The sequence below is a fragment of the Onychomys torridus genome, chromosome X (genome assembly GCF_903995425.1).
Source record: "Onychomys torridus chromosome X, mOncTor1.1, whole genome shotgun sequence".
Lineage (NCBI taxonomy): Eukaryota > Metazoa > Chordata > Mammalia > Rodentia > Cricetidae > Onychomys > Onychomys torridus.
Window position 1 is genome coordinate 13,430,065 of NC_050466.1, and position 144,179 is coordinate 13,574,243.

At 38.9% G+C, this 144,179-nt stretch overlaps 2 protein-coding genes, 1 long non-coding RNA gene and 2 pseudogenes across 11 annotated transcripts; 2 read left to right on the forward strand and 3 right to left on the reverse strand.

The window, feature by feature from the left end:
- Positions 1–32,545: 32,545 nt before the first annotated feature.
- Positions 32,546–99,212, reverse strand: Znf182 (zinc finger protein 182). 9 transcript variants are annotated; one of them, XM_036174176.1, is made up of 9 exons: positions 98,715–98,728; positions 98,199–98,243; positions 95,666–95,698; positions 93,842–93,968; positions 93,527–93,619; positions 92,858–92,982; positions 42,231–42,357; positions 41,917–42,051; positions 32,546–35,260 (listed from the first exon to the last, which is right to left on the reverse strand). In XM_036174176.1, the coding sequence occupies exons 4-9, from the start codon at positions 93,873–93,875 to the stop codon at positions 33,633–33,635; spliced, it is 2,142 nt and encodes a 713-aa protein (XP_036030069.1). In that variant the 5' UTR covers positions 93,876–93,968; positions 95,666–95,698; positions 98,199–98,243; positions 98,715–98,728; the 3' UTR covers positions 32,546–33,632. The 9 variants fall into 9 exon arrangements, with proteins under 9 accessions (XP_036030069.1, XP_036030068.1, XP_036030067.1 ...); XM_036174175.1 differs by lacking the exon at positions 95,666–95,698 and having other exon boundaries at positions 92,858–92,979; positions 98,715–99,212; XM_036174174.1 differs by lacking the exon at positions 95,666–95,698 and having other exon boundaries at positions 98,715–99,212.
- Spaca5 (sperm acrosome associated 5) lies at positions 86,317–89,293 on the forward strand. Its single transcript, XM_036174198.1, has 4 exons — positions 86,317–86,461; positions 86,869–87,027; positions 89,011–89,089; positions 89,194–89,293. The coding sequence occupies exons 1-4, from the start codon at positions 86,317–86,319 to the stop codon at positions 89,291–89,293; spliced, it is 483 nt and encodes a 160-aa protein (XP_036030091.1).
- A 1,120-nt stretch (positions 99,213–100,332) lies between the features above and the next one.
- Positions 100,333–100,940, reverse strand: LOC118574000 (annotated as a pseudogene).
- A 2,923-nt stretch (positions 100,941–103,863) lies between these two features.
- Positions 103,864–114,190, forward strand: LOC118574415. Its single transcript, XR_004943728.1, has 3 exons — positions 103,864–104,071; positions 104,333–104,450; positions 114,159–114,190. It is a non-coding gene; the product is annotated as an uncharacterized LOC118574415 (long non-coding RNA).
- Positions 104,283–105,841, reverse strand: LOC118574414 (annotated as a pseudogene).
- Positions 114,191–144,179: the final 29,989 nt, after the last annotated feature.

Genomic DNA, 144,179 nt, shown 5'->3' on the forward strand with positions numbered 1-144,179 from the left:
GAAGATACAGTTCCAGTTCCAATTAGGTGACAACAGCTTGGAGGGTTGGTGCAGGGTTCTCCAGAAGGCAGTATATGCTTTAAAGCAGCATCCAATATATGGTACAATTTCTCCCATAGCCAGGATCCACAGTTACAGCATTCAAAGGGATGGAAAAGAGATATCACTCCTCCTGACCTACTAGGAAATTTTTTGCTTCCTATTCCAAAAACCTTACATTCTTCTGGCCTAGATACCTTGTTCCCAGAGTGGGGAGCTCCTTCCAGTAGCCACAATAAATATTCCACTAAACTGGAAGCCAGCTTCCTCCTGGCCGCTTTGGGTTTCTGGTGCTCCTAAACCAACAGGCTAAGAAAGGAATAACAGGTTTAGGAGCTGTGATTGATCCAGATTACCCTAGGAAAATCAGATTGCTTCTCTACAGTGGAGGTAAGAAAGGTTATGTCTGGAGTGCAGGAGATCCTTTTAGGGTGTCTGTTGGTGCTACCATGTCCTCTGATTAAAGTCAGTGGGAAACTACAATAGCCTAATCCAGGCAGGATGACAAATGGCACAGACCTGTCAGGAATGAATGTATGGGTCACTCCTCCATGAAAAGAGCCAACACCTGCTGAGGTGCTTGCAGAGGGTGGATGAAATACAGAATGGGTAGTAAAGGGAGGTAGTTACAAATACCAGCTAAGGCCATGTAACATTGCAGAAATGAGGATTATAGTTGACAAGTGTTTCTGTTGTGTTTTGTTAAGAATGTGTTTGCACAGATATTTGTGTTTTCTTTCCTTAATTTATTTAACACGTGCTATAACATCAATTAAGAGAATATCAATGATTATCATATTTAAGTTTGAGATACTAAAAGAATGTCTATCAAAGGACATTGCCACCTATTCTAAATTTATAATGAATTTGCATTTGTATGAGGGATAGTTATGTTAGGCATAATTATGACCTGGTTAAATATATAATGCAATTGCAATTGAGATAGTTATATAATGTTTGGGCATATTTATGAACTATTTATTGTTTTTATTTGGAAATTAAGCATGACATAAGGAAATATGATTGTGTGTTGGTGTGTCCTTACATGGAGGCCTAGAAAGGCCATTGTTACAAGTTGTGAAGGTGAAGCCTAGATTGTGTTGGAGATGCTAGAGTTGTAAGATACCTCCAAAGGAAGGGTGCTAACAGGGTGTGGAGTCAGTTCATGAGAGAGAGAGAGAGAGATGTAGCACAAATATTAATTGGTCTTAATAAAAACCCAGAGTCAGATATCAGGGTAAAAGCTGAAAGATCAGAAAAGCAGAGCAGCCAGCCACTAGAGAGACCTTTGACCTCTACTGAATCCTTACACCAAAGTGGGCAAGATCCTGTCTCCATGAATCCTCAGATTGAAATGTTGGGATCCTGTCTCCACCCACCTTATATTCCTGTCTCCACCCCCCCTAGTGCTGGGATTAAAGTTGTGAGCCACCACCACTGCCTGGCTCTGTTTCTCTTTTAGACTAGATCAGTCTGGGGTAGCCCTTGAACTCACAGAGATCCATCTGCCTCTGCCTTCCAAGTTCTGGGATTAAAGGTGTGTGCCACCACTGCCTGGCCTCTATGGCTAACTAGTGGCTTAGCTCTGCACTCTGATCTTCAGGCAAGCTTTATTTGTTAGATCACAAACAAAGTATCACTACATTCCCCCCTTTTTTTGGTCTAAAATAAAAAAGGTTATAACTAATACCAGAAAAACTATGTACATAAGCACAATAATTATACACAATATAAACAGGCAATAAATATATCAACAATGTCTAGTTCATTTGCATTTGACAAATTCAGAGAAAATACTCTATTTTGTAGCCTATCTTGGTGTGTCCAAAGTCTTGTACCCTAAATTGCATTACCATCTAAAACTATTTTTTATGTCTCTCAACCTTATACACTTTACACCTGTTTTGGGAGTTTCTTTTCTGAGTCTAGTAAACAAGGAGAACTATAGCTATATAAATATCTAGTCTTCAACTCCCTCAGAGACCTGAGAAGGAAATAATATTACCTGAGTAAGCAAGAAGTGCAAGCAAGCAACTTCCAAAAAATATGAGAAATGACAGAAACATCTGGCTGCCTGGATAGTCACCAAAGGTTACTTTTCAACATTGGGTCACCAATCTTCAGCCTACCAGCCTAGAATATCTAAACAGACTCATCTGTGAAGCTAGACTTTCTGAAGGGCACTCCTCCCTTGTCTTGGCAAAGTTTGGCAGTCATTTCTTTTGTGTCCTACTTGTTCAATTTGAACAGAATACTGTCAGAAGTTGAGGCAAGGGCACTTTCTTGCCCAGTGGCTAACTTTTGCCACAAAGAAAGTAAACTTCATATGGAGTTTCTTCAATGCCCATCATCTTCTCTGAAGTAGATTGTTGCTGCCAGGAGCAGACGTGTGTCATTGTCATAAAAAATAACCTATGCTATTTCTCTCTCTTTTTATTAATAGATTTTTCTATTCGTTTTACATACCAACCACAGATTCCCCTGTTTTCCCTCCTCCTGCCCCCCAGCATTCCCCCAACTCATTCCCCATTCCCACCTCCTCTAAGGCAAGGTCTCTCATGGGGAGTCAGCAGAGCCTGGTACATTCAGTTGAGGCAGATCCAAGCCGCTCCTCAGCATTTAGTCCACAGTCCATGTGTTTCCACTAGTTTGGCTAGTTGTATCTATGCTTTTTCCAGTCATGGGCTCAATATCCCTTGCTAAAAGAATCCCTCCTCTCTCTCATCAATTGGACTCCTGGAGCTCTACCTGGGACCTGGCCATGGATCTCTGCATCTGCTTCCATAAGTCACCAGATGAGGGTTCTATGATGACAGTTAGGGTATTCAGCCAACTGATCACCAGAGTAGGCCAGCTCAGGCACCCTCTCGACTATTGCCAATAGTCTATGGTGGAGTCATCACTGTGGATTCCTGGGAACCTCCCTAGCACTCTGCTTCTCCCTATTGGTGTCTTCATTTGTCATGCTATCTCTTTCCTTGCTACCCCACTGTTTCCATTCCAGCTCAAACTTCCCACTCCTCTAAGCTCTCATCCCCTGTCCTTTGCCCTCTATTACCCCCACCTCACCCACAGTTTGCTCATGTAGATCTCATCCATTTCTCTGTCACTGGGTGATCCTTGAGTCTTTCTTAGGGTCCTCTTTACTAACTAGCCTCCCTGGAGCTGTGGGTTACAGTCTGGTTATCCTTTGCTTTATATCTAGTACCAACTTATGAGTGAGTACATGCCATGTTTGTCCTTCTGAGTCTGGGTTACCTCACTCAGGATGATATTTTCTAGTTCCATCCATTTGCCTGCAAACCTCATGATGTCATTGTTTTTCTTTGCTGAGTAGTACTCCATTGTGTATATGTACTATATTTTATTTATCCATTCTTCAGTTGAAGGGTATCTAGGTTGTTTCCAGGTTCTGGCTATTACAAATAATTGCTGCTATGAACATAGTTGAGCATATGTTCTTGTAATATGATTGAGCATATGCCCAAAAGTGGTATAGCTGGATCTTTAGGACGATTGATCCCAAATTTTCTGAGAAACTGCCTTACTGATTTCCAAAGTGGCTGTACAAGTTTGCATTCCCACCAACAGTATAGGAGTGTTCCCCTTGCTCCACATCTTCTCCAACATCAGCTGTCTTCAGTGTTTTGATCTTAGCTATTCTGACAGGTGTAACATGGTATCTCAGAGTAATTTTGATTTGCATTTCCCTGATGAATAAGGATATTAAGCAATTCCTTAAATGTCTTTTGGCCATTGAGATTCTTCCATTGAGAATTCTCTGTTTAGCTCTATAGCCTATTTCTTAATTGGATTTTTAGGTATTTTGATGTCTAGTTTCTTGAATTCTTTAAATATTCTGGAGATCAGCCCTCTGTCAGATGTGGAATTAGTAAAGATCTTTTCCCATTTGGTAGGCTGTTGTTTGTCTTATTGACCATGTCCTTTACCCTACAAAAGCTTCTCAGTTTAAGGAGGCCCCATTTATTAATTGTTGCTCTCAATGTCTGTGCTACTGGTATTATATTTAGGAAGTGGTCTCCTGTGCCAATGCATTCAAGACTACTTCCTACTTTCTCTTCTGTGAGGTTCAGAGTAACTGGATTTATGTTGAGGTCTTTGATCCACTTGGACTTCAGTTTTTTGTGCAGGGTGACAGATATGGATCAATTTGCAGCCTTCTACACATTGACATCCAGTTATGCCAACACCATTTGTTGAAGATGGTTTCTTTTATCCATTGTATTGTTTTGCTTTCTTTGTCAAAATTAGGTGTTCATATGTGTGCAGATTAATGTCAGGGTCTTCAATTCTATTCCATTGGTCCACATGTCAGTTTTTAATGCCAGTACCCAGCTGTTTTTATTACTGTAGCTCTATAGTAGAGCTTGAAGTCAGGGATCATGATGCCTCCAGAGGTTGTTTTAGTGTACAAGATACTTTTAGCTATCCTGGGTTTTTTGTTTTTCCTTATGAAGTTGAGTATTGTTCTTTCCAGGTCTGTGAGGAATTTTGTTGGTATTTTGATGGGGATTGCATTGAATCTGTAGATTGCTTTTGGTAAGATTGCCATTTTTACTATGTTAATCCTGCCTATCCATGACCATGGGGAATCTTTCCATTTACTGATATCTTCTTCAATTTCTTTCTTCAGAGACTTAAAGTTCTTATCATATAGGTCTTTCACTTACTTAGTTAAAGTTACCCCAAGGTATTTTATATCATTTGTGGCTATTGTAAAGGTTGATATATCTCTGATTTCCTTCTCAGCCTGTTTGTCGATTGTATATAGGAGGGCTTCTGATTTTTTTTGAGTTGATCTTGTATCCTGCTATGTTGCTGAAGGTGTTTATCAGCTGTAGGTATTCCCTGGTAGAATTTTTGGGGCCACTTATGTACACTATCATAAGTTGAATGGAAACTTGGTCATGTCAAAGGGTCTGGTAGAAGTGGAAAGACAATACCAGAGCTAGAAAAAACTTATCACTCTGTATAAATAAAATGCTGATTGGCCAGTATCCAGGCAGGAAGTATAGGCAGGACAAGCAGAGAAGAGAATTCTGGGAAGTGGAAGGCGGAGAGAGAGACATGGCCAGCTGCCACCATGACAAGAAAGAAATAAGGTACTGGTAAGCCATGAGCCATGTAGCAAAGTATAGATTAATAGAAATGGGTTAATTTAAGATAGAAGAAGTAGATAACAAGAAGCCTGCCATGGCCATACAGTTTGTAAACAATTTAAGTTTCTATGTGTTTACTTGGTTGGTTCTGAGCATCTATGGGCCTGGCGGATGAGAGAGATTTGTCCTGACTGTGGGTCAGGCAGGAAAACTCTAGCTACAATCATATCATCTGCAAATAGTGAAAGTCTAACTTCTTCCTTTCCAATTTCTACCCCTTTGATCTCCTTTTGTTGTCTTATTGCTCTAGCTAGAACTTCAAGTACTATATTGAATAAATATGGGAAGAGTGTACAGCCTTGTCTTTTTCCTGATTTTAGTGGAATTGCTTTGAGTTTCTCTCCATTTAATTTGATGTTGGCTGTTGGGTTGTTGTAAATTGCCTTTATTATGTTTAGGTATGTTTCTTGTATTCCTGATCTCTCTAAGATCTTTATCATGAAGGGGTGTTGGATTTTGTCAAAGGCTTTTTCAGCATCCAATGAGATGGTCATAAGGTCTTTTCAGTTTATTTATAATGTATTCCATTGACAGATTTTCATATGTTTCATATTTTCATATTTTGAACCATCATATGTTGCATCTTTGGGATGAAGCCTACTTGATCATGGTGGATAATTTTTTTGATGTGTTCCTGGATTTGGGTTGTCAATATTTTATTGAGTATTTTTGTATTAATGTTCACGAGGGAGATTGGTCTGTAATTCTCTTTCTTTGTTGCATCTTTGTGTGGTTTGGGTATCAGCATAATGGTAGCCTCATAAAAAGAGTTTGGTAATGTTATTGCTGTTTCTATTGTGTGGAACAATTTTAAGAGTATTGGAATTAGTTCGTCTTTGAAATTCTGGTAGAATTCTGTGCTGAAACCATCTGGTCCTGGGCTTTTTTTGGGGGGAGGGTTAGGGGACTTTTAATGACTGTATTTCCTTAGGGGTTATTGGCCTATTTAAACAGTTTATCTGGTCTTGATTTAACTTTGGTATATGGTACCTATCCAGAAAATCATCAATTTCTTTCAGATTTTCCAAATTTTGTGGAGTACAGTTTTTGAAGTATGACCTGATGATTCTCTGGATTTCCTCATTATCTGTTGTTATGTCTCCCTTTTCATTTCTGATTTTGTTGACTTGGATTCTCTCTCTCTCTCTCTCTCTCTCTCTCTCTCTCTCTCTGCTCTTTGGTTAATTTGGATAAGAGCTTGGTGTATCTTGTTGATTTTCTCAAAGAACCAAATCTTTTTTTTTTTATTGATTCTTTGTATTGTTCTTCTTGTTTCTGTTTCATTGAATTCAGCTCTCAATTTGATTATTTCCTGGCATTGATTCCTCCTGGGTGAGTTTTCTTGTTTTTGTTCTAGAGCTTTCAGGTGTGCTGTTAAGTCACTAGTGTGAGATTTCTTCATCTTCTTTATGTGGGTATTTAGTGCTATTAATTTTCTTCTTAGCACTGCTTTCATAGTGTCCCATAAGTTTGGGTATGTTGTGTTTTCATTTTAGCTGAATTCTAGGAAAGCTTTAATTTCTTTCTTTCTTTATTCTTTGACCTATTGGTGATTCATTTGGGCATTATTCCATTTCCCATGAGATTGTAGGTTTTCTGTAATTTTTGTTGTGGTTGAAAACTAACTTTAAGTCATGGTTATCCAATAAAATACAGGAGGTTATTACAATTTTTTAAAATATCTGTTGAGATTTGCTTTGTGACTGACCATGTAGTAAATTTTAGAGAAGGTTCCATGGGGTGCTGAGAAGAAGGTATAGTCTTTTGTGTTAAGGTGGAATGTTCTGTAGATATCTATTAAGTCCATTTTAGTTATAACTTTTATTAGGTCCCTTATTTCTCTGTTAAGTTTCAGTCTGGCAGATGTATCCAGTGGTGAGAGTGGGGTCTTGAAATCTCCCACTACTAGTGTGTGGGGTTTGATGTGCAATTTAAGCTTTAGTAATGTTTCTTTTACAAATGTGGGTATCCTTGTATTTGGGGCATAAATGTTCAGAATTGAAAGTTCATCTTGGTAGATTTTTCCCTGTGATAAGTATGTACTGTCCTCCCCAATCTCTTTCAATTGATTTTAGTTTGAAGTCTGTTTCATTAGGTATTAGGATAGCTACACCAGCTTGCTTCTTAATTCCATTTGATTGGAAAGTCTTTTCCTTGCCTTTTATTCTGAGGTAGTGTCTGTCTTTAAAGTTGAGGTGTGTTTCTTTTATGAAGCAGAAGGATGGATCCTGTTTTTGTATCCATTCTGTTAGCCTGTGTCTTTTTATAGGTGAATTGAGACCATTGATATTAATGACCAGTGATTGTTAATTCCTGTTATTTTTTTGTTGTTGTTAGTTTTGTGTATTTCTCTTCTTTGGTATTTTTTGGTGTTATTGTGTTTTCATGGGTGTATCTAACTTCCTTAGTTTGGATTTTTCCTTCAAGTGCTTTCTGTAGGGCTGAATTTGTGGATAGGTATTGTTCAAATCTGGTTTTATCATGGAATATTTTGTTTACTCCATCTATGGTGATTGAGAGTTTTGCTGGATGTTATAGTCTGCATTGGCATCCATGGTCTCTTAGTGTCTGTATAACATTTGTCCAGGACTTTCTGGCTTTTAGAGTCTTCACTGAGAAATCAGGTGTTATTCTGATGGGTCTGCCTTTATATGTTAATTGGGCTATTTTCTTTGCAGACTTTAACATTTTTTCTTTATTCTGTATGTTTAGTGGTTTGATTATTATGTGGCAAGTGGTCTTTTTTTTTTTTTTTGATTCAGTTTATTTGGTGTTCTGTAATCTTCTTGTACCTTCATAGGAATTTCCTTCTTTATGTTGGGAAAGTTTTCTTCTATGATTTTGTTGAATATATTTTCCGTGTCTTTGAGTTGGTATTCTTCTCCTTCTTCTATCCCTATTATTCTTAGTTTTGGTCTTTTCATGGTGTCCCAAATTTCCTGGATGGGCTATGACTTTTTTGTCTTTAGTGTTTTCTTTGACAGATGAATCTATTTCTTCTATTGTATCTTCAATGCCAGGGGTTTTCTCTTCCATCTCTTACATTTTGTTGGTTTGTAGTTCCTGTTTGTTTACTCAGATTTTCCATTTCCAGCCTTCCCTCAGTTTGTGTCTTCTTTATTGCCTCTATTTAAGTTTTCAAATCTTGGACTTTTTCATTCACTTGTTTAATTCCCTTTTCTTGGCTTTCTTTAAGGGATTTATTGATTTCTTCCAAGTTTTTTTTTCTGAATTCTTTAAATGTAGTTTTTACTTCCTCTTTAATGGCCTCTATCATCTTCTTAAAGTCATTTTTAAGGTCTATTTCTTCTGCTTCTTCTGATTTGGGATGTTCACATTTTGTTGATGTAGTACCACTAGGTTCTGATGGCACCATATTGGTCTTTATGTTGTTGATTGTATTTTTGCAGTGGCGTCTACCCATCTCTTCCTCCACTTCATACAAGTGGTGTTTGTGTCTGAGGGAACGTCTTTTGGTCCGATTGATACTCTTGGTCTAATGGGAGCTCTTGGTTTAAGCCAGCTCTTGGTCCAATTGGTGCTGATAGATTCTGTGTTTCAGGGAACAGCTATTCCCAATTGGTGCAAGGTGGGCTTATGGCTCCAGTTTCACTGGTGTCACAGGGGGCTATTTTCTTGGCAAGGGAATAGGGGAAGAGGCAGCTAACCAGTCCCTGGTGCTCCAGTGGCTTGCAGGAGTGGCACAGGATGTGTCCCTGGGGTCTAGGGGCTAGGGACCTGGTCTTCCCAGTCCAGAGATGGGATCTTACCTGTTCCCAGTTTGTACAGGGTGGGCTTATGACTCTGGTGTTTGCTGGTGTTATAAGGGGTTGTTTTTTTGGTGCGGGGGCAGGGAAGAGGCAGCTGGCTGTTCCCTGGGACTCCAATTGCTTGGGGCGGGGCAAAGAATGTGCCCACAGGGTCTAGGGGCTAGGGACCTTGTCTGCCCAGTCCAGAGATGGGGCATTACTGAGGGTGCCTTACCTATTCCCAATCAGTGCAGGGTGGGGTTATGTCTCCAGTTTTTCACTGGAATTTTCACTGCAGTTTTCTTGGTGAGGGGATGGGAGAAGGGGCAGCTGGCTGGTCCTTGGAGCTGCAATGGCTTAGGGAAAGGGTACAGGATGTGTCCTTGGGGCCTAGGGCCTAGGACCTGGTCTGCCCAGTCCAGAGATGGGGCCTTACCTGTTCCCAGTTGGTGCAGGATGGGTTTGTTTCTCCCTCAAACTTCTAATTAACTACTTAGCTTATTGTTACAGGACCACCATAGAGCGAGAGGCCAAGGACCATCAAATATACCCAGTCAGCAAGGGACAGTAATAGACTAGAGGTATTCACACACTCAGACTCAAAAGTGTCTGGACTCTGCAAAAAACTGACTTTAATATAGCAATTTATTACTTTTAAATGCCCTCAGCAATTGATCATCTGTATCTCCTGGATGCTAAACTAATAAAGAAAACAGGTGCCTTGAGGTTTGTCTTAGATAAGGCTTATCTCAGGTGAAAATTAAAAGCATGTTCCAGGTCTCTCTCTTTCTCTCTCTTGCTAACACTAACTAATAATATTCAGATAGCAGAGTAATAAACATTTAATATCATGGCTACCAGCTCAAGATTTTAAATTCCCTGTAGCTGCTTCTTAATATGTTTAAAATTTTTTCCATGTTCCAGAGTCAGCTTGAATCCACCTGTACTGGTCAGATCCACTTCAGATAAGTATCATTCACATTTTCCTGGTCCTGGGACCCCCTTTCTTTACCCTGAGACCCCTCAGAGACATCCCCACCAGGTAAAATTTTTTTCTAAACTTCTTCTGCCTTGATAGCACCTTGTCAGATCCAAACAGTCAGATCCAAACAGTCAGATCCAAGCAGCGATGGACAATTCCACAGAGCCTGAAGCAGCAGAAGATGATGGAGAATTCCCAAAGCAGTGGAAAACAATCTACCACCTCAAGACATCTGGCTACCTCAAAAGCCCCCTTCCCTACCCCCAAAAGTTAACCAATGCCCACTGAGTCAGCTAGAAGCAGTTTTTGGAGACACAGCACCCCCATTCCTGTTCACCCACCAATTTTTATAAAAAAGAATCTGGAATGTTAGAATTCCTAGCCATTCACCCTGCTATATGACTGCACATGTGCTGTCCAGTAGCCAGGCAAGATGCTTAGTCATCCCAGGGCCTTACATCCTACATAATCCATGTGCTGTGTGATCATGTAATTTGCTCTCAGTGTGATCATGTAATCTATGAGCATGTGTGGCATAGCTACGTAAGCCTATATGTGTATATTCAGGGAGGATCTATAAAAGCAGACTCCACCTATTACTTTTCTCTCTTGCTGCATGGTCACTCCATAGGCCTATGCACATCCTTTCTCTATTCCCTAATAAACTCTTATAGTGGGTTTTGTTGTGCCTCATGGCATACAGTAAATAGCACTGCTTAATAAATAACAAAGACTCCTAGCAGGAGTAGATATGTAGCTTAAACTGGCTATCTCCTATGACCAGGCAAGACTTTCAGTGGAGGGACTGGGACCCCAAACCAGCCACATAACCTTTAACCTACAGTCTGTCCTGCCTATGGGATATGCTGGGGTAAGGACTGAGCAGAGATTGTGGGAGTGGCCAACCAATGACTAGTCCAGCCTGAAACCCATGCCATAGGATGAGCCCATACCTGACACTGCCTGGAGGTCCAGACCTAGAGGCTAGATGACCCAGAGACCTAAGATAGACCCAAACATGATTGGTTAAAAAATTCTATGCAATGTTGCCTAATATTCTCTTATACTCATAGGTAGGTGCCTAGCCCAACTGTCGTCAGAGAGGCTTCATCTAGAAACTGATGGAAACAGATGCAGAGACCCAAGGAAGAAGGGAGAAAGGATTATAGGAGCCAGAGGGATCTAAGACATCACAAGAAAACTCACAGAATCAACTAATCTGGGCTCAGAGGGGCTCACAGAGACTAAACCAACAACCAGGGAGCCTGCATGGGACTGACCTAGGCCATCTGCATATATATTACAGTTGTATAGCTTGGTCTTCTTGTGGGATTCCTAACAGTTGAGCAGGGGCTGTCTCTTACTCTTTTGACAGATTTTGGGCCCCTATTCCTCACACTAGGTCACGTTGTCTAGCCTTAATAAGAGGGGAGGTGCTTAGTGTCACTGCAACATGATATGCCATGTTTTGTTGATCTCCATGGGAGGCCTTCCATTTTCTGAATTAAAAAGGATGAAGAATGGATTGGGGAGAAGCAGAGGGGAGGTGGGAAGGAGAAGAACTGGGAAGAGAGGAGGGAGGGGAAACTGCAGTTGGAATGTAAAATAAATAAAAGATAACATTAAAATGAATCTTAGAAATGAGAATGGAGAAATAATTAAGACATCTAGAGAATATATTTAAATTACGAAAATACAGTATGAGTCTTCCAATGAAATTAATATTGGGGACTGAAGATGTAGCCCAGTTTAACACACAGTTTAAGGCAAGCCTGGACTATAGACCCTGTTAATAAATAAATAGTTTACCACAAACATTCAATTCAATTTTTCTAAGACATAAAATGGTAATTGAAAATAAATATTTTTGTGGTGCTTGGGACTGAACCCAGAGCCTCACAAGAGCTAACCAGAAAAGAATATACTTTCTTCTCAGCACTCCATGGAACCTATTCTAGAATCGACCACATACTAGGTCACAAATCAAATCTCAGCAAACACAGAAAAACTGGAATAACCTCCTGTATTTTATTGGATCACCATGGCTTAAAGTTAGATTTCAACAACAACGAAAATTACAGAAAGCCTACACTCTCATAGAAATTGAATAATGCTCAACTGAATCAAATCTTCTCAAGGCAGGAATCAAGAAAGAAATTAAAGTCTTCCTAGAACTCAATGAAAATAAATGCACAACATATCCAAACTTTTGGGACACTATGAAAGCAGTGGTAAGAGGAAAATCCATAGCACTAAATGCTCACATTAAAAAGTTGGAGAAATCTCACACTAGTGACTTAACAGCACACCTGAAAGCTCTAGAATAAAAAGAAGCAAACTCATCCGGGAGTAACAGAGGGCAGGAAATAATCAAATTGAGGACTGAAATAAATGAAATAGAAACAAGAAGAACATTACAAAGAATCAATAAAACAAAGAGTTGGTTCTTTGAGAAAATCAACAAAATAGACAAGCCCTTATCCAAATTAACCAAAAGGCAGAGAGAGAGAGAGAGTATCCAAATTAACAAGATCAGAAATGAAAAGGGAGACATACAACAGACAATGAAGAAATTCAGAGAATCATCAGGTCATACTTCAAAAACCTGTACTCCACAAAATTGGAAATTCTGAAAGAAATGGATGATTTTCTGGATAGGTACCATATACCAAAATTAAATCAAGACCAGATAAACAATTTAAGTAGACCTATAACCGCTAAGAAAATAGAAGTAATTAAAAAGTTTCCAAAGCCCCCCCCCCAAAAAAAAAAGGCCCAGGACCAGACGGTTTCAGCACAAAATTTTACCAGAATTTCAAAGAGCTAATACCAATACTCTGCAAATTGTCCCACAAAATAGAATCAGAAGGAACATTGTCATTTCAATTTTAGTGTATGTGCTGCTGAAGTGAGCACCAGAAGGAACATTGTCAAACTCTTTTTATGAGGCCACAGTTACCTTGATATCCAAACCACACAAAGATGCAACAAAGAAAGAGAATTATAAACCAATGTCCCTCATGAACATTGATGCAAAAATACTCAATAAAGTACTGGCAAACTGAATCCAAGAACACATCAAAAAATTTATCTATCATGATCAAGTAGGCTTCATCCCAGAGATACAAGGATGGATCAACATAAAAAAAAAATCTGTTCATGTAATATACCATATAAACAAACTGAAAGGAAAAAGCACATGATCATCTATTTAGAGGCTGAAATATCCTTTGACAAAACCCCACATCCCTTCATGATAAAGGTCTTGGAGAGATCTGGAATGCAAGGAACATACCTGAACATAATAAAGGCAATTTATAGCAAGATGACAGCCAACATCAAATTAAATGGAGAGAAAATCAAAGCAATTGTACTAAAATCAGGAACAAGACAAGGCTGTTCACTCTCCCCATATTTATTCAATATAGTGCTCAAAGTACTATCCAGAGCAATAAGACAACAAAAGGAGATCAAGCAGATACAAATTGGAAAGGAAGAAACCAAACTTTCATTGTTTGCAGATGCTATGATAGTATATATAAGTGACCCCCAAAATTCTACCAGGGAACTCCTACCACTGATAAACCCCTCCAGCAATGTGGTGAGATACAAGATTAACTAAAATAAAATCAGTAGCTCTCTTATATACAAATAATAAATGGGCTGGGAAAGAAATAAAAGAAACATCAATATTTACAATAGCTGCAAATAGTATAAAATACCTTCAGGTAACTCTAACTAAGCAAGTGAATGACCTGTATGACAAGAACTTTAAGTATTTGAAGAAAGAAATTGAAGAAGATGTCAGAAAATGGGAAGATCTCCCATGCTCATGGATAGGTAGCATTAACATAGCAAAAATGGCAACCTTACCAAAAGCAATCCACAGATTCAATGCAATCCCCATCAAAATCCCAATGCAATCCTCCACAGACCTGGAAAGAACAATACTTAACTTCATATGGAAAAAAAACCCCAGGATAGCTATAACCATCCTGTACAATAAAACAACCTCTGGAGGCATCACGATCCCTGACCTCAAGCTCTACTATAAAGCAATAATAATTAAAACAGCTTGGTATTGGCATAAAAACTGACATGTGGACCAATGAAATTGAATTGAAAAACCTGTCATTAATCCACACACCTATGAACACTTGATTTTTGACAAAGAAGCCAAAACTGTACAATGGAAAGAAGAAAGCATCTTCAACAAATGGTGCTGGCATAACTGCATATCCACATGTAGAAGATTGCAAATAGATCTATATCTATCACCATGCACAAAACTCAAGTCCAAGTGGATCAAAGACTCAACATAATCCAGTTATTCTGAACCTGACAGAAGAGAAAGTAGGAAGTAGTTTTGAATGCATTGGTACCAGAGACCACTTCCTAAATATAACACCAGTAGCACAGACACTGAGAACAACAATTAGTAAATGGGATCCCCTGAAACTGAGAAGCTTCTGTAAGGCAAAGGACATGGTAACAAAGACAAAACAACAGCCTACCGAATGGGAAAAGATCTTTACCAACCCCACATCTGACAGAGGGCTGATCTCCAAAATATATAAAGAACTCAAGAAACTAGACATCAAAATACTGAACAATCCAATTAAAAAATGGGCTACTGTAGCTGAAAGTTTTTCTTTCTCAGACTGTTTTGTCATTTGCATATAGGAGAGCTGCTGATTTTTTGTGAATTAATTTCATATCTAGCTATTTTGCCAAAAGTATTTGTCAACTATCAATGTTCAGTGGAATTTTAGGGTCATTTATGTAGACTATTACATCATCTGCAAATAAATATATTTTGACTTCTTACATTCCAATTTGTAGCCCTTTTATCTCCTTCAATTGTCTTATTGATCTAGCTAAAACTTCAAGTACTACATTGAATAGGTATGGGGAGAGTGGACAGCCTTGTCTTATTCCTGGTTTTAGTGCAATTGCTTTGACTTTCTCTCCATTTAATTTTATGTTGGCTATGATTTTGCTGTGACACTGTCTTTATTATGTTTGGGTATGTCCTTTTTATCTCTAGTCACTCTAGGACTTTTATCATGAAACAGTGTTGCCTTTTGTCAAAGGCCTTTCCTACATTTAGTGAGGTGATTATGTGATTTTTTTCCTTTCAGTTTGCTTATATGATGGATTATATTTATCAATTTATGTATTTTTGAACCTTACCTCTATTTCTGGGATAGGTCAAGGTGGATGACCTTTTTTATGTGTTCTTGGATTTGGCTTGCATGTACTTTATTGAATAATTTTTGCATCTATGTTTATAGGGGAAATTGCTCTGTAATTCTCCTTTTTGGTTGGGTCTTTATGTGTTTAGGGTATTGGGGTAACTGTGGCATTGTGAAATGAATTAGGCAATGCTCCTTCTGTTTCTATTTTATTGAATAGTTTGAAGAGTATTGACATTAACTCTTCCTTCAAAGTCTGACAGAATTTTGCTCTAAAACCATTTGGTCCTAGGCATTTTTGGTTGGGAGACTCTTAATAACTGCTTCTATTTCAATAGGTGTTATAATATGTATTTTAAGTTGCTTATCTGATATTGATTTAACTTTGGTGAGTGGTACCTATTGAGAAAATTATTTATTTCTTTTAAACTTCCCAATTTGGTATAGTACAGGTTTTTAAAGTATGTCCTTATGATTCCCAGATTTCCTCAGTATTTTTTGTTTTGCCCCTCTTTTCATTACCGATGTTGTTAATTTGGATATTCTTTCTCTGTCTTTTAGTTAACTTGGATAAGGGTTTGTTGATCTTATGGATTTTCTCAAAGAACCAACTCTTTGTTTCATCAATTCTTTGTATTATTCTCTTGGTTTCTCTTTTATTGATTTCAGGCCTGAGTGTGGTTATTTCTTGCTGTCTATTCCTTTTGGGTGTGATTTCTTAGAGCTTTCAGGTGTGCTGTTAAATTGCAATTATGAGATCTCTCCAGTATTTTTTATGTAGGCACTTAGTGCTATCAACTTGCCTCTTAGAACTGCCTTCATTGTGTCCCATAAGTTTTGTCATGTTGTGTATTAATTTTCCTCCAATTCTAGAAAGTCTTTGATTTCTTTATTTCTGTCTTGACCAATTTTTCATTCAGTAGAGGGTTGTTCAGTTTCTATTGAGAGCCTCTGGTAGCGAAAGACCATGGGAGTATACAGCAGGTGACAACTAGAGTTCAGAAGGTCAACCTATCAGAACTGTGGGTTCTGTTAGATGAAACCATCAGGTAAGGTGTTACGGAATTATTGCCTTTTGAATGAATTGGCTGTTACTTGTTGTAAATTTCTTGTGCAATAACAGCTATGATTCTCCCCATTTACTGTGTATTTCCATGTTATGTGTACATATAATCTCATGATTGCATCTCAATCTTGGACACAACTCTCTTAATACATTTGGGGTAATTGGATAATTTCTCCAGCTGTGTTTATTTTTCATTAGCTTACATCTGGCCAGGGCTATTCTCTGGACAAAAGTATTTCATCAAAGATATATTTTTCCCTGAGGACAAAACTGCACATAGCTAAACATTAGCTCATTAAACATTAACAATTAAATCTTCAACTCTTTACCTTTATCCAGGGCTATTTACACAAGACCCTAATTTAAGAGATTTACTGCTCACATTTCTGGGATGATGTTTTAGCCACTTGCTAGTTACTGAGTTAAGGTAATTATTTCCCACTCACCAAAGGAGATTTCTGACAAGGCCAGGCAGATGATAGGTGCCAAGTTCTGTTTCTTGTGCAAATTCACTCCCCCTTTTGGGTTGTAATTGGAAGTTGACAATTATTGCTTTATTGTGTAGATCCTTATCACCTCTCTCTGCAACCCTGAAAACTTCAAGCCTTGCATTGCTTTGCAAAATAATTACTGCTTGTGTATTTATACTGGTGCCCCCACATCACTAGAGGGAGTTGATTTAGAAGAATAAAGATGAGGATGGAGATGGAAAGAACTAGGTAGAATGATGAGATATCAGAAGAAAGGACAGAGAGGAGCTAAGTATGAGAACAGAAAAGAAACTGTGTAGATAGAATTGAATTTAGGAGAATAAAGTGAATGGACTAAAGAATTCAGTGTGCTTAGATTCATTTGATATCCCTCAGATTAGAATCCTCAGCTGGTTGTTAGATTCTTCCATGAACCCTGGGAGAAAACAATAAAGGCTGAACTTTATTGTTTTGGGTAAGTTTCCATGAGTTTGTAAGATTTTTGTTGTTTCTGTTATTCTTGGTATTCAGCTTTAACCCATGGTGGTCTGAAAGGATGCAGGGAGTTATTTCAATTTCCTTGTATCTGTTGAGACTTCCTTTGTATCCAAGCATATGATCATTGTTGAACAATGTTCCATGAGGTGCTGAGAAAAAGGTGTATTCTTTTGTGTTTGGATGAAATACTCAGTAAGTATATTAGGTCCATTTAGTTTATAATGTCTCATAGCTTCTGCCTTTCTCTGTTTAGTTTTTTTTTTCCTGGATGACCTGTCTGAGTAGGGTATTTGAATCTCCCACTAACAGTGTGTGAAGGTACATATGTGATTTATGTTGTAATAGTTTTTTCTTACAAACTTGGTGTACAGGTGTTTGGGGCATAGATGTTAAGAATGACAAATGTTCTTTTTGAGTATGTAGTGTCCTCCCCTATCTCTTCTGCTTAGCTTTGGTTTAAAGTCTATTTTGTCATATATTAATATGCCTATACCAGCTTATTTATTAGGTCCATTTTCTTGGAATATTTTTTTTTTACAACCTTTTACCCTGAGGTCAACAACCTTTAACTCTTGTTGTTAAGGTATATTTCTTGGATACAGCCGAAGCATGGATCCTGTTTTCCCATTCATTCTGTTAGTCTTTGTCTTTTTCTTGAGGAACTGAGACCACTGATGTTGAGAGATGTCAATGACCAATAGCTAAGCAGGAAAGAATAGGCAGAATTTCCAGGCAGAGAGAGAGAAACAGGAAGGAGGAACCTAGGCTTGAGATTTTGCCAGCAGACTCAGAACAAGTCAGATGTGTCATACTAAGAAGAGGCTGAGCCACATGGCAGAACTCATATTTAAAATGTGGGTTAGTTAAGTCATAAGAGTTGGGGGGAAAACCTATGCTAAAGCCAAGATTTCATAATTAATAATGTCTTTGGGTCATTATTTTTGGGTTGGTGGTCCAAAGATAGTTTGACAAGAAAGCTTGATATGCCCACTCCCTAGTGAAACACTTCCTCCAACAAGACCTCACCTACTCCAACAATGCCACAAGTCCTTTCCTTTCAAATAGTGCCATTCCCTATGACTCTATGTGGGGCATTTTTCATTCAAACCACCACAAATATTCATAAAGATTGTTTTAAGGTCTTTTATTTGTGCTTCAAATATGTTGGAATATTCAGGGCCTGCTGTGATAGGGTTGCTGAGTTCCATGATGAGACACTTTGTACTGGCTGTCATTGTGTTTTTATGTTGGCATCATCTTGGATTGGGAAGATTGTAATTCTAGGTGCTGACATCTGCTCTTACATTTGATGCATGGGTGCTTTGTTCCTTGGTTTCTGTTTCCTCTCTGGTTCTTAGAAGAGTGTAAACAGAGGCTTTTCTTTGTCCTTCAGCCACTTTTAAATAATCACTCAGAGGCTTAATATTAATTATAGAATGTTTGGCCTAGAGTTCATGCTTATTACTAACTAGCTCCTGACCCCATGGGCAAAAGAGTCATCTGTGGCATTTGAGGTGTGCCAGGAAAGAGATAAAAGCCAGAAAACAAAAACTGCCAAGTGCTGGCACTCCCTGACTCCCGAAAGCTGTTGGGTCCCTGTTTTAAGTGAAAAAGGCCACGGGCTAGCAAATGCCCTGCCCATCAACAGCCTTGTCCTTGTGCTGCCTAGAAAGACAACCAGTCAGCTGACTGCCCCCAGGTGCCAAGACGCATGGGTACATCAAGCTAAGATCTCCAGCAAACTTAGGCTTGGCTACAGACACAGCAGGGAACCCAGAACTCAGCAGGGAAGTGATCAGTTTCTTTCCATCTGGACACCAGAGCCATTGACTCAGTCCTGGGAGTTTTAGGATGTCACTCCTCCTTTCTATTGTTGGGAACAGAGGACAGCCTTACTTACCTCACCAGATTTAATTGTACTTTCAGAGTTACTTAATGAGAAAGATTTCCAACTAAGATAAGAGCTCATTGTCTCACTTTAAAGTTACCGCCTGTGTTTCTCATGTGCATACAGACAGGGCCATGATCTTTGCCTTGTCCCTAATTAAAAAAAAATAAGTTCTCTTCTACTCTCAAGCTCCAGAGGACACCAGGATCCACTGCCTTGTCACCAATTCCAGAGGAATAAGGTATCACCCCTTTCCCAACTAGGGCCACACAGGGCCGGAGGTAAAAGGGACCATCAAAATATCCAGGCGGTAAGGATATAACAGTCTATCACTATTCAATATTCAGCAACTGATCACCTGTGTAAATGCTAAACTAACAAAACAAACAGGTGCCTTAAATAAACCACCTGGAATAATGCTTGTCTCAGGTAAAAAATAAGCAGAGTACTAGAACATCACAGCAACCTTTTTAACATGTCTCCATGCAGACAGGCCAGATCTACCTCAGATAAATGTCAACTCCAAAAACAAAAAAATAATGAGTCTTTTCTCTAAGCTTTTTATGTCACCAGTGTCCTGTCAGACAGAAGGTTCCCAGCCACACCATGAAGGACAGACAGCTACAGGACAAGGCATGACAGAACTTCATCACAGGACCAGCCACACCATGAAGGATGGACACAGCTGCAGGACTTCATCCTAGGACTTCAGGAGCCAGTTTCCCCATTTTCCCCCAATCGATGTCCACCATTCAGCCTGAAGCAGTCTTTGAGAGAAATGGCGCCTCATACCCATCCATCCACATTTCTTTCTTTCTTTCTTTTTTTTTTTTTTAAGAACAAATGAGTCGGGAATGATAGAAAATTACAACATGTCCACATGGTTGGGCTTGCCCAGTGGACCGCCTAATTATTTCCCGTTCAAAATAGCTATTTCCAGGTCAGAACATCTCGTGTGGCTAGGACTCCATGGCTTTACATGGTTGTATAAAGTGCGTGTGGCCTTGTAATCTATGTGCATGCGTGGAGTAGCCACATGCGGTCCTGTACACATGCGCGGCCCACTCTTTAAAAAGCCGGCACCATTTTGCACAGGTCTCTCTTCTTCTCTTCTCTCCTCACTCATGTGTGTGCTTCACACAGGCCTGTCACGTCTCTTCCTATCCTATATTAATAAACAGCTCTTCTGTGGATTTGTCATGTTTGGGACGTGTTCCTCGTGGGGTAAGAGCGCCGCCTAAATAACTAACATACACAAACCACAAAGAACCCCAAAAACAAATGGACAAAAAGTCCCTACCATCAGTAGCAGGGAAAGCCACCACTGTAGTGTCGGAAACTGTTTCTGGGGTAGAGGGGATAAATTGAGACCAAACTGGGAACTGTCCTTGAGAAAGACTCTGAAGAAACAGAGAAGGGACAGATTCCTTCCCAGAAAATGCATGACCTGTGAAAGCTGCTAAGAGTTTGAGGCAGATTCGGGGGGCAGGGTGGGGGTGGATGTGGGGGAGGGAGGCCCTACCTCCAAAGGCAGCTAGCAGAGGTACAGAGCTGCAGACAGATACCTGGAGCTCTGCATCTTGGGGGAAAGGAACAAGCAAAATGAGAATAAAATCAATGGGAGAAAATCTCTCTGAAGGAGCTATTGAAAAGCTCTGTTGTAAATGTTTTTGTTTTTCACTGGCTAAGGCAAACATAAGCCCCGAGGAAAGTTACTATCAGAAATTGCCCACCTTAATGCGCGCTAAGGAGGCAGGTGTGGTTCTACTTCGAGGGCCAATGTCAAATGAAGGAGAGACACCTGTAAAAGTCAGCTCAGAACAGAAATCTCCCCATGTCTCGTAATTGAAAACCTCAAATGCTTGGTTCAAATCTCTTGTTGCAAAAGCAAAAACTTCATAAGCAAGATCAATAAAAGTACCAGATAGTTGACTCCCAGACCCAAAAAGAACTATGGGAAATGGAGTCCATAAGCTAGCGCACAACAAAGGACTGATATAAGAGAAATGAATTCTGGGAAATGTATTTCAGCTAAAGATGAAGATACTGTCCAAAAACTTTTCAGCTCAGAATGAAGTTTCTTCTCAAAGCAAGCTAGAAAGCTTAATCTTACCTCTTGAGAATTCAGATCAGACAAAAAGCTACCTATAAGAGCAGACAAGCCACTTTAAAATCATTAAGAAAGCAAGAGAAAGTTTATACAATGAACGTTGTCTTAGATATGAAGAAACTTATGTGGAAATTTAAAAAGTTCTTTGTCTTTTGAACAAACTGCCTGCAATGAGTAATTCCTTTGCAAATCTAATAAGGAGACAAGGAAACAGGCATTCAAAAAGAAATGACTGCTTTGTAGATGGGAAACAAACTTCAGAAAATCTAGCAACAAAAGAGTTGCTTCACCTGAAAGTTTCTTATAAGAAATAAATGCTAAATACTACAGCTGCTAATAATGATAACATCAGGAGTTAAAGCTAATGAAGTGAAAATACTAAATCCTGAAATGCTTTTTCTCAAAGTAAGCTAATGAAGGATATGTTTCATGAAATAACATCTATGTTCTTGACTCCTTTGAATAGTAACAGTTTTGGTGAAAATATTGGAACTAACAACAATCAAGTCAAAATGTTGTTTCAACAAATTCAAGACACTATTCACAAAAGAAAGTTGCCATGCTTTGTGGGCCATATTAGAGCTCACTCCAATCTTCCTGGTCCTTTAGCTGAGGGTAATGCAATGGCTGATAAGTTAACAAAGATAGTAGCATTATTCCTAGTGGAAATGGCTCAACAGTCACATGCTCTTCATCATCAAAATAGCAAAGCTTAAGAAAGCAATTCAACCTTACCAAAGAAGCAGCTCATCAAATAGTTAAATGATGTGGGGTATGTCCAAAATACTTTCCTGTTCCTCACTGAGGGGTAAACCCTCAAGGTCTTCTTCCTAATAATCTATGGCAAATGGATGTTACTCATATTGCAGAATTTGGCAAACCAAAATATGTATATGTGACCATTGACACTTATTCAGGATTTTTAATGGCTAGTGCACAATCTGGGGAAGCTACAAAACATGTAATTGTGCACTGCTCAAAGTGTTTTTTGTATATGCGTATACCAAAAATTGAAACTGATAATGGTTCTGGATATAGTAATAATGCATTTCAACAATTTTGTACCCAACAGGAGATCATATATTCCTTATAATTCTCAGGAACAAGGTATTGTGGAAAGAGCTCATAGCAGTCTTAAAATACAACTTCAAAAAATAAAAATAAAAAAGGAAGAAATTTACCTTCAATCACCACATTAATCATGCTCTTTTTGTTCTGAACTTTTTGAATATGGATGTCCATGAGCAGTATGCCGCAGATAGATTTTGGCACAGTGGCATCCAAGTGATTTTTGCTCAAGTGAAATAGAAAGATCTCTACTCAGGATTATGGAAGGGTCCCGATCCTGTGTTAATATGGGGTTGAGGACATATTTGTGTTTTTTCACAAGAGGAGAATGAAGCTCAGTGGTTCCCAGAGCATTTGGTAGGGAGCGTGGAACTAAGGAAGGTCAGCTCCAATGACGTTCCTATAAAGGAACCAGAATGAAAGTGACTCGATTAGTGTTTCTGAGGTTTTGTCACTGAAATAAAGTTCAGAGCTGTGCCACTTTTGGCTTTACTAGCTCCTTTAGAAAAATACTTTGTATCACCTAATAGCTGTGCAGAAGAGCTTTACAGCAGCTAAATACAGTGATTTCACTCTCAGCATGAAGTGAAGTTTTTCGGTAGAACAAACCAAAAGTACTGCTGTAAAGAAACATTTGTCTGAATTGAAGCACTTAGGGGAGCTATTATGAATTTGGGAGAAGGGACAGCCTCTAGTTAAAAACTGTTACTGCTGACAGTGCATCTCTGCGGGTTCCGGAATGGCTGAGAGAACTCAGCAGCTTTGGGGTGTGGCTTTGTCCTGAGAATGTTACAGTTCCCTAGCAACAAGAATCACAATTCTATAACGACAACACTCACTAAATCCCAGTATTGTATAGTAAAGCTGACTATAAACTCTAAACTTTAGAAACGATGTATGTACTTCCTGTCTAGTTAAATAGAGATCGTGATAATTAAGAGTAAGTAGAAAAAGATAAATAAGATATCTGAGTTTATAGAAATTATTCTGTCTTGTTAGATCTGTGTTAAGAAATCTTTAGGTGTTTGCTAAGTTAAATATATGCTAATGGTAACCCTATATAAGTTTGTAAAATAGATCTATAGAGTTCCTTTAAGAATATAAGCTTGCAAGAAGTATCTAAGGTAGTTTTATTACATCTAGTAATAAGCTTGTAAGAAGTAAAGATGCTAGTTGTAAATGTAAGTTTAAATAAGAAATAAGATAGAATGAATATAAGAAGTAATAAGAAATATATTTGCTAAAGTAGTTCTATAGTTTCCTTAAAGAGTATAAATAAGTAGATGTTAATGTTATATGTGAGTTTGTAAAAATGTGTAAATGTTGAGTGTGAGTTTATGCTTAAGCACATGTTATATGTGAGTTTATGAAAAAGTGTAAATATTGAGTGTGAATCTATGCTTAATGTAAAAGAATCTGAGACACGGAAAGTAGTGTCCTAGTAGACTGCAAAGCAGGCAGTCTGAATGGTTTCAAAAGCTCCAGAAGCCGCTAAGAAGCTAAGAATGGTGGACGACAGAACCAGCACAACAAGGCATCTGCAGCTGAGATCCATGGAAAATCAATGCAATACAGAAAAACCTGAGCTAACATAAAAAATGGTGTGGTTTAGAATACTATTGTAACTAAAAAACCTCTGTGAGAACAAAAGTTGCAGAGATGCTTGTTTGAACTAAAATTGTTAACTGCAAAAAGTTTTGGTTGTAAAACGTCTCTTCGTATTTGGAAGTGAAAGCCTGATACCAGAATTTACTTTTTTGAACTTAGTGAGATACAACTACAAAAAGATTTTGATTATGGATTTCTTCATATTTGGAAGGCTCGTACCAGAATTTATTATTTGAATTTTGGGACTTAAGAAATGAAATGAACAATAGATTTCATTGCAATGGGACAATTGAGTTTACTTATAATAATGAACTAGGAACTGTTTTCTGGAATTGTGTTAAAAATGGAACTGTTTAAGTGAAGAAATTTATTGTTTCTACCTAGACTAGAGATGCAGTTTTGTGTATGCATATATGCTTTATTAACTGGTGATTCATGAATTGCTCTGTGTTAAAAATGCAATTGTTTTGTGGAACTGTTTATGTAAAAATGGAATTACTTTTGGAACTGGTTTTGTGTTACAAATGGAACTGTTTAAATGGGAAAGTTTGGGTTTTCTAACTAGGCTTGAGAATTTCCTTAAAAAATTATAAAGAAAAGGGAGAATTAATATTCCTTAGTCTATTTAATTAAAAAATATTTTCTTGTTGTTTGAGTTGATTAATGTCATGTTTTGTTAGTAAGAAATGCAAATGGGGTATACTAAGAGACTACTTTTAAAGTGTAAAAACTTTTATTAAGAAACTGTTTTTGGATATTTTGCTAAAAGTTTTCAAAGTGTTAATGGTTAGATTGAGAATATTGCTTTTCAATATGGATTTGTAGGAATTGTATGAGTTTGGGTTTTTTTCTAACTAGGTTTGAGATTTTTGTTTTAAAAATTATAAAGGAAAGGAAGAGTTATGAGTGAATTAAGGTTGAATTACGTTTGCAGAAATTATGTTTAACCTATTGGTATTAATGCACCCTGGTTTTGTGGAGTTAAGGAAATATTTAAGTTTGATGTGAATATATCAGAAGTTTTTCCTATGTTCTATTAGCAAGAAAATTCAAATGGTTAAGAGTTAAAATTGTAAGACTGAGAACATTGTTAACTATTCAAATGGTTCTGTTAATAGTTTGCTTTGAGTTGTAAGATTGGGAGAATTGTGACTATGTATAGCAATATTTATGTTAACCTGTTAATGGTAATGATGAAGCTAAGGGATTCTTTAAGTTTGCGATTGCATTAAGTTTTTGGTTTAGAAAGTGCTGGATGCAGCTAACCACTGCTGTAGTCACCTTGGACCTAATCCAAAAGAGAAATGCCATCTTTATCAACCTCTACTCCCATACTGGGAGGTATAACAGTTATGGAGATTGCTGTAAGCCATTAATAATGAGTTATTTTTTATATATTAAAAAGGGGGACTTGTGGGAGCCCATTTTCGGATTCCTTGTGGCTTTACCCAGCAGGTCCGCATAGAGGATGATTGGGGCCAAAGGCCTGAGTGCAGGTGTCTGAAATGGTCTGCACTTGGCTGTGCTGGGGGAGGAGGTCTTTTGCTCCACCCCTTGGCATCTCTATGGGGCAGAGACAGTCAGGGCCGTTGGAATAGGTTCCAGGCCCTCTCGAGGCTATCCTTTATTTTCTATCTGTTTATCTTAGCACTATAAATCTTTCTATCTAATATTTCCTGCTGCTCACACTCAAGAAAACTCTGGGGAGCTGTGGGGTTGGTGTGTAAATGCCCCACAGGGTAGTTCTGTAGATGGCCCCAAACACAGCAGTGTGGAAGCTAATGTCCCTACCCACATTGTGTCAGCTGTCTGGTCTCTGAAGGAGGCTGGGCACCAACTTCCTCTCTGGGTGGCCTTCTTAGGCAGTCCTACGGCCCAGAATCCATCTCCTAGTTAAATTTAATAGGACAAGTCCCTCCCTGAATCCTTGAATGGGAAGGAGTATAAGATCCTTTGAATCTAGTCTAATTCTTTAGTTGCATAACCGAAGTCTGTAATCTTGATATTCCTACAGGGAGGGACTAAAAACATGACATCTTCACAAATAACTGGATGGTATAATAACTGTGGCTGGGTGTGTAGGGGCCAGCCCTTAGTCTAACATCTCTGCCTTAGCAGCTCACCTACCTGCAATTGGGGTTCTTAGGGATATTTTCTTTCTTCTCTGAGTCCTCCAAATCAGTAACCCACACATAGAACAATTCCTATTATAGTCTGGGTGGCATGTTGTTCTCTAGTTCGTGCCACAGGTCTCACAGGGTCCAAAATCTGTGTAGTGGAAACCAAGTGGGTGGCTGACCTTTCCTACATAGATGGATACCTTGAAGTCAATCTTCATCAAGTGTTTTCACCCACATACTGGTGGTGTAACTGGCCATTCTCGTGATACACAGGGGAGTCCATAAAGGTGGAGTGCAACATGGTACAGAACAATGGCATGCCAAACTATGGCAGTAGCATTCTTGAATCTACTACCTTTTGAGGCCTTCTATTATAAACTTGCCAGCTATCTGTTTAACTGTATAGATTTATTGTATTTTTTCAAGACAGGATTTCTTTGTGTATCCCTGGCTGTCCTGGAACTCACTTTCCAGACCAGGCTGTCCTTGAACTCAGAGATCTTCCTGCCTCTGCCTACCAAGTGCTGGGATTAAGTGTGTGTGCCACCATACTATCAAATTTTGTAGATCTTGTGCCACCAGAAAGCTCATCCTTTTATGTGTGGCCTTCCACTGGCATATAATCAACTTACCAGGAGCTACATTCTTAAAGAAAATGGACTCTTCCTCTTTCAGTAGCTAACAATTACCAATAGCTCCTCAGCTAGGGTTGGGACATCATGCTCTCTCTTCATGTTGGAATTTAGTCTTACATATACTGTCACAACCACTGTAAGTTCATATGTGCAACTGCCTTGCTGTGTCTACAAGACACTGCTTCCTTGAAGTCATCCATGGCTCATGCTTCAGTGGAAGGCCATGCATCCAACAATATATGGGTAGCACAAATTCAACTTAAACAGTGTTTAAATTATACAAAGTTGAGTGGTGTCTTAGTTTGGGTTTCTATTGTTGTGATGAAACACTATGGCCAAAAAAGGAAGTTGGGGAGAAAAATTTGGCTTACACTTCCATATTTCTGTTTATTGAAGGAAGTCAAAACAAGAACTCAAACAGGGCAGGATCCTGGAGGCAATAGCTGATTCAGAGGCCATAGAGGAGATCTGCTTACTGGTTTACTTCCCCTGGCTTGTTCAGCCTGCTTTCTTATAGAACCCAGGACCACCAAGCTGGGGATAATGCCACCCACAATGAGCTGGGCACTCCCTCACTGATCACTAATTTAAAAAATGCCTTACAGCTGGATCTCATGGAGGTATTTTGTCAACCAAGTCTCCTTCCTCTTTGGTGACTCTAGTTTGTGCCAAGTTGACATAAAAGCAGCCAGTACAGGTGTGTAGAGAAGTGGGTATGGATCTGAGAGCAGTTGGGGGGAGAAGTGCATATGATCAAAACACATTGTACAAAATTCTTATAGAACTAGTGGAAAATTCAAAACAAAACATCCTTACTGCAGTGTTCAGTGAGTTTGAGGATTTCTAGCTTGTCAATGAAGAGATATGATCTTGAGATACCAGTATTACAAAACAGGCAGTGGTTTTTCTAGTTTTAGTCAGATGCACCTGATCTGTATACTCATCTATTTCTAATATGTTCATAACTTAATTAAAAATTTTAATACAAGAGTTATTTAGGATAGCAGAAGTTGATTTTATTGCATTGGAACTAGACAAACATGTGCCTGTTATTTGCTGGGCTTTTCTTTTTCTTTTTTTCTTTTGAGAAGGGGTCTCTGTACATATCTGTCCTGGAACTGACTACATAGTATAGTCTAGCCTCAAACTCTGCCTGCCCCTACTTCCTAGTGCTGGGATTAAAGGCATATGCCACCACTCATGGTCTGCTGGGCCTTTATGATCATCTACTTATACTATTTGTAAATGTTTCTTCTATATACATGTACATACATTTCATTTATGTCTCTGTATCATAATACAGCAAGCTTAGTAACTGTTAATCAAGTAAGTCATTATTTTTCCTTGTTTGCACTGAAAGGAGTGTTAATTTCTATTTCTGTATAATTCAAGATTTATCACTTCTTTTGGATTGCTTCATAGACTTTAAACCTATGTTGTAAATGAGACGCACCCACAATTATCATATTTCTTGACAAACATAATTTCTTTTATTGATACAAGATATATTTCTTCATCCTGTTTAATGTTTTTCCCTTCAAATTTTATAACCAGTTCTTATTTTGTTAGCAGTTTTCTAATTTGTAGTTTACATCCAAAATTATTTTCAGAATTATGAAATTTTTGAACTGAAATACATTGAAATACTTGGTTACTGTTGCAGACTGCATGCTTGCACTCACTGTGCCTCAAGCTTCTATGTAAAACCCTAACCTTCAATTGGATAGGGTTAGGACATGGAGCTTTTCTCTATTAATTGGAATTAGATGAAGTCATGATAGTAGAGCCCCTATGATAGGATTATTATCTTAATTGAAAAGGAGTTTCTTTCTCCAGATGCAAGATGCCATCTGCAAACCAGGAAGCCAGGCCTCACCAGACACAGGTTTTTCTAGTGCCTTGATCTTGGACTTCTCTATGTCCAGAACTGTGTTTGTTGTTTAAGGCATCCAATCTGTTAGTCACAGTGTCCTTCATCTGCAGGGAGTATTTTCAAAGACACTGGTAAAGTCCTAAAACCATGGAAAGTAGCTAATCCTGTAATTTAATGCCTTGCTTATCATACTTATGACCTTACTGAGCACTGTGGCTGTAACATTTGCATTTTGAGGTACAACAGCAAAATTAGCAGGAAAGTTTTTTTTTTCCAAAAGCTCATGGATTTTCTCTTCCTGCTTCTGTAACCTTGTATCCTTTCTTCTTTGACAGGGTTTTACTATGTATCCCAGGATGTCCTTGAATTTGTGATTTTCCTGTCTCTGCCTCCTTAGTGCTGGGATTACAGATGTACCACAACACCTGGCTCCAAAGATTCATTCTCAGTTATAGGATTAGACAACATCAATTTATATATATTTTTTTCTTATTAAGTTCAGACCTTTCACTTTTTCAATGAAAGAATTCTCTAAGGTATATCAAAAACTTTGCATCACAGCTCTTATGCTTCAGGGTCATTACTAAGTAAAATAAGCATTTGAATACAAGCACTGTGATACAGTGACAGTCAATCCAAAAACCAAGAGGGCTACTGAATCACTAACAGGCAGTAGCTAACAGCATGAAAATGCTTGATAAGGAGATTTATGGGATGGAATAAAATCTGATGCTTCTCAGAATGGCACTCAATTTAAAACAGTATTTTTGGAATTTTTTTTTGAGACAGGGTTTCTCTGTGTAGTTTTGTGCCTTTTCTGGAACTCGCTCTGTAGTACAGGCTGGCCTTGAACTCACAGAGATCCGCCTGGCTCTGCCTCCCAAGTTCTGGGATTAAAGGCGTGCGCCACCACCACCCAGCTTGGAATTTTTTCCATCTAATATTTTCAGAGAGTTGACTGAAATAAAAAAAAATTATCCTTGGTAAAAAGGAACTACTGTGTCCTGTTATAGCATAGACACACCTACTTTCTTGAATTCATCTTTGCATGTTTATCTTTTTCCATTTTTCTTGCCTTGAATTCTCATAGTTAAGACATTCCACTTATCTTGAATGCTGAGGACAAGGTCTATACTAGTCAGAACCTTAGCAGAGCCAATGCATGGGCCTGCACATGTAGCTTGTTTCTTGCCTGTGTATGTGTGTACTTGTATCCCCCATTTCTGTGGTCCCTGGAGGATGCAGAATGGCCTGACTTGGCCTACACAGAAATGGATGTTTGTGTTACGTAGCCCATGAAGCTGTCCATTTCTTAGCCATGGCAGGACCCCAAGCTTAAGTGGGTAATCTTTAATCATGTCTATGTAAGGGTGACAAGTTCTCAAAGAAGTTATGATCTTCATGTTGATGAAGAGGCCTGGATGGGAGAAAAATCTAAAGTTGCACAGGGAGGTGAGCACTTAAAACACTGGGGTGGTGAGTAGAAGAAAGATCCAGCTGGTGAGTGGGTGTCAAATCCTCTACCATGATGTCTTCTTAAAGGACACTGGCCTCTGAAGGTTTTAACACATGGAAGCCAACTCCTTCAGTTACAGGACATCTTCACAGTTCACTGTCCCATCCTTTGCTTAGGTTTGAGAGTGGGTCCTAGTTCACCTCACCTCCATGATCAAATACATGGCCTTTTCACTTTCCCTCCAGCTCTGTACTCCTTTCCTAATGTGTTCTAGACATTTATAGTTTAATCCTCATTCAACTCAAGAGTCTCAATGAATGGCCTTGTTATGTTTCTGTTCCTCCACACTGAATTAATGATCCTTGTTCTGGTCATTGATGGTTCAAAGAAAAGTAATTTCTAAACTTTGAACTAGTACTTATCAACCTTGCTAAGCTTTAACTTATTTTATTTTAATAATTTATAGATCCTTTGGGTTCTCTTATCTTCAGAGATAACATTTTATTCCCAGCTACTTTTTTGATATATGATGGTCTCAGACATGCTAAGTATAAATACCAACAAGGACATGGAGCACAGAGTTTACCTTCACTGAGTCCAGAGTACAGGTTGTTTCCACCTCATATACCTATGCTCATAGTGGGGTTCTCTTCTTGGTACTCACCAACTGCCAATGCATGGGTAGTATTTGAGAGTGAATTGGCAAGTAGTAACACTGGAAGTGAGGGAAGACAAGTTTTAGTGAATGTTCCTGCTAGATGCAGTTGAGTGGACAGAAGTGCAGGTGAGTGAACAGAGGAAAAGGGATGGGCCATTAAAATGAATGGGCAGCTGGAGTGAAGAATGATGGATACTCATAGGTAACAAGGATCTGTGGTGTCAAAATTTATAGTCACAGGATCTTGGGGTAATGACAGTCACTATGAACATAGGTATATGGGATGGAATGGAGGTATATAGGGGATGGAGAATGAGAATATAAAGAAATGGATGGTTGAGCTGGAATAGGATGGAGTGGGAAAACAGTGAAATAGATACCATGATAGAGGGAGACATCATGGGGATAGAGAGAAACCGGGTGGTAGGGAAGATTCCAGGAATCCCCAGGGATGACTCCAACTTGGACCACTAGAAACAGACCCCAATTCTGCCTTTTACTGGCCCCATTTAGCCACACTTGGTTCTTCATTACTCTCCTCTCTTTCCCTCTAACATCAACACATTTGCATTCTGCAGTTCATCCTCATCACTTCCTCTTCAGTCTATGACTCTCCCATCTCAATTTGCTTACATGTAGCTGAAGCAAGTTGCCATCTGTGGCATAGGAAAGTGTATAAGGTTCACAGGAAAAGGTACAAGCTGAGCTCTCACCTTAATGCAGAATAACTTTTAATTGGGGTGATTTTCTATTAGTAAAAAAAATCAAATAGCTACTTCCATTCCCTTGGGCATCTTTTCTGTAGATTGCACCAGGAACAATCTAGTTGGTCCTACATTTCCTATACCTGGAATTGGACATATTTGATTTACAGAGCTCAAAGATAAAGTGATGATGAGGATAGAACAGAGTGTGAGAGCACTTCACATTTGCAAAGTCCCATGTTTGAGCTCCAGCACTGAAATAACACCCCCCCAACCTGAGCCTACTGCTCATTTTCCCCCTCCCCAGAAACAAACAAAAAAAGATGCTGGAAAGATGGCACAGTATTTAAGTGAGCTCTTACAGAGGACCCAAGTTCAGCAAAATTTATACATTAGTGTTTGACTGGGGCTATGGAGTTTGAAAGATTATTGAGAGCAGTGTAAATGCAATTTAGAAATCAATATCAAAGCAATTTAATGTTTAGGATCTGACTCTAGAAAATAAATATGGACACAAATAGACAAAAAAATACACTGGGAGTGACTCTCTGGCTTCAATGAGAACATGCACATGTACATGCACATACACAATCTTAAACAAGGACCTAGAAAGGTCCTTCATATGTTCTGATGAGTATAAACTCCAATGATCTCTAGGTTTTACATAGTTTGGGTTGCCTAATAATGCTAGACACAGACTCAATGAATAGTCATATTAGCAAGAGGGCTACAAATAGAGTAATTCACAGACAAGATCTCTTGTTCTACAGCAAATGTTTTATTGTTCTCATGGGTCTTGATTTCATTTGTGATCTCAGGAAATCCATGTCACTAGCACTAGTGTAAATTTGGAGCAAGTTATTCTGCCTCCCATTGAATTGGTGCTTTATGCTTCTTGTAAAAACTGTGTATGCATATGAAGTCATTTAAATCATTTTAAGATCTGAAAAGATATCAATGAATTTTAATAAAGTAACTTCTCACAGGTGTCATTGTGCATCCTAAATATGAAATATGTTCCAGATTCAGTTATTTTAGGCTTATGTAATATGGTCCCAGGTGACCTTAGAATCACTTTACTTCCTGCTTCGAAAAAAAAAAATGCCTACATACTTTAGTAATTGATTGAATATTTGCTCCTGTTTGCCGGTATATCAATTTATTCACTGAAAATAAACTCTACTTAGCTTATATACATTAACTGTTATAAATTATGTATCTAGTGTTAACTATTAAAGGAATGAAATACAGTTTTAAAAATTTATTTTTCAAAAGTTATATATCCACACTGTACAACTTTCCAAAGCTATGAGAGAATACACAGGTGTCTCGTTTCATTTCCCTTGTCACGTACTGCCCCCTTCCCTTCTGTAAGATAATAATGGTAATCAGATTCTTATATTCCTTTCCAGAAACAGATTATGCATACAATGAACTCTGTACTTATCATTTCCTCCTTTTTATATACAAATGTACCTTGCTTTTCCTATCTAATGATGTAACTTTGAGACTACCCCAAATCATTACAGAAATGATATCCACATCCTTTTTGTTCATTTTTGTCTTGAGTTTGCTGTATAAATATATATCAGCTTCAGGAAGCAGAATCCAGGTGATGCCATTTGGAAAGCTTCTAATCTTTTGTTTTCAAACATTGCATCAACAAATACCTGTTTTGGTCATTTTGTACACATGTGAGTATATGTATTCCTAGAAGTGAAAATGTATTTGTAATTTTGATTACTTTTAAATGCTTTTCTTTGAATGAGAAGAGTTGCTCCTGGACTTGCTGTTTGCCCGAGGTTCTCGTGGAGGAAGATGCCAGGGCCACATTCTAGACAGATCAGTTTTTCAAACAAATGAGACACCCCTTACCTTCTGTTAGTTCTTTCAGACTTTACTTTCCCCAAACCAGTAAACAAGACCAACTATACCCCTTTATTTGCCCCAGCTTCCCCACCTCCAGCTCTTCCTCAATTCTGTGTGATTACTTTCTGTAAATATAAGGTCTGTCTGCCTATTTCTCCTCAGGTCTCACATGGTCTTTGTCAGAGCATCTCTGGTCATGCACCTTACAGTGTATCTTAACCCTCAGAGGAGAGTCCTTAACTATGCTGCCTCACTTCTGAAGCCCTGAAATCTCATGCACTAGTGTTTGATTGCCTTTTAGACTGACAGCCCTATGGTTGTCACATCTGCTTCTATTTCAACCTGAATTAGGGTGAAAACAGATGGAGAAATGCTGACTTTATTCTAATGATTAGACTAGAATTCAGGTCATTCTTTTTCAACATTAAATCAACACATCTTTCCTTTTGGGTATATGAAAGACACTACTGCTTTGTTCCATATTGTGTAGTGAGTTTTGCCTTGCAGGTGTGGCCTCTTCCTGTATGAGTCCTCTGATGTACAATAAGGTTGGATTTCTGGGTAAAGGCTTTGCCACATTCTGCACACTTATAGGGCTTCTCTCCAGTGTGAGTTCTTTGATGTACTGTGAATGTGGATTTTTCCCTGAATGCTTTACCACATTCTGTGCATTCATAAGGCCTTTCTCCTGTGTGTGTTCTCTGATGGATGATGAGCTGTGACTTCTGGCTAAAAGCTTTCCAGCACACAAGGCATTCATAGGGTTTCTCTCCTGTGTGGATCCTCTGATGGATAATGAGTTTTGACTTTTCTCGGAATGCCTTTCCACACTCATTACATTTATAGGGTTTTTCTTCTGTATGAGTTCTTTGATGTATAATGAGATAGGACTTCTGAGAAAATGCCTTTTCACATTCATTGCATTCATAGGGCTTCTCTCCAGTGTGGCCTCGCTGATGTAGCATGAGATAGGATTTCTGAGAGAAGGCTTTCTCACATTCATTACACTCAAATGGTTTCTCCCCTGAATGCGTTCTTTGATGCACACCTAGATTTGACTTTTGAGTGAAAGTTTTCCCACACACATCACATTCATAGGGCTTCTCACCAGTATGAGTTCTTTGGTGCACAATGAGGGTTGACTTCTCATTGAAAGACTTCCCACATTCAGCACATTTATGAGGTTTCTCTCCAGTGTGAGTTCTCTGATGTATAACGAGGGTTGACTTGTCATTGAATGTTTTCTTACACTCATTACATTCATGAGGCTTCTTTCCTGTGTGAGTACTGTGGTGCATAATTAGGTCAAGTTTCTGGATGAAAGATTCCCCACACTTGGTGCACTCATAGGTTTTCTCTCCTGTGTGGGTTTTTTGATGGACAAGGAGGTTTGACTTCTGAGTGAAGGCTTTCCCACATTCATTACATTCATACGGTTTCTCTCCTGTATGTGTTCTATAATGTATGATGACAGTTGACTTTTCTCTGAAGGCTTTGCCACATTCTGGACATGCAAAGGGTCTTTCTCCTGTATGAGTTCTGAGGTGTATAATGAGTTGTGACTTTTGGCTAAAAGCTTTCCCACATTCATTACACTCAAATGGTTTCTCTCCTGTATGAGTTCTCCAATGTACAATGAGGTGTGACTTTTTGCTGAAGGTTTTCTGACATGTAGTACATTCAAAAGGCTTCTCTCCATTTTTAATTCTCTGATGAAGGCTAAGACCTTTCTTTCCCCTGAGGGTTTTGTCATATTCTTTATATCCATAGGGTTTCACTATGAAATTAGGTTTTTCATATTCTGTATGGAAGAATAACTTTGCACACCCAGTATCATGTTTATTTTCTGTAGCGCTACTACTAAGCAAGCTTAAATTGTCCACCATATTATTTGCAAATGATTCAAATTTGTGGGATCTTTGAGTTGGGACAACAAGGCTTGTGCTCAGATGAAATGTGTTTTCAAATTCAGCATAGTTCTGGTCACCCTTGGTAATTATTTTGTCATCAGGGAATCCAAATTGCATCAACAGATACTTATCTTGGTTATCCTGATGTTGCCTCTCAAATTGTTCATTAATTTGGCAGACTTCTAAAAAAAACACAGTAAATCATGTGTATACTTGTCATTATGAGATAAATCTGCTTTTAATTTCTTATTTCATAATCTATAAAATATTTCACATTTTAACATCTCTGAATCCAAACACACCTTAAAATCAGTGCTGGCTACATGTCATAACTTAATTAGTGGCAATATTTCTTTCTTAGTGGCATATCTTAAAATCAATAGTATCCTAAATTCAACAAAATTTAGCAGATATTTTTTACAATATACATAAATTATGTTTTATAATTTACTTAAAATTTTTAGACTTTTTTATTTTATGTGTATAAGTGTTTTGCCTACATGTGAGTGTACAATGTGTGTGCCTTCTGCCCATAGTCAGAAGGAGTCAGATCTCCTGGAACTGGAGTTATTGATGGTTATGAATCACCATGTGAGTGACAGGAACTGAATCCAGGTTCTATGAAAGAACAACACAAGTGCTCTTAAGTACTGAGCTACATCTCCAGCCTCTGTAATTTCTAAGATTGTATATGAAAACCTTCAAGCATGGAGAAATGTTGAAACAAGTAGAGTACAACTACTATTTAAGTTTCTTAGATTTTATAGTACTAGGATTTACTATAGTAGCAATGAATTTTAAAATAGGTCACATAGTTGTAGTTTCCCTTCCTGTGATTTCCTTTCTCTAGATAGAAAAACACAAGTTCTTAGAAGTGATGGACACTGAATCATAAGAAGGGGGTCTCACAAATTGAATTTAGAAGGAGTCAAACTCCATCTAGGATCTGCTAAATCTAAACCTCCTTAGGTTAAGTAGTATGCCCCTGTGGTTTAGGTCATGTGGAATATTTGGATCAGGAGTGAATTCTGACTCAGCTTTTCACTTGATATAATCTATTTGTATAATTTCCCCACCTATAAAACAGTGCTCACCAAAATGGATATTTAGGGGAATTCAAATACTTACAATAGATCTTATATGGCACCAATGAAATACTTAAAATGTTTACTGAACCAAACTTCTACTGATATAATGAGTTATGTATAGCCACACTATATTATCATAAAAGAAATGAGTTCATATACATACACAAATATGTATTTGGTGTGTTCTCAAAAACTAAGTGAAAAGGGGCAAATTAAACTGTGCATAGGGGCAAGGTGAGATGCTGCACATCTTTATCTCAGTACTTGGGAGGCATATGCAGGAGATTTCTGTGAGTTCAAAGCCAGCCTGGTCTACACAGTGAATCCCAGGCCAGCAAGGGTTAAACAACTGGACCCTGTCTTAAAAACCACACCAAACCAAACCAAAAATCCCCCCTGTATACTGTAGGGTATAATTTTAAGGAATAGATCAATGTTTAAGTATATTCATATAGGGTCACTGTTGTAAGAAAACAATGTGAAGATAAACTAAATCCCACTAAAGGTTACCTGTGAGGAACAGAAGAGAGTATGGTAGAGAGGGAAAGAACTGGACTGTTCTTTTTAAATTTTACATTTATTTATTTATGTTAGGGGGCACAGTTGCCACAGCATATATGCAGTGGTCTGAGGACAACTGGCAGAACTTAGTTCTTTCTTGCTCTCTTCTCTGTTACTTTCAGGAATTGAATTGAGGTCATCAGACTTGGCACCAAACATTTTATCCACTGAGCCATTTCCCTACCCCTAAACTTCTCTTAATAATCTTGTTTGCTAGATAGATTTCACTTCAGAACGACATAAACATTTTTGTAATATTTTATATAACCACCAGAAAAACTGAATAATGGTAGATACTTTGTCATTTCTACTTTCTAGTAAGAAGTCTCAGTTCTCAGAGGCACCAACATCATTACCTCAATCAGCTCAATGCACCGCATGTACATAACAGATGAAAAATTAATCAAAGAATTAGGGCTAGTGAGATGATTCAGCAGGCAAAGATATTTGTGACCTTAATTTAATTCTGGGGATCCACAGGATATAACAAGGGAACCCACTCTTGTAAATTTTCTTCTGACCTTCGCATAAATGCTATGACATGCATGTGTGTCTAACACACACACACACACACACACACACACACACAAATGTACTAAAAATAAAAATTCTAGAATTTGATTTAGAAGTATCAATTTGAAGACATGAGAATTTTTTCTTTAAAGAATTTTAAACACACTCTCTAACCTTTAGAAATGAAACTGTGTAAAAGTGATTTCATAAGAGTCAAGTTGTGGCACCTTTTGTAATAGCCTCAAATAATATAAAATGTCTTGGGGGTAACTCTAACCAAGCAAGTGAAAGTAATAAAAAAGATATCAGAAGATAGAAAGATCTCTGATGCTCATGGACCATTAGGATTAACATAGCAAAATGGTCATCCTACCAAAAGCTATCTAAAGATTCAATACAATCCCCATCAAAATTTCAACACAATTCTTCACAGATTTTAAAAGAACAACCTTCAGCTTCATACAGAAACATAAAAACACCCAGGATAGTGCCTGGTATGATGTTCCACATCTTTACAGGCAATCTCTGTGTTTGAGGCCAGATTGGTCTTCAAAGAGAGTTTTAGGGCAACTAGGGCTATTACACAGAGAACCCCCCTTCCTGCAGCTTGAAAAAAAAAGTAGCATGCATTTTTATAGAGGCCTCCCCAAAGTTTTTTTTTTTTTTTTTTTTTTTTTTTTTTTTTTTTTTTTTTTTTTATAGCTCTGTGACACTTTTCTGTCTGGTTTCTAGATTCTGGTTTGGGGGTACCCTATTGGGGATAAAGGGGATCTAAGGAGATCCCAAAATCCTTTGTCTAAGACACAGGGAGATGTCCCATGGCCCTATGGTTATTCTGTTTAACTGGACTGAGCCACCAGTATGGTGATATATTGTGTGCCCTAATAAAATTTGCTTGAAGATCAGAGAATGGAACAAGCCACTAGGTTAAACACAGAGGGTAGGCAGTGGTGGCATATATCTTTAATTCTAGCACTTGGGAGGCAGAGATCCATCTGGATTTCTGTGAGCTCAAAGCCACCCTGGACTACATGAGATTGACTCAGTCTAGGAGTGAAAACAGAGCCAGGCAGTGGTGACACATACCTTTTGGTATTTGGTATTGGTATTCCTCAGTATTGGGAAGCACACAATCCTTTAATCCCAGGAAGTGATGGCTGGGTAGAGAAAGGTATATAAAGCATGAGGAGACAGGAACTAAAGCCTTTTTGGCTGAGGAAGCTCATTAGGCTAGAGGCCTATTGGCTGAGTTCTTTCAGGCTGAGGAGTTGGTGAGGTAAGAGGTGGAGGCTGTGTCTTGCTCTGCTTCTCTGATCTTTCAGCTTTCACCTCAATATATATGGCACATGTTTTTTTTTTTTTTTTATTATAAGACCATTTAAAATTTGAACAACAAACAATAGTAGTTTTCTGACCTGCCTTGGATCTCTGATTTCATGTCCTTATGACACTGGGGACTGAGTCAAACTTGCGGTGGCCCAGCACCTTGGTATTGTCAGCTGGGTTCCAAAGCCGAAGCTGTACAACAGGACATTGGGGGCCAAACTTAGAGTTTGGAATGGCCCAATGTGGGGACATCAGGCAGTCCAGAGGTTGTGCAAGGAGGCAACTAAAACAGCCTCTTATCATTTAAATTCTCTTTGTTCAGACTGGTAAAACTTTTGTGTGACAGCAATTGCTACTGTCTGCTTTGTTGTTTATATCTTGTATTATGAGTCTGATCTGTCTTTGTGTATTTCCACTTGGGATGGGTGATGTGGAGCTTTGTGGCCAACTTGAAGGGTTTCCACTAACCAAAGGTGGGATAGTTTGACTCATAAGAATACCAAGGCAATTGCTTATGACAAACATGTTTTGCCTGTCATGGTGAGTCATACCTGCAATTTCAGCACTGTTCAGCCTGAGGCAGGAGATTATAAATTTGAAGCTAGCTTGGTCAAAACATTGAGCACCTGCCCCACCCAAAGGACTTAAGAATGCTTATATCTGTAAAGCTACAAATGCTACACAGAAAAGGATATAAATTGACACAGCTACACAATTCTTAGGTATTTACCCGAAGAACTCCAAATCAACATATCACACATATTACAGACATTTGTGGAATATTCCTTTATACTGTATGAATATATGTCACTGTGATTGGTTTAATAAAAAATCTGACTGGCCTATAGCTAGGCAAGATAAGGTTAGGCGAGATAATCAGACTAAGAGAATGCTGGGAAGAGGAAGAGGAAGGGTAGAGTATTGGGAGTCACATGGATATGCAGAAGTAGGAGATGAACTTGCCATATTGAGAAAAGATACTGAGCCATGTGGCAGAGCATAGATAAGAAATATGGGTTAATTTAATTTATAAGAGCTAGTTAGTGATAAACTGAGCTACCGACCAAGCTTTTATAATAAATAATAGTCTCTGTGTGGTTATTTGGGAAGTGACTATTGGAACAGAAAAATTCCACCTATAGAGATCCTTGCACATCAATGTCTAGTGTAGCACTACTCAAATAGTTAAATTAAGTTTTAATTTAAATTAATAGTTAAATTAAGGAAAACCTATCTTGTCCAACAGAGAATTGGGTAAAGGAAATAATGCTACATATGCACAATAGATTTTTTCAGTTATAAACAATGGAATCATGTCATTTTCAGGAAAATGGATGCAACTAGAGATAATCATATTAAGTGAATTAAGCCAGTCTCCAAAATACAAGCATCTTCTTTCATTTGTGGTTCCTAGATTTTTGTGTATATACATAAAACCATATATGTGTACACACACACACATACATACACACACATATACAATGTGAAAGTAGATGTAAAATTGTCTAGGGGAACAAGTGAAACAATGGGAGATGAATGGGAAAGAAAAGGGAAAGTGGACTGGTTTGAAAATGAGCTAGCTAGCTTTATGTCAACTTGACACAAGCAATAGTCATCTGAGAGGTGAGACCCTTGATTGAGAAAATGGCTCCATTAGATCATGCTGGAGGCAAGCCTGTAAAACATTTTTAATAAAGTGATTTTAATTTTAATTAGTTATTAATGTTAGAAGTCTCAGCTTATTGCAGTGGTATTATCCCCTGGACAGGTGATCCCAGGTTCGGTAAGAAATCGGACTGAGCAAGCTATGGGGACTGAGCCAGTATGCAGTACACCTCTATATGGCCTCTGCTTCAGTTCTTGCCTCCAGGTTCCTGCCCTGTTTGAGTTCATGCCCTGACTTCCTCTACTGATGAACAGTGATGTATAAGTCAAATAAACCTTTTTCTCCCCAATTTGCTTTTGTCATGAAGTTTCATCACAGCAACAGTAACTCTAAGATAGAAGGGAAATATGCTTAACATACAATTTATACTTGCATGAAATTTTTAATTAAAAAATTTTAATTAAAAAATTGGTCACCTTCAGATGTTGCTAAAACCATTTTTTAAATTATTGTTTTTTTGCTAGGCAATGGTGGTACATGCTTTTAATCCCAGCACTCAGGAGGCAGAGGCAGGCAAATGTCTGAGTTTGAGACTAGCCTGGTTTACAGAGAGAGTTCCAGGATGGCCAGGGCTACACAGAGAAACCCTACCTTTGGAAAAATATTATTATTGTTTTTAAAAATTATTTATTTTTTGTGTTTATGTGTCCATATGTGGGTATGTGCACATGAGTGTGGGTGCACACAGAAGCAAAAAGTAGTTTTTAAATCCACTGAAGCTGGAGTTATAGGTGTTTGTAAGTCTTTTGACATGAGTGTTAGGAACCAAACTCAAGTCTTCTGGAAGAGTAGCAAGTAGTATTAACTGCTGAGCCATCTCTTCAGCCCAACTAAAAATTATTTTGAATAATGATAAATAAAACCTCAATCACTTTTCATCTCTTTTCTATAGAATATGTAACTCCTAGTAACCAAATAATAATTGAGAGACAATTTCTCCCACTCTTTTTTGAGACAGGGTCTGATTATGTAGACTAGGCTGGCCTAGAACTCACAGGAGATCTTCCTGTCTGTGCCTCCTGAGTTCTGGGATTAAAGGCATCTGCCACCATACTAGACATTCACAATTTGTTTTCATAGAAGTATTCTAGCTATATAATGAATGAATAACAGAATTAAAATCTCATCATTGGATCATTGGGAGTCCTACAAATGACCATATCATCAAAGAAGAGTGATTCTCCCTCTTCCAGCCAATAGTTCATTGGTAAGGGGTGAGATTTGGTGATAATCTCCCCTCTATTTATGCTGCAATTTGGGCTGGCTTGATCTTGTGATGGTAACCACAACTGTTTTGTGTTTTCCCACATCCATGAACATATGGACAGCACTAAATGGGAATATTTGCAAGATAAAAGACATGAAAGTGTGAGGAAGATCTGTTGAGGGGACTATGGGAGGAATAGGAGGTGGGAAATGGTAGGGTAAGTGTGATCATATATCATTGTATGCATGTATGAAATTTTCAAGAATAAAAAGTTAAATACTCACCATTTTGCAGCTCTTAGTGAATTAACTTGCCTAATCAAACAATTACCAGCAAATAATAGCATAAAACAGAGGCAACTGTGCATGACAAACTTCTTGATGGAAATACTTAGGAAGGAAAAAGAGAGGAAAGCCAGTCCCAAATCTGATCTACCTTACAAGAAAAACAGTACAGTGGGCTGCATTAAGATAGTACCTGGAAAGCTCCAAATTGAAACCTCCCCATCTTCTGGCTCTGGTTCTTCTATCTCCAGCTTGATAATGAGATCTGGTTTAGTAACCTGCTGTTCTGAAGATGATAAATGATAGATACCTCCTTGGTCTTCAGAGCCTGAAACAGAAGAAGTTGCAGTTTGTGATCAGGACAGGGGATCTATCACTTGACATAAACAATTTAACCAGTGTTTTGTGTTTCCTTTAATGAAAGAGAAATATGAAATCAATCAAGCCAAGGCCCTCCCAACACTGGATACAATAACCATTAAAAATTATTTGAGGAAGCCATCTTACCCACAGCGACAAGGTTGCTGTAGGTCTCAAGCATCACATCTCTGTACAGGGTTCTCTGTGGAGGGTTCAGGTATTGCCATTCCTCCTGGGTGAAATCCACAGCTATATCCTCAAATGTTACTAGTTCCTGTAACAGAAAGCTTCTTTTACTCTAAAATGCTGACCACTGAGTGATAAGGATATATGAGGAAACTTCTAATTGTGCTCACAGTTCATCAAGATGTCTTCTTCACAACACACTAATAGCCTACTTTGAAGGAGAATCACAATTTATGAGAGCAAACTATTGCATTAAGTGATAAAATATTTTAAATGATATGATATTATCAATGAGACATCACTATGTGTCTGCCAGAAAAGTTAAAATTGGCCCAACTAATATACTATAATATGTGTGTGTTGATTAGGTTTTGCCAACTAGACACAAACTAGAGTCACCTAGGGAAAGAAACCTCAATTGAATAATTACATCCATCAGATTTGACCTACAGTCATATTTGTGGTACATTTTCTTAATTGTTAATTGATGTAGAAGGGCCCAGTCCAGTGTGGCAGCAACATCCTTAGGCAGGTGGGCCTGGGTGTATGAGAAAAGTAGCTGAGCAAGGCAGGAAGAACAAGCTTCATATGAGGAGCATTCTTCCATAGTCTCTGCTTCAGTTCCTCCCTCCACTTTCCTGAAAATTATCCCAACAAGTGATTCTAAAATAACTGCAGCATAAAAAAAAATACACCTCTGTTGAGAATTCTCTGTTTAGTTCTATAGCCCATTTCTTAATTGGACTGTTGGGCATTTTGATGTCTAATTTCTTGAGTTCTTTATATATTCTGGATATCAGCCCTCTGTCAGATGTGGGGTTGGTGAAGAACTTTTCCCATTCTGTAGGCTGTCGCTTTGTCTTGTTGACCATGTCCTTTGCTCTACAAAAGCTTCTCAGTTTCAACAGGTCCCATTGATTGATTGTTTCTCTCAGTGTCTGTGCTACTGGTGTTATATTTAGGAAGTGGTCTCCCATGCCAATGCGTTCAAGACTACTTCCTACTTTCTCTTCTATCAGGTTCAGAGTAACTGGATTTATGTTGAGGTCTTTGCTCTGGAGGAGATGGGAATGGAGGTTGGCTGGGGAAAAGGTTGGGGTGGGAGTGGGAGAGGGGAGGACAGGGGAACCCATGGCTGATATGTAAAATTAAATTATAAAAAATAAAATAAAAAATGCACCTCAAAATGCATCACTGGCTTAAATGTAGTATCTAAACCCATAGTATTTGTAGGGGAAAAGTATGGGATAAAGTCTCTTAAATCCTGATGAACCGAGTAACACAAAAATTTCTGATGCTCACTCTTAAAGATAATGAAAAGACAAGTCACAGAATAGAAGTAAATATTACAGATCAGATATCTGATAACATAAAAAGTACTATTAGACTATTGGATAGTATAAAACTCAAATAAGAACTATCTGAAAATATAAAAACAACTATCAAAACAAAAAGGGGAATATATCACCAAACAGGACATATAAATGGCAAATAAATAAATAAAAATTGTTCAACATCATTAGTCATCAGAGAACTGTAAATTAAAACCACAATGAATGACATACCACCACACATCTGTTAGAATAGGAGACCTCACAATAAAGTAGTGTAGATATGGAGCAGCTGGATCTCTGTTGTCATAGACATGAAGGTAGAAAGAGCATAGGCCTTTGGAAACAGTTTTCCAAGTGTTTGTGAAGTTAGGAATATACTATTGAACAACCCAGTAATAATGCTCCTAGGTGTATTTATCCTAGGGAAATGAAAGTCACACAGCCTCCATAAGCATACAAATGAACATTTACTTTTTTATTCACCCAAACATGAAATAACCTAAGCAATTTTTTGTCAGCAAATGAACAAACTTGAATCCACAAAATGTCAAACTAGTCAATAATAAAAATGAAGGAATTAATGACATAGATGATAATACCTGTAGTAAATGTACTGTGCTAAATGAAAGAAGCCAGGCTCAAGCAGCTATCTGTTGTATGGTTCCACTTATGTAACTAATGGGAAAGTTAAAAACTGCAGAGACAGAAAATATACCAGGAATTAGAGGACCAGGTGCAGCAGGGGCTGACTACAAAGGGAGTAACAGAACTCTTGCCTCCACTGTGTTGGTGGTTTACAGCTATGGGTTAACACAACTATACACTAAAAGGATCCATCTTCCTGTAGATAAATTATATCTTAGCTTCTTAAAATTAAAAATAAGTAGCTTTCAAGTAGTCTAGAATAAATACATTTTTATAAATCCAAATCTTTTCACATAGGGGCTTAGGATGCAGCTCTGTAGCAGAGCACCTGTCTATTATGTACAAAGGCTTGGGTTGAATCTTCAGCATTTGGAAAAAACCCAACCAAAAATCCCTCAAATCTCTCCATAAACTTCCTAATAAACTTTACTGCTCAACACAGCACATAGGACAACTCATAACCAATACTTTCAGTATAATATATAATACAAATTAGAGAGTACTACAGAAGGCTCTAATCACCTACAAACCCAAAACTAACAAACAAACAAAAAACAAACATCTATCCTAGTTGTATTTCAAACTCTTGCCATGAACTGTTCAGAAATACAAGATGGGTCTGAAAAGCCAGAGCAGAGTGGGTAAATGAAGCTGAGATCATGTTTAGAAAGATGCCCAGAGCCTTGCCATCTATGTGCAAAAAAACTGATCTGCTATATTGAAGAACTGCTACCTGTCGGGAAAATATGCAGAACCCAAGATGACAATCATGAAAATCATTACTTCTGAAGGTAAAAATGTAAACAAAGGAATGAAGAAGCATTTGAAGATTTGGTAGTGGCAGGGAAAAAACAAGGGGGAAATTAAGGACATGCATGCTATGGTTCAAATAAAAAAATGTACCCCACAATGCTTTGAACTTTTGTTCCTTAGCTGGTAGCACTGTTTTAGGAGGTTGTGGAGCCTTTAGGAAATGGTATTTGTGGAAGGTTATTAGAAGGTAGGGCTCTGAAGGTTAATATCTGCTTCCAGTTCTGGTGCTGGCCTGTGTTCTCTGCTTCCTGCTCTGGCTGCCTCTAGCACACACCCATAGCGCAATAAACTCCAATGTGGACTTTGACACTCTGAAACTATGACCCAGAACAAAGCCTTAAATATTAAGCTGCTTTTGCCAGGTATTTTGTCACAGCAACAAGAAAAATAATGAATGCAATGTGAGAGGAAGAATGGGATAAAACAAAACCAAGTTAGTATATACAAAATCCCTCTCAGTAGTACCCAAAGCAAAAGTCATTCTCTGAAGCTACTGCATTGGACCTCTCTTCCAGATCTTGAACTGAACATCATGGAGACCACTTGAATTCTAGGATCTCCTTACAAATCAACAAAAACAGTGGATATCCACTCAAAACTTTCTTAAGAACAATGACAATATTTTGTGATTGGGCTAGGGATATAGCTCAGTAGTAGAAACCCAAGTTCAATTCCGCTCCATCACCCCTGCCACCCACTGAACCCTGTAACCTACAAATCCCACTCCACCCCCCAAATCCATGGAACCCATTATCCTCCCCTCCACCCCTACTAACCATCCCCTGTGGCATCAGCAACCCCAGGAGGCACAGATACCACCCACACTGATTGGAGGAAGAATCAACACCTGTACCTATAGTTACCCCAATTGAGATGAGTAGACAACAGTGTAAAAATACATTCAACAACATAAAGAACACTATCGCAGATTAGAATTTAATGGTTCTACAACAGCAAGACCTGAACATCCCAATGCAGATGAAGCAGAAGAAAACAACTTTAAAAATAACTTTATGAAGATGATAAAGGCCCTTAGAGAGGAAATGAAAAATTCCCTTAAAGAAATGGAGGAAAAGACAAACAAAAATTGGAAGAAATCAATAAATCCCTTAAAGAAAGTCAAGAACCCAAGAAAAATAATAAAACAGGTGAAGAAAACAGTTTAAGACTTAAAAATTGAAATAGAGGCAATAAAGAAACTGAGGAATATCTGGAAAAGGGAAGTCTAGGTAAATGAACAGGAACTACAGATGCAACCATAACCAGCAGTATATAAGAGATGGAAGAGAGAATTATAGGCATTGAAGATACAATAGAGGAAATAAATAGACTCATGAGTCAAAGAAAATGCTAAATCCAACAAATTCTTAACACAAAACATCCAGGAAACCTGGGACACCATGAAAAGACCAAAACTAAGACCAATAGGGATAGAAGGAGAAGAATCCCATCTCAAAGGGACAGAAAATACATTCAACAAAATCATAGAAGAAAACTTTTCCATCCTAAAAAAGAACATGCCTATGAAAGTACAAGAAGCTTACAGAATACCAAATAGACTCGACCCCCCGCCAAAAAAAGTCCCCTTGACACATAATAACCAAAACACTAAACATACAGAATAAAGAAAGAATAGCAAGAGCTGAAAAGAAAAAAGGCCAAGTAATATATAAAGGCAGACCTAACAGAATTATACCCAACTTCTCAAAGGAGATGTTTTGCAGACAATCATCACAGATGGAGAAAACAAGATATTCTACAACAAAAACCAGATTTAAACAATACATATCCACAAATCCAGCCCTACAGAAAGTACTAGAAGGAAAACTCTAATGCGAAGAAGTTAGATGCACCCACAAAAATACAGGCAATAGATAATTTCACACCAGCAAATCCCAAAGAAGGGAAACACACACACACACACACACACACACACACACACACACACACACACACTACCACCACCACCACCCAAACAAAAATATAACAGGAATTAACAATCGCTGGTCATTAATCTCTCTCTCTCTCTCTTTTTAAAAAAAGATTTATTTATTTATTATGTATATAGTTTCTGTCTGCACATATCCCTGCAGGCCAGAAGAGGGTACCATATCTCATTACATATGGTTGTGAGCCACCAAGTGGTTGCTGGGAACTGAACTGAGGTCCTTTGGAAGAACAAGCAGTGCTCTTAACCTCTGAGCCATCTCTCCAGCCTTCATTAATATCTCCTAATATCAATGGATTCAACTTGTCTATAAAAAGACACAGGCTAACAGAATGGGTATGAAAACAGGATCCATCCTTCTGTTGTACCCAACCTCAAAGACAGATATCACCTCAGAGTAAAGGGTTGGGAAAATATTTTCCAATCAAATGCACCTAAGCAAACTGGTGTAGCTATCCTAATATCTAACAAAATAGACTTCAAACTGAACTTAATCAAAAGATGGAGAAAGACATTTCATATTCATCACAGGAAAATAAACCAAGATGCAGTCTCAATTCTGAACATTTATGCTCCAAATACAAAGACACCTATATATGTAAAACAAACATATGTGGTTTCTAAAGCTTAAAACACACATCAAACCCTACACACTAATGGTGGGCGATTTCCACCCTCTACTCTCATCAATGGACAGGTCAACCAGACAGAAACTTAACAGAGAAATAAGGGCACTAACAGACATTGTGACTCAAATAGACTTAATAGACACCTACAGAACACTCCACCTGAACACAAAAGAATATACTGCCGGGCAGTAGTGGTGCATGCCTTTAATCCCAGCACTTGGGAGGCAGAGGCAGGCCAATCTCTGAGTTCGAGGCCAGCCTGGGCTACAGAGTGAGTTCCAGGAAAGGTGCCAAAGCTACACAGAGAAACCCTGTCTTGAAAAACAACAACACAAAACAAAAAGAATATATCTTCTTCTCAGCAACCCATGGGACCTTCTCTAAAATTGACCACATACTTGGTAACAAAGCAAATCTCAACAGATACAAAAAATTGGAATAACCTCCTGTATTTTATCAGACTACCAGGCCTTAAAAGTCAGAATTCAACAACACAAATTACAGAAAGCCTACAAACCGATGAAAACTGAATAATGAACAAATGAATCACCATTGGGTCAAGGAAGATATAAAGAAACTAAAGACTTCCTAGAGTTCAATGAAAATGAATGTACAGCATACCAAAACATATGGGACACTATGAAAGCAGTACTAAGAGGAAAGTTCATAGCACTAAATGCCCACATAAAGAATTTGGAGAAATCTCACAGTAGTGACTTAACAGTACACTTGAAAGCTCTAGGAAAAAAAAAGAAGTAAACTCACCCAGGAGGAATAGATACCAGGAAATAATCAAATTGAGGGCCAAAATCAATAAAATAGAAACAAAGAGAACAATACAAAAAAAATCAATGAAACAAACAGTTGGTTCTTTGACAAAATCAACAAGATAGACAAACCCTTATCCAAACTAACCAAAAGGCAGAGAGGGAATATCCAAATTAATAAAATAAAAAATGAAAGGGGGAAGATAACAACAGACACTGAGGAAATTCAGAGAATCATTAGGTCATACTTCAAAAACCTGTACTCCACAAAATTGGAAAATCTAAAAGAAATGGACAATTTTCTGGATAAGTACCATATATCAAAATTAAATCAAGATCAGATAAATAACTTAAATAAACCTATAACCCCTAAGGAAGCAAAGTAGTCATTAAAAGACTTCCAACCCCAAAAAGCCCCAGGCCAGATGGTTTCAGCACTGAAGTCTACCAGAATTTCAAAGAAGAGCTGATACCAATACTCCTTAAATTGTTTCACACAATAGAAACAGAAGGAACATTGCCGTACTTTTTATGAGAACACAGTTATCCTGATATCCAAACCACACAAAGATGCAACTAAGAGAATTACAGACCAATCTCCCTCATGAACATTGATGCAAAAATACTCAATAAAATACTAGCAAATCAAATCCAAGAACACATTAAAAAATCATCCACTTGCATCTAGAAAAAATCATCCTGAGTGAGGTAACCAAGACTCAAAAAGACAAACATCGTATGTCCTCACTCATAGGAGGATACTAGATGTAAAACAAAGGATTGCTACTCACAATTCCAGGGAGGTTACCTAGAAAACAGGACCCTAAGAAAGACACAGGGATCGCCCAATGACAGAGAAATGGATGAGATCTACATGAGCAAACTGGACGTGATGGGGGGGGGTAATGAAGGGCAAGGGTTGAGGGAAAGAGAGCTTAGGGGAGCATGAGATCCCAGCTGGATCAAGAACAGAGAGGGAGAACAAGGAAAAAGAGACCATGATAAATGAAGACCCTATGGGAATAGGAAGAAGCAAAGTGCTAGTGAGGTCCCCAGAAATCCACAAAGATACCTCCACAATAGACTACTGGCAATGGTCGAGAGAAAGCCCGCACTGATCTACTCTGGTGATTGGATGGCCAAACACCCTAACTGTTGTGCTAGAACTCTCATCCAATAACTGATGGAAGTGGATGCAGAGATCCTTGGCCAGACCCCAGGTGGAGCTCCAGGAGTCCAATCAGTGAGAAAGAGGAGGGATTGTATGAGCAAGAATTGTTGAGACCATGATTGGAAAAAGCATAGGGACAAACAGCTAGTGGAAACAAATGAACTATGAACCAATAGCTAAGGAGCCCCCAACTGGATCAGGCCCTCTGGATAAGTGAGACAGTTGATTAACTTGAATGGTTTGGCAGGCCCCCAGGCAGTGGGACTGGGATCTGTCCTTAGTGCATGAATTGGCTGTTTGGAACCTGGGGCCTATGCAGGAACACTTTGCTCAGCCTGGGTGAAGGGAGGAGGTGATTGGACCTGCCTCGATTGAATCTACCAGGTTGAGCTGAATCCCCAGGGGAGTCCTTGCCCTGGAGGAGATAGGAATGGGGGATGGTGGGGTGGAGGAGGGAGGATAGGCGAATCCGTGGCTGATATGTAAAATTAAATTAAATTATAAAATAAATTTTAAAAAGTTGCAAAAAAAATCATCCACCATGATCAAGTAGGCTTCATCCCAGAGATGCAGGCATGGTTCATCATATAAAAATCTGTCAATGTAATCCACCACATAAACAACCTGAAAGAAAAAAAATCACATGATCATCTCATTAGATGCTGAAAAAGCCTTTGACAAAACCCAACATCCATTCATGATAAAGGTCTTGGAGAGATCAGGGATACAAGGAACATACCTAAATATAATAAAAGCAATATATAGCAAGCTGACATCCAACATCAAACTAAATACAGAGAAACTCAAAAGCTATTTCACTAAAATCAGGAACAAGACAAGGCTGTCCACTCTCTCCATATTTGCTCAATACAGTACTCTAAGTTTTAGCTAGAGCAGTAAGACAATAAAAGGAGATCAATGGGATACAAATCAGAAAGGAAGATGTCAAACTTTTGCTTTTTTGCAGATGATATGATAGTATACATAAGTGACCCCAAAAATTCTACCAGGGAACTCCTACTGCTGATATACACCTTCAGTAATGTGGCAGGATACAAGATTGACTCAAAAATTCAGTAGCCCTCATATGTAGGCTAAGAAAGAAATCAGAGAAACCTCACCCTTTATATAACTGGATGTTGACATGTAGAAGAATGCAAACAGATCCATATCTATTGCCACACACAAAACTCAAGTCCAAGTGGATCAAAGACTCAACATAAATCCAGTTACACTGAACCTGATAGAAGAGAAAGTGGGAGAGTAGCCTTGAATGCATTGGCACAGGAGACCACTTCCTAAATATAACACCAGTAGCACAGACAGTGAGAGCAACAATTAACAAATGGGACCATCTGAAACTGAGAAACTTCTGTAAATCAAAGGACATGGTCAAGAAGACAAAACTGTACGGAATAGGGGCTGGCTGAAGAAACCCACCCTGACCCTGGAGCCCAGAACTAGGGAAAGATGGCTCAGATAAGACCAGTGAAAGAAACAATTTGGTTCAAATCAGAGCCATCTCTGCTCCTGGCCAACTGACTTGTGAAACCAACCAATCACAGAACAGGACAGTAGAATCCTGGCCCTGGGTCACAGGACCAGGGAAAGAAACACAGCCTGGGTTGGGGACCTGAGCCAGAGAAATGAACACTTTATCCTCAAACCCAGAACCAAGGAAATATGCCCTGACTCTGAAACTAGTGCTAAAATAACACTCTTGGTCCCCAGAATCAGAGTCAGTGAAAGAAATGTTCCCTGGTCTTAGAGGTAGTGTCAAAAAGCTAAATAAGGCCAGTGAAAGAAACACAGTTTGGCCCTGAAATCAGGGCCACCTCTGTCCCTAGTTCACAAAACTGGCCAATCCCTGGGCAGAAAAAAACTAACCAATCACTGTTTGACTCCAACTCCAAGACATCCTATATAAACTGCCCTCCCTGGTCAGTTGGAAGCTGTTCTCTCCACCCTGGTTGAGGCAGCCACTCTCCTGGACTCCTCCTTCTCAAATAAATCTCTCAAAAGTTTTGGGTGTGAAGACCTTCATTCACTGGCACACAGAAGAACCTTGCTGAGTTGTCTCCTAGTGGACTGAGCAAGGGGGAGCTAAACAGACAAACCTTGCTGAGACATCCCATAGTGGACTGAGCAAGTGGGAGCTGAACAGAAAAGAACCTTGCTGAGACATCCCTCAGTAGTCAGACCAAGGGGGAACTGAACAGAAGATCCTTGCTGAGATGTCCCTCAGTGGACAGAGCAAAAGAGAGCTGAAAAAGTAACACTTTTCTCCTGAGCCAGAGGAGACTGCTACATTTTTGCAATTTCTTAGGCTAGAGAAGCAGAGCTCTGCTAGGAAGCCCCCTTATGTGGGGGCTGAACAAACCTCAGCTCTAGCGGCTCCCCAGGAGAGGAGAAGGATTGCTATATCCTGCAGGGAAACCATCCCTCATCATACCAGGTATTGCCTGACTTTCCTGAACAGTCAGGATACCCTTCCCTGCTGAAGCAGTTCCATTCCCGAATTGTCAGGATACCCTTTCCTGCTTGAAGCATGACTCTCCTGAGCAGTCAGAAAAATTTCTCTTCCAGGGCTAACTGTCTCCTTGCAGTTCCAGCCATCAGAGCTGTGCTAAACAGCTCCAGGTGTCTGGGACACCTCCAGGGCAGAGCTGTTCTGAGTAGCTGAGGTGTCCAGGATACCTTGCCCTCCAGGGTTGAGCTGTTTCTTTGTAGCTCCAACCTTCAGAGCCATCCTAAGCAGCTCAAGGTGTTCTCTGACTCCTCAGCTAATCAGGACACCTTTTCCCAGAGTTGCAAAACTCACATTTTGGTGCCAAAACACGGGACCAAACCCACAGAGTTGCAACAAATTTACTTACAAAAACAGCAGCCTACAGAATTGGAAAACATCTTCACCAACCCCACATTTGACATAGGGCTGATCTCCAGAATATATAAAGAACTCAAGAAACTAGACATCAAAATACCAAATAATCAAATAAAAAAGTTATGTGCAGATCTAAACAGAGAATTCTCAAAAGGAGAATCTGAAATGGCCAAACTCAACATCCTTAGTCATCAGGGAAATGTAAATCAAAATGACTTTGAGATACCATCTTACACTTGTTAGAATGGCTAAGATCAAAAACACTGATGACACCTTATGTTGGAGAAGATGTGGAGTAAGGGGAACACTCCTCCACTGCTGGTGGGAGTGCAAACTTGTATAGCCACTTTGGAAATCCGTATGGAGGTTTCTCAGAAAATTGGTAATCAATCTACCTCAAGACCCAGCGATACCCAATGGATGCTCAATTATACCATAAGGACACTTGCTCAACTATTTTGCTTTATATATTTGGGGATACATTGTTTGTTTTATATATGCTTAGATGTATTTTATCTTCATAATTAATTGACCATTTTTCAATATATTTGTCTATTTGGAAGTATTTGACTTAAAAGTCTCTTTTGTCTGGTATTCAATATAGCCATCCCAGTTATCTTTTAGGTATCTACTTCCATGGAACATGTTTTTTTCATCCTTTAACTTTCATCCTGTTTATGCCTTTGGACCAGTTACTAGTTTCTTGAACATTAAGAACAACAATAAAAACAATGACAACAACAACAACAACAAAAACCAAGAAGGCAATAAACCAAAACCAAACCATTTCTGGTAGACTTTACAGACTGCTTCTGCACTAGGATGCTGTTGTAACATTCAGCTATACTTGTACTGATTCTGTGAGCTAGCCTGAGGTAAGAGAATAGACTTGTATGTGTCTAGTCCTGGCCATATTAGCTTTCTAGATTCTCTGTATATGGATGTTTTTGAATATCCTCCCTTCAAACTGTTTCCCTCTGGCTATAGGCATTTGGTTATATGTTATATGTTTGGATTTCATCTTCTGTCCCACACCTTTTCTTCAAGCTATTAATTTGCCTTATACTCTTGTCTTTTTTTTTCAGAAATTAATTTCAAATGCTGCTTTCATTAGTCATAAGAACTGGACTGAGAAAGCTATTCATTTTTAATTTTTAAAAATTTTACATACCAACCACAGTTCCCCCTCCCTCACCTCTTCCCACTCACCCCGTCTATCCCCTACTCCAGCCCCATCCACTCCTCAAAGAGGGTAAGGCCTCCCATGGCACATCAAATTGAGGCTGGACCAAGCCCCTGCCCCCTGTATCAAGGCTGAGCAAGGTATCACACCAAAGGGAATGGGTCCAAAAAGCTGGTTCATGCACCAAGGACAAATCTTGGTCCCACTGCCAAGGGACTACAAACAGACACATAACTGTGATCCACATTCAGAGGGCCTAGTTCAGTCCCATGCAGGTCTCCAGTCATCAGTCCATAGTCTGTGAGCTCCCACTAGCTCGGGTGAGCTGCCTCTGTGGATTTCCCCATCATGATCTTGAAAATTGCCCCCACATACCCCACCTCCAACCCCCTGCTCATACAATCCCTCCTCCCTCTTTTCAATTGGACTCCCAGAGCTCTGCCTAGGTGTGGATCTCTGCATCTGTTTCCATTAGTCACTGGATGAAGGCTCTATGACGACAATTAGGGTAGTCACCAATCTGATTACAAAGAAAAATAATGCCAGAGTGTAGCTGGAGAGCTTCTCTCCAGCCCCCACCAAGCCCTGTAGTCCAACAGCCCATTTATAAAATAATCATTCAGACGCTTATATTACTTATAAACTGTATGGCTGTGGCAGGCTTCTTGTTATCTACTTCTTCTATCTTAAATTAACCCATTCTATTAATCTACAAGTTGCCATGTGGCTCATGGCTTACAGGTACCTTACATCTTGCTTGTCATGGTGGTGGCTGGCAGGTCTCTCTCCTTAGCCTCCCACTTCCCAGAATTCTCTTTTCTGCTTGTCCCGCCTATACTTCCTGCCTGGTTACTGGCCAATCAGTGTTTTGTTTATTAACTAGTCAGAACAAAACATTTGACATACAGAACATCCCACAGCACCAGAGTTCTGAAATTTTAGCATAAAGTCCTTGTAAGAGTTTCTTGTATTATGTTAGCTGAGACATATGGAACATTTTTCAGGTATTTTACAACACAAAATAAGTCTCAATACATTTAAAAAGATGAAACTCATCCAAATAACTCCCATCCACAACAGGATCAAACTACATATTAGTAATAATAATAATAATAATAATAATAACAACAACAACAACAACAACAACAACAACAGAAGAAACTAAAACTATGGGGCACTGTAAATAGGCCAAATCTTCACATAGGCATAGATGAATATTATAAGAGAATATTTTAAAAAACTCACTTTCTTTAGACAATATAAAAGAAATTGACAAATTTCTAGATTAATCTAAGCCAAAGTCAGACCAAATAGAGACCAACAACTAAGCAGACCCATAAGAAATAAAAGTCTTCTGGGCCAGGTATGGTGGTGCACACCTTTAATCTCAGCATGTAGGAGCTAGAGGCAGCCTGATTTCTAAAGTCATAGTGAGTTCCAGGTTAATAAATGGAATTAAAGACGAAAATCACATGAACAACTCAATAGATAAAGAAAAGCCCACAGACAAAACCAAGCATTTTTTCATGATAAAAGTCCTAGAGAGAACAGAACTGAAAGGAACATAACTCCACATAATCAAGGCTATATATAACAAACCCATAGCCAACATTATCCCAAATGGAGAAAAACCACAAAGCAATTCCATTTAAATAAGGAATGAGACAAGGCTGTCCACTATCTCTACTGATTTTCAATATAGTACTCAAAGCACTAGTTGGAGGAATAAACCAAGAGAAGTAAATTAAAAGGATACAAATAAGGAAAGAGAAATCAAATTATCCCTATTTGCAGATGATGTATAAGTAAGATGATATACATAAGAGATCCCAAAAATTCTACTAGAAAACATCTAGAAATGTTCAACAATCTCACCTAAGTGGCAGAGTGCAAAATCAATTTACAAAACCAGAAGCCTTTCTATATACCAACAACAGTGAGAAAGCGATCATGGACATACTCCCATTTATACTAGCCTCAAAAAATATCTAGGAATTAACCTAACTAAGGAGATAAAAATCACTACAATGAAAACTTCAAATCTCTGAAGAAACAGACTGAGGAAGGAACTAGAAGACAGGAAGACCTACCATGCTCATGGGTTAGTAGAATTATGTAAAAATGACCATTCTACCAAAAGCAATTTACAGATTCAGTGCTATTCCAAATAAAAGTCCTAAAATTAACATGGAGCCACCAAAGATCCAGGATAGCCAAAACAATCCTAAGGGGTGGGAGAATACAACCATAAAGCAACAAAAAACAATTCTGGAGAGATTACCATTCCAGATTTCCAGATACATTACAGAGCTGTACTAATAAAAATAGCATTGTACTGGCACAGAAACAGAAGATATGAAGATTAATGGAATAAAACAGAAGACCCAAACATGAGTGCATGTAACTATAGCCACTTGATATTTGTCAAAGATGCCAAAAATACATACTGGACAAACGATAACAAATAGTTTGGAAAATATAGAAGTCCAGTGTAGAAAATGAAATTAGATTTATATCTATCACCCTGCAAAAAAGCAATTGCAAATGGACCAAATATCTCAATATGAAACCTGAAATGCTGAAGCTCCTAGAAGATAATATAGGCAGTACCCTAGAAGATATAGGTGTAATAAAGGACTTTCTGAATAGGATTCAATTTGCCCCCAAATTAAGGTAAACAACTGACAGGTGGGACCTCATAAAACTAAATTGCTTCTGTGTATTAATGAAAACAGTCAATCAAGTAAGGAGGGAGCGCACAGAGTGGGAATGGGACTTTGCCAGCTAAATGTCTGACAAGATAAGTATCAAAATATATAAAGAACTAGAAAAAAGTTAGGAAACACATGGAAAATTTAAAAGAAAATGCCCTATGAATCTAAACAGAGAGTTACCCTCAGAAGAAACAAATATGTCTAAGAAATATCTCAAGCATTTAACATTCTTAGCAATTATGGAAATACAAATTAAAACTACATTGAGATTTCACCTTACCATAGAATGTGTAAGATCAAAAAAAAAAAATTGACAACAAATGCTGGCAAGGATATGGCAGAAAGAGAAATCCTAATTTACTGTTGGTGGGATTGCAAACTGGTGTAGTCACTCTGGAAATCAGTGTGGAGAATTCTAAAAAAAACTAAAAATAAATCTATAATATGCCCCAGCTATATCACTCTTTAGCATATGTCCAAAACACTTGACATCCTACTTCACAGATACTTGCTCAGCTGTGCTTCTATTCACAATATTTGAGAAATGGAAATAACATAAATAGTTTTCAGCAGATAAATGAATTTTGATGTAGTATATAAATTGTGTGTGTGTGTGTGTGTGTGTGTGTGTGTGTACTATTCACATGTAATAGAAATGAAACCATAAAATTGCAGGTAAATGGCACTCCCTGAGACTCAGAGACCAGCCCCCAGCTCCCATCCCACCCCTGAGCTCCCATCTGGACAAGATAAAGAGATCCCAGCCACTTCCTGAGACTCAAAGACCAACCCTCAGCTCCCATCCTGCCCTGGAACTCCCATCTGGACCAAAGCTTCCATCCTGCCGAGGAACTCCCATCTGGATGAGAGCCCCAGCTCCAATTCTACCCTGGAGCTCTCATCTGGACAAGATACAGAGACCCCAGCAACTTCCTGAGACTCAGAGACCAGCCCCCAGCTCCTATCTGACCAGCACTCCCATCTGGCCCAGAGCTTCCATCTGGACCAGAGAAAGGCTCCCTAAATCTGTCAGCTGTGTCTGGACCAAGTGCACTGATAAGACAAGAACGAATCCACAAGGAAATGGGTAGATGTCAAGGCAGAAGTACATACAACAAAATAAACAGCAATACAGCATCACCAGAACCTAGCCTTCCTCCAACAGCTAGACCTGAACATCAAAAAAGGGAAGAAGAAGAAGAAAACAACCTTATAAATAACACCATGAAGAGGCTAGAGCCTTATATAGAGAAATCAAAAATAAAGTGGAGGAACAGACAAATAAAAAATGGGAAGAATGCTATAAAATACTAGAGGAAAGGACAAATAAAGCAGAAGAAAACAATAAGTCCCTGAAAGAAAATCATAAAAAAGCAATGAAACAGATGAGGGAAATAGTCCAAGATCTGAAAAGGGAAATAGAAAAAAATGAAGAAGACACAAACAGAGGGAATGCTGGAAATAGAAAATCTGAGTAAATGAACAGGAACTTCAGATGCGAGTATAAGCAATAGAATACAAGAGATGGAAGAGAGGATCTCTGGTATTGAAGATATGTTAGAAGAAATAGATTCATCAGTCAAAGAAAACACTAAAATAACAAGGTCATCACCCAAAATGTCCAAGAAATTTGGGACATCATGAAAAGATCAAACCTATGAATAATAGGGATAGAGGAAGGAGAAGAATACCAACTCAAAGGCACGGAAAATACATTCAACAAGATCATAGAAGAAAACTTTCCCAACTTAAAGAAGGAAATGCCTATGAAGATACAAGAAGCCTATAGAACACCAAACAGACTAGACCCCCCCCAAAAAGTCCCCTCACCACATAATAATTAAACAACTAAACGTACAGAATAAAGAAAGAATATTAAGGGCAGCAAAGGAAAAAGGCCAAGTGACTTATAAAGGCAAACCCATCAGAATAACAGCCAAATTTTCAATGGAGACTTTGAAAGCCAGAAGGACCGGGACAGATATAATGCAGACACTAAGAGGCCATGGATGCCAGCCTAGAATAATATACCTAGCAAAACTTTCAATTGTCATAGATGGAGTGAACCAGACATTCCAAGACAAAGCCAGATTTAAACAATACTTATCCTCAAACCCAGCCCTACAGAAAGAACTCAAAGGAAAATTCCAACCTAAGGAAGTCAGATACAATAGACAAAGAGGCTGAGAAGGAAATCAGAGATACATCACCCTTTACAATAGCACAAATGATATAAAATACCTTGGGGTTACTCTAACTAAGCAAGTGAAGGACCTATATGACAAGAACTTTAAGTCCCTGAAAAAAGAAATTGAAGAAGATGTCAGAAAATGGAAAGATCTCTCATGCTCTTGGATAGGTAGGATTAACATAGCAAAAATGGCGATCTTACCAAAAGCAATCTACAGATGCAATGCAATCCCCATCAAAATCCCAACAAAATTCTTCACAGACCTGGAAAGAATAATATTCAACTTCATATGGAAAAACAAAAAACCCAGGATAGCCAAAAGAATCTTGTACAATAAATCAGCCTCTGGAGGCATCAAGATCCCTGACCTCAAGCTCTACTATAGAGCTACAGTAATGAAAACAGCTTGGTACTGGCATAAAAACTGACATGTGGACCAATGGAATCGAATTGAAGACCCTGACATTGACCCGCACACCTAATAACATATAATTTTTGACAAAGAAGCCAAAACTGTACAATGGAAAAAAGAAATCATCTTCAACAAATGGTGCTGGCATAACTGGATGTCAATGTGTAGAAGGCTGCAAATAGATCCATATCTTTCACCGTGCACAAAACTTAAGTCAAAGTGGATCAAAGACCTCAACATAAATCCAGTTACTGTGAACCTGAAAGAAGAAAAAGTAGGAAGTAGTCTTGAACACATTGGCATAAGAGATCACTTTCTAAATATAACACCAGTAGCACAGACACTGAGAGAAACAATTGATCAATGGGACCTGTTGAAACTGAGAAGCTTTAGTAGAGCAAAGGACATGGTCAACAAGACAAAGTGACCACCTACAGAATGGGAAAAGGTCTTCACCACCCCCACATCTGACAGAGGGCTGATATCCAGAATATATAAAGAGCTCATGAAATTACACATCAATATGCCCAACAGTCCAATTAAGAAATGAGCTATAGAACAAAACAGAGAATTCTCAACAGAGGAAGCTCAAATGGCTGAAAGACATTTAAGAAATTGCTCAAAATCCCTAATTATCAGGGAAATGGAAATCAAAACATCTCTGAGATACCACCTTACACCTGTCAGAATGGGTAAGATCAAAAACACTGAAGACAGCTTATGCTGGAGAGGATGTGGAGCAAGGGGAACTCTCCTCCACTGGTGGTGGGAATGCAAGCTTGTATAGCCACTTTGGAAATCAATATGGTGCTTCCTTAGAAGTTTGGGAATCCATCTCCCCCAAGACCCAGCTATACCACTCTTGGGCATATACCCAAGGAATGTTCAATTATACCACCAGGGCACATGCTCAGCTATGTTCATATCAGCATTGTTTGTAATAGCCAGAACCTGAAAACAACCTAGATGCCCTTCAACTGAAGAATGGATAAAGAAAATATGGTACATATACACAATGGAGTACTACTCAACAGAGAAAAACAATGACATCATGAGGTTTGCAGACAAATGGATGGATCTAGAAAAAAGTCATCCTGAGTGAGGTAACCCAAACTCAGAAAGACAAACTTGGTATGTACTCACTCGTAGGAGGATACTAGATGTAAAACAAAGATGACTCACAACTCCAGGGAGGTTACCTAGAAAACAGGACCCTACGAAAGATACAGGGATCTCCCAATGACAGAGAAATGGATGAGATCTACATGAACAACCTGGACGTGATGGGGGGTAATGAAGGGCAAGGTTCAAGGGAAAGAGAGCTCAGGGGAGCAGGAGATCTCAACTGGATTAAGAACAGAAAGGGAGAACAAGGAATAACAGACTTTGATAAATGAAGACCACATGAGAACAGGAAGAAGCAAAATGCTAGAGAGGTCCCCAGAAATCAACAAAGATACCTCCACTGTAGACTACTGGCAATGATCAAGAGAAAGCCTGAACTGACCTAGTCTCGTGATTGGATGGCCAAACACCCTAACAGTCGTGCTGGAACTCTCATCCAATAACTGATGGAAGTGGATGCAGAGATCCTTGGCCAGGCCCCAGGTGGAGCTCCAGGAGTCCAATTGTCGAGAAAGAGGAGGCACTGTAAGAGCATGAATTGTTGAGATCAAAATTGGAAAAGCATAGGGACAAATAGCCAAACGAATGGAAGCACATGAATTATGAACCAAAGGCTGTGGAGCCTACAGCTGGATCAGCCCCTCTGGATAAGTGAGACAATTGAATAGCTTGAACTGTTTGGGAGGCCCCCAGGCAGTGGTACCCAGACCTGTCCTTAGTGCATGAGCTCGTTATTTGGAACCTGGGGCTTATGCGGGTACACTTTGCTCAGCCTGGAAGGAGGATACTGGACCTGCCTGTACTGAATCTACCAGGTTGATCTGAATCTCCAGGGGAGTCTTGGCCCTGGAAGAGATGGGAACAGGGTGGAGGGGCTGGGGGGAAGGCGGGGGCAGGAGGGGCAAGGACAGGGGAACCCATAGCTGATGTGTAAAATTAAAACACAAATATCCGTATGAAAAAAAATAACATAAATATATTTAAAAAATATAAAAATTGCAGGTAAATGGATGTAACTAGAAATTACATAGAGAGAGGTAACATAGACCTAGGTAGTAAAGCACCTCAAGTTTTCTCCTAGTTGTGGGCCATACCTCACAATCTTTAGATGCGAGTATGTAACCTAGAATTAACCTAGATAACAAGAAAGTAAGAAAGGACAAGGCAGTTAGGAGAGTGGGAGCTCTAGAGAGGGAAGTAGGAGGACACTTGTGCTATGAAGAGGGAAATGGGAAAAATGGGGGGGCATTTCAACAGGGTAGGTGGAGGGAGGGCAATATAGAGGGAGAAAGAAGGAGGAAAGATAAATACCACTAAGTAATTTTGAAAAAGCCACAGGGAATCATTTTCTATTTACCTAAAATTACATATCTATAATATATATATATAGTTTATAAATACATACACACAGTTTAAATAAAGTTATGCCACTTGGGGTGACAATGCTCTCCCTAAAAGTTATAGACTAACAAAAATCCCAGTGCCAGGCAAGGGAGTTTCCACGTTGTTGGTCAGAGAAGTTAGAAGAGACCTCTAAAATAATATAGGCTACTGTCTTTGTCCTTGATTGTCTCCCAGAAATTAAAAGTTAGACTCTATTGCTAAAGATACCATACAGGACTTGGAAGAATAGAGCTGGATCTTACCTGGAAACCTCCTTTCTGAGGGCTAACTCTCATAATACTGGAAGGAGCCATGCAAGGTGCCAAAGGAAAGAATGCATTCCAGCTGTAATACCTATATACCAAAACAATGATCAGGAGAGCAAGACATCCCTAAAGGTACAATAGTGGCACTAATATCCTGGGAATAACTAACAGACATTCAATTGGACTTAAGGCCTGCTCAAAAAGAGGGAATTCATACCTGGTTCTGTAAACCTGGCTCACTACTTGTGGCTGTTGAGGCCATGCACTGCAGAGGAAAACCTAGTTACTTCCCTAAACCAGTATAATTCCTAACTGCATTATAAATATTTACTCTTATACTCACACATAAGTATAGCCTCTCACTCCTCATCGAAGAAGCTTCTTTTTGCAAAAGATAGAGACCATTACAGAAAGCCACAGTGAGAGAACAACCAACCAGGAGGTGCCCATTCCTAATAAAAAAAATATACAACACAACATCTATACCTAAGGCTCAGGGAACATCTCAGAAGAAGGGGCAGGAGTGTTAAGAGCCAGAAGATCAGGATGTCTACTGTGAGACAGCGTCTTCCATATACGACAGAAACTACACTTGTGAAATCTCAACAATATGGCTGCCTAAACATATCCCCAAAAGAGAATAATAGTTGGTATAGCAATGTATTTAGGGGAAATTTCACAAACCCTATTTCTAAATAAAGAGCTATAGGCAACTAATGGCTGCTGAGAGAGGGAAAATCAGTCTTCTCCATGGACAAGTGCCCTGATAGATTATGCAATCCCAAATGGTCAGTACTAAACAAACATACAAACAACACTAAAGAGACTCATCAGGTTGCATTTTAAAATTTAGATGTATGTTATCACTATATATTATACATATATAATATGTACCAATACTAATTAAAGAATAAAAGGCCATGAATTTGAGAGGGAGTGAGGGGGAGCGGGAGGGGTTGGAGGGAGGAGTTGAAGTAGAGAAATGATGTTGATACAGTAAACATATGTGAAATTCTAAAAACAAAAGCAAAAATAAACCCCCCCAGAAAATTAAAAAGAGACAGCTGGGTAGTAGTGGTGCATGCCTTTAATCCCAGCACTCAGGTAGCAGAGGGAGGTGGATCTCTGGGAGATTGAGGCCAGCCTAGTCTACAAAGCAATTTCCAGAACAGCCAGGGCTGTTACACAAAGAAATGGTTTTAAAAAAAAAAAGAAAAGGAAAAAGAAAAAGAAAAAGAAAAACAAGGGTTGAAGCTATAATGCTGGTGGTGTCATGGACAAGGTCCTGGTTTCAATTCTCAGCACTGTATAAACCAGGTATGGTGGGGTATGCCTATAATCAATGTCATCCTCAGTGACATTTGGAGTTTGAAGCTAGACCTTGTGTGTGTGTGTGCACGGGTACGCATGTACTTGCATACACAAAAGAAAAAAGAGAGATGTGGTGATATTTCATTTGTGCACCCTAATAAAGCTTGCATGGAGATCAGAGGAAAAAAGCCAGCCATTACATTAAACATAGAAGTCAGGCAGTGGTAACACATGCCTTTAATCCTAGTATTCAGGAGGCAGAGATTCATCCATATCTCTGTGAGTTCAAGGCCACACTGGGTACAGAGCCTGGCATGGTGGCACATACCTTAAATTCCCAGCACTAGAGGTCTGTAGGTCTGTACAGACAGACAGGAAGTGATAAAGCTGGGCAGAAAGAGGAAGTGATGTAGCTGGGCGCAAAGAGGAAGTGAGATGGACAGAAAGGATATAGGTGTGGATATACAGAAAGTAGTTCTCTCTGGAGGCTGAGGTTTTGGTAAGGTGAGGTTGGCTGTGGCTTGTCCTATTCCTTTGATCTTTCAGTTTTTACCTCAGTATCTGGCTCTGGGATTTTTATTAATAAGACCATTTAGCAATTTGTCTTACAGAGAGAGAGAGAGAGAGAGAGAGAGAGAGAGAGAGAGAGAGAGAGAGAGAGAGATCCTGACATCAGAATTAAAGCTTCAAAGCCAAAATAGAAAAATTTAAAAAAATCTTGACACATATTTTTTGTGTATATGAATTTGAAAATCTAGATGAAATAGATATTTTAAAAAATACAAATGAACAAAATGGCAAAGAAATTCAGCTGACAAAGATTAGACTCTCCTATAAAGTTATCAAGGAACTAACTAACCTACAAAGGTCTCACACAGGAATCTTACCCAACCTTCAAAGACAATTCTAACACTAACACTCAGGAAAAATTCCTCCTGAGAAAGGACAATGAAAAGCTTCTGCATTTTTTACAGGAATCAAACAAATTGGTATGCAAATGGTTGGAGGTTGTACTAAACAAAAAAAATAGCAGACCATTTTCACTTGTGAAACTTCTAAATAAACGTAAACCACATTAACACAATAACTCAACATGACCAAATGAAATTTATTCTAGGACTGCAATGATGGCCCAATAAAAGAAAAATTCATTAGTATAATTCACCATTTAAATAGAGAAGTGTCTGAAAGTATAGCTCTATGATAGAGGACTTGCTTAGCATGTATGTAGTTTAAATAAGAATGGCCCCCATAGAAATTCTTGGTCATTTCACTGCTTGAAACAGATTAGGATTGTGGCCTTGTTGGAGGAAGTGTGCCACTGGGAGAGGGCTTTGAGGTTTCAAAAGCCTAAGAAAGGCCCAGTGTCTCTCTCTTCCTGCTGCCTGCAGATCCAGATACAAATCTCCCAGCTACCTCTCCAGCACCATTTCTGCCTGTGTGTTGCCATGCTTCCCACCATGATGTCAATGGACTAAACTTCTGAAACTTATTAAATGCTTTCCTTTATATAAATTGCCATGGCTATGGTGTTCTTCGTAACAACAGAATACTGACTAAGACAACATGTGCAAGGCACTGTGTTTGATCCTCACCATCACAGATAGATAAGAGAAAATTTGTAAGATTAATTTTAAAATCTTAGTACAAAAAAAAATGCTGAAATGGGCTTAGAGAGTAACATGTTTGTCACAGAAACCTGGTGACCTGAGTTCAATCTCTGGAACCCATATAAAGGTAGAAGGAGGGAGTTGACTCCAAAAGTTGTCCTCTCACCTTTCCATGTGTGCTGTGACATATGCCTCCTCCCATAATAGTAATTCTTAATTTTTTTAAGAAATGAAAAGCTAAGACGGCTCAGTGGATACTTTAAGGCTCTTTCCATCAAGACTGATGATCTGACTTTAGCCCTAGGAACTACATTGGAGAAGGAAAGAACCAATCCCCACAATTTTTCCTCTGACCTCCAAACATATGCTATGGCATGTATACATCCCCTACCCCATCTTTTTTTTAAGATTTGTTTTTTATGTATATGTGCTCTAACTGCATGTACAACTTTGTGCCAGAAGGGGGCACCAGATCTCACTACAGATGGCTGTGAGCCACCATGTGAACTCAGGACCTCTGGAAAAGCAGCCAGTGCTCTCAACCACTGAGCCATCTCTCAAGCCCCTTAAAGTCTTTTGTTTTGTTTTAATGTACATTAGGGTCTTGCCTACATGTATGCGTGAGGATTCCACATCCCCTGGAACTAGAGTTACAGTTGTTAATTTCCATGTGGGTGCTGGAGATTGAATCCAGGTCCCTTGGAAGAGTGGTCAAAGTGGCCAGTGCTCTTAACCACTGAGCAATTTCTCCAACCTCCCACCCCTGCCACCCTTCTTTTTAAAAAAGAAACCACTGAAACAAATTTAATAGCCATTTCATATTTTAACCCCCCCTCAAATATTAGAATTGAGGGTAATTTACTTACTATAACCAAGGGTTATTTACATGTGTATTGGCTAGTTCATGTCCACTTGTCACAAGCTACAATCATCTGTGAAGAAAGAATCTCAATTGAGAAAATGTTTCCATAAGACTAGCCTGTAGGTAAGCCTGTGGGTGTTTTCTTGATTGATACTTGATGACTGATGGGGAAGGGCCCAGACGATTTTGGGTGGTACCATCTCTGGGCTGGGGGTCCTGGGTGTTATAAGAAAGCATGCTAAGCAAGCCATGAGGAACAAACTAGTAAACAGCACTCCTGTAAGGCCTCTGCTTCAGTTCATGCCTTCAGGTTCCTGTCTTGAATTACTGCTTTGACTTCCCTTTGATGATAGAGTGATGTGGAAGTATAAGATGCAAAAAGCCCTTTCCTCCCTAAATTGCTTTTGGTCACAGTATTTTATCACAGCAATATAAGCCCTAAGACAACATTCAATCTATTACTTTTCAAGGAAGGAAGGCAGTTAAAGGTATAAGTCAATCCTGAAGTCAATATTATACTTAATGGGAAAATTCTAGAGTTATCTCCACTGACGTCTAGACAAAGCAAAATACAGTCACCATTGGTATGACACATGGTATTGTAGAGATTAACTAATGCAATTAGGTATGAGAAAACAAAAAAGGGTAAAACTAAAAATAAATAAACTCTACTTGCAAACAGTATGAGAGGATATCTGAAAAATGAAGAATCAACAGTAAGACTAAACAATTATTTGAAAAATTTAGAAAAACACCATGTAAATATAATCAATAATTTTCATATATGCAAAGAAATGCTAAATTATATTAGCAAAAGAAAAACAGCAATAAGAAAGGAAAAATATTTAGAGATATTTCAAAGAAATGTGAAAAATCTCTATGATGAAAACTTGAAAAACACTTTAGATATCTAAACACAAATGATGATGACATTCCTTTTTAAATAGTACATAGTAAAAATGATTTAATCTTTTCAAAATGCTGTCTGGCTTTGGTCCTTGGATTTATGGAGGTAATTTTTAAGATTTCATGACCATAGGAGTGTCTTTGTTTGTATTAGGCTGGAGGCTTTGGGTCATTACCAAAGGGGCTGGAGGTAGGGACCAGCCACAGAACAATCAAGTATGCCTACCTAATGAAGCCATAATAAAGATTCTGAACCCTGAAACACACCCAAGCTTTCCTAATGGACAATACTCCCCGAGTGCTATTATGTAGTGCTGTCAAAAGTAGTGTTCTGACTTGACAAGGAGAAGAAAATAGGAGCTCTGCATGTGGTACTTCTTTAGACCCTGCCCTAAGTGCTTCTTGCCATAGCTGATTCCAATTAGTAAGCTTTCATACATTAAGTCAGTACTGTGCATGTAACATCTTTCTGTGAGTTCTGATGTACCCAGTGAATCATCAAATCCAACAGTGGTTTCGGTACTCCTTAACTATCAGTTTGAGAAGTGATGGTAGTCTCTTGCAGGAATTATAACCTCTAACATAATGACTGAGAAACACATCACAGAATGACACAATGTCACAAAAATGTAGTTATCCCTAAGGTAACTTATACATGTAATGAGGACCAAATAAACAAGCTTTAAGTCATAAACAAATTATAAAAGTGTGTTGAGTGGTGGTGGCACACACCTTTAATCCCCAGCACCTGGGAGATAGAGGCAGGTGGATCTCTGTGAGTTTGAGGCTAGCCTGGTGTACAGAGCTAGTTCCAGGACATCCAGGGCTACACAAAGAAACCATGTCTTTAAAAACCAAAAAAGTGTATAAAAATAAGGTCAAGGCTCAGTATGGTGGTATGCATCACAGCCTCAGCATCTGAGAGGCAAAAGCAGGAGGATAATGAGTTCCAGGCAGCCCAGGCTACATATATGGCACATATGAGGCCAGACTGGGATACACAGACTCTGTCTCAAGAAAACAAAAATAAATTGATTAAGACTAGTTAAAAAATACTGGAACAGAAAGTAAATTGTATAAGACTAGTTAGAAAAATATTGGAACAAAAATGAAATGATCAATCCTAAATCACTGACTAAAAACCCAAAATTGGGGTCTGGAGAGATGTCTCAGTGGTTAACAGCAGTGGCTGTTCTTCCAGAGGACCTGGGTTCAATTCCCAGCATACACATGGCAGCTCATAACTGTCTGTACTTCCAGTTACAGGGGACTTGACACCCTCACACAAACATAAATGCAGGCAAAACACAATGTACATAAAATAAAAATAAATTATTTTTAAAAACCGACATTGTTTTGGAGACAGGGTCTTGTTATGTAGCCCAGACTGGCCATGAAGTCCCTATATACCTGTCTCAGCTGTCTGAGTGCTGGGGATTTATAAGCATGGACCACTCTGCCCATCACATAAAACTCACTTTTTAATAAATGGTGCTAGAATTAGAGAATCATTTAGAAAAAGTTAAATTAGATCTATGTATCATTCTATGTTCAAGAATAAATATAAAAAAATAAAATCATACAAAACTATTGAAGAGAATACAGGTTAGTGTACCTATGACCTGTGTTTATGTACAGACTTTCTAACCATGAATAAAAATCCAGCATTAATAAAGGATTGACAAAATATAACTACAAAGACTTAAATCCAAAAATGAATAACAAATTAGGAGAAAAATTGCCACAGCATATAATATAGGCAAAAAGTTTACATCCAGCCACTAAGAGGTAAAGGTGTTTCCTGCTGAGCCTGGTGACCTGAGTTTGATCCCTGGAACCCACATTGTACAAGGAGAGAAGTGACTCCCACAAGTTGTCCTTTGATATCCACATGTATGCTGTAGTGCAAATTCCCACATACATACACACAGGCACATATGTACACTAAATAAACAAAGTCAATAATTTTTAAAAAGTCAATATCTGTGATGTATAAGGAACTCCTAAAGATCAAGAAAAAAAGACCAAATAAGTGACAGAATTTTTGTTGTTGTTGTTTTTAGACAGGGTTTAAATATGTAGCTCTGGATGTCCTGGGAACTCACTATGTAGACCAGGCTGGCTTTGAACTCAGAGATCCTCCTGCCTCTGCTTTCCAAGTGCTGGGACTAAGGCACGTGTCATCGTGTATGGTCAAAAAATAAATAAAAAAAAAATCTTTTAAGAGTTCATAAATATTCAAAAAGATATTCCATGGGCTAGAGAGATGGCTCAGTGGTTAAGAGCACTGGCTGCTCTTCCAGAGGACATGAGTTCAATCCCAGCAACCACATGGTGGCACACAACCATCTATAATGAGATCTGGTGCCCTCTTCTGGAATGCAGGCATATATGCAGACAGAGTACTCATACAAAAAAAAAAAAAAGATACTCAGCTTCACTCAGAATCAGTAAAAACTAGAATGATGTCATTTTGTACCTATGAAATTAATTACAAGTGGACAATGTACTGTGTTGATGCAGTGGTGACACTATCATGCATTGTTGTTGATAATGGAAAACAGGATAATCACTAATAGAAAAGAATGTGACAATAGCTCACCAAACAACAAACTTATTTGCCAGCCAGTATTGTCACTTAAAGGAATTTATATAGAAGATACACCTGCACAAAAAGGCAACACAAGCATATGCACAAGGTAATTTATTGTAATATTACTCTTAATTGAAAAATATTGGAAAAAATTTAAATTCTCTCATATAGTATTTAAACAAATGGGTACATCCACTACTATGTAGCTATAAATGTAAGACAGACATATGCAAGCACCCATGGGTATAATATTAAAGAGAAAATACATCCATGGGTATAATATTAAAGAGAAAATACAAAGTATAAAATAACCTATATAGTATAAAGTATAAGTATACTTAAATATACCAAAGACTTAAATCCAAAAATAAAAAAATTTTGTTGTGTAACAAAAATGCAATTAAATGTAACTGCGTTTTTGGAGGCAGGGTGTTCCAGTTAGGGTTTCTATTGCTAGGTTGAAACACTATGATCAAAAAGCAAGTTGGGGAGGAAAGGGTTTATTTGGCTTACACTTCCACATAGTACTCCATCAATTGAAGGAATTCAGGACAGGAACTCATGCAATGCAGGAACCTAGAGGCAGGAGCAGATGAAGAGGCCATGGAGAAGTGCTACTTACTGGCTTGCTCAACCTTCTTTCTTATAGAACCCAGGACCACCAGCCCAGGGATAGCACTACCTACAATAGGCTAGGACCTCTCTGATCAATCACTAATTAAGAGAATGCCTTACAGCTGGATTTTATGGAGGCATTTTCTCAACTGAGGTTCCCTTCTTTCAGATAACTCTAGCTTGTGTCAAATTGATATAAAACTAGCCAATACATAGTGTATTAATGTATCCCACTCTAGCCTTCAACTCACTGTGTAGCTGAGGCTTGCCTTGAACTCCTGATCCTCCTGCCTCTACTTCCCAAGTGCTAAGATGTGCCATCATGGTCAGTTTTTTCTGGTGCTGGGATTGAACTCAGGTCTTTGTGGTAATGGGCAAGCACTCTACTCACAGTAATATCATGTAATATCTACCCCCCAGCCAGGTCAGGACCTCTGGATAAGTGAGACAATTGAATAGCTTGATCTGTTTGGGAGGCACCCAGGCAGTGGGACCAGGACCTGTCCTTAGTGCATGAGCTGGCTGTTTGGAACCTTGGGCTTACACAGGGACACTTTGCTCAGTCTGGAAGGAGGGGACTAGAGCTGCCTGTACTGAATCCACCAGGTTTAAATGAATCCCCAGGTGTCTTGGTCCTGGAGGACATGGGAATGGAGGGGAGGGGCTGGGGGAAAGGTGGGGGTGGGGGTGGGTTGGGGGAGGACAGGGGAACCCATGGCTGATGTATAAAATTAAAACACATAATAATAAAAAATAAAAAAATACTATTTTGTGTCAGTTCTCTACTTCCATTATGCAAGTCTTAGGAACTGAACTCAAGTTATCAGGCTTGACAACAGGTGCCTATACCCACTGAGCCATTTACCAGCCCATCCTTAAAAAGAAATTTAAATCAATAATCTAAGCTTATTCCTTAAGAAAGTAAAAAGAGAAGACATTAACCCAAAACAAACTGAAGAAGCAATAAATAATAAAAAGGAAACAAATGAAATTTAAAGTAGAAAAACAACATAGACAAATCAATAAAGAAAGGATGATTATTTTAAAAGCATAAAGGGTTGGAGAGATGGCTCAGAGTTTCAGGACAGCCAGGGCTACACAGAGAAGCCCTATTTAAAAAATGAACAAACAAACAAAAAACAATGTCACATCTCTTATGAGAACAGTGACTATTAAAATATTAGCAATTTGGACTTAAGAATATGTAAAAAGAATAATATACCACAACTAAATAGGATTCATTTCAGGTACCCAAAGATGGTCCTATATGTAAAATTTAATCGTAGAATTATACAATTGCTGCCCACTGTAAAAAGAAGCATCTCTGACCAAAACTGACAGCAGAACTAATTTATGGAGATAAACTTAACTATTTAGAAGTCAATTTGACAGACATATCATGTTCATTTAGCAAAATTGCTGCAGTTTACCTTCAAGGCCCACGACCTCCCCAGCCATAGGATTTGGGTGGGTTAATAACACCACATAATGATGTGTTTTCTTAGATATATACATGTGTGTTTAAGTTTTAAGTTATTGTAATGGTTTTGTTTTTAAATGTTTCTAGTAGTCACCATCAGCCTGTAGAATTGTTGATTTTTGTTTTTTAACCTTATATCCTGTGATTTGGCTGAGCACCCTTATTAGCCTTAGATTTTTTTCCTTTGTAGAGTCTTTGGAGTTTTCAACATAGTCTAATCATGTCTTCCTTGAACAGAGATACTTGCTTTTTTTCCTTTTAGTCGCGATGCCTTTTATTTCTGTTTCCTGCATATTTGCACTGGCTTGCTTTCCTAGCCTGTTTAGTAGCAAACATGTAGGCCTTGTGTTTGAATCTATGTTTGGATCATTCAATGTGACATTTTCTCTAGAGGTTTAAAAGTATTTTTTCTTAAATCAAGCCCAGAAAATTTCTTCTTTTTCTATTTTTCTGAGGATTTTTATTATGAAACATTCATGATCTTTTCAAAGCCTTTTCTTCATCTGTTGACATAATCATGTGGTCATTCTTCTCTGAGAATTTTTAACTGGTTTTCTAGGGGGAAGGGCTAATAAGACCCACTCCACTTAGGATCTACAGGCAGGTAATGGTTGCTGGTGGGAAGGTAGAGGCATTTTCTTTGTGGGGTAGCTACTGGAAAGGTGTTCATCATGCTGCAGTAAATAACCTCTCACCTGTGCTCCTGTAAATAACCCTAATGAAACTCATTGGGTGTCCAAAAAAAAAAAAAGACACCAAAATAGGGAGAACTATCTGACAAAAGTAAGAGCATTGTGGGAAGGGGACAAGAGATGACAAAAGAGAGTGAAAATGATCAAAATACATCATATACAGGTATGAAAAGATCATAATCAAATTCATTACAATGTATAATATGTACTAGTAAAACTATAAAAAGAAGCATCATTATGGGCTAAAACTGTATCCTTCAAAAATTATATATTTAATTCCTAATCTCCAACTTGATAGAGTTTGGGGTGGTGGATTAAGGTGGTCATTAGGGTTAAATGAAGTCAGAAGGGTAGGTTTTTCACCTGATAGGAGTGAGCCCAGAGAAGGACAGCAAATGAAGTTCCCTGCCCTCAAGAAAGGCCATGTGAGGGCAAGCAAAAATGCAGCCACCCACAAGTCAAGAAGACACCTCTGTTGGCACCTGATCTTGTACTTCCAGTCTCTAGAGCTGTGAGAAGATAAGTTTATATTGTTTAAGCCACCTAAGATAATTAAAGATCTAAATAAATGGAGAGGAATACTATATCCAGGGATATCAATTCTCCTAAAATGACTTTCAGTGTTACTTAATTCCTATCACAGTCGTATCAAGATATTTTAAAACATATAAGCAAGATTAACCTAAAATCTATGCAGAAAGACAAAAGGAAAGGACACATACAGCCGAACAATTTTGGCAAGGTAGAATAAAGTTAGAGACTTCACATTACTGTAAAGCTTCATTAATGAAGGCACTGTAGTACTAATGGAAGACATATACACAAATCAGCGGAAGAATATAGACAAACAACTCTTAGAAGAAAACACAGGAACTGGCCTTGGTGGTGCATGTCTGTCATCACAACACTCAAATGCTGAGAGGCAGGAGGATCAAGATTTCTGGCCAGTTTCAGGCCAACCTGGGTGTCTTATTCAGGGTCTCTATTGCTGTGAAGAGATACAATGAATCATGGCAACTCATAAAGGAAAACATTTAACTGGGGATGGTTTGCAATTTCAGAGGTTTATAGTCCATTATCATAATGGTGCGAAGCATGGTTGTGTGCAGGCAGACATGATGCTGGAGAAGGAGCTGAGAGTTCTATATTTGTATCCACAGCAGCAGGAAGAGATTGAGACATATTAGGCCTGGCTTGGGTTTCTGAGACCTCAAAGCCTGCCCTCAGTGACACACTTCCTCCAAGATGGCCACATTTCCTCCAACAAGGCCATACCTACTCCAAGATAGCCACATCTCCCAATAGTACCAGTCCCTATGAGCCTATGGGGCCATTTTCATTCAAACTACCACACTGGGTTACATATCAAGACCTTAAAAATTAAAAAAAAAAATTAAGAAGCACAGGTATAAAACTATACAACATCAGTCTGGGCAATAATTGCTTTGGGATTTGACCCCTAAGGCTCAACAACAAAAATAATAATAGGTAAGTAGGATTAAACAAAAAACTTCTGTATTAGGGAAGAAATAGTTAACAGAGTGAATAGGCAAATCTGTGGATTGGGGAAAATATTTAAAACTATCTTTAAATTATTGAAAAGGAGTTATTTCTGGTAAGGCATTAATAATAAAAAAATAGCAAGCAAACAACTCCACTTGAAAGTGAGTAATCTGAACATGTATTTATAAGATAATAAAGATATAGGCAAGCACGGTGACATGCACCTGAAAACCAGCACTTGGGAGTCAAGTCTAAGCTACATAGCATAGCAAGTTCAATGCTAGCCTGGGACACTGTCTGCAAAAAACACACAAATGGCCAATAGATATGTGAAAAATATTTAATATCATTAATCATTACAATTTCATATAGTTCCAGAAGGCTCAAAGACAAACTGGAAACTCACAGATAATCTTAACGAAAAAATTAATCTTTTTTTTTTAAAAAAAACTTTTTAATGGTGAAAAAATAGTATACATTAAATGGAATCCATACTTGGAATTTTTATTTCTCCTTGGCTAAAGATAAGTGATACTCTAATTTCTCATGTGAGAAGCACACTGAGCAACAGCTCCCAGTAAGCTATGTCATTGCTAGGAAACAATCTATACATACCACTGTATACCATGTTGCCATGATGTTCAGTGGGATAAGGATATTAAATGAATTTTCAATTTTGAGTTGACACAACTCCAGGACATAACATCATCATAACTTAAGAAGCATCTGTATCTATTACCTTTAAATACTCAATGCACCAACAATCTAATGACCTTAACTGGCTATTTCTCATTTTCTCTGATCCCAGTAATTTATAGTTTCCTAGTTTGTGGTACTGATTCCTATATAACTCATCACATCTACAATAAAATCTAGAAACAGATAGACAACATACTTACCTGGGGTTTGGCCATTTCCTTCTTTTCTTGGGAAAACATATATGAAAGTTGAGCTGGAATGAGCAGAGTAGATTATCAGAGTAGACATCATTAGATTTACAGTGCTCAGAATCACCTGCCCAGAAATCCCCTTATATGAGCTGCCCAGAAGGCTACTCTCGGGAAGAATATGGGCAAATATAAGGTTCTTTATTTTTAATGAAAGGGTCTCTTTATATAGCCCTGGCTAGCCTTGAACTCACAGAGATCTGCCTGCCTCTGCATCCTGAGTGCTAGAATTAAAGAGGTTAATCATCATGTCCAGCAGCAATTACAAGTTTTAATAACAGCCTGTATATTTTCATTATGTCATGTGAACTCTGAGCAAAAAGGCATATATATATATATATATATATATATATATATATATATATATATATATTTTCTTGTAGTACTGAGGATAGAACCTAGTCCTAGGGCCTTGTGCATGCTAAGCCAACACTATACCACTGAGATGCATAGAACTGAATTTAATAATGCCAACCTTAAGAAATCTTATCTATATAATTTATAATGTTACAATAAGTAGAAATTCGGGATGAAATGCTACATAGTTGTTCAAATAACATATGGAACTGTGCACTTATTATCTACATGTTTTGTGGTACATGAAGCTCAAATCAAAGTTTAATAAATGTTATAGAAAAAATAACTTAAGTCCAATTAAATTTCTAAATGAAAACGGTTTATAAAAACACAGGAATACATTTTAAATGTACAAAATAAATGTCAACTATTAAGTGAGACATAGCTCTTGTATGTCTAAGAATGAACATTTGTTTGAGGGATAAAATTAGTCCTTGTTTTCTTCCCCACTATTTTCCAGTTAATTTATAACTCAAATGTCACTTATTAGACACTAAAAACTACCTATTATCCGAATGGTACCTCAATTCACATACTTTAGTGCCAGTCTATCCATCTCAGACCTCAAACTGTGGAAAGCCTGCTAAGGCTCTATAGATGCTTTTTTCCTCTCTCTCACCTCACTGCGGGCGCCTACTTCAGGCCCTGCAAAGAAGTCTTTAGATGCTGATTCAATCCAGCACCCTTCCCTGCAACTCCCGGGAGGGTTACACTGGCAGAGACCTGGGGGCACGCCTAAAGAGGGGAGACCACTGGGCTGGAAAATGTGTAAAAGCCAAAGTTTAATAAGGCTTACTTAATCCTAACTAGCCTCATAACTGTCCGCTATTAAGTCTGCAGACCCCGATTCAACTGCTCTCTCAAACCCCCATCATTTCACCTTCCAGTCTCTCAAATCTATGACACTCACGAACCTCTCTTCATTCATCCCTTAGAATTCCCCACCTTTCAGCTCTCGACCCCAGGTGCTAGACCCTCAACCTTACTCAACCAGATTTTCTGCGAGATGTTGAGTAGACCATTAGGAGAACGGCCCAGAAAAACACTTCCGCCTGGGACCTACTAGCTGTCCCTGCCGCCTAATCTGGGATGGCGGCTTGTTCTACGCATGCTCAGGGAATCCTTGAGACCGCATCCGCCAATAGTCAATATGGCGCCGTGAAGACGAGCAGCCCTACGCAGGCGCAGAGTGTAGCGGGCAGGGTCGGTGACGTAACTGACGGAAAAAAATTGTCTGCATCCGCTGTCTCAATTACCCTCCCGCCCTCTCTCCGCCCCTCCGGCGCCTAGCAGAGCTGGTGTTTATTTTGCAGAGATCAGCATTTCTAAGACATCAGGCACGTGTGTGTGTGTGTGTGTGTGTGTGTGTGTGTGTGTGTGTGTGTGTGTGTGTGTGTGTGTGTGTGTGTGTGTGTGAGAGAGAGAGAGAGAGAGAGAGAGAGAGAGAGAGAGAGAGAGAGAGAGAGAGAGAGAAATCGGGTGGAGAAAGGGAGTGTCCAATTAAGACAAATATTCTAAAAAGGAAGAATTTTGTGTGGTGAATTCAGAGGGCAGCCACGGTGTTGCAGATGCAATTAACAAGAAGACAAAGCGGTGCGAATGGTTTACCTTCTATGAATAGGAGTTTAGGGGAAAGCCCTGCCTCCATCCATGGTCTAGAACTGTGAGTTTGTGTTCCAGCATATAAAGGACCATAGGTCTCTGCAGACAACAAGCTGAAAAATTAACCGCCACATGGGGCCACAAACATACACTGAGAAGTATATGGTAATGTATTAAGTGGGCTAACAGTGTATCTCCCTCTCCAGAGAAAGCAGTCTGTCATTGTTTTGGGAATAGGGAAGAGTGGGCATTGACTACATGGTATAGGACTTTCCCAACCAGGGACAGGGCTTTGATATTTTATTCTGGATATCAAGGGGAACCTTAAGAGAGATGAAGAAATCTAACATTGTATACTGAGCTTAAAAATACATATAAAACTGCATGCAGTTACTTACTGCCCACTTCACTGCTCCCTTGCAGTGTACTCAATATCAATAAACTAATTTTTAAATGGTGCAGGATAGCCCAAATCAAACACCTCACTAAGGTGTTACCCACCAGCTGGCTCTGGGCCCTTTCCCTTGACAGAAATAGTGGGCAGGCTAGAAGATTTACAATCACTGGTCTTTGGCAAATTTTGTTTTTCTTTCTGTTGGGTGGAAAGTCAGGTGGTAGATGCAGCAGATGGTGGTACAACTTCAAACAGGCTTGCTTGAGACCATTTGCATCACAGCTTTCCCTACCACAAAACTTGGAGAACTCAAAAACACCCTACAACTTGAAGAGGAATATTTCCTCAACTGGCCTAGCAAAGGGATTACTGTGACTGGTGCTGAAGAGGCAAGGCTATGATTGTCTAAAGCAAATGGCTGTGATTAGTGCAAATACTTGTAGAGCTAAAGGTTCACATACCAGAATCCTGCACAAAGACTATGCCACTAAAGGGTGCCATCTGCTGTCACCACCACCTGTCTATTCCTGCCACACACTGAGATAAAATGTTCCAAAGAATAGTGATTGAAGAGACTCTTCTCACCTACTCACACTTTTGTCTTTTTTTGTACATTATTAACTTGCACTTTTATTAGCAGGTCTAAGTATAGCAAGACACTTATAAGCTAGAATAGAACAGTTCAAATAAATGGAGCTTCATCATACCCATATGCATATAATATTCTATATGCATATAAATGTCCTCAGGGACTCTTCCAGGACAGTACCATCCAATTCACTTTGGCACCAATCTGAGATATCTTCTTTCATTCACATTGTTTTAATTAGCACTGCTTCTAATGGTCTTTTCACCCTACCCAAGATTTCCATGTGGGTAGAACAAAAGCACTTCAGCCAGCTGTGTGACATAGGGCACAGCTCTTAATTTCTCTGTGCTGTTTCCTCATCTATAAAATAGGGAAAAACCAAAAAAAAAAAAAAAATAGGGATACCAATGTCTGCCTCATTAAGGTGGTGGTGACAAATGAGTTGATAATTGTAGAGGATGTAGAACACCATCTGCTATGTGGAGGTACTAAGTGATTTTGATCATCATTTAAGAAACATCACACACACACACACACATTTTTTTCCAGAAAATGCTATTTTAAGCTGGCATGGAGGTTAGTAACATTACAGACCAGCAGCCACATTGTGGGAAGGCAGGAAGGGAGACTTTAGAGAAATAGTAAGGAAGCCCAAAACACTGGGGGTGGGAAGAGCCCAAAGTGTTCGGAAACACATGCTTGGAAAAGATATAGAAGAAAGGGAAAAGTTACAGTTTTCTGAATAATTCAGAAAAATGAGTAGACTTATGATCCCTGCATGGCTACAGCCTTTAGGGAAAGTAAAAAGGAAAAATTGCAATTAAGAAATGAATTGCAAGCTGGTCTTGAGAAGAACATATCTTAAAGGAACAAGAAAGCCAGTGAACAGGTTCTAGCAACAGGCACAGGAAGTGAAGTAAATGTGTCCTGTGTGAAGTACATACTGAACTGCCTCAGATAGTCAATACAACAGACCCATTGTTCTCATCTGTTAGATAAAGAAACTGTTCCAGAGATCAATAAGGTCTTGCTTGGGACCATTGCTTAAGGTCACAAGTTCCCAAAGTTGGATCCATATCTTCCTCTCAATAATACTCTTCCTTGTTTATTTATTATTCTACAGAATTTTTGGAAGGTTTCTGAGTACATAAACATTTTTCTTAGAAAATATGAGTGGGGGCAAATAAGATACTTGGGACTGGTAGAGGTGTTTAATAATGATGAGTACAGGCCAAATTTGGAATGAAGGAGCACAAAGAGAAATAAAAAGTGTTGGAATGAAGATGAGCGAGCAGCAGAGTGAAGGGAATGCAGGAGGATATAAGGTAGAGTAAAGGAATGACTATTTGCCATAGATTTTAAAAGCCCCACAAAGCTTGTTGAAAAGATTGGTCCTCAATGTACCAGTGTTCAGAGATGTACCTTTGGGAGTGGAGTAGATTGTGAGTATTCTAATATCACAAAGTGGTTCATATTCATATTTATTCTTTGTCTTTCCCTCCCTCCCAACCTCCCTCACATACACATAAATAAATACAATGTTGAAAAAAACAAAAACAAAAACAAAAACAAAAACAAAACAAGTGCCAGAAACTTAATGCTTTGGATGACTGGCTATTTGGAGAAGTGTTTAGGCCATGAGGGCTCCACCTTTATGAATAAATTAATATGACTAATGTGCTGGATAGATTTATGTCAAATTGATACAAGTCAAAGTCATCTGAGAGTAGGAAACCTTAATTAAGAAAGTCCCTCCATGACCCACCTGCACCGATTGGGAAGAAGAGGTGAGTCCCTGAGCTCCCAGCTGTACAGCCCAGATCTCAAGCCCCTAGATCATGGGGGCACACACCATACCCCTCCTCCCACCCATTGCAGCCCCAGAGTCCTGGCAGCAGCCTCCTCCCTTGCCTTCTTGTCAACCATCCCCTGAGGGACCAGCAACCACCGCAGCAACCTGCACCACTTGGGAAGAAGACCCCCAGAGACCGGGCAGCAGCATCCTCCCCTGCCCCCTTTCCACCCATCCCCTGTGGCACTAGCAACCACCTGAGCCACATGCTCCACCTGTACCAATTGGAGGAAGAGGGACACCTGGAGGCACAGGATCCACCTGCATGGGTTGGGGGAAGGAATGGGTAGATCACAGCGTAAGAATGCATCTAACAACATAAAGATCAATATGGAACCACCAGAAACTAGTAGTTCTACAACAGTAAGATGAACCAGAAGAAAACGACCTTAAAAATAACTTTATGAAGATGATAGAGGTCCCTAAAGAGAAAATGAAAAATTCCCTTAAAGAAGTGGAGGAAAAGACCAACAAAAAATTGGAAGGAATCAATAAACCCCTTAAAGAAAGCCAAGAGCCCAAGGGGAAAAAAATCAAACAGATAAAGGAAACAGTGCAAGACTTGAAAATTAAAATAGAGGCAATAAAGAAAACACATACTGAGGGAATTCTGGAAAAGGAAAATCTGAGTAAATAGGAACTACAGAGGCAAGCATAACCAAAAGAATATAAGAGATGGAAGAGAGAATCTCAGGTGTTGAAGATACAATATAGGAAGTAGATTCATCAGTCAAAGAAAATGTTAAATCCAACAAAATTTTAACATAAAACATCCAGGAAAGCTGGGACACCATGAAAAGACCAAACCTAAGGATAATAGGGATAGAAGAAGGAGAATTCCAGCTCAAAGGCAAAGAAAATACATTCAACAATATCATAGAAGAAAACTTTCCCAACCTAAAGAAGAACATGCCTCTGAAGGTATAAGAAGTTTACAGAACACCAAATAAACTGGACCAAAAAAAAGTTCCCTCACTACATAATAATCAAAACACTAAACATACAAAATAAGAAAGATTATTAAGAGCTGCAAAGGAAAAAGGCCCAGACTACTATACCCAGCAAAGCACTGAATCATCATAAATGTAGAAAACAAGATATTCCACAACAAAACCAGATTTAAACAATACATATCCACAAATCCAGCCCTACAGAAAGTACTAGAAGAAAAACTCCAACCCAAAGAGGTTAGCTGCACCCACAAAAACACAGGCAATAGATAATTTCACACCAGCAAATCCTAAAGAAGGGAAACACACACAGACACACACACACACAGACACACACACACAGACACAGACACAGACACACACACACACACACACACACACACACACTACCCCCCCCAAACCAAAAAATAACAGGAATTAACAATCATTGGTCATTAATACCTCTTAATATCAGTGGACTCAATTCATCTATATAAAGACACAGGCTAACAGAATGGGTACGAAAACAGGATCCATCTTTCTGCTGCATACAAGAAAGACACCTCAACTTTGAAGACAGACCCTCAGAGTAAAGGGTTGGGAAAAGATTTTCCAATCAAATGGACCTAAGAAGCAAGCTGATGTAGCTATCCTAATATTTAACAAAATAGACTTCAAACTGAAATCAAAAGATGGAGAAGGTCATTTAATATTCATCACAGGAAAATCCATCAAGATGAAGTCTCAATTCTGAACATTTATGCCCCAAATACAAGGGCACCCATATACATAAAAGAAACATTACTAAAACTTAAATGGCACATCAAACCCTACACACTAATAGTGGGAGACTTCAAAACCCTACTCTCACCACTGGTCAGGTCTGCCAAACAAACTTAACACAGATATAAGGGTACTAATAGAAGCTATGACTCAAATGGACCTAACAGACATCTATAGAACATTTCACTCAAACACAAAATAATGCACTTTCTTCTCAGCACCTCATGGAACCTTCTCCCAAATTGACTACATGTTTGATAACAAAGCAAATCTCAACAAATAAAAAAAAAAAATTGGAATGGCCCCCTCTATCTTATTGGATCACCATGGGTTAAAGTTAGAATTCAATGACAACATAAATTGCAGAAAACCTACAAACTCATGGAAACTGAACAACTCTCAACTGAATCATCACTGGGTCAAGAAAGAAATAAAGAAAGAAATTAAAGACTTCCTAGAATTCAATGAAAATTAATCCACAACATATCCAAACTTATGGAACACCTTGAAAGCAGTGATGAGAGGGAAATTCATAGCACTAAATGCCCCATAGAGAAAATGGAGAAATCTCACACTAGTGACTTAATAGCACACCTGAAAGCTCTGGAACAAAAAGAAACAAACTCACCCAAGAGGAGTAGATGACAGGGAATAATTAAATTGAGGGCTGATATCAATAAAATAGAAACAAAGAGAACAAGACAAAGAATCAATGAAACAAAGGGTTGGTTGTTCAAGAAAATAAACAAGATAGACAAATCATTATCCAAATTAACCAAAAGATAGAGAATATCCAAATTAACAAAATCAAATATGAAAAGGGGGACATAATAACAGACAATGAGGAAATCCAGAGAATCATTATGTCATACTTCAAAAACCTGTACTCCACAAAATTGAAAAAATCTAAAAGAAATGGACAATTTCTGGATATTTACCACATAAAAAATTAAATCAAGATCAGATAAATAATTTAAATAGACCTATGACCCCTAGAGAAATAGAAGCAGTCATCAAAAGTCTCCCAACCAAAAAAAAAGCCCAGGACCAGATGGTTTCAGCACAGAATTCTACCTGAATTTCAAAGAAGAGCTAATACCAATACTCCTTAAATTGTTTCTCACAATAGAAACAGAAGAAAATTTTGCCAAAACAATAGAAAAATTGCCAAACCCTTTTTACAAGGCTACAGTTACCCTGATATACAAACCACACAAAGATGCAAACAGGAAAGAGAATTACAGACCAATCTCCCACATGAACATTGATGCAAAAATACTTAATAGAACACTGGTAAACTGAATCCAAGATCACATAAAAAAAAAAAATCTTCCATCATGGTCAAGTAGGCTTCATCCCAGAGATACAGAGATGGTTCAGCATACAAAAATTTGTCAATGTAATACACCATATAAACAAACTGAAAGAAGAAAAAAATCACATAATCATCTCATTAGATGCTGAAAAAACCTTTGACAAAATCCAATACCCCTTCATGATAAACGTCTTGTAGAGATCAGGGACACAAGGAACATACTTAAACATAGTAAAAGCAATATATAGCAAGCTGACAGCCAACATCAAACTAAATGGAGTGAAACTCAAAGCGATTGAACTAAAATCAGGAACAAGACAAGGCTGTCCACTTTGTCCATATCTACTCAGTATAGTAGTACTTGAAGTTCTAGATAGAGCAAAAAGACAAAAAAAGGAAATCAAGGGGATACAAATAGGAAAAGAAGAAGTCAAACTTTTGCTATTTGCAGACGATATGACAATATATGTAGTGATCACCAAAATTCTGCCAGTGATCTCCTACAGTGGATAAACACCTTCAGTAATGTGATAGTATACAAGACTAAAAAAAGAATCAGCCTTCCTATATACAAATGATAAATGGACTGAGAAAGAAATTAGAAAGACATCACCCTTTACAATAGCCACAAAATAACAAAATATCTTGGGGGTAACTCTAACCAAACAAGTGAAAGGCCTATATGACAAGAATTTTCGGTCTTTGGAGAAAGAAATTGAAGATGATATCAGAATATGGAAAGACATTCCATGCTCATGCATAGGTAGGATCAACATAGTAAAAATGGCAATCTTACCAAAAACAATCAACAGATGCAATGCAATTTTCATCAAAATCCCAACACAAATCTTCACAGACAAGGAAAGAATAATACTCAACTTCATATGGAAAAACAAAAACCCAGGATAGCCAAAACAATCCTACACAATAAAGAAACTTTTGGAGGCATCACCATCCCTGACTTCAGGTCTTCTATAGAGCTATAATAATAAAAACAGCTCGGTATTGGCATAAAAGTGGATCAATGGAATCAAATTGAAGACCCTGATGTTAATCTACACACCTAGGAACACCTGATTTTTGACATGCTAAAATTGCACAGTAGGAAAAAGAAAGCATCTTCAACAAATGGTGCTGGCATAAATGGATGTCAACATGTAGAAAATTGCAAATAGATCCATATCTATCACCATGCACAAAACTCAAGTACGAGTGAATCAAAGACCTCAACATAAATCCAGTTACTCTGAACCTGATAGAAGAGAAAGTAGGGAGCTGTCTTGAACGCATTGGCACAGGAGACCACTTCCTAAATATAACACCAGTAGCACTAAGAGCAACAATTAATAAATGGGACCTCCTGAAACTAAGAAGCTTCTGTAAGGTAAAGGACATGGTAAAGAAGACAAAATGGCAGCCTACAGAATATAAAATGATCTTTACCAATCCCACATTTGACAGAGGGCTGATCTCCAAAATATATAAAGAAATCAAGACACTAGACATCAAAGTATCATAAAATCCAATTAAAAAATTGGGTGCAGATCTAAATAGAGAATTCTCAACAGAAGAATCTCAAATAACCAAAGACATTTTAGGAATTGTTCAACATTCTTAGCCATCACCAAAACGAAGATCAAAATGACTCTGAGATACCATCTTATATGCATTAGAATGGCTAAGATCAAAAACACTGATGACAACTTGTGTTGGAGAGGATGTAGAGAAAGGGGACACTCCTTCACTCCTGGTGGCAGTCCAATCTTGTACAGCCACTTTGGAAATCAGTATGGCAGTTTCTCAGAAAATTGGGAATGAATCTACCTCAAGACCCATGAATACCACTCTTGGGCATGTACCCAAAGATGCTCAACCACACCACAAGGACACTTGCTCAACTATGTTCATAGAAGCACTGTTTGCAATAGCCAGAACCTGGAAACAACTTAGATGACCCTCAACCAAATATGGATAAAGAAAATGTGGTACATTTACACAATGGAATATTAAGCAGTGGTAAAAAAATGACATAATGGAATCTGGAGGCAGATGGATGGAATTAAAAAAAATCATCCAAATGAGGTGACTCAGACTCAGAAGGACAAACACAGTATGTACTCATTTATAAGTGGCTATTAGACACAAAGTGAAGGATAATCAGGCTGCAATCCACAACCCCAGAGAAGTTAGGTAAAGAGTATCCAAGATTCATGGATCACCCCAGAAAGAGGAAAAGGTTAAGATCTCCTGGGTAAACTGGGAAGAGATGGGTGTGGGAACATGAGGGATCAAGATGGCAACATTTGGGGATGAACAGAGAGAGAGCGAGCAATGAAATAGATATCTTGACATAGTGAGCCAGTATGGGATTAGGGAGAAACCTGGTGCCAGGGAAATCCCCAGGAACCCACAAGAATGTTTCCAGCTAAGACTCCTAGCAATGGTAGAGAGGGTGCCTGAACTAGCCTTCCCCCGTACTCAGATTGGTGACTATCCTAATTGTCATCATAGAACCTACATTCAGTGACTGATGGAAGGAAATGCAGACACCCACAGCGAAGCACTTGGCCAAGATCCTGGAGTTCAGTTCAAGAGAGGGAGGAGGGACTATAAGAGCAAGGGAAGGTCAAGATCATGATGGGAAAAACCACAGAGATAGCTGACCCAAGCTAGTGGGAGCTCATGGACTCTGGACGGACAGCTGGGAAGCCCACATGGCACCTAAGTAGCCCCTCTGAATGTGGGTGACAGTTGTGTGGCTTGATCTTTTTGTGGGGCCCCTGGCAATGGGACCAGGACCTATCCTGGATACATGGACTAGCTTTTTTTAGTCCATTCCCTATGGTAGGATGCCTTACTCATCCTTGATGCAGGGGGGAGGGGCTTAGTCCTGCCACAACTTAGTATGCCAGCCTGTATTGACTACCCAAGGGAGGCCTTACCCTCTATGAGGAGTGAATGGGGGTTTTGAGTGAGGGGAGGTGGGGGAATGGGAGAAGGGAAGAGAGGGGGAACAGTGGTTGTTATATAAAATGGAAAAAATTAAATAAAATATATTTACTGAATATAAGGTTTTAATAAATTATTTTTATTAATTACAAAAAAAAGAAATTGCCTCCATTAGATTGGACTTATAAGCAGTCTATGAGCCTGTAAGGCATTTTCTTAATCAGTGATTGATGGAGGAGGGCCCAGCCCATTGTGGGTGGTACCATCTCTGGGATGGTGGTCCTGGATTCTATGTGAAAGCAAGCTGAACAGGCCATGGAAGCAAGTCAATAAGCAGTGCTGTTCCATGGCCTCTGTATCATCTCCTGCCTCCAAGATCCTGCCCTGTTTGAGTTCCTGCCATAAGTGCTTTTGATGATGAACTGTTAAATGAAACTGTCATTGAAATAAACTCATTCTTTCCCAACTTGTTTTGGTCATGATATTTCATCACAGTATTAGTAAACCTAAGACAACTACCAAAAGCAGAAATGGGTTCACTCTCTTGTTCTTTTGCCTTACACCATGTGAGAATAAGGCCAGAAAACACTTATCAGATGCCATCATTGTAATTTTTGACATATTGGCCTCCAAAACTATGTGGAAATGTATTTTTGTTCTTAATGAATTACATAGTCTTGGGTATTCTGCTATAGCAGTACAAACAGATCAGGACTATGAGTAAATAAAGGTAATGAGTGGTAGAGTGAGGGCATGATGGTCAGGTTCTGCAGAGCATAAGGAATTAGGGGTGACAGTAAACACAGTGTAGAAGACAGAACTGACTACTCAGCAGAGCGGGTTACAGAGGCATGAAGCATCAGAGTGAGTAGAAAAAGAGGTAGCCATGTAGTAAATTAGAATTAGAAAGGCTAGGACAAGGTAGAACAGTATTAAAGAATGTAGAGAAATGTGGGCCTACTGTGAGGACAAGTATCCAAGTTCTGTCCATCTTTTGTGTATACCCAATCCTTCTCTTCCTGTATATTTCTGGTATTTCTGAGTTTCTCTCTGTCTTCCTCTCCCTTCCTTTTTGTGTATATGTTAATGTTTTTCTTTCTCTTGTATCTCTTGGTCTCTAACAGAGTTTACATTAGGGAAAGTGGTACAGTCCCCAGCCTTCTAGCTTCTGTGTTCCAGAATCTATAGTTCAGACTGGTGCTCACAGAGCCCAGAGTTCCAGAATGTCCCTATTTTTGATCATCACAGGATGAGTCTGAGGCAAGGAATCAGATAGAACGGCTTTTGGGTGTCATGCAGGCCTGGGGCACTGTTGTAGTGACCCTGGCCACCCTGATGGTTGCCACTGTGGATGCCAAGATTTATGAACGCTGTGAGCTGGCAAGGAAGCTGGAGAAGGCTGGCCTCAATGGCTTCAGAGGCTACACTGTGGGAGACTGTAAGATTCCTGTTGCCCCAAGTCTTATTCATACCCCAATTCACCTACCTCACTCAGACCCAGGCCTCTTTTGTAATTTTTCATCTTTTTGGGCCAGGACACAATCTTTTCAGTCACCACCTGGTTATGATGACTAGTTTAATTCAACTGTAAATTCATCATCATCACTGTCTTCACAATCGTTGTCTCTATCATTAACATCATCATTACCATCAATATCATCACAATTATTACCATTCACTACCAGCATCAATGATAGGTCAGCAGAATCAACAGTCTACAACCAATCCAAGACCACCAGCTTCACAACTTAAGATGACAATCATATCTGTATTCTCCCCTCTTCTCTTAACCTTCCTTATTCTTAGGTGTATGCTCACCTCCTAACTACCCTCTGTCTTTCTCAGGGCTGTGTGTGGCACACTATGAAAGTGGCTTTGATACCTCCTTTGTGGACCGCAATCCAGATGGCAGCAGTGAATATGGCATTTTCCAGCTGAACTCTGCCTGGTGGTGTAACAATGGTGTCACATCCACCCAGAACCTCTGTCACATGAATTGTAATGGTAAGGCATCCCTGGGCACACACAGAAGCCCTGTCTGGTCCCCATGGCATACACAGAAAGCAATGTCGTTTGTTGTTGTTTTTTGTTTGTTTGTTTTTGACATTGGGTCTCTCTCCAGCCTGGCCTCAAACTCAGAGACTCTCCTGCCTCTGCCTTCTGAATGCTAGGGTTAAAGGCATGTGCCATCACATCTTGCTGGAATGTCTTTTAAATATTAATCTGTTGCTGAGGCAGAAAAATAATGGGAAAGGAGGAAAGTCTCTGGGTTGATAGAGAAAGCTTCCTGAATCCTTAACCAGTCTACACCAAGAAGTTGTTAGGTTAGAAATAGTGCAAATACCCACCCCCTCCCCAACCTCACTTAAAATGCAAGCTGAAATTTTCTTGATATTTGGGGAACAGGAAACTTTTTTCCATACTTCCTTCCTTTCAATAGAGGGGAAGGATGTCCTGCTTTGGGATGAGGACTATCTAGGTCCTGAGGAAAGAAGCATTAGTATGGAAATAAGAACAAAACAAAACCACCCTGGGAAAGAAATGAGAGAACTTTCCAGACAAAATGTTGTATTGTTGAGGAAAAAATATAATAGCAATTGAAATTTCTCTTAAGGTTGACCAAACTGATGGCTTAGGTTGTCTACAACAGGTCAAAATGGAGACTTGGTTATCTGAGGCCAGATCAAGTGGAGGTTGAGGCCATCTAAGTCTTGTGAACATGATAGGAGGTCACAAAAGATTGACAAGACTGAAGGTTGAGGTTGTCCAGAATCTCAGATGGTCTTAGACAGGGCAAGTGAATAATGAGCTTTTAAATGAGTAGATAAAATGAAGATTAAAGTTGTTCAGTTTGGAACAACATGACAATTAAAGTAATTTAGGATTAGCTAAAATGGAGGACAAAATTATAACTAGTCACATATGTAGTTAAGATTATCTAGGCAGATAGACAGATAGCTCAGTGTTTAAGACTGCTTGATGCTCTTCCAGAGGACCCAAGTTTAGGTCCCAGCACTAATGGGGATCTGATACCCTCTTCTAGCCCCCATGGGCACCCTGACACTTGTGGCGTACACCTATATACATATAAATAATAAAGATTTTCCAGGGCTAGTCAAAATAGTGGTTGAAATCATTAGGTAAATTGTAAATAAATGTTATCCTGACCTAGCCAACATGGCAGTTCAATTTATGGAGAACTATGCACTATGATAGGTAAAACTGAATGTAGCCAGCCAGTATGAAGATTAAGGTCATTTGCTTTTAAAAAAATATTTATTTATTCACATTTTATGTGTATGATTATTTTATGGGCATGCATATGTAAGCACTATGTCCATGCCTGGTGCTTGTAGATGGGTCAGAAAAAGAGGTCAGATCCCCTGGAATTGTGAGCTGCCATGTGGGTTCTAGGAATTAAACCTGGGTCTTTTTCAAGAGAAGCAAGTACTGCTGCACTATCTCTTCAGCCCTGATTGAATTCATTTATAACAGTCAGATAGGAGTTTAACTTATCAAGGACCTAACCACATAGGGTCTGAAGTCATCAGGAATGACCAATATAAAAAGAAAGTGGTTCCTAATTAACCACATGGTAGTAGAGGCAAAGCCAGACCAGCCAACGTTATAGTTGACATCATTCAACCTGAGACACGATAACAGTTGATGTCATTCAGAGTTGGCCAATGTGGAGTTGGAGTGTATTCAGGGCCTCATTGTGGTGGTTGGGGTTATTTATAACCAGCCAACATGATAGTCAAAGTCAAACAGGATCATTCATAATGAGTTAAGATTGTATAACACCAGTCAACATGGCACGTGAAACAGTTTATGACTATTTAGCAAAGAATGAAAGTAACTTACAATTGGCCGGCATCATAGCTAAGGTTATTTAGGCTCTAAGGAATCCAGAAACCTTAGGGCCTTCAAACACTTTACTGCATCCTTAGTGCACCAGATAATCCCATCCTTCTCTCCCCCCACCAGACCTGCTCAACAACCATATTATTGATGACATCGCATGTGCCAAGCACGTTGTATCCTTACATAAGAGTATGAATGCCTGGTAAGTTCATAGGGATGGTCTGGATCATGGACAGACACAAATAATGATGTTACTGCTCCATCAACTCGTCCACTTTATTTTCTATTCCTCCTTTTATTTCCCAGGGATTCTTGGAGCCGGCACTGTGCTGGTCATGATTTATCTGAATGGCTCAAGGGGTGTGATGTGCATCTGAAAAGTGACTCAAGCAATACTGAGTGGTGACTCAGATTTTATAAGTATAGAGATTCCATTTTTTTCTTTTGTGGGTTTAATAATAAATGGCATCTATAACTAATGCAAGATCTACTACCTGTCAGATGTTTTGATTTTCTTCATGTTTTTTAGTGTCTGAAAGTACTCCCATTCAACCATTTCCTCTATAGCTTTATAGATCTAATCTGGAGATACAAGATCACTTCAGGGTTGGGGAGGATTGTATAGAAATCAAGAGCATAGATTTTCTTTGGTTTAAATATTGTATCTACCACTTACTGGTTGTGTTTCCTTTAAAGAGTTACTGAATTTTTTTTCTGCCTGTTTCCAAATCTGAAAAATGAGGATAATGAGAGAAATAACTCCTGGGGTTTATTTGGAAGATTTAATGAAGGATGTTTGGAAAACACATATAGTGCTTGGATAAAAAATTCTATTGAAGATCTGCATGTGGTAGTGCATGCTTGTAATACCAGTACTTAAGTGGCAAAGGCAGGAAGATTGCAAGCATAGGGCCAGCATGGCCTACATAGTGAGACTCTATCTCAAGAAAAAGTCAGTTACAGATTTGGATAGAGGGGTTGGGTGTAAGGATATGAAAGATGTCTTACCTTAAAAAGCATCATTTTCAGATGAGGTCATTACAGGGTCTTTATTTAAGACACTTACAGTATCTTCAGTGGAGAATGAAATTAAATACACAGTGTGAACTGAGAATTTAAAAAATTCACATTTTCCCATATATTTCCACATACTACTATTCTAAGCCCCAACCTCCTATTACCTCTTTCATAATGAAAATCCAAAGTTGCAAATGACAGGCTTGGAATTTAGGCAAAGAATTCAATGGATGCACAAAGCAATCAATTTCTTTTAACAGAATGCCTGGGTTTCAGTTTGTGTCTTGAACAAAGCTGCTAAGAACTTGCCACTTGCTCTCATTTCCCTGGGCAGTCCCACTGGAATTAGCTATTCTCATGAAGTAGTTATTCATGTCCTTTGTAAGTTCATGGTCATGGGGGGTGGCTACTCAACAATGCAAAGCCTTGCTTTCAGTGTTCACCAAAAAGAAATAGGGATGATCATTAAAAACATGCTAGCTGTCACTGCATGGCAAGGAAAGTTCAAGATCCCTTTCTTAATGTCTTGGAATTCCCCTATATTTTGCTCCAATCAGTATAGATAACAAAAATTCACATCTCCCTGGGAGTCCTTAAAGGGTGCCACCATGCTGGCTATTGACAAAATTCTGAATTCATCAAAAGGCATTCATCAAAAGCAGAAGTAAACTGATGAATCTCTGTAAAAAACAGGTCTTTTAAAACCTATTAAGCAGCTTATAGTCCTTCTTGGAAGCTTATAGTCCTCCCAGATCAGGCTGGGGTGGAAACTTGGCATTATCAACTGTTAAAACTGGAATTTGATACTCTAGCGGTATCTTCTTTACATTGTTCTGTCTAGTATAATAATTTGGAATTTTATAATATTTTAATTGTTGCCCCTTTAATGGTTATATTTAAATCTTTAACTTAAAATTGTTTGGTAAACCACTTTTTCTAATAAGTTTTTTGTTTCTTTTTTCTATGAGAGTTTGATATTAAATTTGGAAACATATATATTTCTCTTCACTTCTAAGGAAATACACTTATTGAAATTAATTAATTGAATTTCTTTGATACTTATGCCCATATTTATGATCAGGTTTGTCTTCCATCTGACAACTTTCATACATTCAAGACATCTAATGATTTCAGCATTGAGCAACCTCTTTGATGGGAAATGATCATTCAATAGGTTCATGATGCAAAAGTACAAAGATCAAGTTTTTTGCTTTAAGAAAGAAGATCTTTCTATTCCTTTTACCCAGAATGATCTTCTCCCAATATGGCTGGTACTGAATTTTTAGCTCAACTGACATATCCTCAGCAAAGCACCCTATCTACATACAGCACAACTTCCCCATCACCGTTTACAGTTTCATTTTCTTTGATTTTACTATGACTGATTTTCCATTTTTAATTCATTTTCTCTTATCTCTACATTCTCTAATCCATGATGAACTTTGACATCTGGAAAGTTTCTTTCCAGTTCAGAGAAGTTATAGGGTTTCTCTCCTGTATGATTTCTCTGATGCACAGTGAGTTTGGACTTTTCTCTGAAGGCTCTGCTACACTTATCACATTTATAGGGTTTCTCTCCTGTATGGGTTCTTTGATGAATAATGAGATATGACTTTTGGGAGAAAGATTTCTCACATATATTACACTCATAGGGTTTTTCCCCTGTGTGGACTCTCTGATGAATAATGAGATATGATTTCTGGAAGAATGCTTTATCACATTCATTGCATTCATATGATTTTTCAAAATTTTCTCTTGTATGAGCTCTCTGATGTAACATGAGGTATGATTTTCGGGAGAAGACTTTCCCACATACTGTACACCCATCTGTTTTTTCCCCTGTATGAATTCTCTGATGAGCACTGAGACTCAGCTTAAGGGTAAAGGCTCTTCCACATTCTGAACACACATAAGGTTTTTCTCCTGTATGAATTCTTTGATGTCTACGCAGTGTTGATTTTTCTCTGAAAGCTTTGCCACATTCATTGCATTCAAAAGGTTTCTCTCCTGTGTGTGTTCTCTGATGTACACTGAGGTGTGCCTTTTGGTTGAAGGCTCTCCCACATTCTGAACATTCATAGGGTTTCTCTCCTGTGTGAGTTCTCTGATGTATAATGAGTTTTGTCTTTTCTCTGAAGGCTTTGCCACACTCATTGCATACATATGGTTTCTCTCCTGTATGGGTTCTTTGATGTATATTCAGTGTTGATTTCTCTCTGAAGTACTTGCCACAATCAGTACATTCAAAAGGTTTCTCTCCTGTGTGTGTTCTCTGATGTACATTTAGATGTGCCTTTTGGTTGAAGGTTTTCTCACAATCTGTACATTTATAGGGTTTTTCTCCTTTGTGAGTTCTCCGATGTATGATGAGATTTGTTTTTTCTTGGAATGCACTGCCACATTCAGTGCATACATACGGTTTTTCACCTGTATGTGTTCTTTGATGTATGTGCAGTGTTGATTCCTCTCTGAAGGATTTACCACATTCATTACACTCAAAAGGCTTGTCTCCTGTGTGCATTGTTTGATGCAGACTGAGGTGTGCTGTGTTGTTGAATGCCTCTCTGCATCCTGCCCATTCATAAGGCTTTTCTCCTATGTGAGTGATCCGATGAACAATAAGGAATGAACTTGGGTTGAGGGTTATTCTACACTCAGGACATTCATAGCTTTTGTCTCCAAGTTGAGTCAAGTCATGTTGAACAAAGTTATAACTATAATCTTTACCATACATATTATGGTTATGGGATTTCATTCTATCATTTATCTCATGCCTGTCAGGAATTAATAATTTCCTACATCTATTACATTCATAGCATTCCTGAGCTGCAAAGCTCAAACTACTAGGATTGAGTAAACCTAAATTATCTTTAATACTTTTCCCAAATGAGTTATTCATATAGAGTGTGGGTCCTGAAGTAACTACCCATGTGTTCTGAGGAAGTGGGCTTACAAATTCATCATATTCATAACTTCTTTCTTCAGTCACATTTTTCTCAAAAATGGATACAGCCTGCTCTGGGTATATATTTTGGTTTTCCTGATGCCACTCCAGGTAGTCTTCAGCTTGCCCATCTTCTAAAAAAAAAAGAAAAATAAACCAGACTCTGTTTATCAGGCTTCCGATAGTGTTGTCCTTTAATTTCTTCTATGTCTATGTACTGCTCAGAAAGAGATTCCAAGCATGTACCTCTCTTACACTCAGAGCTTGAGGGAACAAAACCCATGGTGCTCCAAAAGATGTTGGACCAGGAAAATAACAATAAATATAAGTGATATAATTGTTAGCTTAAAACTGGAGAAACTAAAAACGGTTCAAAGAGCCACTTGGAAAAGGGATACTGGAAAGACAGTAAACCCACAATTGGGGTCAGGAACACCCAGAAAGCAAATATCTTTTAAGAAAAGCTGGAAATTATTTAAGTGAATGAAAAAAGAAGCAGAATGTTTCTTAACAGCTCATTCAAAGGTTACTATGAGAGAAACCTACTAAACATTTTAGAATGAGCAGTAAGAGTACATACAACATTTGAGAAGATACTTTTGAGATTTTAAAAATGTAAAACCTTTACCAGAGCATCTAAGGTCTTGCTCTCACCATCTTCCTATTCTCCCTTCTTACCTGTGCAACTTGAACTCGGGATTTCTCTCTTTATGATTCCAAGGACTCCTTGCTCCAAAGAGGTGATCACATCTGGTTTGGTAATAGGATACCCTATAGTGGGAAATCATACAAGACTTGGCTACTTTATGTGACACTCAGTTAAAAAATTAGTAAGGTGTGTTTTAGTAAAGGTATGTTTCACATAGGCAATTATCATCCTGTTTAAGAGGAAATAAGAAATTTAATCTCTAGAACCCAGAGTATTAGAATACTTTAGAGACAGAAAATTATACATTTGGGGACACCATGAATTACTCAATAAGCCATCCTTACCCAAAGAGACAAGATGGCTATAATTCTCTAGCATCACATCTCTGTATAGGCTCCTCTGAATAGGGTCCAGTTGATTCCACTCTTCCTGGGTGAAATCCACAGAAACATCCTCGAATGACACTGATCCCTGCAATTACATACTTTTATTCAATTAGTTTTGTAAAAATTAAAGTGATACTATTTCTCTCAAAATGTTAGTAAACATTTGTTTTAATATTCTTTTAAAAATTGACACATTAAAATTGTACATATTTATGGATTATAATGGGTGAGGGGGAGGAAGAGAGAGAGATTAGACTAGGCTAATTGGAGAGAGAGAGATTAGACTAGGCTAATTGAAGTGATAATGTTATTTATGATAAACAAAATATTCTTCAAGAAGAAGCTATTGTTTTGTCATTTTAAAAATCCTTCCTAGGGACTAGGGGTGTAGCTCAGTGGTAGAATACTTGACCAGCATGCACAGGCCCCAAGCTCCATCCTCAGCACTGCAACAGCCTTTTTTAAGATTTGCAATATCTAATCAAAGCAAAGGACCCTTGTATTATGGAAACTATTAAGAAGTAATGAGATAAGTATTGATAATCCAATAGAAAAAAAGAGAAATATTTAATAGGTATTTCACAAAACACAATATCCAAATGATGAATAAACATACAAAAAGACACTTAACATCATTAGTCATCAGAGAAACACACACTTAAGCCACACTGAGATACTAATACTAGTATTTTCCAATAGAACAGCTAAAATTAAAACTAATAACCTAAATGTTGGCAGTGATGTGGAACAACACAATTTTTCATACTTTGCTGGTAGGAGTAAAATGGTACAGACATTTTGGAAAATGGATTGGTAGAATTTCTAAGAATGAAAGTACTTCTAACTTACAAAATTGTAACCTCATTCTTTGGTATATATCTAGTGGAAATGTGCACATAGGTTCACCAATATATAAACAAAAAAATTCCCAGAAATATTGTTTATAATAGCCAAAATGGAAACGTCCATCATCAGTGGATTTGAAGAGTAATTGTGAACTACTTATGCAATAGAATGGTATATAATGACAGAAATAGAACAGATTATACTTATACCTAAAGTAACAAGGATGTAAATATAAAACATGATGGGCTGGAGATATAGCTCAGTGGAAAAGTGCTTACCCAACATTTGTGAGGCCCTAGGTTCCATTCCCAGCATCACAAAAAAATCATGACAAGTGAAAGCTGTCAGATCCAAAAGAATAATATGTATATTTCTATTTATGTGAAATTCAAGAAGAGAAAAAATAAATTATGATGATAGAAATTAGAAAGTGGTTATTATAAGTCAAGAGCTAATGATTAGAAATGGCATGGAAGCTTCTGGAAGGCATGTCATTTCCTCCTCTTTTTTGATCCAAGTATTGCTTAAATAAGTGTTTTCAATCTGTAGAAGTTCATAAAACTGTATACTTCATATGTTTTTCTACTTATGTTATATTTCAATAAATCTACATAAGATTTTTGTCTAAGTTATATTTCCACAAAAGGTTTAAAAATAGAAAGACAAGGATTTTAAACCCCAGTAGAAAAAGAAAACAGTATTTGAAAATGAATTCACAAAAATAATATAAAAAGAGAAAAACATAAAGTTGTTCAACCATATTGATAAACACAAACTAAAACATAATCTACTTCCAATTATCACATTGCAAATCTTAAAATTATGACAAAAGGATTCACAAGGGTCTTTTCACTCATTATTAGAGAAGCTATCAACTTGTATTAACATTTCAAAATGCAGTTTGACAATATCTAATCAAGTTCACAACACACCCACCTTTTAAAGCAAACACTTTAGAAATGCTCATCTCTGAAAACAAAGATGAGAAGAGATCACCACACAGAGGTCCTTCAACATGATGTTCATCAATAAATCATGGTGTATGAATACAAGAGAAAAATATAGCTGTTTAAAATATTCCTATGTGAACCAGCTTTGGTGGCATATCCCTATAATCTCAGCACCCAGGAGGCTGATACAGGAGAATCCCAAGTTCAAGGCTAGCCTGGGCTACACGTGTGAAACCCTATCTCAAAACTACAACAAAAAATTGAAGAAAATAAAATAAAATCTCAGCTAGCTAGATGTGCAGTTCAGTGGTAGAGAACGTATTTAGCACATAGGAGGCCTGGGGTTCCTTCCTCTGCGCTGATGCTAAAAAACACAAAGAACAAAAACCTTCTGTGTCCTGATACTGAAACATCTGTTAAAAAAAAAACCTATCTTATATTTTATCCTAGCTGTGCCAGTGATCACTTGATTATCTACTCTGTTCCTCACCTAGAAGATGTGAATGATAATTGTATCTATTTCACAGTGTTATTATGAGTATTAAAATGCCTATGCATATAAAGTACTTTTTAGTATAGAGCTATGCATAGTATAAGCTCACTTGCTGCCATTCCTATTACCATTAGCACCACCATGTGTTTTGTCATCATCATTACTACTACAGATTGAGTAAAATGCTTGAGACAAAGAAGAAGTTTAGATTTTGGATTTTTTTTTAATATTTGTATATCTTCACATAATAAGATATTTTAGGGATGAGAGCCAAATGTGCAAATGAAATTTTTATATATATATATATATTTTAAGGTAATTTTGTAAAATACTTTCAGTATGCCTGCATTTTGTACATGACCCATCATCACATAAGGTCAGTTGTGGAATTTTCCACTTAAGGCATCATGTCCACAAAGCACAAAGCTTCGTATTTTGTAGTTTTGGGGAATTTAGATTTTCATTAGGGATGCTTACTTTATACTTCTATGACCAATATTACAATGAAAAGTTGCAAAAGTTTTATTTAAAAAGTAAATTTTAACAAGAGGAATTCATGTTAACTATTATGTTTAGAAATATATGTACATATAGAAAGAAAGAACAAGGCAGAGAGGGCAGAAGTTAACCAACTTCAAATGATCTGCAATGACTGGTGATATGATATCATGAGATACTTTTTTCCCTTTTGTTTTATTTAGTATTATTGTTTTCCTGGGAGTAGAACAAAAGGCCTCTTAACCATGTTAGCACTCTGCCAAATGAACTACATACACGCCCTAGTTTCCTCTTTTACACTTTGAGAGTTTATTTCCTGGATTGAATCCAAGGCCCACTGCATGCTAGACAATCTACCACTTGCTACACTCTTTATCTTTCTGGGCGTGTGTGTGTGTGTGTGTGTGTGTGTGTGTGTGTGTGTGTGTGTGTTTTGAATTGACCCTTGATTTTTTTGAGAATGTCTTGTTACATAGCATGGGTTGGCTTGGAACTAATTAGGTAACCCAGGCTACCTTCAAATTCTTGATCATCCTGCCCCCACCTTCTGAAAATTGGGATAATAAACGTGTGACTATGCTCATTAGAGAAGCATTCTTATCTCACTTTTGTATGAAGATGAATCAATACAGACTTGTAAAAGAAGGGCAGAAGGGAAAGAATGTAAAATGGTCAGGATGTCATCAACTCTGAGACTAAAAGTAAAAGGACAATCTTATGGGTTTCTCAGGGTTTTCATCTAGATAATAAAAACTAAAAAAAAAAAAAGAAAAAAAGAAACTACTGGAAAATAATTTGAAGGACATATGGCTTATATCATCTTCCTGAACATGTTTGTGTAGGCTTGGCTTGGCTTTCCTGAACAGTCACATCCCTTTTAGTTTTGCTTCAGCAAGACAGCTTTGGTTGACAGGAAGATAATTTAAGTCACAACAGAGCAATATTAACCCTGTGTTTATCATAAGTTTTCTAATAGGGACTTGAAGGGACCCATCAGAGGACTGTCTGATCAATATTAGGAAATCTAAGCATCTATGCAAGTGGCTTACTGTCTTGTAAGGTTAGATAAAACAAGTGAATATGTTTTGTTCCCATTATGTACAGAAAACTCAGAAAAGTAACTGTACCTTAACATAAATATATAAAATCCTATGATACACACACAGATACATATTTCACACTTATGCTAGTTTGTGTTTATACATATCTACTTTATAGAATAAATAATAATACACTAATTCATATACTCATATATAAGGTTTATTATGTATACATCAAGGCATTGTTCTAAACATACATTAAATCAATTGACATTCACAATCACCGTACAAGGTAAGTATTACTATCATTATCATCTTAACCATTCCCATTTTACAGTTAAGGAAACCAAGGCACAGAGAGCTTTGGTAAGCTCCTAAAGCTGGTAAAAGCAATTTAGCTGCAGATTCTATAGTCTTTACCACCATACAATATTGCTTCTCTCCTAATAAGGACAGAGGGTAACTGGGAGAAGCAAGTAAGAACTTACCAAGGACTCAGTCATGACTGATTGTTGTGGCGAGAAGGCAAAGGCCTAAAAAGGAGAGAAGGAGAAGGGAGAAGAAAAGAGAAGAGCTTCAGATGGCAAGGATACCCAGATTGAAAATTCACCAAATCATCAGGCCAGAAATCCACAAATGCCATGTGGTGAAACAGTCACTGTATAGCTAAGAAAAAAGGGTAAGGACATTTATTTTCCCCTATGGGTCCCCACCACCCAACAATACAGATCTGTCATGGACCTTATAGGCCATTGTATATTTATCACAGATTCCCCAATGTCGACTTAAAACCCCCAATCGTATATCCCACAGAACCTTATCACTCGATCTACAGTAGCCTGATCATCACAAACCCCACATATTCTCATCATTCATTCCACAGCCCACCTTGATCAAAGCCTCCACAGACCCTCTTACTCATTCAATGTATCTCCATCACACTGCTTGCAGCCCCCTGCCCACATTCTCAATACTCATATTTGAGCCCCTCCCCAAGTACTCACCCAGTAAATTCGCGTCTTTGCGGAGTCTACACTAGCCTGTCTCACTTAGCCTGCCTGAATACCAGCCCCCCCCCCCTTGCACATTGAGTGAACTCCGCTCTCCTTCACTCCCTTCTCCAATCTTAAAATCTGAATTCTTATGCCGGCAAAGTCTCTTTAATGTTTCCCAAATCAGTCATAACTTCCTGTGACGGCCACTTTTTAGTCCTTTACCCCGCCTTGGTTACTGTCAGTCACTAAACTTGCTCATGCGCAGTAGCCCTTCCTGAAGCCATCAGCGCTGTCAGTCCTAATTATTTTGATTATACAAGGATCGAATTTGCAGGCAAGAAAAATGGAGGCGCCAATTAGCCGTGTTTTCAAGGGAGCGGACATCTTCATAGCCTTTGCCATTCCGTACAGTGGAGAAAAATCTACCTCTTAATATTTAGAAGAGATGAGATTTTGTGAGGAATTTGAACACTTGGCAATAAGATTAGGCCTTTAGTACAAAGGCACTCTAATAACGGGTGGCTTTTAGAGCTGAGGGCTACAGCCCCTGCCTCCGCTTCCCCACCCCCCACCCTCAGCAGGGAGATACCACTGCAAAGATGGGGGAATAGCTGGAACGCCACCACCTTTCCTGGGAAATATTTGGGGTAAAAGGGAATCAGAGCAGAGAACTATGTGTTCCTCTAAAGATAATCACCACTGTGGAGATGTGGAGAAATCATGGAGTTGGTGGTTCTTTGAGGAAATATGACTAGAGAAGTAAGTACTATTAGGCTAGCTGTGAAGAAGACTCAAATTGGTATGATCCTCTGTGGGAAATACCAGGATGCCAATGTAGGCAAGTCCGGGTATGATTCTGTGCTCAGAGAAAGAAATACATGAAGAAAGCGACACCGGTAAGCACAGAGGCAGGGAGAGTCAGAGACAGAAAGAAAGGGAGGGACCCTAACGATGTTGTGTCTTAAGAGACTAGGGGAGAATCCACAAAGTCCTGACAGTGAGTCTGTTCCCCCTCACCCCTGCATGCCCACATTCCTGGGAACCTGTAGCAGAGATTTGGGAAAGTGCATATGTTAGGCTCTGTGTCCTGTGGAACACCTCTCAGGGGCTTCTAAAGTCCTAGAGAAACCAACAGGAGACTGTTCCAGCTCTGGACTTCAGACACTCTATAGTATCATGCAAGGGACAATAAAGGAGGTGATTTTTTTAGTGGTTATTACAACAGGGAAAACTTTTATTAATGAGGAATATATTAAAGACAAGGAAGAAGGGGTAGGGTTTTTATAGAGACACAATAACAAAGCAATCATCCTTGAGTCATGGGGATTTTATTTGTATATTAATAAAGTTGCCTTGGGTCAGAGCAAGCCATAGCAGAAGCTGGGTGGTGGTGGTGGTGATGGTGGTGCATGCCTTTAATCCCAGCACTTTGGAGGCAGAGCTAGGCAGGATCTCTGTGTTCAAGGATACAGCCAACATGGCGACACACACCTTTAACCTCAATACCAACCATAGAAGACGACTTTGACCTTTTCAGTAAATGAGAAGGTATACTCAGTCTCCACAGGCAGGACTCACTGTGTCCACTGGTTATAGAATGGGACACTGAAACAACAGTCTCATAATGTTAAGATAAACACTGGCAACATTTATGGGTGTCTTTCAGGAAATGAGAATGAAGAGATAGACTGTTGATGTAAAGCACTTTGGAATTATAGATGTCATTGTTGTTGAACACCTGCTGTATAATCAGCCCCAAAGAGAAGGGGATGATGTTGAACATGTTCAGTAGAGTGGCTCTGCTGGCTCCCACTTAGTCTCCAGTCTTTATAAGCTACACATCACTCAGAATTTCAGTGGTACCCCTGGAGATTTCAGTGATGAGGCCTAAAGCCTAGAAATTCTCTTCTTCAGCTCTAGATCATTGTTCTAGCCTGGCAAAATGACTTCACAGTGGTACTATCTCAGAGTCAGCAGCTAGTGCCTTCTTGGTGAACACAAAGCCCATATTCCCCTGGATATGAGGCAACAGTTTTTCCAAAGTTGTGTTATTTTCCAAATGCCTTGTGTATCATGGTGTCCTTGCCTTTGAGCACCACAGTCATCCCTCCAAATCTGCTTGGTGTCAACATCAACTTCTCCCACAATGAAGCATTTAGGATAATCATCCAAAAATCTGATGGCTTTAAAAAAGAAGTTGGATTTCTAGCTGGCCCTGACTTCCCTGAGCACCATGGTAGAGAGCCTGGGATTATTATGCAGGGTTTAAAGATGAAGCCACTCTAATGAGGGTGCCTGGGGTAATGGCAAACTTTTTTTAAATTTGAAAAACACACATATAATGTAAATTTTACTATGTTATCCATTTTAACATATACAATTCAGTGCCATATTATGCATCCAAAATATTGCATTTTTACAATCTAGTTCCAGACCATTTTCATCACCCAAGACAAAATCCTACAGCCATTAAACAATCATTTTCCACCCCTCCCTGATCCCAGATCCTAGCTACCACATACTTTTTTCCTGTCACTATGGATTTACTTATTCATAAAAATAGAATCATATACTAGCTTTTTTTTTTTTTGAGACAGGGTTTCTCTGTGTAGCTTTGGTGCCTGTCCTGGATCTCACTCTGCAGACCAGGCTGGCCTCAAACTCACAGAGATCCTCCTGGCTCTGCCTCCCGAGTGCTGGGATTAAAGGTGTGCACCACCACTGCCTGGCTAGCTTTTTGCATTTAGTGTTTTTCATTGAGCATAGTGTCTTTGCTTTAGTCCATTTCTGTGGTAAAAACAGAATAACACAGACTGGCTAATTTATAAATGATAGACATTTATTTGGCACATGGTTTGGAGGCTGGAAAATCCAAGAGCATGACACCAGGATCTGGCCAGGGTCTTCAAGATGTATTGTAACATAGCAAAATGATATTTTAGAGCAAGAAAGAGAAATCAATAAATTTAATTCTTTTCAATCATGAGATGAACCTACTTTGAAATAACTAACTAGTCCCTCAATAATGGCATGATGATTGGAAAAATAGTAAATTTCTGGAAATAATCCTGATTTGGACAGGAGACCATCTAAGTAGTCACTCAAATTGAGAAAATAATCCTAGAAGATTGTCGTAGTTAGGATTTCTATTGCTGCAACAAAACACAATGACCAAAAAAGTATGTTGGGGAAGAAAGGGTTTATTTGGCTTACACTTCAGCTTTTCTGTTCATCACTGAAGGAAGTCAGGACAAGAACCCAAATAGGGCAGGATCCTGGAGGCAGGAATGGATGGAAGGGAGCTGCTTACTGGCTTGCTCAGCCTGTTTTCTTATAGAACCCATGACCACCAGCCCAGGGATGGCACCACCCATCATGGACTGGGCCCTCTCCGATTGATCACTAATTGAGAAAATGTCTTAGTGCTGGATCTCATGAAGGCATTTTCTCAACTGAGGCTCCTTCCTCTCTGATGACTGTATTTTGTGTCAAGTTGACACACAAAACCAGCCAGTACAGACTTCAAGTAGTGAATCTAAGAATCAAGAATGCCACAGCAACAGTTTGGCATGGTAGTGTTTTATGCTGTTTTTTTTTAAAAATTTTTTTAAATTTTTTTTATGTGCCCTCCCTCTGTATAGCAAAGCGGTAATGTTAGTGCTTAAGTGAACCCACCTTGGTAGAATTAACTACCAAGGAGCAGAGTGATGTATAGGAGACTTTTCCTGGAAAGATTACCCACCCCCTCCACACACATCTACTCACCCTAGAAAGGAAACCTGTAATATATCAAAATAATGATTGCATAAAAGTCCAATTTGGTCAACCAAGGAATGTTTATTGGGGTTATTAACAGAATAAGGGTGAGGAAATGACTCAAATGCAGCTATTCTCCCCTAGCAGTTTACTGCTTCTACAACTCTGAAGAGAGTCTTTCCTAAATCTTGCAAGTTTCAGCATTCCTTGTTTTATGAAATTGGTTTACCTCCTGAATTTCATGAGCCTTTCATTTCCCTCTTGGAGTGAATGGTTAAATGGGGGAGGGGAATAGCTATATATCACTCCACCCCTTTCTCAGCTGTTCCATTCTCTCTGATCCCCTCTTCCACAGTGTTCCCTGAGCCTTGGAGGTCATGACCTCAATATCCACTTATAGTTTAGCATTGGCTCACCAAGCCATAGAGTTTCTAAAAGCTTCTGTGGTATGAATCTGTGTGATACACCTCAAGGAAGTATATTTCCATTGATTAGTTGTTGCCGAGAGTAACAGTAATCTATGTGCATAAGCACAACGTTTAGAAGACCACCAGAAAACAAAATTTTTACATTATGATTTATAACAATAGCAAAATTATAATTATGAAGTAGCAACAAAAATAATTTTATGGTGGTGGGTTACCACAACATGAGGGACTGTAATAAATGGTTACAGCATTAGGAAGGTTGAGAACCACTGCCTTATTGGAATTAATTGCTCAGGTTGTTTTTGCCTTAGCTCCCATCTATAGCTTTCTGAACTTCTAGTGATTTATAACAAAGTGACACTGGGATAATGGGACACACAGCATTTTAGATTGCTTTCTAAGGATTGGAGCCTGCCCCAAAGCCTTTTGAGCCTTTCTGTTGCATATTATATAATACCCTTCTTTATCAAGTTATGCAGAGGATGAGAAATTTGGGCAGGGAGAGATATGAAAACCCTCTAATATCCTGGAGCCACAGGCATTTCTACAGCTCTTTTACATTTACAGTATGGGTTGTTGTAGGAATTTTCTTGATAACACTGTCAGATATTGTATACATCTGACTACATCATTGTACTCCCAGGAATTTAATAGTTGTGCCTGGCCCTTATACCTTGTGTGAATTGATCTCACATCTTCATTCCTTTAAGAGCACCTATAGATCTTTTGATTAATTTTTCCTTTAGAATTATTTTATTAAATCATAAATGTACAACATCTTCTTAGCCCTACACATGCACTTACTTTTTTTCAGTTTTCAGAACTTTATTAGCGGGGGAAAGGAGGAAGGGGAAAGTCAGCCAGGCCTGGAGAGAGAGAAAGATGGTGGGGAGTGGGGGAGAGGAAGCAGAGCAGAGCAGAGCAGAAAGAGTGTACTTACTTTTTTTTTTTTTTTTAAGGAAAAAGGTATGTCTAAATACACCATGATCCTGGCTAACTGGCATTTCAAAGATTTTGAGAAAAATCTTAAAAACTGTCTCATATGTCACCTGAAACTAAAAATTTAACATTATCAAAGAAGGAATGCTTCTACAACTCTTACAAAGACTACTAGAAAGAAACAATTAAAAAGCTAAGAAACTGTCTCAAAGGCATATTTTACAGTTCTTCTTCCATAGCAAGGTAATGTTATTAAATAATCCAACCCATTCACAAAATGTCTTTCTGAATCTGCTCTGGTGTCTTCTGAAATATCACTGCATATTTATGCATGACTGAGATAAGGGTTTTTTTTTTAACATTGTTATTTAGATAACCTGAAGGTGTTCTGTTACCTCTGAGTGCTCATCCTCTCCTATTTATACAGTGAAGCCCAGGGTGAGTAGGAAGAAGCTCAGTATTGGCTCCTCCCACAATAGTCCTCACTTTCTCTACTTCCTCCAGAACCAGAATTTCCTCCACCATATGGCCCTCTCATGTTCCTGATACAACAAAGTTTCTACTCTTCATTGTACCATAGTTAGAAGGTTGCGGAGAGGAAAGGCAGCAGCAGCAGTGAAGGGTAAGGTTTTCAGCTCCCAGCTATTACTCTGACCTTGTAACTCTGCAATTGGCTCTGTGTTTCTTATTTAACAAGACGGTTACATCTACACTCCACCATATGGTCCTCTCATGTTCCTGATACAACAAAGTTTCCACTCTTCATTGTACCATAGTTAGAAGGTTGCTGTTTATAATTTCCAAAATCATTGAAATTTCTACTTCTGTAATTTCCTCCTCCATAGTTGTCATGATCACCTCCATAGTCCCCACCCTGGTTGCCAGATACAGATCCTCCACCACCATATCCTCCTTTTCTTCCTCCATAACCAGGGCAACCTCCAGAATGGTCACCTCCAGGTCTTCCTCCACAGCCATTATAGCCACTACCAAATCCATGCCTACTTCCATGTCTATCAGATTTGCCTCCTAAAATTGCTTCCTGGTCCTGGTCCAAAATTGCCACTGCCACTTTGAGAATTCCCCAAACCAACTTTTCCTTCTTTTCTACTCCTAGAACTTTGTGTTGGTCCTGATACAGTCTCTCAACTCTCCAGCTTACCTCATAAAACAGCATTGAGCTACATGACAATAGCCCACCACCTCATCTCTTGTATTCTCCTAGTCAACCAGAGACAGCCACCCCAACCCTCTTGGGATGGAGGACAACTCCTTTCTTCCTTTTCTTGAGCCAGAATCCTTAAAATGGCCATGCAGCTATGGACTGAGGCTATCACTGTCATTGCCTCATCTAGAGGCAGCCTCCCACCCCACCCCTGCTTGTCCCCTCCCAGGTAAATTAAATCTCCTTTGTGCTGAGAATTTGGTGTCTGGGTGTATTCTGTGCCATAGGCACCTTCACTCTGGTCTTCCTGCATTTCTTGTCTTGACAATGCCTTTCTAACTTCTGCAATGTGACCATTGATGGTCTGATATTTTTGCAATACAATTTTATCCACATGATCATGGTAGTAAATAGTAACAAAGTCAAAGCCTCTTTTCTTTCTAGACTGCAGATCAGTAATTATTTTAATATTATCAATTTTTCTGTATTGTTCAAAGTAATCTCCAAGGTGGTGTTCTTCACCATCTTCTTTAATTTCACCAACAAACAGCTTCTTCACAGTCACATGGGCTGCCCCCTTCTCGACTCCTCTCTTGCAACAGCACATTTTGGCTTTACTACCCTCCCATCAATGGAATGAGGCCCTGCAGCCTTGGCAGCCTCAACCTTGGCCATGGATGAGAAAGTTATAAAACCAGTTCCTCTTGATCTTTTGCTTGCAGGATCCTTTATAATCGCACTGTCTGTGAAATTTCCCTATTGCTCACAGTAGTTTCTCATACTTTCTTCCGTGGTTTCAAAGCTTAAGCCACTAATTGTTTATGGAATTTTTCCTTTTCTTTCTCCATTACACAATTCAGTCATTCCAGCCAAGTTTTCTGTAGCTGAGTCAGATGAGAAAGATCTCCCTGGATGTGCACAAGCATGAGACATGTCTTGATGCTTTGGTGAGAGCAGCTGGTGCTCAAGAAACTGCGCTTCTGGGAACACCTGTACACAGGACTCAGTGCTGCTGCTACACTTAGATAATTTTCTAAACCTGTGAAATACTTGAAGATTAGCATTATGCCATATATATAATGAAATATATTTACAGAGGTCAGACATGATAACAAAACAAGGTCCTGGGACACCATCCCATGACAGTGGGAATATGAAGGTAACCTTGGAAGACAGTAGCTGCAAAATTGGTCTCTGGATTCAGTAGCTAAGGAAATAATAAAGAATGCACTAACAAGGTCCAATACAGCATGGAAAAAACATTAACTGCATCAGTCATTCAGTCAAAAGAGTGATGTTGGACTCAGAGGCCTGGATGGGGGTGTGGTACCTTATATAACTTCCTATAACCAACAATCATTCTCCAGGGACAACCTTGCTTCTTCACAGGCCTTATTGGGATATTGATAGGGCTCTGGGCTGCATAAATAATCTCCACCATTTCTGTAATTTCATCATAGCCTCCAGGCAGTCTGTCCTGTTTGATACTGTCATAGTTAAGGTTTCTATTGCTGTGAAGAGACACCATGACCATGATAACTCCTATAAAGGAAAACATTTAATTGGGGCTTGCTTAGTCTATTTTTGTCATTGTGGGAACCATGAAGCTTCACAGGCAGACATGGTGCCAGTCTGATCTGGTTCAGTAGGCAGCAGGAAGAACAAGTGAGCCACTGGGCCAGGCTTGAGCACCAGAAAGCCCCACCCCACAGTGACAAACTTCCTCCAATAAGTAACCACACCTACTAAAACAAGAATACACCTCCTAACAGTGCCACTCCCTATGTGACTATGGGGGCCATTTTTAAATTTTTTTTCATTTTTCTTTATTAAGAAAATTTCTACTCACTCCACATGCTATCCACAGACCCCCCTTCTCCCTTCTCCCACCCCCTAGGCCTCTTTCCCAAGCCACACTGCATCCTTATATCCCCCAAATTGAGGTCTCCCGTGGGGAGTCAGCAGAGCCTAGCACACTGAGCCTAGGCAGGTCCAAGTCCCTCCCCACTGCACCAAGGCTGTGCAAGGTGTCACACCACAGGCTCTTGATTCTAGAGGCCTGCCCATAGACCAGGGACAGATCCCAATCCCCCTGCCTGGGTGCCCTATGGAGGCCATTTCTGTTCAAACCACCATGGATATTCACCACACTACTTGGGGTAGGAAATTTTACATGTTCCCATTTTGTTCAACCATTCAGAGTCTCTATTGCTTTCTGTACTCTCATGTAAAACTCTGCAGTGTTGGTATACAGGATGTGCCCCAGACTACTCTCTTGCAGTAGAGAAATGCATACCATATACTCTTCATGGGCATAATTGCATACCATTAAGACAAGCTTGGTCCCTTTATTTACACAGTCCTATCCCCATATTCACCAACTGTTGCTCATTACCCCTGATGCTTTAGGAGATTTCCATAAATTAATTTCTCTCTTTTCTGGTATTCATCAAAGCCCAAGTATTTTGTACATTAGTAGGCAGCCAATGAATCTATAATTAATGAGTCCTCTGGTCACAGTGTATGGTGCTCACATGAAGAAAAATTTAGTTGCCACATCAGAAGATCAGTTGGGATGGTTCTTAAACCAGAACATCTTCTTCCTCTATAGGAGGTACAGTTGGGGTGACACGTAACTCCCTGTCTTCCACTCCTTTTAAACTTTTGGTAAGCTTCTAGTCAGGCTTTAAAGTCTTTAAAAGACTCCCATACACAGAATCTGGGTTTTTATCAAAATTTTCCCTAGGAACTCCAGCTCCACAAATACTGCCACATTTGCTTTGGAGTAACTCAGACTGAACCCATTATGTTTATTCATTTCCTCATTTCTTAAGTGCTTTACCACCTTATGGATGCAATTCATAACCTAGTCTAGATAATTCAGGTCTACCAAATCATTTAGGTCTGCCAAAACTTCTCCTACTCCATGAATATCACATTCCACCAAGGGACTTAACAAAGCCTTTAAAGCCCTATACCAGTCTTGAAGTTCCTGCTTAATCAACTTTATTAAAACCTCTTTTATTAGCATAGTTTTACCTGGTCTGGTGAACTGAGAAGAAAACACTGCTTTTCTTATCTCCAGTTTCTTTACTATCACTATTACCCTACTTCCTCCCTTTTTGCTATCTAACTCTTTCAAATTTTGGATCCCAAGAAGGGTTCTTTAGGACAAGTCTAACTTGTACTTTCTGTATATCCTGCAAATCATAAGAAACAGCAAGAGAGCCCCTCCATCTCATCTTCTCTTACACAAACAAGTTCCCCTCTGAGAAGCCATCTCAGACTTAGATTCTTTTCTTAGCATACATAGTAGCAGCTTGACAACTTCTGTGGTAGTTTGCTGATACTCTTTGCCATTATGTTACTACCATAGACCACAAATTTGTTGTAAACTGTAATAGTATTCAGGGCATCTTCCTAATCATGGCGTAGACTGCATTCATAAAGCAGGCATGCCACTTCAAATTACATAGAGGAAGGCAGCCTCATTGGGATTTTCTCCATTGACTCTCACTACACACTTTCCTTTAGCATTGGTTGCATGTCTTAGCACCATTTTAGGGGCAATGCAACTGCTGACATAGCAATAAGGTACACTATCCCATACTATCTGGGAGAAGGTAGCAACATCAGGTTTATCTCACTATGGATCTCCACCCTCACATGGATCAGCTTCAGTTTCATGTTTTGTAACCCATAGCCAGGGCCAAGCAATCACTCCTCAACTCATATTTAATCTGCTAATCTCCTTGAACACAAGACTAGCCCCATCCTGCTTTCTGGTGCCCCTTTCCCCCTCAGTCTATACATTTTTTCCTTTTCTTAGCTCCTTTTCATTATAGATCTGCATAAGAGTGAACACTAACAAACATATGACAGTTGATACTAGGCTGTTTTGAGATTTCCTCTGCCAATGCAATTAATCCAAAACTCTTAAATTTAGCCTCAGGCTTATTTTTTGGACAAGGGGAAAAACAGCCATATTCTTAGCCAAAATATCACAAGAATAGTCTATAGGCCACATACGAATAAATATTCTTCTCAGAAACCTCTTGAGCCAGGCCCCCACAATTCAAATTACCCTCAACACCACTGTTTTCCATATTCCCACTAGTATGGCCTGTTAAGCTCCACCTAAAGCATTCTACCACTTTTCTAATCCAAAGTCCAAAAGTCCACATTCCTCTAAAAAAAAAAGCATGGTTAGGCCTATCACAGCAATACCCTAGTCCCTGGTACAAACTTCCGTTTTAGTGTTTCTATTACTGTGAAGAGACACCATGTCTATGGCAACTTTTATAAAGGAAAACATTTAATTGGGGTTGGCTTATAGTTTCAGAAGTTTAAAACAGACAATGAGGAAATCCAGAGAATCATCAGGTCATATTTCAAAAAAATTCTACTCCACAAAACTGGAAAATCTAAAAGAAATGGATAATTTTTCTGGATAGGTACCACATACCTAGGTTGAATCAAAACCAGATAAACCATTCAAATAGTCCAATAACCCCTAAGGAAATAGAATCAGTCATTAAAAGTCTCCCAACCAAAAAAAGCCCAGGACCAGATGGTTACAGCACAGAATTCTACCAGATATAAAAAGAAGAGTTAATTCCAATACTCTTTAAATTGTCCAACACAATAGAAGCAGAAGGAATATTACCAAACTCCTTCTATGAGGCTACAATTACCCTGATTCCTAAACCAAACAAAGATGCAACAAAGAAAGAGAACTACAGACCGATCTCCCTCATGAACATTGATGCAAAAATACTCAATAAAATACTGGCAAACAGACTCCAGGAACACATCAAAACAATTATCTACCATGATCAAGTAGATTTCATCCCAGGGATTCAAGGGTGGTTCAACATATGAAAGTCCATCAATGTAATACACAATATAAACAAACTCAAAGAAAAAAAATACATGATCATCTCACAAGACACAGAAAAGGCATTTGACAAAATCCACCACCCCTTAATGATAAAGGTCTTGGAGTGATAAGGAATACAGGGATCACACCTAAGCATAATAAAGGCAATCTACAGCAAGCCAACAGCAAACATCAAATTAAATGGAGAGAAACTCAAAGCAATACCACTAAAATCAGGAACAAGGCAAGGCTGTACCCTCACCCCATACTTATTCAATATAGTACTTGAAGTTCTAGCCAGAGCAATGAGAAAACATAAGGAGATTAAGGGGATACAAATTGGAAAGGAAGAAGTCAAGCTTTCCCTATTTGCAGATGACATGATAGTATACATGAGTGACCCCAAAATTCCACCAAGGAACTGATACAGCTTATAAACACCTTCATCAACATAACAGGATACAAGATCAACTAAAAAAAAATCAGTAGCCCTCCTAGATATAATAGAAAAACAGGCTGAGAAGGAAATCAGAGATACATCACCCTTTACAATAGCCACAAATGACATAAAATACCTTGGGTAACTTGAACTAAGATAGTGAAGGACCTATATGACAAGAACTTTAAGTCTCTGAAAAAAAAATTGAAGAAGATGTCAGAAAATGGAAAAATCTCCCATGTTCATGGATAGGTAGGATTAACATAGTAAAAATGGCGATCTTACCAAAAGAAATCTACAAATTCAACGCAATCCCCATCAGAATACCAACACAATTCTTCACAGACCTGGAAAGAATAATACTCAATTTCATATGGAAAAAGAAAAAACCTAGGATAGCCAAAACAATCCTGTACAATTAATCAAACTCTGGAGGCATCATGATCCCCGACCTCAAGCTCTAATATAGAGCTACAGTAATAAAAACAGCTTGGTACTGGCATAAAAACTGACATGTGGACCAATTGAAGACCCTGACATTAATCTGCACCCCCATGAACATATAATTTTTGATGAAGAAGCCAAAACTGTACAATGGAAAAAAAGGAAGCATCTTCAACAAATGGTGTTGGCATAACTGGATGTCAATGTGTAGAAGGCTGCAAATAGATTCATATCTTTCATTGTGCACCAAACTTAAGTCCAAGTGGATCAAAGACCTCAACATAAATCCAGTTACTCTGAACCTGATAGAAGAGAAAGTAGGAAGTAGTCTTGAATGCATTGGCACAGAAGAACACTTCCTAAATATAACACCAGTAGCACAGACACTAAGAGAAACAATCAATCAATGGGACCTGTTGAAAATGAGAAGCTTTTGTAGAGCAAAGGACACAGTCAACAACACAAAGCAACAGCCTACAGAATGGGAAAAGGTCTTCACCAACCCCACATCTGACAGAGGTATGATATCCAGAATATATAAAGAACTCAAGAAATTAGACATCAAAATGCCCAACAGTCCAATTAAGAAATGGGTTATAGAACTAAACAGAGAATTCTCAACAGAGGAAGTTCTAAACAGAGAATTCTCAGCAGAGGAAGTTCAAATGGCTGATAGACATTTAAGGAATTGCTCAACATCCCTAATTATACAGGAAATGCAAATCAATATGACTCTTAGATATCACCTTACACCTGTCAGAATGGCTAAGATCAAAAGCACAGAAGACAGCCTATTCTGGAGAGGATGTGGAGCAATGGGAACTCTTCTCTACTGCTGGTGGGAATACAAGCTTGTACAGACAATTTAGAAATCAATATGGTGCTTCCTTAGAATTTTGGGAATTCATTTTCCCCTCGACCCAGCTGTAGCACTCTTGGGCATATACTCAATGAATGCTCAATCATACCACAAGGGCATTTGCTCGGCTATGTTCATAGCAGCATTGTTTGTAATAGCCAGAACCTGGAAACAACATAGATGTCCTTCAACTGAAGAATGGGTAAAGAAAATATGGTACATATACACAACGGAGTACTACTCAGCAGTGAAAAACAGTGACATCATGAGGTTTGCAGGCAAATGGATGTATCTAGAAAAAATCATCCTGAGTGATGTAACCCAGACTCTGAAATACAAACATGGTATGTACTTACTTGTAGGATGATACGAGATATAAAACAAAGATGACTAGACTGCTATTCACAACTCCAGGGAGGCTACCTAGAAAACAGGACCCTAAGAAAGACACAAGGATTGGCCAATTACAGAGAAATGGATGAGATCTACATGAACAACCTGGACATGAGTGGGGGTAATGAAGGGCAAGGTTCGTGGGAAAGAGAGCTTAGGGGAGCGTGAGATCCCAGCTGGATCAAGAACAGAGAGGGAGAACAAGGAATAACAGATCATGATAAACGAAGACCACATGAGAATGGGAAGAAGCAAATTGCTAGAGATGACCCCAGAAATCCACTGTAGACTACTGGCAATGATCGAGAGAATGCCCGAACTGACCTAGTCTGGTGATCAGATGGCCAAACATCCCAACTGTCATGCTAGAACTCTCATCCAATGACTGATAGAAGTGGATACAGAGATCCTCAGCCAGGCCCCAGGTGTAGTTCCAGAAGTCCAATTGGTGAGAAAGAGGAGGTATTGTATGAGTGAGATTTGTTGAGACCACGATTGGAAAAAGCACAGGGACAAATAGCCAAACTAATGGAAACACATGAATTATGAACCAAAAACTGTGGAGCCCCCAACTGGATCAGGCCCTCTGGATAAGTGAAACAGTTGAATAGCTTGAACTGTTTGGGAGGCACCCAGGCAGTGGGACTTGGACCTGTCCTTAGCTACTATGGCACATTCCTGCCTTGTGCATCTGACTTGCAATGTGGCAGAATGAGGAGTCTACAAGCAGCACTTTACTCTGCTGCATGGTGGATTTAGCCTTTGCTAGTTAAAAAAAAAGTTTTTTTTGGTATTGCTGCTTCGATAGAACTGCTTCTGATAGTTGATGGTACACATGGCTCCAGACCCAGAGCTGTTGGTAAACTGTACCACTGCCTCTTTGGGAAGCTGAGATGGGCGGAGCCAGCAGCCATAATGGCTTTTAGTCTTACAAAAATGGATATTACACTGAGAATCTGGTTTATGTTGTCTTTGGGATTTTTAACTGCAGAAAAAGATTTGACTGTAAAAGCTGTTGAGTTAAACAAATATGTAAATTTTAAAGACACATTGACTTCAAAATTTGGATATAAGGATATGTTGCTTTGGAAAAGAGGCTCTGCTTTTGTTTCTACAGAAATCCAGAGGCTGTGGATTTGTTCCAGATTAAGATACATCAGGTTTGATCAGCCAAGACCACCTGAAAGGTCTCTGATGACACAATGGCCCAGATGATCCAACATCCAGAATGGTTTCAAGGCAACTGGCTCAGAGGTTTACCCTCGTAGACTACTCCATAATCCTAAAATTTTCTTTCTGTCCCAAATAAGATACAGCGCCCTCCTCCAGCAGGAAGTAGTAAGAAAAACTACGCCCAATTTCCCAAAATTATCAAGCCTTCTTTAGAGATGGAATTGGCTCACTCCTTCTCTAAACCCAGACATATTGCTAAAAAATAAAAAAGTTAAAAGATGCTTATGTCCCAAATCAGAAGAGCCCTCTGGTGTGGGACAAAAAAATTCCCAATATTTTTATTTAAAGCTGGTTGATTATAAATGTGATCTCTTTCTAAAAAAGAAAAGGGGATATGATATAGATATAACAGTATGAAAGGGTAGATTAAGGAACTTACTTCTAAAGAGCAACAACTTGTTTAAAATGTTGTACATTGGTATAGATTTTAGTCTATTGATACAAACTTAAAGTTAATTTTGTTATACTGTATATATACTTCTACTCTTGTTTGAGGTATTATGTTTATGCAACTCATTTAAATTGTAATGGATAATTAAAAATAGATTAATAATTAGTCATCTATGATAGTCAAACTGGTATGTAACATGTTAGTTAAGTTTTCTAGGTATACATAGATATATTTCAGATAGTTAGGTAATCTTCAAATACTTCAAAGGTCTACAGAATATGGCATTTAAAATATTTTTAAAAATTTAGGCTTTCTGGACAGAGAGACATGTCTGCTCATGGCAGCATCAATTTACTTCAGAGAGGAGGATGGGCATTGAAGACACTTCATATGGAGTTTATCTTCACCTTGGCAAAAATAGCCATTTGGGCAAGAAACTGTTCTTGCCTGGACTTCTTGATCAACTGAACATGCAGGACCCATAGAAAGGTGACCACTGAACTTTTCTTGACAAAATGGTCTTTCAGGTTCCTGCTTCACAGAGGAAACTGCCAGACATTATACAGGACACTGAGAGAAGTGACTGAGAGACTCTATCCCTGTGGGCTGAAGACAGATGCTCCAACTTTACAAAGGAACATTAGGTGACTGTCCAGGCTGCCAGCTTTCTCTGTCTACTCTACAAGACTCCAGAAAGTTGCTTGCATCCTTCTCCCAGTTCTCAGGTAATATTATATCCTTCTGAGGTCTTTGATGTGGTTGAAGACTAGATAGTTATAATTTTCTCAGTTATGATAAAAGATAAGTTAGATATAAAACCTTAGACTCACAAATATAAGATAGATAGGATATCTTCTTTAATATTGTAACTGTAATTTTTGCTTGATAATTGTTTTATTATCTGAAATTTTACTATATAAAATTAAAACCTTGCTTTTTGAAAAAATGAAAAGGGGAAGTGCTGTGGGATGTTCTGTATGTCAAATGTGTTGTTCTGATTGGTTAAAATAAATAAAGTGCTGATTGGCCAGTAGCCAGGCAGGAAGGATAGGGTAGGCAGGCCAAGGAGGAGAATTGTGAGAAGTGGAAGGCAGGGTAGAGAGATACTGCCAGCCGCTGCCATGACAAGGAAGATGTAAGGTACTGGTAAGCCATGAGCCACGTGGCAAAGTAGAGATTAATAGAAATGGGTTAATTTAAGATAGAAGAAGTAGATAACAAGAAGCCTCCCATGGCCATAGAGTTTGTAAACAATGTAAGTTTCTATGTGTTTACTTGGTTGGGTCTGAGCATCTATGGGCCTGGTGGGTGAGAGAGATTTGTCCTGACTGTGGGCTAGGCAGGAAAACTCTAACTACAAACAGCTGGCTGTTTGGAACCTGGGGCTTATGCAGGGACACTTTGCTCATCCCGGGAGGAGGGGACTGGACCTGCCTGGACTGAATCTACCAGGTTGAGCTGAATCCCCTGGGGAGTCTTTGCCCTGGAGGTGATGGGAATGTGGGGTGGGCTGGAGGGAAGGCAGGGGCAGGGCTGTGAGCCGGAGAGGACAGGGGAACCCATGGCTGATATGTAAAATTAAATTATAAAATAATAAAAAGAATCCTGTATAATAAAGCAACCCCTGGAGGCTTCGTAATTTAAACTTTAAACATAATGTTCGCCATGACATATTGATATCAACATTGCATAAAGAACACAAAAATTTAAATAACTAGAAATCAAACATCCCAATCAATATTTGCCAATGAAATGAACAAGCAATTCTGAAAGGTGAAGCGCAAATGGCCAATAAACATAGGAAAATACACTCATATACACTTGTATCTATAGGTATAAGAAAAACACAAATTAAAACTACATTGGGCTTCCATTTCATCCCAGTCAGAATACCAGCCATGAAGAAAACAACAAATGCTTGACAAAAGGGATCCTTTATACACTGCTGGTGGGAATACAAATGAACCCAGCCACAGCTGTGTAAGTTTCCTCTGAGATTGAAACATTCCCACCTGCAGGGAAGCTCCTTAAACCAGATAGTATACAACTCAAAATAGCTTTGGGAAGTCCCTGATACTGACCAGATTCACGGGACCCCCTCCAATAGAGTAAGTAATAAAAGATGCAAAGATTCTCAGAGAAACCAAATTGCAGAGAATCTCAGACAAATCAAGCTGCAAAGATGACTCTGAGACCAGACCAGCTACCTGGAAGAAGCAGAAAACAGCCAAGCTGCCTGGAAGAGGTTTAGACCAACTCAATCACCTATAAGGGACATTCTCTAATCTGTTGAGCTTTCTGCAGGCTGTGCAGTATACTCCAGGTTCCCACCTTTTGTGAGCTGTCTCCCATGCTGGGGTAGGCTTTGGTGATGCAGCTCTCCTTGAGTAATTTTTGTTCCTGTAAATAAACTCCTCACCCATATTCCTATAAGAAATCCCAATAAAATCCATTGGTTCACCAAGCTATACTTGGTGGTATTCATACACTGGGCTCTCTACCTGATGGGAGTAGAAAAGTAGACATGTATGTAGCATTTACCAAGGAAACGTTTTGTCCTACAACAGCCACTATGAAAATACATATGGTCCCTCAAAAAACTAAAACTAGATCTACCATATAATACAGCTGTACAACTCCCAGGTATTTATCCAAGGGATTCCAAGTCAACATATCACAGAGATAATCTTTATTTTAATGTTATTCACAAATAAAGACCAACTTAGGTGACCATCAACAGAGGACTAGATAAAGAAAAATGTAGTAAATATAATGTGGTGATTTGAATAACAATGATCCCAATAGGCTCATAGATTTGAACGTTTGGTCATTAGGGAGTGGTGCTACTTGACAGGGATTAGGAGGTGTGGCCTTGTTGGAATGGGTGTGGTCTTTTTGGACGAATTGTGTCACTGGAGGTGGAATTTTGAATGCTCAAGCAAGGCCCAGTGTTTCTCTCTGCCTACTGCCTATGAATCCAGATGTAGAACTCTAAGTTACTGCCTAGCACCATTGTCTGCCTGCATGCTGTCATGCTTCCCACCACTATAACAATGGACTAAACCTCTGAACTATAAGCCAGCTTCAATTTAATGTTGTTTAAGAGTTGTAATGGTCATGATGTCTCTTCACAGCAATAGAACACTGACTAAGACATACACACAATGGAATTTTTGAACCATGAAGAATTTTTGAATGGAGATTTGAATCTTTGAATATGTTGTCTGCAGGAAATGGATGCAACTGCAGATCATCATAGTACGTGAATTAAGGTAGTCTCAGAAAGAAAATCACCATGTTTTCTCATATTTGTATAGATATATAAAATTTTATATATATATATATATATATATATATATGTTGAAGTGTTATCTAATTATTCTTTATCAATAAAAAATCAGAAGTTGGGAATCAGGGTAAGAACCTGAATGATCAGAGAAATGGCAGAGAAGTGAGTAGTGACCTCCTATCTCTTCTGTTCCTCCATCCAAAAGGACTGAGATCCTTTCTAATCTCTACTTTACTACTTCCTGTCTATCTGTTCTCAGTCCTCTAAAACTTCTATGGTTAATTTTGATGAGCTAGTGGCTAGCTCTACTCCCTGATTCAAAGCAAACTTTATTGTCAGAATGCAATCAAAATATTACACAACAATGTATGTGTGACATGACCATAGAAGTCAATTTGGCTAGGGGGACAAAAAGGACCAACAGAAAAGGAGAGCAGAAGAAACAGGATGGGAGGCAGATACAAGGGGGATATATTCAATATACTATGTCTTTATGTAACCCATTACTATGTACAATTAGTATACACTGATGAAAATAATATGCATTAAAAATAATAAATTGACAACATAATAAAAACATGGTCTGAGTACATAACCATTAATTCTCAGACAAGGAAATGCAAATGGATTTTAAACATACACAATGATGTTTTACTTCATTCAGATGAAGGCAAGTGTTGAAACAAGGTACCATTTCCCTACTTACATATTTTTACAGATTTTCATTTGATAAGTAGTTTGAATTGATGAAGAGGTCAAGAAAAAGGCACATTCAATTGGCCTGTCAATTCACACTTAGTATAATACACTGGTAATACCTTCAAAACTTAAATGGTATGCCTCTGACTAGCAATTCCATTCCTACAAAATATTATATACATATGTATATATGTATGCATGTTAACAAAACAGCATGTATGTTGATACTATATCATATGACTGCTTATAATAACAAATGCATTACAAGTTCATAGGGTATTGGATGAATCAGTTATGCTTTAATCTCCATAACTAATTGGGAGCATTACATGCAATCATAAGGATCAACAAGGAGGTTCTCCTAGTTTGTTGTCTATTGTTGTGAATAAACACCATGATCAAAAGCAAGTTGTGGAGGAAAGGGTTTATTTCAGTTTATAGTTGAAGTCCATCATGAAAGGAAGTCATGGTAGGAACTCAAGGCAGGAATCTGGAAACAAGACTGCTTTATAAACAATTTATGGTCACATGTGTTAGCAAGTTATACAATGTGCTGGTTAGTTACAGTCAATTTGACATAAACCTACACATATCTGAGAAGAGGGACTCTCAGCTTGAAACTGTCCCATCAGATTGATCTGTTGGTAAGCCTGTGGAACATTTTCTTGATTAATTATTGATGTGGGAGGGCCTAGCCAACTTGTACAGTGTCATCCCTAGGAAGGTGGTCTTGGGTGGTATAGAAAGCAGGCTGAGCAAACCATAGGGAGCAAGCCAACATGCAGCACTCCTGCATGGCCCCTACTTTAATTCTAGCCTCTAAGTTCCTGCTTTGAATTCTTACCCTTACTTCCTTTCATGATAGACTGTAATCAGGACACATAAGCTGAAATAAACTCCTTCCTACTCAAGTTGCTTTTGATGATGATGATGTTATCACAGCAATAGAAAACAAATTAGGACACACAGCATAGAAACACATTTTGGAAAACTCCCTTCAAATTTAAAAACATGAATGACTTTAATCTAACATACACATGTAAGGATTGGCTATTACAAATATATTACAAGCCAGATATAGTATTGCACAACTTTAATCCCAGCACTCAGGAGATCTCTGTGAGTTCGGGGCCATCCTGGTCTACATAGTGTGTTTCAAGATAGCCAGGGCTGCAAAATGAGACCATGTCTCAAAACCCACCAACCAATCAAATTAAAACAAAACAAAAAACCAAAACCAGAACCAAAACCAAAACAGAACAAAACACAGTAAGTGTATAGCAAATATGGAAGACATATTTCTTTTTTTAACTTCTACTGATTTTTGTGGATTTCACATGTGCATTCTGATCTCACTTACCTTCCCATCCCCTCACATCTATTCTTTGCTCTATAACCTCTCACCAAAACAAAATCAAATTTAAAAGAAAAACCAAAACCAAACCAAACTATAGATGAAATTCTAAATGGTCTTATTAAATAAGAAACACAAAGCCAAATACAGAGTTAAAAGCCCAAGAGATCAGAGCACTAGCTTTTAGTTTACCACTCGCTGCCATCCTTCCCCTGGGAGAGAGACTTTCTCCTGTATGACTTATCTTTTTATTGCCTTTCTGTTCTACCTTCTCATTGGCTCTAAACCCAAACACATGATTTCCTCATTACTGCCTGACTACAGACCTTCAGGTCTCTATGGTTGGTACTGGGATTAAAGGTTAGGATCACTGCTTGGCTATGTCCTGACTATGCAGAGATTCTGCCTGCCATGTGGTTGGATTAAGGGAGTGTGCCACCACCACTGGACTTCTGCTAAATGGTTTGCTTTTAGCTCTGATTCCCAGGCAACTTTATTAACATACAAATAAAATCACATTTCAGCACAAATAAAATATCACTGTATTTCCCCCTTCTATTCTCATAAAAAGAAAAAAGGAAAAAAGTTATAACTAATATAAGAAAAACTATATACAATAAGTACAATAACTATATACAATATATACAAGCAATAAATACCTAAACAATGTCTAGTCCATTTGCATTTGACAAACTCAGAGAAAATACTCCATTATCTATCCTATTTTGGTAAGTCCAAAATGTACCTGATTCACTTTCTATCCTAACTTATATTACTAACAGAGTACTATCTTACAATGTCTTTCAGACTTACACACTTACACCTCTTTAGTGAGTTTCTTTTCTGAAATTCTTAACAAGGAATACTGTAACTATCTAATCTTTAACTATAACTATAACTATAAAATTATAATTATAACTATCTAATCTTCAACTCCCCTAGATACCCAAGAAGGAAAATATTACCTAATAAAAGAGGAAGTACATGCAAGCAGCTTCCAAAAAAATTGGGAGTTGACAGAAACAGACAGCTGCCTGGACATCCAAGGTTTCTCTGTAACATTGGGGCATCATCTTCAGCCTATAGGCTTAGCATATCTGACAGATTTATTTGTGAAGTAGGATGTACACAAGGCCTACAGTTTGACCTCACATTCAGTGAGAGTAGTCCATGTAGTAGAAACACCCAAATTCCACTAGTGTTCTGTCATGATTCAGGAATTTAAATTCTGGAAATTGTTTTCATTTTTGGAATTCAGCTTGTCCATTTTTCTTGGATTGTGGGTGGCTTCATCTTGGCATCCTGTTCTTCTCCGCATCCCATTCTTCTTGGCTTGTGGGTGGCTTCATCTCTTTTATTAAATGCCAGCCTACCATTGAGAGGTTAGACTCTGTCAGCTTAGTTACTCTTTCAAGTTAATATTCCACTGCACATCAGAAGCCATTGGTCCACTGCCAGTTCACCTACCTTTGAAGAAAGGGGCACTGCAATTTTCCAGATTGCAAAGGCCACTTCAGGGCTAGTGCCATATTGTCTTGGCCTCAGAAGATGACTGTTGTTAAAGCCACAACCACACTTATCTTGGCAAGAAGCGGTAGTCCTTTGTTTTGTGTCCTGTCTGTCCATTTTGTCATGTTTTTCACCAGTCAATTCAAGGATACTTTGTTGTCCAGTAGCTAACTTTTGCCACAATGAAAGTTAACTCCATATGAAGTTTCTTCAATGCCCATATCTTCTCTGAAGTAGATTGGTGTTGCCAGGAGCCAACATGTCTCATAGTCATTAAAAAAAAAAAAGAAAAAATTTCTAAGTTATTAAAACATTTTAAATGCCATATTCTGCAGATCTCTGAATGGTTTGAAAATGACCTTTCTATTTAAAATATATCTGCTCGACCTTGAAACCATACCTAATATGACTACCAGTTCGATTATAATGTCTAACTACTAACTTTAATTTCCTTACATCCTAATAGTTGGTAATAATAACATTCAAGGATTATCAAATTGTACTACATTGTTAAATAAACTAGCTGGACGGTGGTGGTACACACCTTTAATCCCAGCACTTGGGAGGCAGGGGCAGGCAGATCTTTTTGAGTTCAAGGCCAGCCTGGTCTACAGAGCAAGATCCAGGAAAGGTGCAAAGCTACACAGAGAAACCCTGTCTCAAAAAACCAAAGCAAAACAAAACAAAACTGTATAAGTATAACATCTTGAACAAGATTAGAAATATATGTATAGAGTGAGTGCCAGGATGGCTGGGGCTGTTACATGGAGAAGCCCTGTCTCGGAAAGAGAAAAGAAAGGAAATATGGTTTGCCCAACTGATAAATTTTAGTAAAATTAAAGGTTCAAAGATGACATTTTATGAGCTGTTTCCTTTGCTGTTGTTCCAAATGAATATTTGCCCAACACCAATGTAGACCTTCCATTGATTTGGGACTGTGACCTTGTGCAATGCAGAAACTGGCTAATTAGAAATGTAATTATAGATAGTCATGGCTGATTTTCCATAAATAGTCATGTTTATCAACAAAAGTCCAACTTCAAAGTGTTGTAAAATGTGCCATTAAATATATCCCTCTTACCTATGAGAGTCCATTGTGTCCCTTCTGCTTGAACCTGGTGATTGAGACATTTGTAACTTCTTTACTGGCTGTATATGGCAGAGATAACCCCATGTGGCATCTAAGGCTGTGTCATAACAGGCTGCACTTTGGCCTTGTTCCTCAGAGACTTCCTTGAACAACCATGTAAGAAGACCACCTGGGCATGGTGGTGTACACCCCTAATTCTAGCATGAGGGAAGCTGAGACAGGAGGATTGCCACAAATTCTAGGCCAGCCTAGGCTACAAAGTCAGATTTTTGACTCTATCAAAAAAGAAAGGAAGGAATGAAGGAAGGGAGAGAAAAAAAGAAACATACATATAGAATTTTCTAACAATATCAAACTCAATATATATGATTTGGATACAATATACAAAAATCTAATCTAATGTAAAGTATTTAAAACTAGTAATTGTCTCTTAAAAGTAGATTCAATAGTCTATCTTTTTATCTATATTGTATCTATATCTTCTCTTTACTTTTCAAAGTAGATTCAATAATCTACCCTCTATTCTATCATTTCTATATATCTCTTTTTTTAAAAAAACAAGAACATTAAATCTAATCTCCTTTGCTTAGCCCTTTTAAAAACCCTTAACAACTTGTAACCAACCCTTCTAAACAATGAAAATAATCCCAGACCCAAAACCCATTAAAAGACCAAAAACCACCTGCCCAACACCACACCTTTGAGAATGCGGGTGCTGGGTGTTTAAAATTGCTTTATGCTGGATATAGGCAAAGGCATCTTTATTCTGAAAAGAAAAATTTTGGGCTAATTGTCAAATCCTAGGACATATCCTTTGTTGCCCAGTCTGTGCATAATGCCAAAGTTCACGGCTATCTCAGGCCTTGTTCAAATAGTGTGTGAAACTAGATTATCTCAGTTAGCCATCTCAAAATTGCTCTGAGAAGTTTGTAGTCCAAAGCTGATCTGTAGATGATGTTTGTCAGCTTAGTGGTGTTGGTTAAGCTGGCGGCACTGGTGGCTGGCCAGTGCCCATGGTGGCCATGCCAATGGAGGAGAGTGCTGGATAGAAGAGTCAGTGCACCATAGCTACCTTTTAGAGCTTTATTTGGAGAGAAGGGAGGGGAGATAGAGAGAGAGAGAAGGACTGTGTGGAGGGGGTATGGAAGGAGAGAGTGGAAAGAAGAGAAAGGGACACACAGAGCACGCCCACTTTTTAGGCTAGGCTGCCATCGCAGGCTGATGACTTAATTAAGGACATAGTTCTTACATCCCAGACTTTCACTTATTATAAAAAAGCAGGTAGATGGAGATGGGGCATTGTTCTTCTCAAAAAATGCTTCCAGCTGATTTTTGGACGTCGGTTGGCTCTTGGGGGAATGGGGAAGTGGAGTCTTCTGAGGTAGACAGGCATTGTAGGATACTGTCTGTCCTCCATTTGCTCTGGAGACATGTATCCCTCTTGGCTGTGGCTGGGAACTTTCTGTCTGACAAGATGCTGGTGACATAGAAAAAAGCTTAGATAGAAAAGAATCATCATTATTTTATGTTGGTAGATCCGGCCTGTCCAGATGGATTTTGAAACATGTTAAGCCTTATTAGAGACAGATTATTTTAAAGCATCTCACCATAATAGATGTTTACATTAAAGTCTTCTTGTAGTGCCCAGATGCTTTTGGGACTGGGGGTGTAAATACCTTTTAGCTGTTACAGTTTTTTACTTGATGATCTCTGGACTCTGGTTCTGTGGTGGTCCTGTATCATTGGCTGAATAGTTACTTAGAACAGGGAACTGGGAAGAGAAAAGCTTGTGGTGCATGAGAACTTAATTTTTGGAATTAGGGACAAGGCAAAGATCAGGGCCCTGTCTGTATGCACATGAGAAACACAGGCAGTAACTCTAAAGGTGCAATTAAATCTGGTGAGGTGGGTAAGGCTGTCCCTCTGTACCTGACAATAAAGGAGAGGTGACATCCCCAAACTCCCAGACTGAGTCAGTGGCTCTGATGTCCAGAAGGAAAGAAAGGGATCACTTCCCTGCTGCGTTCTGGGTTCCCTGCCATGTCTGTAGCCAAGCCTAGGTCTGCTGGAGGTCTTAGCTTGATGAACCCATGTGTCTTGTTGCCTGGGGGCAGTCAGCTGACTGGTTGTCTTTCTAGGCATCACTTTTAACAAGGCTGTTGATGGCCTGGCAGGGAATTCACTAGCCTGTGGTCTTTTCTCACTTAGAATAGGGACCCAACAGCTTGGGAGTCAGTGAGTGCCAGCACTTGGCAGTTTTGTTTTCCAGCTTTTATCTCTTCCCTGGCATACCTTAAATGCCACAGATGACTCTTTTGCCTGTGTGGCCAGGAGCCTTGCTCTCCAGATGCTTAAGGATTTTTCTATAACCTGGCAATAAGCAAAGGAAATTGTAAGGAAATGTCCTACTTGTTCCTTTTACAATCAGAATCCATTACCAGCAGGATGTAACCCAAAGGGTACTCAGAGGAATGAAATCTGGCAGATGGATGTGTTTCACTTTGCAGAATTTGAAAAATTAAAATATGTACACCATATCACTGATACTTATTCAGGATTTCAATGGGCAACTGCTTTGAGTTCTGAAAAAGCTGATTCTGTAATCACTCATTTGCTAGAAGTTATGGCCATCATGGGAATACCTGCACAAATTAAAACTGACAATGCTCCAGCCTATGTCTCTGTTAAAATGAAACAGTTTTTTGCTTATTACAATATAAAGCATATTATAGGTATATCACACAATCCTATAGGCCAAGCAGTCATAGAAAGATCCAACAGAACTTGAAAGGATATGCTAAATAAACAGAAAGGGGTATCAACCCCCCCCCCCCAGAAATAGACTGCATAATGCTCTATTAACTTTGAATTTTCTCAGTGCTAATGAGAAAGGAACAACAGCTGCAGAGAGACATTAGATAATAGAAAAAACTACAGAATTAAATCAGCCTATATACTTTAAGGACATGCTGACCTCAGAATGGAAACCAGGATATGTGTTATGTTGGGGATGAGGTTTTGCTTTTGTTTCTACAGGAGAAGATAAGCTGTGGTTTCCATCAACATTGATAAAAGTTTGATTTGAACAAGAGGGACCTCTTAATTAGAGGAGATGATAGTTCATCAACCAGCATGACCATCCAATTTAAACTAACTTATACCATTAACACATACCTTTTCATTTAATTAGATAATAACTTGCCAAAAGAGATCCTCCCCAAAATTAGTCTTGAGGAAAGGTTTTTGTTTTTGTCTTTTAGGAGAATGAAGGCTAAGGAATCTGAAGAACACTGGACAAATGAAGAAAAAGGACGAATCATCTGTCCCAACAAAAAGAGTAAAATGGCCTGTTGGTATATCATTTATAAAATTTCATAAGTCTTCCTAAATGTTCATTTCTGCTCATCTCTAAAGAAATTTAACACAATTGGTGTTTTTGTAGTCCCATTTCAATTAAAATTTAAAGCTGACTTTGGAGCTGGAGAATGGCTCTCTCCTTCTTTAAACTCAAGCATGTTATTAAACGGAAAATGCAAATTTCCTGTGTCATGCCAGAAGAAGAAGCCATCTTCTGATATGAGACACGAGAAAAACCAAATTAATTAAGTAGCTATTCTATTACTACTAATCTCAATTCTTTAATTCTATTCTGATTCTTTAAACTCTTCTTAAAGTATGAATTTTATATCAAAATTTACAAGATATATGTATATATATATATATTAACCTTTTTAAAGATATTAATGGTCATATAGAGTACTAAATAATTCTAGAAAAAAAGCTTCAATTAGCTGCCTATACATGTCTTTGTGTTCGAGTCTCTATTAGTTTTCTGCAGGAAGTCTCGTCTAGGCCTCCAGGAAGAAGATGGGGCCCCACAACAACAATTCCAAGTGGACAATAATAGCACCACTAAGCTGACAAACATCATCTAGCTTTGGACTACAAAGTGCTCAGAGCATTTTTGAGATGGCTAGATGAGACGATCCAGTTTCAAGACTACTTGAATAAGGACTTGAGATTGACCCTTAACTTTGGCATTATACACAGACTGAATAATGAAGGATATCGTTACCTTTCCTAGAATTTCACAATTAATCAAAAATTTTCTTTTCAGAATAAAGATACCTTCGCCCATACCCAGCAGAAAGCAATTTTAAGAATATGATGCCCACATTCCCAAAGAGGTGGTGTTAGGCGGGTGGTTTTTTGTTCTCTTAATGGGTTTTGGGTCTGGAATAATTTTCATTGTTTAGGAGGGGTGTTGTTAAGGATTAGGAAAAGGGCTAGGCAAAGGAGATTACATTTAAGATGCTTGTTTAAAAAAAAGAAAAAGATAATTACTAGTTTTAAATACTTTACATTGGATTTGATTTTTTATATTATATATAAATCATATATATTGAGATTGATATTGTTAGAAAATGCCATACATATAATTCTAATCTTGTTCAATATATTGTACTTATACTGTTCATTTAACAATGTAATGCAATTTGCTGATCCTTGAATGTTTTTATTACCAACTATTAGGATTAAAAAGAAATGAAAGTTAGTAGTTAGACATTACAGTTCAACTTGTAGTTATATTAGTTATGTTTTCAAGATTGAGCAGATATATTTTAGATAGACAGGTCATCTTCAAACCCTTCAGAGATCTACAGAATATGGAATTTAAAGTGTTTTAATAGCTTAGAAAATTTTTCTTTTTTGTTATGACTTCGAGACATGTTGGCTCCTGGCAGTACCAATCTACTTCAGAGAAAAAATGGGCATTGAAGAAACTGCATATGGAGTTACCTTTCATTGTGGCAAAAGTTAGCTACTGGACAACAAAGTAACCTCAAATCAACTGCTGACAAACAGGACAAAATGGACAGACAGGACACAAAACAAACATCTTCTGAGGCCAAGACAATATGGAACCATCCCTGAAGTGGCCTTTGCAATCCAGAAAAGGTATAGTGCCATTTTCTTTGAAGGCAGCTAACAGGCAGTGGACCAATGGCTTCTAATGTGCAGTGGAACAGCAGCTGAAAAAGTTGTTCTTGAAGAGTAACTAAGCTGACAGAGTGTAACCTCTCAATGGTAGACTGGCATTTAATAGAGGGATGTGGAGAAGAATGGGATGTCAAGATAAAGCCAAACACACAGTGTAGCAGCGGTCTACCGCCCAGTACATCAGGTTGCTCTGATCTGGGTTCAGCTCCAGCAACAACACACAGCCAAGAAGAATGGACAGTTGAATTAAAAAAAAATCAACAATTTCCAGAATTTAAAATCCTGAATCATGACATGACACTAGTGGAATTCAGGTGTTTCTGGTACATGGACCACTCTCACCAATTGTGAGGTCAAAATGTTGACCTTGTGTACATCCTTCTTCCCAAATGAGTCTGTCAGATATGCTAAGCCTATAGGCTGAAGATGATAGCCCAACCCTGTGGAGAAACCTCAGGTGACTGTCCAGGCACTTGCTGTTTCTGTCAACTCACCTTTTTTTGGAAGCTGTTTGCATGCACTTCCTGTTTTTATTTTTTATTAGGTAATATTATTTACTTCTTGGGTCTCTGAGGAATTTTTTTACGTATCACTTCCAATGGCTGTTGTACAAAATACTGGCACAGGTTTGGACTATTCAACATTCCCTGTGGGAGGACCCTCCACTGATATCTCTTAACTGGTTGAGAATTATTATAAGTAGACACTGTGAAGGCAAATCTTTCTCTGTCTTTTTCTTGGAAGGGTATTGAAAAGAAACAGCCTTTTAAATCAATAACTATAAGAGGTCATCCTTTAGGTAACAGAGTAGGCAAAGGAATTCCAGAGTCTAGAGAGCCCATTGGCTTAATTACTTTATTAATTGCTTTAACGTCTGTTACAATTCTCCATTTACCAGATTTCTTTTTAGTAAAAAACACAGGAGAATTCCAAGAGCTGGTTGATTCTTCAATATGCTGAGCATTTAATTGCTCTTCTACCAGCTCTTCTAAAGCCTGGAGTTTCTCTGTCGTTAAAGGCCATTGCTGAACCTATACAGGCTTGTCTGGTAACCATTTTGAAGGCATAGCTGTTGGTGTCATTGGGAGATCATCAGTTGTTGTGCCCTGTTCTTGTACAATCTGAATGGCTGGTGACCACTCATTAGAATACCTTCTAATATTTCTCTCAGAAATATGTGCTACTTTATAATTTGTTTCTGTGGTTGGAGGGATGTTAATCTGAGTATTCCATTGTTGTAACAGATCTTGTCCCCATAAATTCATAGCTATGTTAGCCACATATGGCTTAATTTGCCTCTCTGTCCTTCTGGACCTATACATTTGAGCCATCTTGCACTGTTTCACTTGAGATAATATTCCAATCCCTAACAGCTGAATGTTTACCTCCTGAAGAGGACAAGATGGATGCCAGAATTCTGGTGCAATTATGGTCACGTCAGCACCTGTGTCTACCAGACCAGACAACAAAACACCATTTATTTTTATTGTTAATTTTGGTCTTTGTTCATTTATAGAAGTTTGTCAAAAAAATTTTTTTTTATGGTTTCTCCTGTTTTCTCTGTCTCAGTTGTTCTATTACTCTGAGTAGCCTGGTTTATTCCAATAGGCATTTGGTTATTTAATTGCTCTGAGTAGGAGTCTCCTTTATGATTGCAGGAAAGATCTGAACTGGATTCACTGTAGGACCCTGCCTGAGGCCCCTCTGGGAGTTTCCCAAAGACTGAGGCAAAGTATTACCTTGTCTGTCCCTTGTTGATCTACATTCCTTGGTCCAGTGTTTTCCCTTACCACACCTTCTACATACTCCAGAAGGAAGGGGCATTCTGTTGCCATTGTTCCTTGAAGAAACATTGTTTCTAGAAGTGCCCTGTTTACAGTCCCTTTTCAAATGTCCTTGCTTTCCACATCCAAAACATCTGAGATTCCTCAAACTCTTGAAATTGCTTCTCCTACTCACATATTGTCATGATCATGAGCCTCAACATTAACCATGTCTCTAATCCAATCTTCCAAGGGTGCAGATCTTGCCTTTAACAGCCTGATTATTCTCTTGCATGCTGCATTTGTGTTCTCAAAAGCCAAAGATTCAATTATTATCTGGCTAGCTTCTGAATTTGGGACCATTCTCTTTACTGCTGAAGTCAGTCTTTGTAAGAAATCTGTGAAAGATTCTTTTGGGCCCTGTATATAATCTTTATAAATGACTCAGTTTTCTTTCCTGGTTCCTCAACTCTGTCCCATGCATTCAAGGCTGCCATTCAACATAGAATTAGAGTTTGGATATCATATAAACATTGTGTTTGTGCTGCAGCATATTGGCCTTCTCCAACAAGCTGATCCTGGAAGACTTGTATACCTTTATCCCTACATTCTTTTGCTATGTTTTTAGCTTCCTCTTTGAACCACATTTGCCACTGGAGCTGTTGTCCGGGTTCCAGAAGAGCCTGTGCCAGCTCCCACCAGTCCTGTGGTATAATCCTATCATAAGTTGACCAGAAGTTTAACATTTGCTTTACATATGGAGAATGCATGCCATAAGATACTATTGCCTCCTTAAGTCTTGGTAAGTCAAACATTTCAACTGGAGTCCAAATATTTTGGGTATTCACTTGACCATGTAGCTGTTGTATAGTTACCAGATAAATTAAGTGTGATTGTGTGAAGACAGGCTTTCTTTCTGTAACCTTATAATCCAATCCTGAAACAACTTCACTGTTAATTTCTTCTGTCTGAATCTGAAATTCTCTATAATTCATTTTAACAGGTTTTTCTAAAAATTTTATCCTGGCACTTAAATTGACTATCTCTTTAAATTGTAAAATAAGGATAAGAAGAAGAATAATATACATAATGTGATCAACATTAATCTTCTCATATAGTTGTTCCATTGTCACACTGCCTAAAATTTCAAACAAAGCCCAATTTTCTTCTAATGTACACATAAAACCCATTTTTTTTAATGTGGAAAAAATCTCTTTTAAATAGTTTCTTTTAAAATATCTGATATAATTGACTTACCAATTCTGTGTAGAACAGTAGAAATACGAGGGAATTTCAAACAGCTACCTAGCATCTGAGGTAGGAATCCAGAGAGAGAGAGAGAATAGCCATGTTCTGGCTAAAAGCTTGAATCCAACCACGTGTTCCCGCTTGAGCCAAGTTGAGCCTGAGCTCTGGCTTCCTTAAGCTCCGACTGACCACGTGCTCTGGCGTTTCAGCCAAAAGCAGCCTATCTGCAGTTGTGTGTAGCTATTGCAATTAGCAGTAGCTCCTGCATGCCTGAGTTGTTTGTAGCACTGGCTTTTTAAGCAAGTAACTCCAGCTGCGGCAGTAACTGCTTGTAGCTAAGGTAGGTTGGGCCTGAGTCCTAAGCCAAACTTGGCCTGAGCTAGGGAGCTGGGCGAGCTAGGCTAGTTGGCTGGGCTCGAGCTAGGGGGCCAGGCCCACCCAGGTGGGAAGCCAGACCCACTGCCAAGCCAAGCGATTTTTTAATGAATTCTTGCCACATTGGGCACCAAATGTAGATGTAACTGTCTTGTTAAAAAAGAAACACAGAGCCAATTACAGAGTTAAAAGCCAAGAGGTCAGAGCAATAGCTGAGAGCTGAAAACCTTACCCTTCACTGCTGCTCTGTCTTTCCTCTCCGCAAGAGACCTACTTCCTGTGTCCTGTCTTTTATATAGACTTTCTCTTCTGCCTTCTCATTGGTTGTAAACCCAGCCACATGACCTCCTCGTCACTGCCTGTCTGTACAGACCTCCAGGTCTTCTATAGTTGGCATTGAGATTAAAGGTGTGTGTCACCATGCTGGCTGTATCCTTGAACACACAGAGATCCTGCCTAGCTCTGCCTCCCAAGTTCTGGGATTAAAGGCGTGCACCACCACCACCCAGCTTCTGCTATGGCCTGCTCTGACCCCAAGGCAACTTTATTAATATACAAATAAAAATCACATTCCAGTACAAATAAAAGATCACTATACTCAATAAATGAACTAAGAGAATAGTCTTAGAGAATCACAGGATTCTTCCAATTGCTGGCCTTTGGTTATCTGTTTCAAGGCCAGAAAGTTCACAGAATCCTGGATCCTAGTGAAGATACTGCTGTCACATGGGGTCTGTGGTAATTTGAATAAAAATGGCCCCCATAGACTCATAGAGAGTGGCACTATTAGGAGATGTGGCCTTGCTGGGATAGGTGTGGCCTTGGAGGAAGTATGTCGCTGAGGATGGCCTTTGACATTTCAGAAGCTTAAACCAGGCCCAGTGTCACTCATTCAACCTTCTGCCTGCATATCCAGATGTAGAACTCTCAGCTACCTCTCTAACACTGTGTCAGTCTGCATGCTGCCATGCCTCCCACTATTGATGACAATGGACTAAACCTCTGAACTAAACCAGCCCTAATTAACTGTTTTCCTTTATAAACATGGTCATGGTGTCTCTTTACAGCAAAAGAACTTTGAATAAGAGAGGGTTTTCACCACAACCACTAGTACAAGGTGTATGTTATAGTTGATCCTAGTTGTCTATTTGATTGGACTGAGACTACTCTATGAGTTCAGCACACCTCTGGATGCATCTGTGAGGGCATCTCCAGAGAATATTAGTGTAAGGGAAATCTGGTAGATTAACTGCTTGATAGATTCACAATAGGCAATATTTAGAGGTGATAGAAGGTAAAAGGAATTGCCTTGAACGAAATAAGTCTTTGTTGATTTGTGTTCATGGGGCTTCATGTATATCTTACCCTGTCCCATTCCTGTATTACTTTTGTCTTCTTAGTGGATGATTAGCTGTGAACGCTTCTGTTGATGGACTGGAACCTTTGATATCATGATCCAAGATTATTTTTTTCTCCCTTAAGTTATTTCTGTGTCCGTATTTGCTCTCAGGCAACCAAAAGTAAGTAGTAGCAAAGGAGGTCACCTGTTCTTTTATGGAACATTGGTGTCCACAGAGACACTCATCATTCTTGCTTTACACGTCTTCCATGGTCTGTACCCTTGAGACCAAGAAGTCATTCTCCTAAAATGGCCATGAAATTCTCTACCTATGAAGTGTTTTGGTCATTTACATATGTTATTTCTCATTTAAAAAGGTTTATTTTCAGTATGTATGTGTGTGTGTGTGTGTGTGTGTGTGTGTAAACACAAGTGTATGCACACCATGCATACATGTACACAGTTGCTCACAGAGGCATTGGATCCCTGGAGTTTGAGTTATAGGTGGTTGTAAGCTGCCCTATACTGGTGCTGAGAATTGAAGTTGGGTCCTCTACAAGAGGAACAAGTACTCTTAATATCTGAGCCATCCCTCCAGCCCTTACATGCATTTTATTTTCCTTTTGGGCACAGGGGTTTAGAATACTTTTCCATAGTGAAGATTAGCTAAGTGGTGAAGGATCAGCTAGGTTAAAGTCTTTAGTCCTTCTCATAGGATTTGTTGACTGATTTTAGACAAATTAAGAACCCTTCCTTGCTCATCTGTCACATGTGGTACAAAGGCCAACAAACTATACCATGTGTCAGGGAAGAATGTGTTAAGTGTTATTGGAAAGGATAAGGGTAAAACTCAGTAGTGCAGAGCTAGTCTAGATTCCACAAAGCTCAGGGTTCTATCTAGAGAACTCCCTGTGGAGCAAAGAGTTTCCATAAAAATTAAAGCAATAGAGGTATAGAAAATGACACTATTATTTTTGCATTTTTCAATGATTAACAAGACATAACAAAAGCTGACATGTGTTAATTATTTGTTAGGTGCATGGCCTTGTGCTAAGCATTTTATAAAGGTAAATTATAACAGACCTACAAGAAATGTGCATTGATTATCTTGTTTCACAGAAGAGAAAATGAAAAATCTGGGAAGCTAGAGGTCTGGCTTATTCATGGAGTATGAGGGTATAGGGTCTGAGAAGTGAACTCAAGTCTATCCAATGTCAGATCCCATATCTTCCCAACCTGGTTGCACTGACTCCCAACCTGTGGCCTATTTTCCCAAAACTCAGTTGTGGTGATTTGAAAGACAATAGCCCCATAGATTCATAGAGAGTGGAACTATTAGGTAGTGTGGCCTTTTTGGAATAGGTGTGGTCTTATAGGAGGAAGTGTGTCACTGGGGCAGGCTTTGAGGTCTCAGAAGCTCAAGCCATGGCCCAGTTTTGCATTCTTTTCCTGCTTCCTGCTGATCCAGATGTAGAACTCTCAACTCCTCTAGCAACATGTCTGCCTGCATGCTGCTATGCTTCCTGACATTATGATAATGGACTAAACCTCTGAAACTGTAAGCCAGCCCCAATTAAATGTTTTCCTTTATAAGAGTTGCCATGACTATGTTGTCTCCACACAGCAATAGAAACCCTAACACACCAGTAAACTTATAACTTCACACCAAGGCTTCCTATTTATGCTTCCTAGTTTAATGATCCCTAAAAATATTACTTCATAATCCATGGAATTTGTAAATGTTAACTTTCTTGCAAAATTGGCTTTGCAGTTGTAATTAAAAAGATTATAGGCATCGACCACCTAAGCCCCACCTTCAATCACAAGTATACTTATCAGAGGGAATCAGAGATAGATTTCATACAGACAAATGAGAAGAAAACACTGTGACCATAAAAGTACACACTGGAGTGACTCAGCCACAGGTCAAATTATGTTGTTTTATGCTACAAAATTTATGGCAATTTGTTACCTAGAGTGAATCGGGGTGACTGCGATTGTGAGAATGACATTTTGTCTTGAAGTTTTAAACTGTATTCACTGACTCAGGTGAGCAACAATTGGGTGAAGCAATATAGAAGTATAACAAACAGCCAACTGTGGATTCAGTTCACCTTGAGGTTGAGAGTCACCTGCTGCCTGTGTTACTTGAAGTAACTTTCTTAATTATCTAAACCACAATCACAGCATCTTCATAATGGATATGATAACAATACTTAACTCAAGATACTGTGAAAATTTAAGAAAATGCAGAGAAAGGTCTTTGCACTGTGCCCAAGGGCTATGGGTCTTCTGCCTGTTATGAGTGATTTCTCTGTCATTCTGAGAAGAGCAGCTTAGGTCAGAGCTGTGGCTAGAAAGCCCAGAGAGTATTGAGGAAGCATGGAAGACACTGGTGATGGGGACATTAATGACTTCCTATAGGAAGTAATTTAGGAGCCCCCTGGAAACATGACCAGCTCTATGTCTAGAGCAGTGGTTCTCAATCTTCCTAATGTGGTGACCCTTTAATACTAATAATAGTTCATCAAGTTGTGGTGACTCCCAAACATAAAATTATTTCTGTTGCTACTTCATAACTGCAATTTGATACTGTTATGAATTGCAATGTAAATATCTGTGTTTTCCAATGGTCTTAGGTGACCCTTGTGAAAGGGTCATTTGACCTGCAAGCAGACACAACCCACATGTTGCAAACCACTGATCTAGATGTACTGTTGCTGTAAATATTAAGTTCTAAATACACTTCTAGTTATTGTGTCTTTGAGGAAAAAGCATATGCAGAAAAATTTTGAAATCTTAATAACTGATTTTTATTTGTTCATTTATTTTGAGGAGAAAGTTACGGCCTTCCAGTTGGAAGTCACAGGACAAAGTTTGAGAGGTTCTCTCCATCAATTAAACTCAGGTTTCCTGGTTTGGTGGTAAGCACTTTTATTCACTGAGGGACCCCAACAGCCCCAAATTTGCTTTTACAAACATAAGGGTTTTTTAAGTTATGCTACAGATCCTATGATAAGGAGGATTTGAGGTGGTGGTCTGCATCATATAAACTATTTCATAAAGGTGGTTACAGCTCAGGTGAGGGTTGAAAAATGGAGTCAGGATTCAAAAGGAAAACCTGAATCCTAGTGTGATGGTGCATTCCTGTCCTTTAACCCAGAACACCAGAGGTCAAATCAGGTGACAAATCCTGAGTTCAATGGCCCAAAACAATCCCCTCCCACAGAGATTGAGGATGCACTTGAACAGGCAGGCCAGCTGATCCCAGAATAGCGAATCACTAGCGAAAATTTGCTTCCTCAGGTCTAATTGCCCAGAGACCAGGGTAGTTTTAGAAAAACTTCCTTCCAGTAGGACCAGATATCACATCATATTTTTTATTACCCATACACACACACACACACACACACACACACACACACACACACACACACACACACACACACGGCCACATCCAGTTTCCTGACGCTGATTGGATAGTTCATATTCACTTCCTGCCCTGATTGGCTGATCATCATTCTACATTTAAATCACCACCTCTCCTTTTGGGAAGCTTCTCAGAGGCATCTGAGGTAGGTTCTCTCTGAGGAAGGCTTTGAACAAATTAAACCAAGGCAGATAGAAAACAGGAAGATGGGGTGGGGATGACAAGTTCAGCAGTAGAGCTCTTGTCTAGGATGTGTGAGGCCCTAAATTCTAGTCCCTGCAATAGAACAACAACAACAACAACAAAAAAAAAAAAAACATAAGGAAAGCAGGAGGACATTGTAGACAAAGCAAGTGCTTGTGACTTTCTTGTGCCTTCTGAGATCCTGATTATCTGTAGTTATGAGAGTTGACATGATGCCAAATGTCCCCACAAGCCAGACAAAATTACTATTTTAGGTGTTTGAGAGTGCTATGTCACTATTTCTGAGGGAAACAAAACTACTCTCAGCGTAATGAATCCATAAATCAGGCAAATGATCCCAGGTTTCATCAGTGATAGATGAGAAAATGACCTCTGCCAAGGGGCTGTTTTACTACATCAGAAAATATAAAGTACAAATTGTCTTGGTCTCCAAGGCCAGCCTAATGGTACTCAAATTTGAAAGGATCCATATTTCCTCACCGTGAATCATGTCAGGTCCTGTTGTCTCATAGATTCTACTTGGCTTCATTTAGTTAATTTTCAGATTAACCTAGTAATAGACCCTAAATTCATACACATTCCTTTCCTTATAACTAAAGTCCATCCTGTAGAGAGGTCATATCACTGCTTTATTCTTGAACACCACATTCAAAACTAAATGCCAGAGGGACACCCCATAGAATAAGCCTGTACCTCTAATCTGTTCAGCAGACTGAGACAGAAAGACACCTTGGATCTGGGACTTGGGTCCAGCAAGGGCATCATAGCAAGATCCAGTCTCAAAGGCAAAACCAAAAACCAAGATATGTACTGACACACATACATAGACTAAAATATCACAGTGTGTACAAATGTATGTATAGTGTGTGTGTGTGTGTGTGTGTGTGTGTGTGTGTGTGTGTGTGTGTGTTGAGATTTTGAATGGCTTGGGAAAATAGCTCAGTTGATAAAGAGCTTGCCCTGCAAGCGTGATGACCCAAGTTCAGTCCCTAACACTCAGGTCAAAGACCAAAGCTGAGAAAATAGGGCAGGCACTTTTCATTACTTCTCTGGAGAGGTGGAGACAGCTAGCTTTCTGAAGCTCCCTGGTCAATAAGTCCTTAGTCCCAGGGAGAGACATTGTCTAAAAAAATAAGGTGAATGGCTCCTGAGACATGACACTTGGGACTGAACCTTGGCCTTCATGCACATGTGCATACACATGCACACACACACACACACACACACACACATACACACACACACACACACACACAAACACACACACACACACACATTCATGTACCTTTTTCATTTTCAAATAAATAAAAGGTTAAAATGCCTGGTGAGAAAAAATTTCATCATCATGAAATGAAAATACATTTTAACTAATAAAACTCATACTGATTAATTTTCTTTTTGGCTTTAGAAAGTATAAGTTTGAACCTCCAAAAATATCCTGCACATTTACTTCACTACCTTATCAAAAATTCTTTTTTTATTTTTTTGCTTGATGTTCTGTTAGTGACACAATGTCTCACTTATATAGCCAGGCTGACCTTGAACTACCCATACCCACCCCTGCCCCCATGCTTTATTGCTTGGATCACTGTTGTTCAACACAAAGCCTGACTTTGTAAGAAGTATTTTTTCTGATTATGTCTGTTGTGTCCTGTAGTTATAATATGCCTGCATGATAATGAAATACAACATGAAAATCAAGATGCACACAAATGGTTGTAATCAAATCAGGACAATTAACATTTCCTGACCTTAAACATTTTCCAAGTCTCTGTGTTTACAGATTTCTGACTCCCCTCTTTATTAAGTAAATGATCAGTCATAAACTGTGGTCATCTTACTCATTACTCCTCTCTAATGGCATTTGGTACTGATTATCCCCCTTCCCCAATCACCAGTGAGCACTATTTGTCTCCCAATGAAATCAACATTTTTACCTGCCACTTATCAGTGAGAATGTGAGGAATTTTGTGCACTTTCTCTACCTGACTCATCCACCAAGATCTTGCTGTGTGCCCTTCAGTTCAAAACCCCAGTAACAGTGGTATCTGACCTGCTCTCAGAGACTCAAAGTCACTTCAGTCATGCCACAGGAGCCCTTTCATTCCTAACCCAGATACATCTGTGCCCAGAATTTAGTCCGTGGAATTCCTCAGGGACAAACAAGCCATAATGGAAATAGAATTTAATTTTTGGTAATTGGCCGATGCTGCCCTCCTTCACAGGAATTTCAGGCTCTCTTTCAAGGTTGCATCCCTAGTGCATGAATAGAAGAAGGCCTTGTTTTACAAACCTCAGGAAAAGTAAGCATAAGCCAGAGAAGATATGTAAGGTGAGGTGACCTTCATGGGGCAGAGGAGTGGCCAGAAGACACTATGGAGAATTAGATTTCTTAGTAGGTGATTGCAGAATCACTGGGGAAAAGTAACAGGGTTACAGTAGGATACCCAAAGTCAGAGGATATTTCTGCAGCATCTTTGAAGTCAGCAGGTCTGCAACCATATGCTACACTAATTTGGCAACTCCCATATCCTTCTGGAAGGTGGGAGGACAACAAGCAAGTGGAACACATCTCTATTGCATGCTAAGGAACAGGCTGGACAGTGTGTCCACAAAATTCGCTCTTTACTCTCAATCAACCATCAGGGTTTTCCCCCAATTCCCAAGTATACCTCAGAGGTCTAGAAGCAGAGGATGTACTCTTGAATGAATGGCACATATGCACAGATTAGCTGCCAGATTGAACTTTTCCTTCTTTTCTAGGCCTTCAAGGATATTTCCAGACACTTCTCTAAGGAAGAATAGACAAAGCTGAGCCATTCAGAGAAAATCACCTATGTGTATATGAAAAGGAACCACACCACCATGAACAGTCTAGTTAAGAAGAAGTTCTGGGTTCAGACAAGGCTGAGTGTCCTCCAGTCTCTTTCTATGCTGTGGCTTCTTCTCAGCCTCTCCCAGGTTCCTTTTTTCAAGAGAAATGTCAAGGCAACTGCTGAACCTCCTGCTCTTTTCCATCCTGTACAGGGCTGAAATCAGAGAACAGCCACCATAGCACTCACCACTGTTGCCGGTACTTTTCTCTCCTGCAGGCCTTTTTTCTGGTGGCCCTTATTGTCTGCCATCATCCCTGTGCCAGCACCCTGCATTCATCTTCTCAGTTGTCTGATAAGGAAGAAACATTTTGCTTCTTTCTAGGCCTCAGAGCCCATCTCGCAGATTTCATGGATTCCAAGGAAGAGGCCTCAAAATCTGTGCTCAGTGAATCTTATGAAGGCTGTGGCCATGAGAGTCAAGGTGAGTAGATATGGAGGGGCTTTTACACAAAAATCTTTTCAGTCAAGATGCCTGGGAAGTTCACAGTCAAATCTTCCATTCCTCAGGTCAGAGCTGAGGGAAGAGCGGTGTTGGAAAGTTACGTACTTGGGCACCACATAAAATTCTGAAACATGCAAAAGGAGAATGTATACTTTTATGGGCAGTAAGTAAATGGTAAATGTATAGATGCTGAGTAGACCTGGAAGGAGGGTCAGGTTGGTGAGAGCTGAACAGACAGCTTCAGCTGTGGCTGGTTTGTTTAAATGCATCAGACAGATCTGAAGGAGGTTGAGGGATAATGTTGAGCTCCAACTGAACTCAGTATGCTTCTCCATTAGTATCCATATGCTTGAAATATGTCTTTCTTAAAGCTATGATAAATACTGTTCATGAGCCACAGTGTAATTACAATTTTATGTGATAAATCTATCTAAACCTTCAGAATCAGCATCATAACTGCATACTCAAATCTAATAAAGATAAATATTATCCATTAGTATATAAAAATATATTAAGGAAATACAGTTTTACTCCCAACTGAATTTTATTTTGTATGTTCAGGCTGGAAAGGAATTGCCAGCTTATGTGTTCAGAAACACAGTCTATATTATTTCCATACTGGTATTGAATTCGTAGACTCGAGGAATCATCCTGCCTCATTATCCCAGGTAGGTGGGACTAGAGGCAAACAGACCATGCCTAGCAGAGAATATCTGTTTTCCTACTCTACACACACACACACACACACACACACACACACATACAAAGAGAGAGAGAGAGAGAGAGAGAGAGAGAGAGAGAGAGAGAGAGAGAAAGATGAACAACTACACATATACATATTTCTCACTATTCAGGTAAGAGGTAGAATATAGGTGAAAGATGACCAGAGACAATAGCATGGAATTTTTACAACTGGGCCTCATGCTACAGCCCTGGCTGGCCTCAGATTTCCAGCAGCTCCCTTGCCTTAGCTTCCCGAATACTGAGACTACAGGCTTGAGCCACCATGTGAGCTTCAATCACACTTGATTAACAGACATAATCACCAACAGTAGCCAAATATGTTCCCTTGCTCTTCTTTCTGGCTTCTCAGCTCTAAAAAACAGTCAAAACTGTCTCCAAAGAACTGTGACTGTAGTTTAGCAGGACAGATTCCACAGGCTCCCACTGTAAGTATAATAGATTCAGAAATTTGGAGCTTGGTATCTTCAAGGTGGTTTTGTTGTTGCCACTTTGTTGTTTCTGTTTTTACATTGAACAGTTTAATTACCTTATACTGGAAAAAATGCAGTACCACTAAGCTAAATCATCAACCCTTCCTCATACATATCATACACATGATAACCTAGTAAAGTGTCTCACTCCAGTCAGTGCTCCAACTCTAATATGCACTCACAGGTACATGTTGGAGCAAATAGGTCACAGGGGAAGTCTCTCACTGAACTGGTCTTTATTCCAAATTGGTGAAACCCTGCTGTCTCAGTCTGTCTGTGCCAGAAGATATTAAAAACAAGTGCTTAAAAACCCCAATGGGACACATGATGTCCAAGCCCTACACTTTTCTGACAAAACAAGACCCAGAAACCCTCTCTCCACCTGGTTCTTGTGTACTACCCTTACTGCCCTTCCTTATCTTAGGGCTCAATGGAAGGAATGTGTACATCTGGAGTCATAGGTTAAGGGAAAGGAAGAAGCCAGTGATCTATGAAGAGATCAGTGACCCAGAAGAAGAAGATGAAGAAGAGGAAGGTTGGACCTGTATGTGACCCTCTGACATTTCTCACATAATATTGGATCCCACATGGGATCCAATTCTTGTCCTTTGTGTTGCAACATAATGGCTGAATGTAATATCCCATGCTTCCCCACTCCCTATCAATTATGTTAGAAATCTTTCCTGCCCAGAATGCTCCAGGCTCTCAAATTCCAGGTCAGCTCTTAATGTGCAGGCCACACCTTTCTCTGACCTAGGAATTCAGAGGCCAAGTGAGGCCTACAATGTGCTCTGTGCAGAGGCTTTGCTTAGAGAGCAGAGACTCCAAGGTTGTGCAGAAGGGGGACATGTATGCTTTGCAGTGAAGGAGGGGGAGTTGAGCACTAAGAACTCAGTGGGATCTCACTGACACTTGCTCCTTGTTTTCTCTTGTCTCTGTCCCAGACAGGAGAAATAAGCCCATGATGTGAACAAGAACATAATGGGCACCAGGATTATGAGTAAAACAGTGAAATCTTAAGCATCAAAAAGAAGCATTCTCAGCAGTGAAAGTTAAGCATCATTTTACTTTCCATATGCCAAGCACTGTTTTGAACATTGGTTGTACTATATGCCAAATGTTAGCATTGTTCTTTTTGTGTGTCCCTCTCATAGCATTGATAGTACAGTGTTTTTACTCTATAAGCACTGTTCTTAGTATGTTCTAGGATGTCTATAAACATTATTGTGTTAAGAACTTTGTTACCATTGTTTGCACCAGTTCATTAGCATTCTTTTTCCTATATTCTAATAACTCTATAAGCATCACCATTACTACATTCCCTCTATAAGCATGTCCTTACTAAATTGTGAGCTGTAAGCATTGTTCTTATTTTCTGCAAAATACCCTCACAGCACTGCTGTTACCAGATACCAAGAACTCTGTAATCACTGCTTTTACTGTGATAAGCATCCTATAAGATGTTAGTGTCCTGTTGAGAAATAAAAATTAACCATGTGTATTTCTGTGTGTCCCCATGTTTATCTTTTGAAGCAAGTATTGGCAGTCCTCTGAACAAAATAGCACCCCTCTTGTCTCTGTTATGATGGACTGTTAAAAGAAGTCATAAGTGTTTAAAGTCAGTCTTTTTTTTCTCTGCAGTTGCTCACACAGAGGTTAACACTGTGAGCATCTGTCACTAGCTTTGCCTTACTACAAATGAGTCTGAGATAAGTTTTTCTCAAGTTTTCTGTCTGGGCCAATACACATACTTTAAAGTCCATATTCATGTACCCTGACACAGTCACTAACAGTGGACATTTGTACTATTGGCTCTGTTTTCTCTTGTGAGGTCATGTTGGTGTTGATAAGGACAGGCTTAGGGACACAGTTGCTGTACTAAAGTTGTTATTCTTTCAACGAACACCTAATATGTGGAGTGATGTCCTGGGGCTGGAAGAGATATGGTGATGTGGTGGGGCAGACAAATATCCCTGCCCAAGTGGAGGTAGTACCTAGCATAGCTTTCATTCTCCCCTAGATGATAGCTAGAAACCCAGAAATATCTGAGACATCTTGTCACAGCTCCTGGAGCTAACTATCATCTGCAGGGAAGCTGAATTTGGGTCTCACTGGGATAATAGGAACATTAAGAAGATGTATGCATGATAGGGGAGGGAGACTGAATATGTTCAGTTATGCTCCTAATATCTGTTTTGAGGTCGTTTTCCAAGATAAGGTGTCTTAAGTGAGAGTGAATGCAGGAAAGGAGGGTCAAGTGTGCTCTTGGCAATGGAATAAGGAGGAGAGAGCTAGGTAAAGTGTGAAGAAGGGAGCTGCAGAGAATCAAGCAAGAGCCCAGGGAAACCATGGGTATCATTTTATTCTCTACAAGAATACATACAGAGTACACAGAAAAGACACAATGAAGATGTGCTTTTGCTTTTCCAGGAAAACAAGATTATCTGACACATAAGTCATCCACAGGAAGGGTGCCTCAAAGGTGCTGATTCATGCTAGAAAATTTATTTTTAAACAATGTGGGGAATGTACATGTAGGGGGGTCAGAAGACAACTTGGTGTAATCAGTTCACTTCTCTCACCATGTGATTTCTGAGGATTGAACTTGGATTGTTAGGCTTGGTAGCAAGCACCTTTTCCCACTGAGCCTTCTTTGCCTGCCCAAGGAATTATTTTCATAATGCTCTTTCTAGTTGTTGGAGATTCCTGCCCCTATTCTCCCCCACACTTTACTGTTTCTTCCCAGGTGACAGATGCAAACTGATGCTGGGGACACTGGTGTTACATGTCCCAGCACCCAGCCCACTTGTCCTCAATGTGTGGCCCAGTAAGGACAGAAATAATGTTACAATAGGATACTGACATTTTTCCTGGCTTAGCTGTACTTGGCAATAATTTTGTGGTATGCTTTCAGGGTCTCATCACTCTGACCACATGCATGGGAAAATAATTTCAAGAAGAAGAAAGCCTTCTTTGGTGTTCACAGTTTGAGATGGCTCAGTTCAGGCTCACATTTGTGATAAACTTGGGCTGAACAGAATGTAACAGTATATTCCAGAGAGTTTTCTTCAGTTTTTCCTAAACAGTAAGGAGAAAAAAGGAGAGAACACGAAGGAGTCAGGGCAAGATCTAGTCCCAGGTAAATCCCACAGTCACTAACTTCCTCCAAAAAGGCCTCATCATTTGCTTTTTAACCACCTCTCAATAATGCCTCCACTTATGAACCCATCAAGGTATTCATGCATTGATTAGGCCCAAGCCCTCAAGATCACATTATCTCTGGAAGAACCTTTACATAAACACACAGGTGAAATTTACTAATTTCCTTAACCTAATCAAGTTTACAGTGAAAATTAAATATCAGGTATATATACATGCAGCCGTTTTCATTAAATTTGATTGACATCCAATTTTCTATCTGCTTACCACAGACTCTATAACTGGGAATTATAAGGGAGAGAGAGGGGAGAGAGAGAGAGAGAGAGAGAGAGAGAGAGAGAGAGAGAGAGAGAAGCTGTGCTGGTCAGGCATTTCTTTCTTGACACAAGCTAGACTTAGCTGGAAAAAGGGAAACACAATTGTAACCAAATTTTTAAATGGTCTTATTAAATAAAAAACACAGGGCCAAATATAGGGCCTTAGAGATCAAGGAATTAGTGCGAACCACCAACCAACCTTACCTCACCAGCTCTGCAGCTCCCCAAAGTGAACTACTTCCTGTCTACCTGTGTCTTTATTGCCTTGTTGTTCTGCCCTTTCATTGGCTCTTAGTCCAGTTACCTCATTTCCTTGTCACTGTCTGTCAGTACAGACCTCCAGGTATCTATGGTTGGTACTGGGATTAAAGGGATGTGTCACTCACGCTTGGCTCTGTTCCCTAGTATGGCCTTGAACACACAGAGACCCTGCCTGCCAAGTGATAGGATTAAGGGTATGTGCTACCACTGTCTGACTTTTATGTTTACTTAAAATGATTTGCTATTTCCTCTGATCTCCAGGCAAACTTTATTATTAACATACAAATAAAATATCACCACATTTCAGCACAAATAAAATATCACCACACATAATTGAGGAATTACCTCCTTCAGATTGACCTGTAGATAAGTCTATGGAGCAGTTTTTGGTTAATAATTGGAGTAGAAGGGCCCAGCTCACTGTGGGCAGTGCCACCTCTGGGCAGGTGGTCATGAGTTGTATTAGGAAGCAGGCTGATCAGGTCATGGTAAACAAGCTAGTAAACAGCATTCCTCTACTATCTATACTTCAATTCCTGCCTCCTATTTCTTGCCTAAACTTCCTCTCTGTAAGATGTATGGTGATATTGTGTTCTCCAAAATATTGTGCACCCTAATAAACTTAATCTGGGGTCAGAGAACAGAACAGCCACTAGATACAGAGGCCAGAAAATGGTGGCACACACACCTTTAATCCTAGCATTCCAAAGGCAGAGATCCATCTGAACCTCTGTAAGTTCAAAGCTACACTGGAAACAGCCAGGCACGGTGACTCACACCTTTAATCCTAGGAAGTGATGGCAGAAAGCAGAAAGGTATAGAAGGCATGAAAACCAGGAACTAGATCTGGTTAAGCTTTTAGGCTTTTGAGCAACAGTTCAGCTGAGATGCATTCTGGATGAGCACACAGAGGCTTTCAGTCTGAGGAAACACAATCAGGTGAGGAATCGGCAAAGTAGGGTGGCTGTGGCTTGTTCT

Coding starts and splice junctions, on each gene's coding strand:
- Znf182 (XM_036174174.1), bottom strand. Junction 92,983..93,526: donor CCCGAGTTCAAGTTGCACAG/GTAAGAAGGGAG, acceptor TTTTTTTTTTAG/AAGATGGGCAAGCTGAAGAC. Junction 42,358..92,857: donor GTTATGAATATGATGAATTT/GTAAGCCCACTT, acceptor TTTCTGTTACAG/GAACTAGTAACATTTGAGGA.
- Spaca5 (XM_036174198.1), top strand. CDS start 86,317: ATGCAGGCCTGGGGCACTGTTGTAGTGACCCTGGCCACCCTGATGGTT. Junction 87,028..89,010: donor CTGTCACATGAATTGTAATG/GTAAGGCATCCC, acceptor TCCCCCCACCAG/ACCTGCTCAACAACCATATT. Junction 89,090..89,193: donor CATAAGAGTATGAATGCCTG/GTAAGTTCATAG, acceptor TTTATTTCCCAG/GGATTCTTGGAGCCGGCACT.